Source organism: Petromyzon marinus, chromosome 48 (assembly GCF_048934315.1).
Source record: "Petromyzon marinus isolate PM22_M1 ecotype Great Lakes invasive population chromosome 48, UKy_Petmar_22M1.pri1.0, whole genome shotgun sequence".
NCBI lineage: Eukaryota > Metazoa > Chordata > Hyperoartia > Petromyzontiformes > Petromyzontidae > Petromyzon > Petromyzon marinus.
In genome coordinates this window covers 9,753,227-9,863,343 of record NC_133714.1, presented here as the reverse complement: position 1 = coordinate 9,863,343, position 110,117 = coordinate 9,753,227, and the positions used below count along the sequence as shown (strand labels likewise).

Here is a 110,117-nt window from a genome sequence, read left to right as displayed (position 1 = left end):
AAACAGTATACACGTGGTCACAACACTATACTATAGTAAACAGTATACACGTGGTCACAACACTATAGTACTGTAGAAAACAGTATACACGTGGTCACAACACTATAGTACTGTAGTAAACAGTACACACGTGGTCACAACACTATAGTACTGTAGTAAACAGTACACACGTGGTTACAACACTAGTACTGTAGTAAACAGTATACACGTGGTCACAACACTATACTGTAGTAAACAGTACACACGTGGTCACAACACTATAGTACTGTAGTAAACAGTATACACGTGGTCACAACACTATAGTACTGTAGTAAACAGTATACACGTGGTCACAACACTATAGTACTGTAGCAAACAGTACACACGTGGTCACAACACTATAGTACTGTAGTAAACAGTATACACGTGGTCACAACACTATAGTACTGCAGTAAACAGTACACGTGGTCACAACACTATAGTACTATAGTAAACAGTATACACGTGGTCACAACACTATAGTACTGCAGTAAACAGTATACACGTGGTCACAACACTATAGTACTGTAGTAAACAGTATACACGTGGTCACAACACTATAGTACTATAGTAAACAGTATACGCTCGCACGGATGTTGACTATACGAGTGAGGCACGCCGACTGAGACCGAGCATGGGAGATGATTACCCACAATCCCGCAGCGAGAGAGAGAAGAACCATTGGCTCAGTTGTGATCACGTGACGCTCGGCAGACAAAGCGATTACCCACAATCCCGCAGAGAGAGAGAAGAACCATTGGCCCAGTTGTGATCACGTGACGCTCGGCAGACAGCGTATACTGTACACGTACTACTCGTATTGCAAGACCCTCGCTCGTTTATCAAATTTATATTTATTTACAATGCATTCGGCCGAGTTGTGTGCATTGTCCATCGTGTTTAATTTGACATGGAGCAAAAGTAGGAATTGCAGTGAGAGACGGCGAGACGGTGCGTTTGTATTGGAGAACATACGCAGGTTAATGACGTCGTTTAAAAGGTGCAGAAAGGTTAAAGTGGGAGTGGGCAGGCCTCGTCACTAGAAGCGATGAAGGCCGCTGGTCTCAGGGTAAAGGAATGCACCCGAAAGGACGTGAGTCGAGGAGATAGGGGAAACGAAATCGGGGCAGACGCCAGGCGGATTCTTACATCGGAGCAACGTGAGATTTCAGTTTTCATTTATTAGCTATGGCCCTGTAGAGCCATTCGGTTCTTGAATCGGGTGCAACAGCAACAAACAAAAAAAACATGAGCAAGAAAACATCTTGAAGCGACTACGCGCAAACAGAAGAAACCCAGGGGGAAAAAAAAACAGCAAAGTCCTCCAGAAAAAGCACCGAATATCAATGCTGCGTGCAACAATCCCAGTGGGATTGCAAGTCAAACAATGTCGGTAACTTGGGGTGGGCCTCCGTGCAACACTCGTGATCACGCCGATGGCGAGAGAAAGTGGCTCTGCTTGCAGAGCACGCAGAGAGCTCCCTCCAGGATGGTGCGAGAATTTGTGGCTTCGACGAATCTGGCCTGACACGAGGCTCTGCTGGACGGAGAGAGCTTCAGGAGGATGCTTTCCGCTCCATGTGGTTGACTGTTTTAAAAAAAAAATGTTATATACAAAGACAGCGATCACCGCGGAGATGGAGCAATGAAATCTGTTTCACGCGCAGGAGGCAGGCGGTGGCAGCTCTGAACCACGGGGGATAGTGGCGGCTCGTGGGGGTGGGAGGTCTTTATCCAGCAGTGGAGAGAATGGCGGATGATGAATTACAAATGCATTACCAAAAATTGTGATATTTCAGCCATGTCGATATAATGTTCTTTTTGATGGGCAGTGTTTTGAATTGCTTGCTGGTGCACTGGGTCTCAGGCTGCAATTACAGGGATTTTCCCATCAACTGAAAGGGAATTGCGGGAATAGCTGGGCAGAGGCAATGGGGCTTCAAGTCATTTCTGGAATAAATGGTGCTTCAACGCAAATTCTGGAATTGCTTATCAATTGATGGCAAATTCCACAATGGCTTGCAAACTCAATGGGGCTTTGAGGTAATTGTGAAACGGCAACACCTAGATTAGTTCGGGATCAAGGTATCGCAAGTAGGCTGTGATGGATACGTTCAGTGCCGTGGGAGATGAAGGGTTATATTAAATCGTGCTCTGCGTGTATGTTATGTTCCAGTCGTGGTGCGGGTGGCTTTGTGTTGTTGTGTGTTGCGCCACCGAGCCGGCACTGTGCCGGGGTTGAGTCATCGATTTCGTCCGGGCTTTGTGGGAAGCAAAGAGCGGCGGTAATAATTGAGCCTCGCAGCAACAATCGCCTGGGTTTGATTCCCGACTTGGGCGCCTTGCCGAATTTAACATGTAGGCGTAGCGCTAGAATAAGCCAACTTACGTGGCAAACCAAATCTCATTGACGTTTTTTTTCTCCCTCCTCTGTGTGTATGTGTGGAGTAATTGGTGACTAAGCTGAGGCCATCATCAAACTCGCTGTACTTGAGAACCCAGTTGAATTACGGGTGATGAAAACCTGGGATTGAACTCGCGGGTCTCTGCACTGCTGGGCCTCATTGGTCTGGCCCGGCTGGAACAAATCATTCTCTCGGTTGGCCCAGAAGCCCTGTCGGGACTTGCGGTTTGAACTCGCTCGACAGCTAAATATGTTTTATTCATTTGACGATTGATTTTTGTTGTGATGCTGGTGCCGTGCGCGAGTCTGCTCGTGGCCCCATCAATAAAGTGAGGGGTAATTAAGGAAAGTCATTATAAAGCATAGGCCGAGGGATTTTAATTGGTTTCCGTAATTTTCTTAAGCGCCGGTCACGCATTGCACTGGGGTGCTTCTAATTGATGCGCGGCCACTTGTTTTCAATACAGATCTAATTTTGAGAAAGATTTATGGGTTCAAGTCACTAATCCCACGTCTGTGAACAGTTGATCTGTTTTGTGTGATCAGTCCGGTGATTGAGCCTCTTGGTCCGTTCAGTCATAACTGCAACACCCCCCCTCCATCCCCGTCTCACTATACTCATCCAAACGAAGTGAGACCGTTGCTGCTTCTGAGTATGTTTATACCGATATAAGATTATTATTCCATCAGCAGCATCGGGCGCCATCTCCAGCAGAAGAGAACAACGCATTCTGGCACAGAGACTGATGTATAAGCGTAATACGACTACGATTAAAAATGCAATTTACAACTTGCACAATAATTCACGAACATACATCACCGTAACTGAGGCGTGGAGCCAAGCTCGCTGCCACTCGAAATCCAGGCGAAAGAGGTGGGGGACATTAAATAAAGAGGTGCAACCTTTAAGAACCTCGTGGCGTATTTAAGTGAATGGTAACAGTCGGCGTTGATTGGAACGCTGCTGCGAATGTGCAGATAGGTGATGGCAGCGTTCCAGACGGAGGGGGCTGGTTCCTTGGTGGAGTCTAATCGCACTCGGTCATGGCAGGGTGGGATACTTCTAACAAGTAACCAGTCGATGATTACGTGGTGTTTTGCAATCCATATGAAATCCCCTATTTGATTCTCTCAAAGCAACGTAATCGCATCACCGTTACGGTTGATTCGGATTGTTACGCAGCAGCAGCAATAGTCCCGGTCAACATCGGCAACAGAAACAAAATACATACACAGGAGAAGTGGCCAACCATCCCGTGGCAGGACCCTCTTGCAAACGAGTCACGAGTTTCGGTGTCAGGCTTCGCCCCCCATACAGATTTGAAAACAAAAACCTCGTGGCGCTGTCCCTGGTGCTGAGTCTCCCGTCTCGTCATCGTCATCGACGCGGCCCGGTGACCATCTGAACAATCGCCGACGAGTTCGCCCATTCTCCACGTGCGATTATTCACGATGCATGGCGACGGCATTGCAGCTGACGGTTTAAATGCAGACCGCCTCGCCATCGCTCTCTCTTGCCACATCCCGCAGCCTCATCGCCACCACCACTACCATCCGGCTCTAGACCGTAGGTCCCCATTGCTCTCAAGCCTTTGGTTGCCACGCTAATGCCGAAACTCGGTTAACCTGTCCTCCCTCCTCCACCCTCCACACGTGTCACATCCATCACAACCTCCTGCCATGGAATTGTTCGCATCTTCCACATGCGGTTATCGTCAACAAGCCAGACGCTTCTGGTTGCTCTGTTCAAGCCGAGATCCCCCGAGGCGAACGGTGACACAGACGTTGCTCTACGTGGTTTACAACGGGTAATTCGTTACACGACCCAGTTCTATTTATACCACGGTGGTGCGGAGGTTTCATCTTTGTAAGTTGGCGAACAGTGACACAGAGGAATTGCAGATCGGCTGAACCGGGCCGATATAAAGAGGCATCGTAAATAGGGGAAGGTTTGCTCCTTTGAGAACGTGCAAACAGGAACAGACATAGTTTTTCCTACTCTTTGTTTTTTCGGTAAAGTCACGTAGGTAAAACAAAATTAAAATAAAATAAAACAACTAAATCAAATCACGACGTTTCGGAGACAACACAAGCTTCCGTCTTCAAGTGGAACAGTCACAGCAAGATAGCTGCATCAAGATGCATCACGATGCAGCTATCTTGCTGTGACTGTTCCACCTGAAGACGGAAGCTTGTGTTGTCTCCGAAACGTCGTTATTTGATTTAGTTGTTTATTTAAATTTGTTTTACCTACGTGACTTTATCGAAAAAACCAAACAGTATGAATCCTTGCAGTCACGAGTGCTTCAAATCTAAAATAGTTGTTCCTCTCGCTCGGAATGAAAGCAAGGTCAACGTTTCGGTGCCTTCGCCTGGCTCGTGCTTGTGGCTCGGGTGCTGTGTCAGCGAAATCGAAGCTGACGAGTGAAAGAAATAAGAGATGGATATTTGAATGACTATTGTCAATTATGAGCCAAAGTGGCTCCCCGTCACGCGAGTTTGTGTGGACTGATTTTAACGACCCCGGATGGATGCTGGGTTGAATAGATCGGGATTTCCGACTGCCCGATATTAATATGGATTGAGTGAACACCTGCACTGCTTGCGAATGTGTGATTGACAATCTGTGACATTAACATTTGCTCACAATCGTGTTTGATGCTAATGTGTGGACATTAGTGAAGATTAATGATGCGTGAGTGAGTCGTACAATGATTTGTGCAATTGAATGAGCGGCACTTTTATTAAAGCCGCCGGTCTTCGTCCAACGGATAGACTGGCCCATGGCATGGCAATGTAAAATTCCCACCAGTGTTTCATGGAGACCCTTTGAACATTGACTTCAATGCACGTATGTGAATGACAATTCTGAATGTTATTGCCACACTGAGTATTACACTTTTTTCATAGCCCCAGATACGCGGCCCCCACAAAGGCAAATATCCCCCGTGTAGCCTTAACAGACTGTCGGAGCAAGTGCTGTTTGCGAGCGCTATAACACACATGCATAGGGCGTTCAAATATACAAAGATCGCTCTCGCAGAGGGAGGACGACTCGGAGAGGCAGCAGCAACAGCAGCAGCCACGTGCTCAGTGGCGCCATCAACAAATTTCCGCGCTCTGCGGTCCTCTCATTGCAGCAGCACGCCACTGAAACGACCCCCAGGAGACAATCCGCAGCCTCGGCTCCACCACTACATTGAAATCACAACTCGACAACAACAACAACAACTCATCTCGTTGCACTTACAACAACTCACTCAAAGCCACCACTTGCTTTTATCTTCATATTTTAAACAATCCTACATAGTATGTGTATATATATATTTCTCTCACTCTCTTGCTGTATAGAATTGTCTATTTTGGGGATTGGCGCTGTGGGTGGCAGATTCGTGCCAGGAAATGCGCCACGTGTTGAAGCAAATATTACATCGACTGCACAGTAATGGAGCCATCGGCCAATTAATGAGCGTTGACGTGTGGGAGGACACCGGCGCATCCGAAGGCAGCCCACGCGTGCGAGGGGGAAACACTCTATCCCGTACAGACGGAGCGCGCGGAGTCCACGTGTCGGCCTCTCCCGGCGAGCCACGGAACGGGACCTGGACGCGCACGCTGAAGGGAGTTTCTCGGCATCCGCGTGTGACCCACGAACCCTCGCTGACGCTGCCTCCCTCCGCACGGTGAAGGATAGCAGGCAGCAGGGCTGGACGATTTGGGGGAAATACCTCATTGCGATTTTTCTGATAGATATTGCGATTACATTTTTTTTAAAGTCGAGCTTCAGTTCAATATTCACGGTGTAATAGATTTAAAACACGTGATGGAGCATTACCACGTGATGCCATCAAAATGTGAACTGCTCTATATGTTCTAATGCAAGGATGATAACTTAAAAGACGTGAATTGCTTCCAACATGTATTTATTAAAATGTTTGAATTGAAATAGAACAATGACACACTGGAACAATTGTTAAGTTAAATGCATAAAGTTCCAATCATAAAAACAATTCCAATAAGAAAGTAATAAAAAAATCGCAGCCTTTGCGATTCACCAATCGCATTGTTTCAAATTGCGATTAATCGATTTGAAATCGATTAAATATTTCAGCCCTTGGCCAGGCCAGCCGCGTGCAACAGCAGCGCGTGCCCGGCTCCAGAATGCCTCGGCACGATGTCGCTGTCCCAGTATCGCTGCTGCTGCTGCTGTCCGTCTCGCTCCTCCTGTGGCACGTGGAGCGATCCCCCGGCCGTCGCTCCGTCTCCGCGGTGGTGGTCATCACCTCGGACGCGTCCGCCCCCCAATTGGCTGGCGATCCGTCTGCACAATCGCCGCTCCCACAGCCCTGCCCGTGTCTCTCAGGGCGCGTCTCTGGGCCCTGTAAGTTGGCACGGTGGGTAGGGGAGCAACCCACGGCACCTGGCTCCGCCCCGTGACCTTCCTGCCAGCGGGTGTTCGACACTTCACGCGACCTTAAAGGTGCACTTAGCCTGGCACAAGCGCCGCGGCGACGTCACAGCCACCGAGTGGCCAATGGCGGTTGTTGTTGTTGTCTCCTGCTGCCCGTGTTCCACGTTCTGTCTCAGTTGGCGCTTCTCCAAGCTTCTCGGCGACCTTGTCAGATGCTGCTCCGCTGTCTTCTTTGTCAACTTCCCGTGTCGATGGTCCACGCGACAGCTGACCGTGTGGACTGATTGAAAAGTGTCACATGCAGCAGCGTGCTGTGTTCGTATACAAACCCACACAGATTTCACACTCAACTTACAATTTAGCAATCTTTGAAATAACGTAATCAACCTGACCTTGCGTTAATTGTGTTTTGACCGACCGTCTGTGTTGCGTTATATGGTTTCCAAATCTTGTTTGATCTAGTGTGCTCCCACGTTTCTCTCTCTCTGTATCCCTTGTTGTATCTGTTGTCTGTATATATATCTGCGGTTATGTGTCTCCTCTCTCTCTCGTAAATTTAGCTCTTCTGTACCCGATGATGATTGCTTGTGTTGCAATCGAAACGTCGTACACTATTATGTTATTTTATTATTTCTACGTGACTTTACCGAAAAAAAAACCAAGCATAATTCCTGCAGTCACGAAAGCTCCAAATTCAAGTTTCAAACCCAGAGCTGTCAACCCGTCACGGATTACAACGTATTTCATGTACAGGGAAATTGAGTTTTCAGGTCCGTTTCAATACGGGCACAAAAAAAATGTTTTTTCATCTCTCTATTTGCTTGTGTTTCTCCCTCGTGATGAGACTTTATCGGATGAACGTTGAGATTTATAAGGGCACGGGGTGACCAGGGCCGGATTAAGGCACGGGGGGCTCCGACAGCTGGAGGGCCTCCAGAGATGAAGTGAAAAGTTTTTTCATTTGTGAATGCTGAATTTTTTGTTGTTGTTAGCCTTGTAAAAATATTACTGGGGGCCCTCACAGTACCCTGTAACCCAGGGGTCTAAACAATCTTAATCCAGGCCTGGGGGGTGACCAATCAGGCCTGAATTGGTCTGTAATAAGTTAGGCACTGATAAGGGGTTGACAGGTTTGCAAACCCCACACACACACGAACACCCATACACACATTTACTCACATCTGCTCATCATATACGTACATACTGTACATAAATACAGTGATCCCAACATAGATTTTTCACACATTGTTGGGGCCAGGTACTGTTAGCGAGCACCTATTAAGGCCGGCACGGTACAAGCGCGGGCTGGCTGTTGCCAGCACCACGCCCGACCGCCTTTGTCTCCCCAGTGATTAATTTCTTTTGACACCGCACGGCCCGGGCATCGCTCGCCACTGATGTGCGCCGTGGCACTGCAACTCGAATCTGCGACGGGCATGTCGGAGCAGCCGCTAACCACTGCGACCACCGCTCGTACGCAGGCGGCGAGGGGGGACACGTGACGATGCTTTCGGCTTTTCCGTGGGAGCAATAATAAATAAAGAATCATTGCGACCACGGCGATGATTGCAGAGCCGTGGATGCGACGTCGAGGTGGCTGTCGTTAACGAGCGGCGCGTGAACTTATCCCGCTGCCATTGCCTGGTAAGCAAGGCCAGTCAGTGGGATGTGCTGATGCTGCAGATTATGCTGCTGCAGCAGCTGATGATGATGATGATCATCAGCATCGCAGCAGCAAGGACGGCAGCAGCACATCGCAGCGGCACACAGCCGCGAGCAGCGAGCAAGGGAGAGGTCTGAGAGCGAGGGGAGCTGAGAGAGGGGGGAGAGACAGCGGGAGCCGAGGTTGAGAGGAGGAGGAGGAGAGAGAGCGAGGCAGGGGGAGCGCGAACACTGTACAGGGAGAGCTGAGAGGGGGAGAGGAGCAGGCGAGAGGCGGAGAGAGGGAGAGCCGGGGAGAGAGCGGGCAGAGAGAGAGCGGGCAGCATGTCTGCGTCTGCAGGCGGAGATCTGTGCGCGCCCTCGTGGAAGAAGCAGACGGAGGACATCACGGCCACGTACGAGCTGCGCGAAGTGCTGGGCACGTGAGTACTCGCCTACACACTCACCTACCCACTCACATACCCACTCACCTACACACTCCATCACCCACTCACCTACCCACTCACCTACCCACTCCATCACCCACTCACCTACACACTCCTTCACCCACTCCATCACCCACTCACCTACACACTCCTTCACTCGCACACCTACCCACTCACCTACTCACTCACCTACCCACTCCATCACCCACTTCATCACCCACTCACCTACCCACTCACCTACCCACTCACCTACTCACTCACCTACCCACTCCATCACCCACTTCATCACCCACTCCATTACCCACTCCATCACACACTCCATCACACACTCCTTCACCCACTCCATCACCCACTCACCTACACACTCCTTCACCCGCACACCTACCCACTCCATCCCCCACACGCCTACCCATCCAACCAGTCACACATTCACCCATTCACTCACTCACCCATCACTCCCTAACCCCGCACTAGCATATACACTCATCCATTAATTTCATCACCCATTCACTCACTGACCTGCCCACACTCAGCTACTCGCCTATCCACTCTCCCACTCACCCAATAACATAGCCATCCACTCAAGCACCCATTACTTGAGTCATCCATTCACACCCCCATTCTCGCAGAGCCACTCATCCATTCACTCGCCCACTCCGTGTTTCTTTATAACCCACACACTCAGCCACCAACCACTCGCTCACATATTCACTACACACAACCATTCACCATTTAAACCGACCATCACATACCAATCCACCCAGTAATTAATTTATTCACTCACCCATTCACCCACCCAATCGCTCACGCATCCACCCATTCAATCACCCACTTGCTCACTCACTCACTCACCCATCCATTCAATCACCAAGTCACACTCATTTACTCACTAGCTCAATCACGTACACAATTACTCACCCGCTAATGATTTCATTCAACTAATGACTCACTCAGTGGTATAGCAATTGGTCTCTGTGTAATCACAATTACACGCAGACCTATTACCATTCACGATACGACTGCATCGCCAATAGATGTGTGCGATTAGTGTGTCGAGTGAATGCGAGTGGATCTGTGTGATTCTGTATGGTGAATGGTAAGTGTACTGTATGTGTGTAGGGGTATTGATGAGTGAGAGAACGTGCTGCTATTCTGTGGTGTGTGTCGTGTTGCATGCACAAGGCCTCGGTGTGTGTGTACTCTGCTGCTGTGATGCACGTGGTATAATGACATTGAGCAAGAGGTTATCAATTCACAATTGTGGCGATTTCATTGATAATTGTGGACAGCCAACAGCCAACACTTGATCACAAATAAACAACGCAGGCCGTTAGATCAGTACACATCACAGCATCGTGTGCGGGTGTGTATCTCGGTAAAGTGTATTTGGTGTAAAACACCTGGAGCACATTGCCCTTCCATTGTACGAGTTTGTAACAGGGGTTGCATGACACCCCCTGCCGAATGACTGCATCTGATAAGCTGAATTCTATAAAAAAAAATAGCGGGTCAAAGTTGACGCATCGTAAGCTGTGCATGAAATCTCATTGGACTTGGTGGAGCGGCTTGAGACGAGTTCTCCGGTTTTACAAACGAGATGTTAACTACCTCGCATGGTTTGCAGGAGGTCGTGGGTTCGTTCCCGACCATGACGCCTGCTGCTGCTGTATATTAGGAGTTTGCGATGTCTCACCCCCCGTGGTCGCGTGGATTTTTTGTTTGATTAACCTCCTTCCGTTTGTCTCTCCACGTTGAGAAACGTGCGTTTAAGAGTATGTTGCTGCTATTAATTTCCACGTGATAAGCCACTTCGTTGAGCAATCATTTGTGGCGAGGTCGCTTCTAAAAAAAATAACTAGAAAGCTCAGTGGGCTGTACCTGGTAAAATGAAAATAGTAAAAATGATTGTTTATCTTCAGGTGAAACCGAAATCTTTGAAAATCAACGCCTGGGATACGACCAGTTGCTGACAAGAGTTCGCAGTTTTTGTTTCGGGTCGATCCGAAGAGCGGAAGCGACGTCACTAACAGCGGGGGGGGGGGGGGGGCCCAGGACACGTGGTGGGGGGCGGGGGAGTCCATGGGGGGGGCAGGACACGTGGTGGGGGGCGGGGGAGTCCATGGGGGCCCAGGACACGTGGTGGGGGGCGGGGGAGTCTATGGTGGCCCAGGACACGTGGTGGGGGGCGGGGGAGTCCATTGGGGGGCAGGACACGTGGTGGGGGCGGGGGAGTCCATGGGGGCCCAGGACACGTGGTGGGGGGCGGGGGAGTCCATGGGGGCCCAGGACACGTGGTGGGGGGAGGGGGGGAGTCCATGGGGGCCCAGGACACGTGGTGGGGGTCGGGGGAGTCCATGGGGGCCCAGGACACGTGGTGGGGGGCGGGGGAGTCCATGGGGGCCCAGGACACGTGGTGGGGGGCGGGGGAGTCCATGGGGGCCCAGGACACGTGGTGGGGGGCGGGGGAGTCCATGGGGGCCCAGGACACGTGGTGGGGGGCAGGGGAGTCCATGGGGGCCCAGGACACGTGGTGGGGGGCGGGGGAGTCCATGGGGGCCCAGGACACGTGGTGGGGGGCAGGGGAGTCCATGGAGGCCCAGGACACGTGGTGGGGGGCGGGGGAGTCCATGGGGGCCCAGGACACGTGGTGGGGGGCGGGGGAGTCCATGGGGGCCCAGGACACGTGGTGGGGGGCGGGGGAGTCCATGGGGGCCCAGGACACGTGGTGGGGGGCGGGGGAGTTCATGGGGGCCCAGGACACGTGGTGGGGGGCGAGGGAGTCCATGGGGGCCCAGGACACGTGGTGGGGGGCAGGGAAGTCAATGGGGGCCCAGGGCGCTCGGCCGTGGCCCCGCCAGGTGGACGATGACGCCACCTGTTGAACGGTGGAAGTGGAGAGCGCTTTAACAAAAACAATCTATATATATACAAAGCTATGCAAAACAGACGTTTCAGAAGAAGAAGAAAACAAAAATAGAGTCAAAATGAGTCCGTAAACGTGAAGTGCGATGACACAACACTCGCTCTCCACTTGCGTCGGATTTCTATAGCGGCGGAGCGAGGAACACGTGCTTCGTGCTGACATGGATTTAGTTTTGACAAATACACGGAAATAACGCGACTTATATAACAAAACCCATAACATAGGGTTCACTTCCCACATGAGTATTGCTTGAAAACATCAATGTGGGTAACGATAACGCCACACAAACGCCGCATTGGCAGCTCATGTCCGACATCTCGAAGCAATCTGAAACGACCGCTGAGCGGGGCCGCTCCTCGGAACGCGGGCTCCTGCGACGGGTCACTCTGTGATAGGTCACTCTGTGACTGTGATAGGTCACTCTGTGACTGTGACAGGTCACTCTGTGACTGTGACAGGTCACTCTGTGATAGGTCACTCTGTGACTGTGATAGGTCACTCTGTGACTGTGACAGGTCACTCTGTGATAGGTCACTCTGTGACTGTGACAGGTCACTCTGTGACTGTGACAGGTCACTCTGACTGTGACAGGTCACTCTGTGACAGGTCACTCTGTGACTGTGACAGGTCACTCTGTGACTGTGACAGGTCACTCTGTGATAGGTCACTCTGTGACTGTGACAGGTCACTCTGTGACTGTGACAGGTCACTTTGTGATAGGTCACTCTGTGACTGTGACAGGTCACTTTGTGACAGGTCACTCTGTGACTGTGACAGGTCACTCTGTGACTGTGACAGTTCACTCTGTGATAGGTCACTCTGTGACAGGTCACTCTGTGACTGTGACAGGTCACTCTGTGATAGGTCACTCTGTGATAGGTCACTCTGTGACTGTGACAGGTCACTCTGTGATAGGTCACTCTGTGATAGGTCACTCTGTGACTGTGATAGGTCACTCTGTGATAGGTCACTCTGTGACTGTGATAGGTCACTCTGTGATAGGTTACTCTGTGATAGGTCACTCTGTGACTGTGACAGGTCACTCTGTGATAGGCCACTCTGTGACTGTGACAGGTCACTCTGTGATAGGTCACTCTGTGACTGTGACAGGTCTCTCTGTGACAGGTCACTCTGTGACTGTGACAGGTCACTCTGTGACTGTGACAGGTCACTCTGTGATAGGTCACTCTGTGACTGTGACAGGTCACTCTGTGACTGTGACAGGTCACTTTGTGATAGGTCACTCTGTGACTGTGACAGGTCACTCTGTGACAGGTCACTCTGTGACAGGTCACTCTGTGATAGGTCACTCTGTGACAGGTCACTCTGTGACCGTGATAGGTCACTCTGTGATAGGTCACTCTGTGACTGTGACAGGTCACTCTGTGATAGGTCACTCTGTGATAGGTCACTCTGTGACTGTGATAGGTCACTCTGTGATAGGTCACTCTGTGACTGTGATAGGTCACTCTGTGATAGGTTACTCTGTGATAGGTCACTCTGTGACTGTGACAGGTCACTCTGTGATAGGCCACTCTGTGACTGTGACAGGTCACTCTGTGATAGGTCACTCTGTGACTGTGACAGGTCTCTCTGTGACAGGTCACTCTGTGACTGTGATAGGTCACTCTGTGATAGGTCACTCTGTGACTGTGATAGGTCACTCTGTGATAGGTCACTCTGTGACTGTGATAGGTCACTCTGTGATAGGTCACTCTGTGACTGTGACAGGTCTCTCTGTGACAGGTCACTCTGTGACTGTGATAGGTCACTCTGTGATAGGTCACTCTGTGACTGTGATAGGTCACTCTGTGACTGTGACAGGTCACTCTGTGACAGGTCACTCTGTGACTGTGACAGGTCACTCTGTGACAGGTCACTCTGTGACTGTGACAGGTCACTCTGTGACAGGTCACTCTGTGACTGTGACAGGTCACTCTGTGATAGGTCACTCTGTGACAGGTCACTCTGTGATAGGTCACTCTGTGACAGGTCACTCTGTGACTGTGATAGGTCACTCTGTGATAGGTCACTCTGTGACAGGTCACTCTGTGACTGTGATAGGTCACTCTGTGTACAGGTCATTCTGTGACAGGTCACTCTGTGACAGGTCACTCTGTGACCGTGACAGGTCACTCTGTGATAGGTCACTCTGTGACAGGTCACTCTGTGACAGGTCACTCTGTGACAGGTCACTCTGTGACTGTGACAGGTCACTCTGTGACTGTGATAGGTCACTCTGTGACAGGTCACTCTGTGACTGTGATAGGTCACTCTGTGACAGGTCACTCTGTGACCGTGACAGGTCACTCTGTGACAGGTCACTCTGTGACTGTGACAGGTCACTCTGTGACTGTGACAGGTCACTCTGTGACTCTGACAGGTCACTCTGTGACAGGTCACTCTGTGACTGTAACAGGTCACTCTGTGACTGTGATAGGTCACTCTGTGACAGGTCACTCTGTGACTGTGACAGGTCACTCTGTGACAGGTCACTCTGTGACTGTGACAGGTCACTCTGTGACTGTGATAGGTCACTCTGTGACAGGTCACTCTGTGACTGTGATAGGTCACTCTGTGACAGGTCACTCTGTGACCGTGACAGGTCACCTGTGACTGTGACAGGTCACTCTGTGACAGGTCACTCTGTGACCGTGACAGGTCACTCTGTGACAGGTCACTCTGTGACCGTGACAGGTCACTCTGGGCCTGTGACAGGTCACTGTGTGACTGTGACAGGTCACTCTGTAACCGTGACAGGTCACTCTGTGACAGGTCACTCTGTGACAGGTCACTCTGTGACTGTGACAGTTCACTCTGTGACAGGTCACTTTGTGACAGGTCACTCTGTGACTGTGACAGGTCACTCTGTGATAGGTCACTCTGTGACTGTGACAGGTCACTCTGTGACTGTGACAGGTCACTCTGTGATAGGTCACTCTGTGACTGTGACAGGTCACTCTGTGACTGTGACAGGTCACTTTGTGATAGGTCACTCTGTGACTGTGACAGGTCACTCTGTGACAGGTCACTCTGTGACTGTGACAGGTCACTCTGTGACAGGTCACTCTGTGATAGGTCACTCTGTGATAGGTCACTCTGTGACAGGTCACTCTGTGACCGTGATAGGTCACTCTGTGATAGGTCACTCTGTGACTGTGACAGGTCACTCTGTGATAGGTCACTCTGTGATAGGTCACTCTGTGACTGTGATAGGTCACTCTGTGATAGGTCACTCTGTGACTGTGATAGGTCACTCTGTGATAGGTTACTCTGTGATAGGTCACTCTGTGACTGTGACAGGTCACTCTGTGATAGGCCACTCTGTGACTGTGACAGGTCACTCTGTGATAGGTCACTCTGTGACTGTGACAGGTCTCTCTGTGACAGGTCACTCTGTGACTGTGATAGGTCACTCTGTGATAGGTCACTCTGTGACTGTGATAGGTCACTCTGTGATAGGTCACTCTGTGACTGTGATAGGTCACTCTGTGATAGGTCACTCTGTGACTGTGACAGGTCTCTCTGTGACAGGTCACTCTGTGACTGTGATAGGTCACTCTGTGATAGGTCACTCTGTGACTGTGATAGGTCACTCTGTGACTGTGACAGGTCACTCTGTGACAGGTCACTCTGTGACTGTGACAGGTCACTCTGTGACAGGTCACTCTGTGACTGTGACAGGTCACTCTGTGACAGGTCACTCTGTGACTGTGACAGGTCACTCTGTGATAGGTCACTCTGTGACAGGTCACTCTGTGATAGGTCACTCTGTGACAGGTCACTCTGTGACTGTGATAGGTCACTCTGTGATAGGTCACTCTGTGACAGGTCACTCTGTGACTGTGATAGGTCACTCTGTGTACAGGTCATTCTGTGACAGGTCACTCTGTGACAGGTCACTCTGTGACCGTGACAGGTCACTCTGTGATAGGTCACTCTGTGACAGGTCACTCTGTGACAGGTCACTCTGTGACTGTGACAGGTCACTCTGTGACTGTGATAGGTCACTCTGTGACAGGTCACTCTGTGACTGTGATAGGTCACTCTGTGACAGGTCACTCTGTGACCGTGACAGGTCACTCTGTGACAGGTCACTCTGTGACTGTGACAGGTCACTCTGTGACTGTGACAGGTCACTCTGTGACTGTGACAGGTCACTCTGTGACAGGTCACTCTGTGACTCTGACAGGTCACTCTGTGACAGGTCACTCTGTGACTGTAACAGGTCACTCTGTGACTGTGATAGGTCACTCTGTGACAGGTCACTCTGTGACTGTGACAGGTCACTCTGTGACAGGTCACTCTGTGACTGTGACAGGTCACTCTGTGACTGTGATAGGTCACTCTGTGACAGGTCACTCTGTGACTGTGATAGGTCACTCTGTGACAGGTCACTCTGTGACCGTGACAGGTCACTCTGTGACTGTGACAGGTCACTCTGTGACAGGTCACTCTGTGACCGTGACAGGTCACTCTGTGACAGGTCACTCTGTGACCGTGACAGGTCACTCTGGGCCTGTGACAGGTCACTGTGTGACTGTGACAGGTCACTCTGTAACCGTGACAGGTCACTCTGTGACAGGTCACTCTGTGACAGGTCACTCTGTGACTGTGACAGTTCACTCTGTGACAGGTCACTTTGTGACAGGTCACTCTGTGACTGTGACAGGTCACTCTGTGATAGGTCACTCTGTAATAGGTCACTTTGTGACGGTGACAGGTCACTCTGGGCAGGTCATTCAATATAAACGCGCTCTGGAGCATGCTGCACATTGATCTCGTACCACGTGACCTCACGATTGTTAGCACAAAGGCAATTCACATTGGTGCTGTAGGTATGTAAATGATCCAAAACAAGGTTTGAAATTAAATTTTGATTTAAAGCTTTCATGACTGCAGGGATTCATATTCTTGGTTCTTTCGGTAAAGTCACGTAGAAGGGAAATAAAAAAAATAATTACAAAATTAAACACGACGTTTCGATTGCAACACAAGCAATCATCATCAGGTGTGAAAACCACAGCAAGAACATTTTCTTGCTGTGGTTTTTTCTTGCTGTGGTTATTTCTTGCCGCGGTTTTCACCCCTGATGATGATTGCTTGTGTTGCAATCGAAACGTCGTGAGAATTTGATTGTTTTATTTGTATTATTTTATTATTTCCTTTCTACGTGACTTTACTGAAAGAACCAAGAATAAGGTTTGAAATTATCCATTTATAATCCACAATTCTAGATTTGAAAATCTAAAATGTGTACGATTTGCCACCGGCGATGTGCCGGATCGTCGTGATGCGTAGCCCCGATTCGTTTTAAGAAACGTTGATTAGCGTTTAGTCGTCACGTGATTATTTTGTACTGTTTTTGGGTGTTTATGTCCTAGTATGGTCTTGTTTACTCCATTAGCCACTTCCGGTTTTTGGCTCAAATCCAAAATGAAAAAAAAAGTATTTGACATAGATTATTCTGAAAACAGCCTCGGGATCCATCGACTGTGGTCCTGAGAACTCCCCTCCGAGGTCGCTCCACCGATTTGGAGTTCATTTTAAAGCTCACGACCATTCCGTTTGTGCACAGGAAGTCGACGTTGCTCAGTTGAAACTGTTGTCCATCATTTTCTACGATGACGATGATGCCAACGGCAATATTGTGATGACGATGATGGTGGTCGTCATCTGAATGCGGTTGTCGCTGCATTAATAATCCTGAAATGTCTTGTTTTCACAGGAAACCTTGAATGAGACTCCAGTTTCTCCTTCAGGAGATTCCTGCATTGGGCTATATAGCCGACATTAATAATCCTGTAATGTCTTGTTTACCCAGGAAACCTTGAATGAGACTCCAGTTTCTCCTTCAGGAGATTCCTGCAATGGGCTATATAGCCGACATCATGAGTCTTTGCCAACTTCGATTTCTTCCGTATGGCTGCTGATGTAGATGGAGAGCAACAACTTGAATTTCACCTTTCAGGTGGTCGAGCTAGATGACCGTGTCGCAGAAACGATCAAGGATTAACAATATTAACGTGTTTAGGCAAACAGATAGTTCACCGCCGGACTATCTAACTCATTTGAAGGCCAATATAGACAAATTATTATCGAAGCTTAACCCCCCCCCCCCCCCTCACCGTTTCCTATGCATACATTGTCAGTAGACTCCCCATACGCAAGTGAACGCATTTGCGTTAACCCCCCCTCCCCCCTCCATGCGTACGTACTGAATGGATGGCCCGTAACCCGCTTATGAGGTCGTGGCACTCATTACGCACAAAGTGCTGTCACACAAATGAACCACAACACCTCGCTGATCTCATCAAGGAACATCAACCACCATCACGGGAACTCCGCTGGTCATCCTCACAGCGGCTTTTGGTTAGCCGTCGAACAAACACGGTCACTGCATCGCGCGCTTTCGGATGCGCTCCTGCGGCCGTCTGGAACGCTCTTCCTTCCGATATTGGTAAGCCACTGGAGCTATGCACTTTAAATAATCTAGATTGAGAGCAGGTCTAGATTGAGAGCAGGTCTAAAGATTTTGCGAAGCGTTTCTTGAGATCTTGGGGAAAGGGGGAGAGCCCCTCAACACCAAATACGTGGGGCCAGGAGGTGGGGTGCTGACCCAGCAACAACCACGGTGCCTCGAGGTTTGATGGAAGTAGCTTCCCTGTGTGAGAGTTATCAACAAACGAAACATTGACATGCCACTGGTGAAGCTTTTCCGTTCGCTCCAGACACAACGTTCCTTTCATCCCTTTATGTTCTCCTGTGCACCACCATTATCATCGAAACCTGGATGCTCATGCAGCGTTAGAAACTGGCGACAATCACTGCCTGCCAGGTCTGGTGAAACGGCAGGGCACGGAAGCTCCCCTGAGTGGCAGCCCTTGGCGGCCTCCGAATGGGCGACTCCTGCGGCGTGCGCTTGGTCCACTGTCACGCAGAGGCAAGGGGGAGAGCTCTCATCTTCCCACAGCAACGTTCCCTTTGAACTCCGAAGGCAGCAGGCAGAGCCGAGTCTGCACGGGTGTTGTTGACCTGTGGTCCGTCTCCTCGCGAGGCACGAGGTCTACACGCGCGCCGTACCCCCGGGATCACCCCCGAACGGCGGTGCCACGCACGCGGCCTTTGCATGCCGAGCGCTGTGACGCGGGCGCTTGGGGACGTTGCGCGCGAACCACCGCGCCGCGGCGCTCCGCGCGGGCCTCGTCGCGGTCGTGTCCGCTGCGGGCCCGGGCCGGCCTAACCCCCCCCCTCCGCACGGGCGGCTCGCCACGGCGGTAGGAATCCCGCGCCGTCCCCACGCTCGCCACGTGGCGCCGTCGTGGACCGCCTTCGTGTCGTCGCTGTTCAGCGTCGCAATTTCCGCGACGGCGCGACGCTTGAATTTCGGCGCGGTGGGGGCCCTGCGCGCGCGGCCCATAGTTCTGCACCGTGGAAGCGGCGATGGTCGGTGGATCGCACAGATGTCGCGAAACTCGCCAGGAGGAGGCGGTACAGCAGGGTGTGGAATAATGTCATCTGTCCCTTCTGTACGGGATAGAGCGTTGCGCCCTTGCACGTGAGTTTTCTCCGGGTGCTCCGGTTTCCTCCCACATGTATAAATTATGCAACGGTTGGCCGAAGCATCTTAATATATTAGAGCAATGTGGAGCTTGGGCAATTGTCAGTGGCGGGCCCTCCTTCTGCCCGAGTTTGATTTTGTGTGAACGACACGAGATGAAACAAAAATATTTATACGTTGTTATTATAAATCAGGAACACAGGAAGAATATTGTGTCCTGCCTGAGTATACTTGTCAAGGGCTATAATTAAATGCAAGGTCAATGGCATCTCGTATTTTCTGTTATATTCAGCTCAGAACTCGTTGTACCATGCTCATGTCGTCTGTGGCGGAGGAGTGAAGAGCGATCCAGAGCCTGAGACCGGATAAAGCGCTGGGCCGGGATCTCTCAAGCAAATAGCGGTCCAAATGGATCTGCGTGCGTACGTAGTTTTGTGAGAGTATGTGAGAGTATATGCACGTGTGGGGAGCGGTGACGCAGTAGTTAGCGCACTGCACGATGAACCCGGCGACCCGAGTTCGATTTTTCCGCCCACGTCCAACATCGGTGACGATTATCTGAACCAGTCCTGGGACTCGCCTAGGTCGACTCAGCCTTACATGAGAACCTGGTGGGTTGTGTAAACATCGCTACTGGGAAGACAGAGGTGACCCAACGTGGTTTTGGCCACCCATCCCCTCGTGTGTCGTGCCGGCCTTCATAGGTACTCGCTGACAGCACTTGCTCCAACAGTCTGTTCAGCCTATTTGGGGGATCTTTGCCTTTATGTCTTTGGATATGTGAATTGGAACAGTAGGGAGCACAGGCGGTTCAATTGACAGTCATCTCGGTCAATGCACAGCACCTGGGTCTCTTCAATGACCTCCTGCCAGCAAGAATAAAATGCTTCCCATGGCCTCCTGCCAGCAGAAATCCTTCCACGTTTCACGTGCCGGCGTCGAGGTGCACCTAGCCTGACACAAGCGCCGTGGTGACATCATCATCGTCATGAACATTTAATGGCTCATGGCTGTATGTGTCGGTTATCGGTGCTCGCTGACAGCACTTGCCCCGATGGTCAGTTAAAGGCTACGTGGGGGATCTCTGTCCGACGCTCGCTTCCCTCGTCCGCCCAGCACGGCGCACTCCACACCCGTTCGCGACTCCTCGCGCCGCGGAATTCCCACCGACGTTCACGGCGGCCGAGCGAAAGAGATCGCCGGGAGAAACCTCGCGTCAGTCCGCGCAGCTCCGGCGCTTTGCACGGTACCGGTGTCTCCCTCGTCATCGGCATGGCTCGAGATTTCAATGATTGGACGGAGAGTTTCATGATTGCGTCGCTTCGCCGTTGCAGCATCGCGGATTAGACAGTTGCTGTTGCCGCTTGCTTCGGCCGTCCCAGATTCGTTACGTAACTTGGTGCCTGCATTGCCGCTGTCGAAATCAGTGTTTTGCCCTGCGTGCAGATTACTGCCCCGTGATCCTGCGCATGAACACACGTGCACAGAACACACAACAACAACGGCCATTCGCCACTAAGTGGCGGTGACGTCACCACGACGCTTGTGCCAGGCTGTGTGCACCTTGAGACCACGTGAAGTGTCGAATGCCCGCTGGCAGGAGGTCACGGGACAGAGCCAGCAGGTGCCACGGGTCGACTGACTGAGACGACTGGCTGATGCACCACCTGTGCCCCATACTGTGCCAACCTTCTGTGATTTAGCCACCCGGCGCTCCGCTCGTTGTTGTGAGCATCGCTCCTCTGCCCTCTGTTGTTGTTGGAGGACGACTGCCTCCAACTGTCCTGCAGCATTCTCCACGAGCCTCATCCACAGAGGCCGATCTTGACACCGCTGGTACCAGTCATCGGCAAGTCCACTCAGCTCCACGTCCTCCTGTACCACATCACTCCATCTCTTCTCTAGCCCATGCCGCGTCCGTTTAGCCCCCTTGATCTGGCCGAACAAAAGCTGTTTAGGCATGCGGTGACTTTGCATGTGGGCTACATGGCCCAGCCAACGCAGCCTTGCCTGCCGGAGGAGCTCACCGATGGGACTTTGTCCAGATCTTTCAAGGATTTTTGAGCTCCTCACACAATCCAGCCTGGTTAAACCCAGGATGGATCTTAGGCAGGCCAGCCTACATGTGTCTAACCGGCGAAGATGTTCCATTAGTGGGATCTACGTTTCGCAAGCGTAGAGAAGGGAGGGAATGACTGTGGCCGAGAAGACCCGAAGCTTCGTGCGGAGCGACAGACCAGGTAGCTTCCACACAGCGTTACGCAACCGATGAAAAGATAATGCCACTCGACTGATTCGGAGGGAGACCTCTGCTGTTAAACCGGAGCCGGTCATAAGCACACTGCCCAGATATGGGAAACTGTCCACTATCTCCACAACTGCCCCATCACCAATTGGGAGTTGTGGGGGTGGCATGTCCGATGGTACAAAATACCCTGGCAGGTGCTTAGTTTTGGTGGGGCTGATGGTAAGGTCCTACCTCTTAGTGGCAAGCTCCAGGTTTAGTAGCAGCGCCTCCAACTCTTCTCTGAGTGAGCAGCGATTACCAGATCATTGGCATACATAACATGGTTGAGCAATAGGGAACCATCCCCTGACAGCACCCGTGCATTGATCAGCCTCCCATATATCTGTAACAGGTGGAAATTCCTCCGGTACAGCTATTGAAGGCCTCACGAACTACGTGGTCAAACTAGATGTTAAATGATGTGTGGAGCCAGAGGACATCCCTGTCGCACCCCAAGGTGTACAGCGAATGGCTCTGACTCCCGGCCGCGTAGTTTTACCCAGGCCCGCTCACCATCATGAAGGTCCTTAATGATCGTGAGCAGAGGGTCAGGGACTCCGAAAGCACGAACAACAACCCAGAGCCCAGGCCTACTGATGGTATCATAGGCCTTGACCAGGTCAATAAAGCAGAGATGTAGGTCTTTTTGGAATTTCCTACACCTCTGCTGTAGCAGACGGACAGAAAATATGGCATCCATGCAGGACCGCCCTTTTCTGAAACCACATTGAGGCTCTGCAAGCCTCTCCTCAGTGTGCCTAGCAAGGCGATGTTGAATAATTCTTGCCAGGACCTTTCCCGGCACATTGAGGAGTGAGATGCCCCTGTAGTTGTTGCAGTCTTTGCGGTCCCCCTTCTTAAAAAAGGGGGACCACCAGGGCATCCTTCCAGTCCTGCGGAACCCGTCCAGTGGTCCAAACTGTTGTTATGATGTCATATAGGGCAGTCTGTGCACAAATGCCACCCTCCCTCAGCATTTAGCTTGGGAGATCATCTCTGCCCGGTGCCTGTCCTGGTCTTAGACTCTGGATCGCCTTTAGTACTTACTCAACAGATGGCACCTGAGGGTCATTCCCACTTTGTCATATGATGTTTCCCATGTCGATGGATTTCCCCTCCCCCAGGACTTAATAGAAATGCTCAGCAAATCTGCAAACCTGTTTCTGGGGGTCGGAGATTGGATCACCGTTTTTCCCCTAATGATGGTAATAGGTGTGGTGCTGCAGGTTACTTTTTTGATGGAGTTAAATAGAGATTTGTGATCACGGGCCACTGAGGCAGACTCCATCTCCTCAGCAACCCGCGACCACCACCCATCCTTTCAGCGCCTCACGGCTCTCCGAACCTCCGAGCGAAGGCTGCGGTAAGCCTCCTCATTCTCTGACGTGGAATTCTGTAGCCGATGACAGTGGGCCTGTCGCTTTTTCTCAACCATCCTGAACACCTCCTCTGTCAGTCAGGGTCTCTGGGGAGGTCTGCACCACGTACCCAAAGCAGCCATTGCAGCTGCATGAGTCACAGTCCTAAATCTCGCCCATTTACCCTTGACATCAGGAGGAGTCGGGGACGATGCCAATCCCAGCCGCAAGCGATGATGAAATTCTCGCTTGCAACTTTCATCAGATAACTGAGACCAGGCCACTTTAGGTTGGAATGGGGTCCTGGGTGTACACCCACCATCGGAGTGGAAGAATGGCAGGTGCATCTTACAGATGACTAATCGATGGTCAGAGGGCAGATCAGCTCCACGGTAGGTCCTGGTGTCAAGGACATGGGCTCGCATCCGCTGGTCCGTCACTATGTAGTCCAGCAGATGTTCTTGCTTGGACCCGGCATGCATCCATGATGTTGTGTGGATGCGCCGATGCCGGAACAGCGTGTTGGTAAGCCCATGGGCTGCACAAAAATCTAGCAGCCTCCTACCACACACCAACACACACACATTCCCCACACACCAACACACACACACGCTCCCCACACACCAACACACACACACGCTCCCCACACACCAACACACACACACTCCCCACACACCAACACACACACACGCTCCCCACACACCAACACACACACACTCCCCACACACCAACACACACACACGCCTCCACACACCAACACACACACACACGCTCCCCACACACCAACACACACACACACTCCCCACACACCAACACACACACACTCCCCACACACCAACACACACACACACACACACGCTCCCCACACACCAACACACACGCACACACGCTCCCCACACACCAACACACACACACACACGCTCCCCACACACCAACACACACACACAAGCTCCCCACACACCAACACACACACACACACACCCCACACACCAACACACACACGCTCCCCACACACCAACACACACTCCCCACACACCAACACATACACACTCCCCACACACCAACACACACACACACGCGTGCAGAGAGAACCCCCGCGAATCCTCAGAGACTCTGGGGCAGCACTGTCTGCGTGCCTCTGACCAAGACTGCCATGGCACGGTTGGGCGTGGGTTGTGGTGTCATCTGCGTCACACCAACTTTGCCTTTGTCTCTATGGTGGTGCTGCCGTTGATGCTGTACCTAGCCGGGGAGTGCCACTCTTGTCTTTGGCTTGAGTGTCACCAGAGACGCGGTGAGTCACAACCCCTCCCCACCCCCCCATCAGGGTCTTGACGAATCCTCTCGATTGAGGGTTACAATTCGCCCCGGCAATCGATTCTTCTTGTCTGGCGTTCTCACCGTCTCGTTTGTCTTTTGACGTTCTGTGCAATTTGCCGCTTCCATTTTCCTATTTCCCGCACGCATTGGAGCAGTCCGCAACTCTCCGTCGGTGCCACGTGCGTCGGGATCGTTTTTTTTTAAACCGATGGCTCGGTGGCTCCGGTGCTCGTCCGGCGAGCCGGGCTTGAACAACGCAGCGAAGTGGAGGATATTCTCTGGCCTTTGAATCGCTGTGAGTGCATGCGCAGACAGGATGCCGGGACTGCCATGGCAGGAGAGAGAGAGAGAGAGATTAAGCCAATCGGGAGCTCGGAAAGGAGGGCGGCAGGAGCACGCGGCAGATGCAAGCGGCAATCGGCGCGATGGGCGTCCGGGGACGAGAGCGCAGGGTGGCGGCGGAGGGCAGATCGCCGAGACGCCGTCGGAGGGGCTCCCGGGGGAGAACGTGAAGCCAGCGTGGCGACGAGGAGGCGACGATGCGGTGTCGCAGCGTCGTCTGGCAGTGGATAGAGGATGGTCCGCGGCCGTAAGATTCTAACCCGAATGGGAAATTGCCTTGCTGTTAATCAACAATGATTATGAGACATGCGAAGGGCGCGCTTCACGTTTCGAAACCATCCCTCTCGCGATCCGCAGCAGCAGCAGCGGAGGAGGAGGAGTGAGTGTTTAGGTCAGTTTTGAATCTTGAGAGAGGCGGCGGACGTCTTTATCCCTGGGCGGCTTCGACCGTCTGGACCCGAGCACGTGACTCGAGCACGTGACCCGAGCACATGACCCGAGCACGTGTCCCACACGTGACCTGTACGCTTCCCCGTACGCGTGGCCTGTACACGTGGCCCGCACGCGTGGCCCACACTCGGCCCCTACGCGTCGTTTGTCGTGGGTGGCGCGACAAGGCCCCCGTGCCAAGCAGCCCGGATGTGTGGCCGGAGTGTCGGAGACGGTGTGGGATGTGCAGCTCTGCTCCCTGATTTACCCGCCAGAGGATCGGATTACTGGGGCAGCGCTAGTTGCCGATCGATCTTTACCCTGATCATTTCCCAAAGCGGCAGGCGGCTGCCTTCGCGCTCATAAATCAATCGTTTTATTCATGCGTCGTCAGTTAATTCCCAAATGTTGTTCGAGCGCACACGCGACAGAATGGGGATTTAATTTTCTTTAATCTCTCCGAAATGTCTGCTTTCGTGTCGTTGATGTTGAACGCACCGCTTGTTGCCATTGTTGTTCTTGTTCGTCCGTGTGTCTGCTGGATGTGTGCAGTGTCGTGAGTCGCTGTTGTGTTTGTGCGACCGTGACAGGCCGTTGCGGTGTCCTCCGCGCCGTGCAGCCGCCTCGCCTGAGTGGCTCGCCTCGTGTCGAGGCCGTGCCCCCGGGCTGTCCGATACAAGTTCCGTTTGTCAGTGGGAACTGCTTTAAAGTCGCTTTCACTCGCACGGCCAGGGCTGCCGGGAGTGGGGGAGAAAGGGAGAGTCTGCAAGAGTCCTCGCACAAAAGAGCACCCCCCCCACCGGAGCCCCGTGTTGTTGTCGCCTCGTCAAGAAGTAGGCCCCGCGTGACATCGGGGCCCAACGCCTCCAGGTACCTCCGCCTGGCCCCGAGCGCCATCATTGGGCTCTCGAGAGGCATTCAGGAAATTCTAAACGAGGGCCACGCGTTTCGTCTCTGTGACCTCCACTTGCACACTGTCAATGTGGAGGGACCCTACGCAGGGCTCCGGGGTTCATCTTCACGGCGGTGACTGAGGCTGCCATCGAGTCCAGCCAGCTGGATCCCTCGCGGCCACAGAAGCGCCGTGACCTCTCGCCCCCCCCCCCCCCGTGCCTTGCGCCGAGACTTGCCAGCAGATTCGGGGAGAACGTTCTTTCATCGTTACCTGGACGTCGCTTCTACGCCGAACATCGGCTCCACACCCCCCCCACCCCCCCCCCCCTCAATCGCTCCTCTCGGAGGCACTGAAGTCACCGTTTGCCCAGTGAGCGCAAGACGAGCGATGGCGGCGTCCGGGGCGGTGAGGTGGGGTGAGGTGGGGTGAGTTGGGGGTCACAGATGAATGGGCAGGGTCGCGCTTTACAGTTGCCGCTCTAAACGCTGCGTTGCTGCCATGGGTCAGCGGCGGGGCCACTCTGCTGCGGAGGTTTCAAACGGCACGGTTCGCATTCTCGGCACCCTCCCGCGTGAGCCGGCGTCATAAATTAAATGAGCCGCTCCCTCTCAGTGTGGCGCTCATCGATGAGGAATTAAGCATTCTGTCACCCGCCTCGCAGTAATGATCTGCAAATCCGCGTGAACGGCCCGTCGGCGGTGTCTGGATGAAGGCCGTTCGCCGCGTTCGGCATGCAACGTGGCCTCGGAGGTTCTGACTCGGTCAAACGAGAGCGTAGTTTCTGTCCCACCCATCGCCATTGGTGGCTTGCAGCCAGTGGACGGTGTTCCACATTCTTACGCCAAACAGAAGTAAGAAGAAAAACGTTTTGAGTGTCCGTAGTCTGCCGATGCGAGCGAGCGTCGCGACGCTGGCGTGGGAACGTGTCACGTGGGGTGAGCCTCCCCGCCCGCCCACCGGTTCCGTCACTGGAGTCCTTGACCGATTCCGCTTACTGATTGGGCATCCGCTGACTGATTGGGTGTCGGTTGTTATAGAGAAAAAAATATTTATCGATATTCGGCCGTGGTGCTGGCTACTCGTGTGCAATTCTGGCCTTCATAAGTGCTCGCTGACGGCACCTGCCCCAACAGCCTGTGAAGGCTACACCAGAGAACATCACCCCCATGTCCACGGTTTACCCAGGAAAGCCCCTCGAGTCTAAGACTCCATTTCAGGAGTGTCCTGCTTGGGGCTGTTTGGCCAATGCCACGAATGAGTGGGGCGCATGGATGGGGGTACGGCACAACTCAGAGTAAACCCTCCACGCATACGAAGGAGTTGCCGCTTGAAACTCCACACAGATGGATGTAAGTCCCATCTCCTAGGCACCCAGTTGAGTTTTGGAGTTTAGCAAGTCCCGACACGCTCCACCAACCCTCGCGTCTAGAGTGACGGAGCATGGGGGCCCGGCGCTGCTGGCCAAGCGAGCGGCGGGCGCGGTGGGGTCGTCACGAGCTTGCCGGCACGGACTCCGGAACGTCGCGGCGGAGATCTCCCCGTGCCGGCCATGCCCGCGATCGCCTCGCCGCGTCGGGAGCGAGGGGAGCGGCGCCGCCCGCTCGCGCTCGGTGACCCGAGGGGTCGGTCCCTCGCCACGGCTCGCATCGGCGGGGAGCGTCGTCGGGACGGGTCCTCGGTCGAATTGGCGTTGCACGAGCGCCGTACCCGGCGCGTCGCGTAGCCATCAGAACCAGGAAGACGAAGGCGCTCGTGCACCGTGTGAGACCTGATAGGCGCTCGCTAACAGTCTCGTGAAGCCTCCACAGGGGCACCGTGCTCTTTGTGTTCGTGGTGTCAGCGATTCACGCGTTGCCCTCCCGATTCCAGGGCAGATTGCACAACCCACAATCGTGTTGCGCTGCCAATGGTATCTGAACGTGCGTTGGGGCCTCCCCTAAGTCAACTCGCCATGAATGAGCACCCGGCGCAGTGCGTGAATTCTCAAAACAGGGGGGGGGAGGTACCTCGCTCCCACCCCGTGCAGGCCGTGGGTGGAAGCGTTTAATGGGAATCGAGTCGCCGTGCTCGGCCGTGCTAGAGAGCTGGGTCCGTAGCCGTGCGGGGCCCGGGCAGCTCAGTCGATAACCAATTAAGGCCCCTTCAAAGCGAGGCAGGTTATTTATTTATCTCCGCTGCCGTGAAACCCAAAGGACGTTCACCGCACTCCTCCGAATCTCGCGCCTCCGCACGCGTCCCTCATCGATCGGCCTTTGCGCTGACCGTAGTTACCGGCGGCGACCCGGTAAGCGGACAGACGTTCTGCCCCGAGCACGCTGCTGGCGGCGGCGGCGGCGGCGGCGCAATTATGGAGTTAACGAGAGCGATTGCCCCGACGCCGGCTCGTGAAGAGGGAAGCCCCCGGTAGCGGCCACGGCCGTGCCGGCAGCGGCTCGCGTGGCCGTCCGCTCGTTAGTGCCGCGTCACGGCGGTGGAGGCCGCGTGCGCCGTCCCCTGGGGTGACGTCCAAACACCTCGAGCCCGGCGGCGCCGGGGTACGGCAATTATCTGGGAGGACCCCAACCCTCGCCATAGGGGTGTGGAATGTCGCCTGGCTGGGGATCAATGCCGTCCCGATGCCCCGGTGCGCAGGGAGTCTCGCCGGCTGTGTTCGCCGTCGCCTCCGGTTATTCCCGTCTCCTTCGCATGTTGGAGTTTACTTCTCTTCGGTTTCCAGGGATAAAAATTACGTAATTTTTGTTAAAATCGGTTTTGTTCTGTCGGATGAATGAGCAGATAGGAGCGTGCTGGGAGAGATCCCAGTGGCGGGACTAAAGCAGGGAACTGCTGCAGTGGTCAGATGTGTACGTCAGACGGGCAATTCGGAAGAGCTGGGAATTGGTGGAGAGTTGTGCAATGATTGTGCAGGCTTCACGAATCTGTTGGGAGGGAAGAGACGTTGGGAGCTTCTCGGTTGTTAGGTACGGAAGCTAGAGACGGCGTAGCATTGACCTGGTCCACTGTGACTCCACTGTGCCGCCGTGACCCCACTGTACCGCCGTGACCCCACTGTGCCGCCGTGACCCCACTGCGCCAAAGTGACCCTTACCCCACTTTGCCGCCGTGACCCCACTGTGCCGCCGTGACCCCACTGCGCCGCCGTGACCCCACTGCGCCGCCGTGACCCCGCCGTGTCGTTGGCAGGGGCGCGTTCTCGGAGGTGGTGCTGGCGCAGGAGAAGGCGTCGGGCCGTCTCTTCGCCGTCAAGTGCATCACGAAGCAGGCACTGCGCGGCAAGGAGAGCAGCATCGAGAACGAGATCGCCGTGCTGCACAAGTGAGAGGCGTGTGCGTGCTGGCGAGACGACGCGGCTCCGCTTCGCGTTGAACCGACGCTGCTGAAATTTCGCGCTCCCAGAAGGCCGTGTGGCCGACGGGATGCGTGTACAAATAAGTAAACGCTTGTATATATTTTTTTACGTGGAGGGGGCGGATACGTGGTGACGGAGGAGGTGTACTGTTTAGTTATCGATTAGTTCCCCCTGCTCTCCGCAACGACGTGGATGGTTACTTATCGAAGTGGCCTTAAGAGCGAGAACCTCGTGAGGTGCTGCTCGTGATGCCTCTCGTTGAGGTTCGCACGATCGTCACAGCGCCTCCCTCCCTCCCTGCGGTGTGAAGAGCTTAGCAAGGAACTTGTTACTACAGTGAGGGAAAAAAAGTATTTTGATCCCCTGCTGATTTTGTACGTTTGCCCACTGACAAAGAAATGATCAGTCTATAATTTTAATGGTAGGTTTATTTGAACAGTGAGAGACAGAATAACAACAAGAAAATCCAGAAAAACGCATGTCAAAAATGTTATACATTGATTTGCATTTTAATGAGGGAAATAAGTATTTGACCCCTCTGCAGAACATGACTTAGTACTTGGTGGCAAAACCCTTGTTGGCAATCACAGAGGTCAGACGTTTCTTGTAGTTGGCCACCAGGTTTGCACATATCTCAGGAGGGATTTTGACCCACTCATCTTTACAGATCTTCTCCAAGTCATTAAGGTTTCGAGGCTGACGTTTGGCAACTCGAACCTTCAGCTCCCTCCACAGATTTTCTATGGGATTAAGGTCTGGAGAATGGCTAGGCCACTCCAGGACCTTAATGTGCTTCTTCTTGAGCCATTCCTTTGTTGGCTTGGCCGTGTGTTTTGGGTCATTGTCATGCTGGAATACCCATCCACGACCCATTTTCAATGCCCTGGCTGAGGGAAGGAGGTTCTCACCCAAGATTTGACGGTACATGGCCCTGTCCATCGTCCCTTTGATGCGGTGAAGTTGTCCTGTCCCCTTAGCAGAAAAACACCCCCAAAGCATAATGTTTCCACCTCCATATTTGACGGTGGGGATGGTGTTCTTGGGGTCATAGGCAGCATTCCTCCTCCTCCAAACACGGCGAGTTGAGTTGATGCCAAAGAGCTCCATTTTGGTCTCATCTGACCACAACACTTTCACCCAGTTGTCCTCTGAATCATTCAGATGTTCATTGGCAAACTTCAGACGGGCATGTATATGTGCTTTCTTGAGCAGGGGGACCTTGCGGGCGCTGCAGGATTTCAGTCCTTCACGGCGTAGTGTGTTACAAATTGTTTTCTTGGTGACTATAGTCCCAGCTGTCTTGAGATCATTGACAAGATCCTCCCGAATAGTTCTGGGCTTATTCCTCACCGTTCTCATGATCATTGCAACTCCACGAGGTGAGATCTTGCACGGAGCCTCAGGCCGAGGGAGATTGACAGTTATTTTGTGTTTCTTCCATTTGCGAATAATCGCACCAACTGTTGTCACCTTCTCACCAAGCTGCTTGGCAATGGTCTTGTAGCCCATTCCAGCCTTGTGTAGGTCTACAATCTTGTTCCTGACATCCTTGGAGAGCTCTTTGGTCTTGGCCATGGTGGAGAGTTTGGAATCTGTTTGATTGATTGCTTCTGTGGACAGGTGCCTTTAATACAGGTAACAAGCTGAGATTAGGAGCACTCCCTTTAAGAGTGTGCTCCTAATCTCAGCTCGTTACCTGTATAAAAGACACCTGGGAGCCAGAAATCTTTCTGATTGAGAGGGGGTCAAATACTTATTTCCCTCATTAAAATGCACATCAATTTATAACATCTTTGACATGCGTTTTTCTTGATTTTTTTGTTGTTATTCTGTCTCTCACTGTTCAAATAAACCTAACATTAAAATTATAGACTGATAATTTCTTTGTCCGCGGGCAAACGTACAAAATCAGCAGGGGATCAAATACTTTGTTCCCTCACTGTACCTCCGCCGATTCACTTCACGTAAGTTTCGTGGGCAGGGATGATGCCGTTGTCACACTTACTTTTGGTTTGGGATTATGATTTAACCCCCCCCCCTACAAATCAATAAACGTCGCAGGTGGCGTCGTTATTTTGAGTGAATCTGTAAGCGGTTGTGGGTAACGCAATGGGAGGGCAGCCGCCCGCTCCTGCTGCGGTCTTCTCTTCCACCGCTGTTGGAATTCGCGTTGACGTTCCTTTGAGGTTTGGCGTTGGGCGCTGATTCCGGCTAGTCAATCGCGGCACTCGCAATGGGCCCATTGTGATCGCGAGGCTATACGATGTGTCTCCACCGACGCCCAGAGCCCGCAGGCGGAAATTCCACGTGCCCGTGACAGGTGCCGGTCTCTCTACATAACGGCTCTTTGGCTTGCCAAAGAGTGCGGAACGTCATTTTATCGACAACGCAGGGATGATAGGCGGATCCGATCCCCCAATCTGGATGTGAATGAAGGCGTTTTTAGAATCACAAATCGGACAAACACGCGCCAGCTGGTGATGATGGTGGTGGTGTTGGGTGGTGTCGGTGGTGGTGGTGGTGGCGATGCTGCTGCTGCATCTCAACGGCATCTAGAAACCCATGACCGTGGTGGGTGGTGCAGGGAACACATTGTGTGTCCTGCACACAGCTGACGTTGTAAACATTCAAATTGCCGCTCATAAACATGCAGTTGTTAACGTGGGCATCGGGGTGATCGTGGTGTCGGCGCCAGCGCGTGCCGCTCGTTGTCCGTTATCTGATGAATGCCGATCGGCTAACGGACGTTTGGCCATGCGCACATTTAACATTTGTCGATTTCTTATCAGGATTGTTCGGTATCATCATCGGAGCCGGGGGGCGGCTTTTAGGCGACGATCCACGCATCGAGGTCACCCGTGTGGACGTGGTGCGAAGTCAAACGGTGGCTGCTCAAATCGGTCAGAAGCAGGCAGGCAGCCAGACCCGATGTTGGGATGCTTGACCACCCCCGTTCGTGAGCGTGGGATTCGTGTCATCCTCACAGCGCAAGGCTATCACAAAGGTGCTGCGGTGTTTCACAGATAGCTATAATCTGCTAGTAGTTGGTGATGTCCCTCTCTGTGGTTTCGCCCAATGAAGAAATCCGAGTAAACATTCAAAATTTGACAAATATAGCCCGGGGACCCCGGCGCACGCGGCCTCCCTCCCATGTCTCTCTCGCCATGTCGCGGCGTCTATGGCGTCCACCGTGGCGTCCACCGTGGCGTCCACCGTGGCGTCCACCGTAACGTCCACCGTAATGTCCACCGTGGCGTCCACCACGGAGTGGACGCCGGGTTCGCAGCGCCGATCTCCACAGCGAGCGGCAGGCGCTGCCGCTCGGCCTCGTCGCATGATCCACCAACCCCTCCTGCACGCTCCAGATTAGAACTGCGCCTGTGATGCCAGGGGGGGCTGGGGGGTTGGGGGGGTATGGGGGGGTGTGGGGGGGAGGGTGTGAAGGATTGCCGAGCGGAGGTGCTGTGCGTGCTCTACGGGGGGAGAGCGATTGAATTGGCTCCGTGGAAGACGGACTGTGCCACTGCCGCTGAATGGAGCAATTCCAGTTGCTGATTATTCCATCTCCAGCCCTGAATATATATTAAATATATAAGATATATTATTAAATAGGAGCCCCTCCGCGGACAATGCCCAACGGAACGAACGCTGCTGTGCGAACCCGGTAACCCGGGCCTGATCCCCGCCGTGCGCGCCTGCGAGCTGCTCGTTTATCAACAAAGCAAATCAGGAGCTTGATGCGCTCTCTCCGCTCGAGTGAAAAACGAGGCGGGCGATCATTTCGGTTTTGTTGGCATCAGGCCAGCGGCTGAGGTTCCGGCGATCCGCATTCCCCCCCCCCCCACCCCGGCAGCCTCTGCAAACGGCGAGGGGAAAAATTCCCGTGACAGCGGCGGCAGGGATGGCGTTGAGCAGGGCTCGGGAGCGGGTGGCCCCAACGGCACGCCAGCAGCAGCGTGGTGTTGCCGTGGTGTGTGCGTGACGATCTCGGCCTTGCCTAGACCCCCAGCTCGCCAGAACTGAACGCCGCGGCCCGCGTTAATTGCCGCTCGGGCCACCGGACTCAAAGAGAATTTGAAAAATGTGGCCGCCCCGGCAGGCGGCAGTGGCAGTGTGCACAGACGGGTTTCGTGCTCATTAGGACTCGTCGGTGCAGCGCACGTGACGTGCGTGCCCTCCTGCCGTTTGCGAGCGGTGCCGCCTCCTCTGTCAGGCGAGCGGTAACGTTAGCGTCCCACGGAGCGGTCCGCATTTCGTCAATCCCCGTCCGGGATTAGAGTCCACGACTTCCCCTGAGGTCGGTGTCTCTGTGTACGGAGCTATATATATTTAGTTTACAAATGCAGAGCCAAGGGCTTCCGATTGCGAAGCTGGAATGCGATGGTCCTGGTCACTCTGTACCTTGCTTGAATAAATATTATGAAAATGTGTCCCTTAAGCATCGCGTAATTCCCGCGAGTCACGCAATTTGAATGTTCCGTCTATGAGAAGGAGGGGGTGGCTGGGTGGTAGGTTGGGGGGTGGCTGGGTGTGGGGTGACTGGGTGGTTGGGTGGCTGGGTAGTTGGGTGGCTGGGTGGTTGGGTGGTAGGTTGGGGGGTGGCTGGGTGTGGGGTGACTGGGTGGCTGGGTGGCTGGGTGTTTGGGTGGCTGGGTGTTTGGGTGGTTGGGTGGCTGGGTGGATGGGTAGTTGGGTGGTTGGGTGGTTGGGTGGCTGGGTGGATGGGTGGTTGGGTGGCTGGGTGACTGGGTGGCTGGGTAGTTGGGTGGCTGGGTGGTTGGGTGGCTGGGTGGTTGGGTGGTTGGGTGGCTGGGTAGTTGGGTGTGGGGTGGCTGGGTAGTTGGGTGGTTGGGTGGCTGGGTGTAGGGTAGCTGGGTGGCTGGGTGGTTGGGTGGCTGGGCGGTTGGGTGGCTGGGTGTAGGGTAGCTGGGTGGCTGGGTGGTTGGGTGGCTGGGTGGTTGGGTGGCTGGGTGGTTGGGTGTAGGGTAGCTGGGTGTGGGGTGGCTGCGTGATTCGATACCACTGAGAATTGAATTCATACCGGAGTTTCAGCCGTCCGTGATTAAACTGGCTTCTCAAATACAGTGATGGTGTCAGCCCGGTCACTAGGTGATGAGCAATTCCCTCTTCCACCCTGACGATCAGATGAATTGTCACGACTCAGGGCTGTGGGTCAATTCAAGGGTGCATTACATTGTCTTGTTTTTGCCACCTCATCTCTATTGTATGACATTTGGACAATTTTGTTCGCTCAGTTGCCCACTACTGCAGGGTATTATTTGCATTTTACCATCTTCGGCCATGGTAATGCGCTGCTCGTTGAAGGCCTCCCCGATCCGCCACCTCCGGTCTCCATCCCTCTCTGTGACCGCTCGGCCGACTGTGATGTCCGCACGTACCACTGCCGAGTGGACGTTGGGAAGCAGCTTGCCCTTTGGGTCACGTGCCCGCGATCGAACAGGCCGCGGCTGGACTCCGAGGCCTGTGTGCTGACCGGTACCACCGGGACTGGGAAGTGAGAGGAGTTGTCATTGGTAATGGGAGAGAATCTTCTTGGGGAACTCCAGCAGCAGGAGTTGTGCTGTGAATGGACCGTCCATCACCGGGGCAGATGGGTCGTGAGCACGTGATATTTCAGGGGGGGGGGGCTGTTAGTTATTGCGTGCCCCCCCGCTACACCCGCCCAGCCCACACGGGAAGCGCTGTGAGTTCAGAGTTCAAACCCCGGTGAGGGGGGGGGGGGGAGTCACTCTACCCCTCGTCCATCCATGAGCCACCACGCGTTGGGCAGTGCGTGCGGATAAACTGGCTCCTTCCATGGGAATGTGGAAATTCCACCAGACCCACCACGAGAGATGAGTGCTGTCCAGTGCTCATTGCCTCTGTTGTCGCTGTGTACGTGCGTGTTAGCGTGCTGCTCACGAACCCGGCGACCCGAGTTCGATTCCCGCTCACGGCCCAACACCGGTGACGATAAGCTGAAATCGGTCCTGGGCCTCCACTAGGTCGACTGAGCCTCAAATGAGTACCTGGTGCGATGTGTAAATGTCGCAACTGTGTGCCGGGTCGGCCTTCATAGGTGCCCGCTAACAGCACTTGCCCCAACTGTGTGTCAAGGCTATACGGGGGATCTTTGGCTTTGTTTTGTTGGGAACGGTGGCGCAGTGCCTAGCGCATGGCACTACACGCAACACCAACGTGCGTTCGATTCCCGGCCACAGCTGGCATCGGCGGTGATATCTGGACCTCCCCCAGCTTAACTGAGCATGAACTTGAGTGGCTGGCGCAGTGTGGCAGCATCAGCACCTGGGCAGGCAAAGATGGCCAGGGCGCGTGATGCTGGGGTACCTTTGTCTTGTGTGTGTGTGCGTGTGACGCGTGCGTTCGCATACCGCGAAGCAGATTGCCTTTATTTTATCAGCACGCTCACGGCAGCACGCAACCGCATGCCGTTTAGCGCGGAGAGCATCCACGCCCCACGGCCATCTCTCTTTTCCACTGAAATCCCCAGCGTGTCGCAGGGGGGATATTTTAGGATGGGGCCCAGGGGCAACCACGGGGAAGAGTTACCGCTGTCAGGAGCCACGACGCTGGGGGGGAGGGGGGCGGAGAGAGTGCGGGCACCATCATCCCCACCGCTCGGCGAGCCCAGCAACGCGGCGCTCGAGAGAGGGGGAGAGAGGAGACGTTGAGACCCTCGCTCCCTCCCAGGCGCTGCGTTCCCCCATTAGCGAGCAGCCCCAGATTCGCCCCCTCTGGGTTCGCACAAAGATAACGAAGGTGGGAAGTGACCTCCTGGCCTGGCGGGACGAGCACGTGGCCGAGCGTTCAATCTGGACTGCACCTTGCCGAGAAGCCTCGGTTCGAATCCGGGTCGCCGTCCGCCGTTGATCGAACGGAGTTCTTCGAGCGCGGCGGGTTTGGTGGTCTCAACCGGGGGGTAAAGGGGCGCAGTCGATCCGCACGCTCACGCCGCACGCGGCCCATCCAAGGGGATGTATTTCGGTTGATGAAAAAAATAAACAATGTTTTAGCCGTTGTCAATCCGCTGCCGGCTGATGCCTCCCCCACGCCGTGTCGGTCACGAGCGTCGCTCGACCATACCTCACCACGCTGGCCAAGGTAGGTCGGTGAGGAGGGTGGCCCCCAGACCAGTTTACAAATCCTTCGCCACAGATGCCAGCTATGGCCGGAAACCAAATTCAAGTTGCAGGGTTCAGAGGTCAGCAGTGTGCTATCGACTGCGCCACCACTCCCATTGTTCAGAGTTTACACAATAGTCTCGAGCCCTCCCATAGAAGCTGCCCTAACGACCATGTACAGTGAGGGAAACAAGTATTTGATCCCCTGCTGATTTTGTACGTTTGCCCACTGGCAAAGAAATGATCAGTCTATAATTTTAATGGTAGGTTTATTTGAACAGTGAGAGACAGAATAACAACAAAAACATCCAGAAAAACGCATGTCAAAAATGTTATAAATTGATTTGCATTTTAATGAGGGAAATAAGTATTTGACCCCTCTGCAAAACGTGACTTAGTACTTGGTGGTAAAACCCTTGTTGGCAATCACAGAGGTCAGACGTTTCTTGTAGTTGGCCACCAGGTTTGCACACATCTCAGGAGGGATTTTGTCCCACTCATTTTTACAGATCTTCTCCAAGTCATTAAGGTTTCGAGGCTGACGTTTCGCAACTCGAACCTTCAGCTCCCTCCACAGATTTTCTATGGGATTAAGGTCTGGAGACTGGCTAGGGCACTCCAGGACCTTAACGTGCTTCTTCTTGAGCCACTCCTTTGTTGGCTTGGCCGTGTGTTTTGGGTCATTGTCATGCTGGAATACCCATGCACGACCCATTTTCAATGCCCTGGCTGAGGGAAGGAGGTTCTCACCCTAGATTTGAAGGTACATGGCCCCGTCCATCGTCCCTTTGATGCGGTGATGTTGTCCTGTCCCCTTAGCAGAAAAACTCCCCCAAAGCATAATGTTTCCACCTCCATGTTTGACGGTGGGGATGGTGTTCTTGGGGTCATAGGCAGCATTCCTCCTCCTCCAAACACGGCGAGTTGAGTTGATGCCAAAGAGCTCCATTTTGGTCTCATCTGACCACAACACTTTCACCCAGTTGTCCTCTGAATCATTCAGATGTTCATTGGCAAACTTCAGACGGGCATGTACAGTGAGGGAAAAAAGTATTTGATCCCCTGCTGATTTTGTACGTTTGCCCACTGACAAAGAAACGATCAGTCTATAATTTTAATAGTAGGTTTATTTGAACAGTGAGAGACAGAATAACAACAAAAACATCCAGAAAAACGCATGTCAAAAATGTTATAAATTGATTTGCATTTTAATGAGGGAAATAAGTATTTGACGCCTCAGCAAAACGTGACTTAGTACTTGGTGACAAAACCCTTGTTGGCAATCACAGAGGTCAGACGTTTCTTGTAGTTGGCCACCAGTTTTGCACACATCTCAGGAGGGATTTTGTCCCACTCATCTTTACAGATCTTCTCCAAGTCATTAAGGTTTCGAGGCTGACGTTTTGCAACTCGAACCTTCAGCTCCCTCCACAGATTTTCTATGGGATTAAGGTCTGGAGGCTGGCTAGGCCACTCCAGGACCTTAATGTGCTTCTTGTTGAGCCACTCCTTTGTTGCCTTGGCCGTGTGTTTTGGGTCATTGTCATGCTGGAATACCCATCCACGACCCATTTTCAATGCCCTGGCTGAGGGAAGGAGGTTCTCACCCTAGATTTGACGGTACATGGCCCCGTCCATCGTCCCTTTGATGCGGTGATGTTGTCCTGCCCCCTTAGCAGAAAAACTCCCCCAAAGCATAATGTTTCCACCTCCATGTTTGACGGTGGGGATGGTGTTCTTGGGGTCATAGGCAGCATTCCTCCTCCTCCAAACACGGCGAGTTGAGTTGATGCCAAAGAGCTCCATTTTGGTCTCATCTGACCACAACACTTTCACCCAGTTGTCCTCTGAATCATTCAGATGTTCATTGGCAAACTTCAGACGGGCAGGTACAGTGAGGGAAAAAAGCATTTGATCCCCTGCTGATTTTGTACGTTTGCCCACTGACAAAGAAATTTCGCACTCCCAGAAGGCCGTGTGGCGGACGGGATGCGTGTACAAATAAGTAAACGCTTGTATATATTTTTTTACGTGGAGGGGGCGGATACGTGGTGACGGAGGAGGTGTACTGTTTAGTTATCGATTAGTTCCCCCTGCTCTCCGCAACGACGTGGATGGTTACTTATCGAAGTGGCCTTAAGAGCGAGAACCTCGTGAGGTGCTGCTCGTGATGCCTCTCGTTGAGGTTCGCACGATCGTCACAGCGCCTCCCTCCCTCCCTGCGGTGTGAAGAGCTTAGCAAGGAACTCGTTACTACAGTGAGGGAAAAAAAGTATTTCATCCCCTGATGATTTTGTACGTTTGCCCACTGACAAAGAAATTATCAGTTTTTAATTTTAATGGTAGGTTTATTTGAACAGTGAGAGACAGAACAACAACAAAAAAATCCAGAAAAACGCATGTCAAAAATTTTATAAATTGATTTGCATTTTAATGAGGGAAATAAGTATTTGACCCCCTCTTAATCAGAAAGATTTCTGGCTCCAAGGTGTATTTTATACAGGTAACAAGCTGAGATTAGGAGCACACTCTTAAAGGGAGTGCTCCTAATCTCAGCTTGTTACCTGTATAAAAGACAACTGTCCACAGGAGCAATCATCAATCAGATTTCCAAGGATGTCAGGGACAAGATTGTAGACCTACACAAGGCTGGAATGGGCTACAAGACCATTGCCAAGCAGCTTGGTGAGAAGGTGACAACAGTTGGTGCGATTATTCGCAAATGGAAGAAACATAAAAGAACTGTCAATCTCCCTCGGCCTGGGGCTCCATGCAAGATCTCACCTCGTGGAGTTGCAATGATCATGAGAACGTTGAGGAATCAGCCCAGAACTACACGGGAGGATCTTGTCAATGATCTCAAGGCAGCTGGGACCATAGACACCAAGAAAACAATTGGTAACACACTACGCCGTGAAGGACTGAAATCCTGCAGCGCCCGCAAGGTCCCCCTGCTCAAGAAAGCACATATACGACGTTTCGCTGGTAATTACATCCAGCCTCGTACTCAGATTGTAAATGTTGTGGATTCACTCTTCAACACACCGGTGGGCTGAAGTAGTGAACTATTTGGCGTTTTGCTTACGTGACAAATCCCTTGCCGATTGGCCGTGTCGGATGGTAGAGGGTTTTGACACATTTATAAAAAAACGCGATCTAACCCAAAAACCTTTATTATGAGTATCACTTGATAATCTTTATTGAAATTCAGTTTTTCATCGTTGCCAAAAATAATATGCTTAAAGATTTAAGTTCATACACAATTCGCATTTGTTTACTAAAATGTTATTCGCGTATAACATTGAGTTGCAAGTTCAAAGATTTAACTCAACGATGAAACCAGCACAATCATTATGTAATGTAAACGATCAGAAAATAAACAAATCATAAACAAATTAATCTGAAATTGTCCTTAACACGCGAAAACAAATCAGCTTTCATGAAATGTTTCATGCGGAGTTCATGCCTGGGATGCACCCAGCGGCAGGGACTGTACGCCGTGTGTGCACCCACAGTGCGCTCATCATCGTCATCATGTTCTTCTTCCCTGCTCGCACAGGCCTGCGTTTATTTCAATTGGTGCTCCCGAGTCGGTGTGGGGAGAATTCCACGTTCTTGTGGCGGCGGCCGGTCTCTCAACAGGACGATCGCCACCGTAACCGGCACTCGCTTTGCTTAGCAAAGAGCGGTGAAGGATTGCTGGGATTTGAAGTCGCGCGCTTGCGACAGCGAGTCGCGGCCGCTCGCCCTGCCGGCTGGCAGCGCTGTGGGGACGCTCGTTCCTCACGGCAAGAAGGGCCTGGGTTTGATTACCGGCTCGGGCGCCTTTCTGTGTGGAGTGCAGTTTGTCCCTTCTCTCTCCCTCTGTTCTGCATGGGTTTCTTTCGGGGTTCTTTGGTTTCCTTACATCACGATGGGTAACTGGTGATGGCCAAACCACATCCCACCGCTGAAAGTTCCCTGCAAAATTCGCAGCAGCCAGGACCCTTCTGAAAAGGAGTTCTGAGACTCAGTGAGGCGTTAAGGCCGTAAACTACGAACGTAACGATCTGGATTCCATGTACCATGGTCGACGCTCCCGGAAGTCCACCATGGTACACCTCCAGGGTGGCCGTCTCACACCAGGGCAATTGTTTACCACTCGTCTCTCACCAGGACAATTGCTTACCACTCGTCTCATGCCAGGACAATTGTGGTGCCACTTGTTTCACAACAGGACAAATGTTTGCCACTTGTCTCACACCAGGACAATTGTTTACCACTCGTCTCTCACCAGGACAATTGTGGTGCCACTTGTTTCACACCAGGACAATTGTGGTGCCACTTGTTTCACACCAGGACAATTGCTTGCCACTCGTCTCACGCCGGCGGGGCGGAATCCATGGCAACATCGCGGCTCGCGTGCCGTGCCACTTTGTTTTTTTTCCCCCCATGACTCGAGCGTTCCCTCTCTTTCCTGTGTTACATAATGCTGCCTTGTGGGCACGTCTGGTTATGTAATTAATCGGGCGCGCGTGCTTGTGGATTGTGCCAGTGTAGCTGCCGGGGCTGATGTCATGCCGGAGAGCCTGGGTTTGAATGCAAGGTTCAGCCGCCCGTGATTTAACCGACTTTCTCGAGTGTAATCACATCGGTAAAGGGCAAGGAAACCTTTCGTAACATAATCACAATGCGGGCTGGGAAACCGTATTCCCGTGCATCGTTTGCAATTTCACACGTGTAGCGAATTGATGGCCTCGGCTCGCGAGGGGAGAGAGCACAGGAGCGCACCAGTGTTTTAAATGCCATGGCGGGAGAGATGGAATCAAACTGACGACCTCTGGATTTCAAGAAGTCCATTTCCCTGCTAACCATTATACCACGGCAGCAGCTTCATTTTAGCACGAACAACATACTCTCGTAATTACAACAGCGAAATAAACAATGGGCTGAGGGGCACTAGCCAGATAGCCGAGAAAGACAGAGAGCGGGCGGGGGGGAGGGAAGATCGACTTTATATTTGGAAATTGCACTTCACGCCGTGGGGCCCTGGATAAATGTGCCACGGCTTCGTAGAGAAACGGCACGTGGTCAGAGTTGCTTGGACCGAGCGAGGCTGCGGAGAACACGAGGAGCGACGTGGCGAGTAGGCGGACGAGACGCCTCCTTCCCACACCTGTCCCTCCATTTGAAGCCTTCTGGGAATGCGTAACTTCAGCAACGTTGGTTCGACACTACCAAACTGATGGGATGTGTAAAATTAAAAAAAAGAAAATTTGTGGATGAAACGCGGTGGCTCCAGTGAGGGATTGTGAGATCATTAAACGTGGCCCTCACTGGTGCCCGTCTGGCTCTTAGCGCCGGCACCGCGGGGAGCCACGGTCCGAGCGAGCGTCGTGGCGAGCGAAGCGGCTTTGACAGCTGCTGTCACCGTGCGCGGAGCGGGCAAGCGAGCGAGCGAGCGGGAACAACGCTCGATGTCCAATTATGCAACTCTCCCCGTCACCTGCTGCGCGTCGCTTCAAGTGCTATCTGGGAATTACCGCTTTAGAGTGGGCGGTAATTTTTTATTCATATATATGGAGGAAGGGGCGGGGGGAGGGGGTTGGTGGGATTTTACAACCAATTATTTCCACTTCAGCTCCCGGCATGTCTCTTAATCAAGAGCGTGGCGCGCCGCTGGGTCGGAGGGGCGGCCACGAGAGATGACAAGAGCCACATGAGGATGCCCACAGAGGGCCGATTGTTGTACAGGAGGCATCCCTCCTGCATCAGGTGCCCAGCTTTGCTGGGCCAGTGGGGGGGGGGGGGGGGAAAAACCAGTCAAATCCGCGTTGTCACGTTTTTTTTTAATCTTGGTGCTCTCATTGGCCATGGGGACATGGGCTGATTGGACCCATGTGTGCGCGTGCCGCCTGCGTCGATTGTGCAGGCGGCTGCTGGCTGCTGCCTGGATACCAACCCAGCTTCCCCGCGGTGCCAGTTAGGGGTGTGAGCTCATCGTCGCCGTTCTTCATCGCCAACATTGTCACACGCCGCTCGTGACGTGTACAGAAAGCGTGCGTGCACAATGGGAAGGACTTTCGATCCGTGTTACTTCAGAGTGCCCCCCGGTCAACCCAATTCACGTTACGGCTGCGGAGCTTTGTTTGCGGTTGTGTTGCGGTTTGTGCCGCGAGCCCGGCGCTTATTCGCCCGAAGCAGCTCCCGGCTTGTGGGGTGAAACGTCGGACATCGTGCCGAACAAACACGCGGTACAATCCGACATTTTCCGGATGGCGCACTGCCGAGTGTCTTCGACAATAACCAGCCGATCTCATGAGGAAATGATGTCTGATGGGGTTTTTTTTTCTCTAATAAGAGGCAGCAACGAGGTTGATGGAGGTGGTGAGCTTGGCTTGTGCTTGAGCCTCTGCCAACACACTGGGATGCACATTTGTTCCCAACGGAAACCCTGGGTGAACGGAATAAAGTAAAGCGGAAAATGATAAAAAAAAAATTAACAAAACAAAATACCATAAACCCCCCCCCCCGCCCCCCCCAAACTCGGAGACATTTGGACTCCAAGCGATTGTGCCGTTATTCCGGTACGTCGCATCACGGGCAGAAGTCCCCCTCCGGATGTCTCGCAGCGAGCCGTGGGACCTCCCCACGTGTCGGAGAGCGGCCCCCGGGAGATGAGAAATGTGATCCGAGAAATCCAACCGATCTCTCTCCCCTTTTGAAATCCTCATCGCTGGAATGTGGGCGAGACTCTTAATTGTGAGTGTGATGTTCGCTTTTGTGTGTGTGTGTGCGCGGCCTTCGATGGAGGGGCTGACGCCATTGGCCCGGAGCGCTCGTGAACCCAATTAGATCGCGGGCGGCCGAAGCCTCGAGCCAAGCCACGATTCTGACCCTGAGCCAAGGCCCCAGACAGCCACTGGGGGCCACGATTCTGACCCTGAGCCAAGGCCCCAGACAACCACTGGGGGCCACGATTCTGACCCTGAGCCAAGGCCCCAGACAGCCACTGGGGGCCACGATTCTGACCCTGAGCCAAGGCCCCAGACAACCACTGGGGGCCACGATTCTGACCCTGAGCCAAGGCCCCAGACAACCACTGGGGGCCACGATTCTGACCCTGAGCCAAGGCCCCAGACAACCACTGGGGGCCACGATTCTGACCCTGAGCCAAGGCCCCAGACAACCACTGGGGGCCACGATTCTGACCCTGAGCCAAGGCCCCAGACAGCCACTGGGGGCTGCTCCTTGGCCGGAGCCCCCCGGGCCGGTCGCCCTCCACCGAGATGTGTCGCGTTCGCGTTGATTTGGCCGTCGCTCGGCTCTCCGCTCCGCTCCCAGCCGCCCAAACCACCGCTCGTCACGTCAATTATCGTCAGTGGCGGGAGGGCACGCCTGCCGATCGGTGACGCAGTCCGGGGAAGCGAAGCGGAAGAGCTGACCGCCGCCGGTGGAACGGGTAGCGTCGGCCCCGGGGCGAGTGGCTTTCGCCTGGCGGGCTCCTCCTCCGCCAGCCGGCGGCTTGGCAACGTGGACGTGGACTCGCTCGGTGGGCCTCCACGGGAGTGACGGCGCTCATCTGCACCCCCGTGGGAACGCTCCCCGCCGCGTGAAGGGAAGCCGGCGGGAACGCCTTGCGTTGGATCGTGGATTGGACCGGGCCTTGCCATAGGAATGTGGAATTTACACATCGCGCGCTTACGGACCCTCTGTTGGGTGTGAAGTACCACGCGGCTAAGCGCAGCGGCGCCGCGGAGGCACCTCGATTCGTGTTACGGTCAAAATTCCACAGGTTCCTGCGCGAAGACGCATTGGGGAGGGCGATGGCGCTTGCCAACTTGAGCCAGTGCGCCAATTCCACATTCCCACGGTCAAAGGCGGTCTTTCAAGTCCGCTGCCGCGGAGCGGGGGTACGTATTTTATCAACGCCGAAGAGATGGGGTGGATGGCCGAGCCATCCCGCGAGCTCTTGGCTGCGGTGAGCGGATTGCGTAACGCCGTCACGTGTCGTTGAATTGAGCGACTCGTATGTGCGTGCGAGCGCGCGCGCGTCTGTAAATATACACCCGGTTAATTTTCCCGGGGATTCTCATTAGCGCTTGTTTGTGTCGAGGCTCAGGGGTATGACGGCTGCAGTCTAACGATGATTAATTCTGTAAGCGGTGAAAGCTGCGTTTGCCTTTCAGCCGATGAGAAAATCATCCATCAGCCAGCTCCGTTCCTCTGCACCAAGGTTTGGCTTTTTAATTACGCTGTTGGCCTGCGCCCGCATCGGCGGCACTGAAGCTATCCCTTAGCTGCCTGTCGCACATTTAAATCTCCTCTGCGTTTGTTGCCTTCAATAGACGTGGAAGTTCGTCCTCTCTGGGGCCCACCTGCTCACTCTTTCAGCTCCGCGCCTTTCCTTTTTATGCCCCGCCCATTCTTCTTGCGGCCCCGCCCCTTCCACCCGGGACACGCTGGGGGAGGAGGGGGGGGGAGTTGGGCTGCTTGGGGTAGTGGTGGGGGTTTGTAGAAGGGTGGGGGGGGGTGTGCGGCAGTGGTTGTGATGGGCGGGGTCTGTTGGGGGGTAGGGGGCGGGGTCTGTTGGGGGTAGGGGGCGGGGTCTGTTGGGGGGTAGGGGCGGGGTCTGTTGGGGGTAGGGGGCGGGGTCTGTTGGGGGTAGGGGGCGGGGTCTGTTGGGGGTAGGGGGCGGGGTCTGTTGGGGGGTAGGGGGCGGGGTCTGTTGGGGGTAGGGGGCGGGGTCTGTTGGGGGGTAGGGGGCGGGGTCTGTTGGGGGGTAGGGGGCGGGGTCTGTTGGGGGGTAGGGGGCGGGCTCTGTTGGGGGTAGGGGGCGGGGTCTGTTGGGGTAGGGGGCGGGGTCTGTTGGGGGGTAGGGGGCGGGGTCTGTTGGGGGGTAGGGGGCGGGCTCTGTTGGGGGTAGGGGGCGGGGTCTGTTGGGGGTAGGGGGCGGGGTCTGTTGGGGGTAGGGGGCGGGGTCTGTTGGGGGGTAGGGGGCGGGGTCTGTTGGGGGGTAGGGGGCGGGGTCTGTTGGGGGGTAGGGGGCGAGGCGATTTCACGATGTGCACCAATATCCCTCTTGGTGCACCAAGGCAATGGCAGATTGCTCGTTCATCACGTGCCTCTCTCTCTCTGACGTACTCGTGGCGTCACAGTCCTGGGTTTGTGACCTCATCTCCGTCGACTGGGGCGGCGGCGGCGGCGCAGCGTCGCAGTCACGGGGACCACGTGGGTTCGATTGTCGGCTCGGGCACGCTTCTGTGACCCACCGCCGCAGGGATTGTTTTGGCGTGAGGGGCCGTCCATAAATGACGTCACGCGATTTTTGACCCCGTAGAACGTGCTGTCTGTATTTATTTAAAGTTGCGCATTTTTACGTGACGTCACATTTCTCAACACCCCCCCCCCCTCCCCCTCCCCCCCCCTAGGTGCGTTACGTCATTTATGGACGGCCCCTAACGATGTCGGCGGACATCGATCCCGAACGCTCGCGATGCGTGCGCTAGGATCGGTGCCTTACCTTCGCGTGCGCACCGTCCCGCGTCTATTCTCCCCGTGTTTTATTCTGCCTGTGCCAAATTCCCCGTGGGTCTTCTACGGTGGAGACGGACCTCCGGTGGGGTGGGTGGGGGGGGTTGGATCACACGTGACGGTTGCACGGTGGGGCAGAGCCTGGATCCGAACCCACGACTCGGAAGGGGCCGGCTCTGAGCTCTGCTGGCGTCACCCGCCACCTGCAGTGGGGATTGAATCGTGGTGTCTGGCGGTAACGCAGTGTGTGTGCACGTGTGTGCGCACGTGTGTGTGTGCGTGTGTGCGCGCGTGTGTCTGTGTGTGTCTTTATCTTTGTCTGTGTGTGTCTGTGTATGTCTGTGTGTGTCTGTGTGTGTCTGTGTGTGTCTGTGTATGTCTGTGTGTGTCTGTGTGTGTCTGTGTGTGTCTGTGTGTGTCTGTGTGTGTCTGTGTATGTCTGTGTGTGTACGCTCAGGCTCAAGCATGAGAACATCGTTTCCCTGGAGGACATTTACGAGAGCAAGACGCATCTCTACCTCGTCATGCAGCTGTGAGGACGCTCACACTCACCACCACACTCACCAAAACACTCACCACCACACTCACCACCACACTCACCACCACACTCACCAACACACTCGCACTCACCACCACACTCACCACCACACTCACCACCACAATCACCACCACACTCACCACCACACTCACACTCACCATCACACTCACTACCACACTCACCACCACACTCACCACCACACTCACCAAAACACTCACCACCACACTCACCACCACACTCACACTCACCACCACACTCACCACCACACTCACCACCACACTCACCACCACACTCACCACCACACTCACACTCACCACCACAATCACCACCACACTCACCACCACACTCACACTCACCACCACACTCACCACCACACTCACCACCACACTCACCACCACACTCACCAAAACACTCACCACCACACTCACCACCACACTCACACTCACCACCACACTCACCACCACACTCACCACCACACTCACACTCACCACCACACTCACCAACACACTCACACTCACCGCCACACTCACCACCACACTCACCACCACACTCACACTCACCACCACACTCACCACCACACTCACACTCACCACCACACTCACACTCACCACCACACTCACCAACACACTCACCACCACACTCACCACCACACTCACCAAAACACTCACCACCACACTCACCACCACACTCACCACCACACTCACACTCACCACCACACTCACCACCACACTCACCACCACACTCACACTCACCACCACACTCACCAACACACTCACACTCACCGCCACACTCACCACCACACTCACCACCACACTCACACTCACCACCACACTCACCACCACACTCACACTCACCACCACACTCACACTCACCACCACACTCACCAACACACTCACCAACACACTCACCACCACACTCACCAACACACTCACCACCACACTCACCACCACACTCACCAACACACTCACCAACACACTCACCACCACACTCACACTCACCACCACACTCACACTCACCACCACACTCACCAACACACTCACCACCACACTCACCAACACACTCACACTCACCACCACACTCACCACCACACTCACCAACACACTCACCACCACACTCACACTCACCACCACACTCACGATCACACTCACCACAACACTCACCAACACACTCACACTCACCACCACACTCACGACCACACTCACCACCACACTCACCAACACACTCACACTCACCACCACACTCACCACCACACTCACCACCACACTCACACTCACCACCACACTCACCAACACACTCACCACCACACTCACCACCACACTCACCACCACACTCACACTCACCACCACACTCACCACGATACTCACTCACCAACACACTCACACTCACCACCACACTCACCACCACACTCACCAACACACTCACACTCACCACCACACTCACCACCACACTCACCACCACACTCACCACTACACTCACCAACACACTCACACTCACCAACACACTCACCACCACACTCACCACCACACTCACACTCACCAACACACTCACCACCACACTCACACTCACCACCTCACTCACCACCACACTCACCACCACACTCACACTCACCACCACACTCACCACCACACTCACACTCACCACCACACTCACCAAAACACTCACCAACACACTCACCACCACACTCACCACCACACTCATACTCACCACCACACTCACCACCACACTCACCACCACACTCACCAACACACTCACATTCACCACCACACTCACCACCACACTCACCAACACACTCACCAACACACTCACCAACACACTCACCGCCACACTCACCACCACACTCACACTCACCGCCACACTCACCACCACACTCACACTCACCACCACACTCACCACCACACTCACCAACACACTCACCAACACACTCACACTCACCACCACACTCACCAACACACTCACCACCACACTCACCACTACACTCACCACTACACTCACCAACACACTCACACTCACCACCACACTCACCAACATACTCACACTCACCACCGCACTCACCACCACACTCACCAACACACTCACCAACACACTCACAACCACACTCACCAACACACTCACCAACACACTCACACTCACGGCCACACTCACTACCACACTCACACTCACCACCACACTCACCACCACACTCACACTCGCCACCACACTCACCACCACACTCACACAAGCGAAACACTCACCACCACACTCACCACCACACCACTCACACTACCTAAGCACTCACCACCACACTCACACTATATAAACACTCACCACCACACTCACACTCACCACCACACTCACACTCACCACCACACTCACACTACCTAAACACTCACTACTACACTCACACTCACCACCACACTCACCACCACACTCACCACCACACTCACCAACACACTCACCACCACACTCACCACCACACTCACACTCACCACCACACTCACCACCACACTCACCACCACACTCACCACCACACTCACCAACACACTCACCAACACACGCACCGCCACACTCACCACCACACTCACCACCACACTCACCAACACACTCACCAACACACTCACCACCACACTCACCAACACACTCACCACCACACTCACCAACACACTCACCACCACACTCACCACCACACTCACACTCACCACCACACTCACCACCACACTCACCAACACTCTTATACTCACCACAACACTCACCAACACACACTCACCACCACACTCACCAACACACTCACACTCACCACCACACTCACCAACACACTCACACTCACCACCGCACTCACCACCACACTCACCAACGCACTCACCACCACACTCACCAACACACTCACCAACACACTCACAACCACACTCACCAACACACTCACCAACACACTCACGGCCACACTCACTACCACACTCACCACCACACTCACCACCACACTCACACTCGCCACCACACTCACCACCACACTCACACAAGCGAAACACTCACCACCACACTCACACTCACCACCACCCCACTCACACTACCTAAGCACTCACCACCACACTCACACTCACCACCACACTCACACTCACCACCACACTCACACTATATAAACACTCACCACCACACTCACACTCACCACCACACTCACACTACCTAAACACTCACTACTACACTCACCACCACACTCACCACCACACTCACCACCACACTCACCACCACACTCACCAACACACTCACCAACACACCACCACACTCACCACCACACTCACCACCACACTCACACTCACCACCACACTCACCACCACACTCACCACCACACTCACCAACACACTCACCAACACACGCACCGCCACACTCACCACCACACTCACCACCACACTCACCAACACACTCACCAACACACTCACCACCACACTCACCAACACACTCACCACCACACTCACCACCACACTCACACTCACCACCACACTCACCACCACACTCACCAACACTCTCATACTCACCACAACACTCACCAACACACACTCACCACCACACTCACCAACACACTCACACTCACCACCACACTCACCACCACACTCACCAACACACTCACACTCACCACCGCACTCACCACCACACTCACCAACGCACTCACCAACACACTCACCACCACACTCACCATCACACTCACCACCACACTCACCACCACACTCACCAACACACTCACCAACACACTCACACTCACTACCACACTCACTACCACACTCACACTCACCACCACACTCACCACCACACTCACACTCGCCACCACACTCACCACCACACTCACACAAGCGAAACACTCACCACCATACTCGCCACCACAATAACACTCCCGAAACACTCACCACCACACTCACACTCGCCACCACACTCACACTCACCACCACACTCACACTCACCACCACACTCACACTCACCACCACACTCACACTCACCACCACACTCACCACCACACTCACCAACACACTCACACTCACCACCGCACTCACCACCACACTCACCAACGCACTCACCAACACACTCACCACCACACTCACCATCACACTCACCACCACACTCACCACCACACTCACCAACACACTCACCAACACACTCACTACCACGCTCACTACCACACTCACACTCACCACCACACTCACCACCACACTCGCCACCACACTCACCACCACACTCACACAAGCGAAACACTCACCACCATACTCACCACCACAATAACACTCCCGAAACACTCACCACCACACTCACACTCGCCACCACACTCACACTCACCACCACACTCACACTCACCACCACACTCACACTCACCACCACACTCACACTCACCACCACACTCACACTCACCACCACACTCGCCACCACACTCACACTCGCCACCACACTCACACTCACCACCACACTCACACTCACCACACTCACACTCACCACCACACTCACACTCGCCACCACACTCACACTCACCACCACACTCACACTACCTAAACACTCACCACCACACTCACACTCACCACCACACTCACCACCACACTCACCACCACACCACTCACACTACCTAAACACTCACCACACCACTCACACTACCTAAACACTCACCACTACACTCACCACTACGCTCACCACCACGCTCACCACCACACTCGCTCCTGCCCTCACACTGTATTTCGACCAGGAATCATCTTCTTGAGGCAACATCTGCATAATTAGCAGATAATCTGTACCCGTGTGTTTGTGTTACTGCGTGTATGGGTTTTTTTTACGCCATCGCTCAGGGAGCAGTGGTGCAGCGGTTAGCACACTGCGCCACGAACCCGTCGGCCCGAGTTCCATTTCTTTCTCACGGCCAACACCGGTGACGGATATCTGAACCGGTCCTGGGGCTCCTCCCCTAGGTCGACTCAGCCTCAAATGAGTACCTGGTGCGGCGTGTAAACATCGCCACTGGGGAGACAAAGGCGGTCGGGCGTGGTGGCTGGCCACCCACCCCCTCGTGCGCTGTGCCGGTAGCCTTCATAGGTGCTCGCTAACAGCACTTGCCCCTACAGTCTGTTACAGGCTATACAAAGGATCTTTGTCTTTGTGTAACTGTGTGTATGTGTGTATACGTTCGCCTGGTATTGTATGTGCGTGCGTGGTTGCGAGTGTGTGTGTGTGTGTATGTCATCTCTAGAGAATCAGACTCTGTACTGCGTTCCCAGCCTCATGAAAACAAACAGAATCCTCTAATACACATTCTGTGGGACATCAAATACCACACGCACACACACACACACAAAGATCCCCCATATAGCCTTTCACAGACTGTTGAGACAAGTGCTGTAAGTGAGCCCCTTTGAAGGCCGGCACTGCAGATGAGGTTGTGAATGGCCAGCACCACGCCCGGCCGCCTTTGTCTCCCCAATGCTGATGGATGCACACTGCGCTGGACGCCATTTAAGGCTGAGTCGATCTCGGGGAGGCTCAGCATCAGTTTGGATAATCGCCACTGATTTTGGTCGTGGGCGAGCATCAAACTCGGGTCGCCGGGTTCTGAGCGTGATGCGCTAACCACGGAGCCACCGCTCCCCACACCAGCACACAAGCGCACACGCAAACACCCAAATACACAAACACCCAGATACACAAACACCCAGATACACAAACACCCAGATACACAAACACCCAAACACACAGTACACTACGTACGCACAACCCTCTGCAAGTCCACTGCTGTATGAAGGCCTCTTGTCTTGACCATACTTCACCACACTGGTTAGATCAATGCAGGTTGGTGGAGGTGGGGCGGTGGGTGGACCAGTTCGGATCGTCGCCACTGATGTGAGCTGTGGCTGTGAAATCCACCCTCGGGTCGCCCGCGTTCACCGCGCGTGACACGCGCGTATGCACGGACGCGTCGCCTGGCGCCAGCGGTGAGCCAGTGGTGTGCCAGTGGTGAGCCAGTGGTGAGCCAGTGGCCAGCCAGTGGTGAGCCAGTGGTGTGCCAGTGGTGAGCCAGTGGCCAGCCAGTGGTGAGCCAGTGGTGAGCCAGTGGCCAGCCAGTGGTGAGCCAGTGGTGTGCCAGTGGTGTGCCAGTGGTGTGCCAGTGGTGAGCCAGTGGCCAGCCAGTGGTGAGCCAGTGGTGAGCCAGTGGCCAGCCAGTGGTGAGCCAGTGGCCAGCCAGTGGTGAGCCAGTGGTGAGCCAGTGGCCAGCCAGTGGTGAGCCAGTGGCCAGCCAGTGGTGAGCCAGTGGCCAGCCAGTGGTGTGCCAGTGGCCAGCCAGTGGTGAGCCAGCGGCCAGCCAGTGGTGAGCCAGTGGTGAGCCAGTGGCCAGCCAGTGGCCAGCCAGTGGTGAGCCAGTGGTGAGCCAGTGGCCAACCAGTGGTGAGTCAGCGGTGAGCCAGTGGCCAGCCAGTGGTGAGCCAGTGGCCGGCACCAGCGGCCCCGTGTTCTGCAAGGGACGGATAGCTCAAGTTCGGCACAAATAGAATCGGGTCGATGCTTTTAGTAGAAAATTGTACAACCTTACTCTTTTTGTAGGCCCTACTACCGCCACAACCTGGGGTCGAGGTGGCTACTACACACGGCTTGTGTTGGGTCGCCGGCCTCCAACGGTTTGCGCCCCGGGTGGTTTGAAAGACGCTCAGTGCCAATTCCGTTCTTGATTAAAATATGTGACCCGACTTTTCAGGATGTTTGGTGCCAACACGCTTGTTACAATCCTGGGCGCCGCGCAAGAGCTGGCTCTCCGTGCGTGTTTCACGATGCCGAGTTGAATCTTGACATCGAATTATATTGAGCTTTAATTTTTTTTTGGGGGGGGGGGTAATTTCTGGAACCAGATCTCAACGCTCCATCTCCGCAGCGATTGCGCTCCGAGTGACCTCCTGTCGGCTCACCACCGTGGGCCCTGGTGGCTCCTCCCCGCCGTGCCGTGCCCTGGCACCGACATTCGCCAAAGGCGTCCAGGATTTGCACGCCCTGCGCGAGCCTCCTCTCGGTCTCCTCGGTGCAATGCCCCGAGCACGCGACTCTTTCCCTCCGCACGCCCCGTTGCGTACTCTTCGGCGTTCGTTACAATTTCTCGGCGCCGCCCGGCTCTGCAGAGACGTCTCTGATGGAGGTTCCCAGGGGCGGAGCCAGGGGTGACAGGGAGGGTGACATTCCCCGTGTAAGTGTACGACACTCGGTCTGGCGGACTCCGTGCAACTGCATTGTCAGAGCGTGTGCCCGCCAACCGATGGCGTCTAGTTCAACAGCCTGACTCTCTCTAAATCATTCTTGAGATTAACATTTGTTGAATGTCACCCCTGGCTGAAAATCCTGGCTCCGCGCCTGGACGTTCCCGTCGTGAACTGCGGCCTCAGTAACCCTGGGGCGGGCACGGGGCGGGGGGGGGGGCCCGGGGTCTCAACTGGGGGGCGGGGGGGGGGGGTCGCCCATACCACAAGTGTTGGGAGTCTCTCTGTGTAAGGTTCATCAGACCCAGGGCAGCGTGCCAAGAGGCCAGGGACGGTCGAAAGCGGTTACACGATGATAAAGTAAACGGTGCTCATCCTATGGACAGATTGGCTCCAGTCATGGGAAAGTGGAATTGCCACGCTGGCGAAGGTGAAGAGCACTTGCCCCAATGCTTGGCCCGTTTTGGGCAGGGGTTTGTCCGAGTTGCCTGCGATCCTCCCCTTGTCCACCGGGTGTCGCTGCTCACTCCACCTCCCTCTGGCCTCGCCACGAGCGACACCTCGAGCCGCAGGCAGCTCAGATCGTCCCAGGCTGCGGCATGGAGACCGTGCAGGAACAATGCTGAATGTGTACGTGGCAATGTTCAGCGCAGCGTGGCAGCAACACAACACGGAGCGTGCCGTGCCAACACAACGCCCTGCACACCGATACACAACACGGAGCGTGCCGTGCCAACACAACGCCCTGCACACCGATACACAACACGGACCGTGCCATCTAACACAGCACGCAGCATGGAGCCTTCCTAGCAGCGCATTGACGCGACGTCTTGGACCTCTCTGTGTTTTGTAGTCAGATGACTCAAGAAAGCTGCCACCAGTAACCCCCACGCCATTACTCCGATGTGAATGCCCGCTGAGATGATCGTGACATTTGAATAGTGTTTCACAATGAACACGTGACAGTGATGCCCACATCAATCAAACTTTCGCGACGATGAAATCGGCAGCTTGGGTTAGTGTGAGGACAGCAACCCACACACACACACGCGCGCGCGCGCAAAGACAAAGACCCCCCGTGTAGCCTTCACAGACTATTGCGGCAAGTGCTGTTAGCGAGCACCTATGAAGGAGGCCGGCATGGCGCACGAGGGAGTTGTGTAGTCAGAACAACTCCCGCGCTGCCTCTCTCCCCAGTCACGATGTTTAATACACACCGCTCCGGGTACCCGTGTAGGGCTGAGTCGACCTAGGGGAGGCACGGGACAGGTTTCAGATCGCCGTCTGTTGGCCGCGAACGGGGACTGGAACTCGGGTGGCCCGATTCGCAGCACAATGCGCTAACCACCGCACTGCCGCTCCCCACACAGTCACGCGCACGCTGGCACGTGGCACACACTGCCACGTGTGCGCTCACACTGGCACGTGCGCTGGCACACTGGCACGTGGCATACTGCCACGTGTGCGCTCACACTAACACGTGTCACACTGGCACGTGGCACACTGGCACGTGCGCGCACACTGGCACGTGTCACACTGGCACGTGCGCGCTCGCACACTGGCACGTGTGCGTGCGCACACTGGCACGTGGCACACTGGCACGTGGCACACTGGCACGTGGCACACTGGCACGTGGCACACTGGCACGTGCGCGCTCGCACATCGGCACGTGTGCGTGCGCACACCGGCACGTGTGCACACACAAAACACCCACAGTCAGACCCCTGTCTCTGTCTCTCCCATTTCAGGCGAATCGCCGAGTAGCCGTCGAGAGTGGCGAGACAGCGCACGCTGGCAACGGGTCTTGGGACTGACCCAGATGTGTATAGACAAAGACAAAGCTCCCCTGTGTAGCCTACAGCCATCGTTGGGTGGGGGGGGAAGCGCTTCCAGTGAGAACTTAGTAGGGCCCCGCACGGCATGAGAGAAGGTAGCGGGGCCTTCGGAGTGTGGCGTTCGTGAGCCACCGTAGCAGGCACAGCAAATGGACACGGTCACTCAGTGTCTCTCCTCGCAGCCCTCTCGCCATGGTCGGCAGCAGCAGCAGCAGTATTAAACCGCGACATTGGCATTGAGCCCTTGAACACATTGCTGCCCTCATAGGCAAGAACCAGGCTACAGTCTACATTAGAGACTGCCAGTACACTCACCCAGCTTAATAACCATTGCTACAGTCTACATTACAGACTGCCAGTACACTCAGGTTAATAACCAGGCTACAGTCTACATTACAGACTGCCAGTACACTCACTCCGATTAGGCACCAGGCTACAGTCTACATTATAGACTGCCAGTACACTCACTTATTTTTGTATCTACGTGACTTTACCGAAAGAGCCAAAGAATAGAACAGTCTCTCTCTCTCTGTGTGTGTGCGCGTGTGTGCAGTGTAGTCACCCACGCCGGCGGTGTGGGCGGTCCTCCTGCCCCCTGTTTGCTTAGTAAGTTTAAACAGATGTGTGGGTGCGGTGGGTGGTGGCGAGGTAGTGGTGGATGGGGTTGGTGAGGTAGTGGTGGATGGGGTTGGTGAGGTGGGCGCGGTGGCTTGGCAGGGCCCGCACCTCGCTCCCTCTCTCGCCTGGCCCCCGTCTCTCCCTGCTGCGGCGTTGACCACCTTTCCCGCAGTTGAACAAACCCCGCGCACACTTCCCAGCCAACGCGAGGTCTACTACTATCCGAACTGTGCAGATGACTGTGATGACGTTCAGCACAGCAACACCGGCACCAGGTCTCTGTGCAAGTCGCATTCCTGCTGCCACCCTAAAACAAAACGCCCAAAGGCCCGGACTGTGATGGGGTGGGCTGAGCGCGGCCAGGTGGATGTCTCTGCAGCTCGGCGGACTCCACGGAAGCATCCCCGGTCGTGGTTCCCGTGTCGTGCACTTGCCACGAAGGTTCCCGCCTCCGATTAGCACGGCTGGTGACGTACGGTGCGGCGGAAGTGCGACACAGATGCATGCAAGATTCACACCCCGCCTTACGGGATGGGATGCCCTCTAGTGCAGTGCGGAGCCGGCCGGGTCGCGGGTTGACGTCGAAGGCCCTCTCGTGAGGGCTGCAATTGCCCAGTAATCCCAGAATGTGGGCGTCCAAAGTGGCCGTCACATCGAGAGGCTTGCTCCTGCCGTGACAATGTGGAATTTCCACCGCTTGCTTCAGGCTGCCCGAGGAAAATATGAGCGATTCCCGGCGCTCGTTTCGAGCAGGGAGACTTGTGGAGCTCCGGTTGATCTTATCCTTGCTTCGTGAACGGCGTCTCTCCATTGCGAGTGCTTGCCTCGTGCGTTTATTGACTTATTTGCGTGTATTTGTTTCTCTAAGCCACTCGTGTTTGTTTGCGTTGCGTTAGAATGCTCTGTGCCCACATGCGATGGGATCGCGGCCGCGCGTGTGGTCCGGACGTAGCGTAGACGCCGCGTCCCCTCGCAGCCGCGGTGACCAACGTGGTTCACGGAGAAGGCGACGCAGCGCCGTGTCCGTGATCGTGACCCAGGGCGGTGTCCGTGACCTTGACCCAGGGCGGTGTCTGTGACCGTGACCCAGCGCGGTGTCCGTGATCATGACCCAGGGCGGTGTCCGTGACTGTGACCCAGGGCGGTGTCCGTGACCTTGACCCAGCACGGTGTCTGTGACCGTGACCCAGCACGGTGTCTGTGACCGTGACCCAGTGCGGTGTCCGTGACCTTGACCAATGGCGGTGTCCGTGACTGTGACCCAGTGCCGTGTCCGTGATCGCCAGCGGTCGTGGTTATCGACGGTAGCGTCTGGTGGAGCGGTGCTCTCGCTGGCTATCGTGTTCAACTTTGTTTGGAAGGTCACAGGTTCACGCAGCTCATCCGTCCCTCAGCGTTAGACAACATCGATTACACCTTTGAGTGAAATCAAAGTTGTGCTTTGACCACCAGTCTCTGTCGTAACAATGTGTAAGTTAACCACCGGCTGGTGGGCTGGCTGCTAGCAGATATCAGTGCACCCGCATTACGCAGGGAGGCACCGTGGTGGTGTTACCGATGATGATGTTGACTGGCTACACTGGCACTGCTGGTGACCAGTGCAACCTGGGTAGGGTCTGAACCTATCTCTAAGTAACTTGGAGTCATTCTGTGCCATACACTGAGCTACACTGAGCTACACAGAGCTACACTGAGCTACACGCCGTGCGTGTTCTAGGGGGCAGGGTGGCTCACGTGGCTCACGTGGCTCGGGTGGCTCACGTGGCTCACGTGGCTCAGGCGGTTCACGTGGCTCACGTGGCTCAGGCGGCTCACGTGGCTCGGGTGGCTCACGTGGCTCGGGTGGCTCAGGCGGCTCAGGTGGCTCACGTGGCTCAGGCGGCTCAGGTGGCTCATCATGGCCGTGTCCCAGAGCCAACACTGTGGCGTTCCTGGGTTCAAATCCCGGAAGCCGACCCTGGTGAGGCTGGGATGAGGCTGGGATGAGGCTGGGATGGGACTGGGGGAGTGTGGTGACTCATGGCCTTGGGCTACTCACCGCTGGTTACTAAATCAGATCCAAATTCCAGCTCTGAGGAGTAAAAAAAACCAACCAGTTTGTCGGGCTTGTAAACAAAACATCGGTCAGCGCCAGGTGCGCGTGAGAGGCTGCTGAAAGGGTCTTTTTGGAAGCAGCGCGGAGTTGCTGCTGCTGTTGTTGTTGTTGTTAAGTCATGAGTGGGACCCGCTCTGTGAACCTGCCCAGCGGGAGCCTCCGAGCGGATGACCTCTCCCTTCCCGCGTCACGCGGCGGCGTCCCAGACATGCCACGGTGGCGACAAAGACACAGAGACGCGCACCAGAGCGTTCGCTGTATTCCTGGTTCTTTCGGTAAAGTCACGTAGAAGGGGAATAATAAAATAAACGGTATAAAACAATTAAATTATCACGACGTTTTGATTGCAACACAAGCAATCATCATCAGGTGTGAAAACCACGGCAAGAAAATTTGAAAAAAATTGGCGGGTTTTTTCCCCCCCTAACTTTTCTTGCTGTGGTTTCCACACCTGATGATGATGATGTTTGCTTGTGTTGCAGTCGAAACGTCGTGAGAATTTTATTGATTGATTTGCATTATTTTATTGTTTCCCTTCTAACGTGACTTTACCGAAAGAACCAAGAATATGAATCCCTGCAGTCACGAAAAGCTTTAAATCGAAAAGAGTATTCGCTGTCAAATAACGAATTAGTCGCAGTGGGACGAGTCTGTTATTGGGAGTCAGATGCGGCGAGCGATGCCCGGAGAGACGGCAGCCGTTGCCTCCGAGCGCTTTGCTTGGGACCCCAGCAGCACTGCCTGGCCTCTGCAAGGTTTCCTGCCCCCGGCTTCAGAGGGAAATGTGATGGGGGTTGTTTCGGGAGAGAAATAAACAAGCAGTGGGTGATGGTTGGATGCAGTGCCGGATTAAGCTAGTGCGGGGCCTGTAGCGTTATGTTGTCACAGAGCGGCCCCTAAAATAAACCCGAAAATATTAAAAACGTAAAAAAAAAATATTGCATGGTAAAGTAATCGCATTTGTACATTTTCTATACAGCCGGACAATACGACAAATCGCTAACCTTAAACACTCAGTCGTTCGTAAAAGTTGAAGGTGGTATAGTACTATAGTAAATAGAGCAAGTGCAAAATCACTGAACTGCAATTGATAGTCTTTCTGGGTTCTTTCGGTAAAGTCACGTAGAATGGGAATAAAATAATAAAAATAATAACAATAAAATTCTCACGACGTTTCGGCCACAACACAAGTAGCCTTCCTCAGGTGAAGAAACAGGACTGTCCGGAAGACAGCGCTTGAGTGAACACTGCCAAGCATGGACAGCGTCTTTTAAATCGAAATGGAATTGATAGCTTGAGAGCATTTAGCGCGGGGCCCTTGAAAGTGCGGGGCCCGTAGCGTTTGCTACTTTCGCTACTCGGAAAATCCGGCACTGAATGTATGCTGGGAGTGAAAAATGCATTGGATGAGTTGACTGGCGAGGGGTTACCTCGACGGGTGATTCAGTATTACGAGGCCGCTCGCTCAGTCGAGACTTGACGCTAGGCCTTGAATCTGGAAGGACACTCGCAAGACAAGCTGCTGCAGATTATTCATTCGTCGTTCATCAGCGGGGAGACGGGACTCCGCACGCGACCAGGCGGAAGCTCATCCCCGGGATCGTCTTTCAAACCGACGCCATGGGCGTGGGGCTTAGCGGTTCCGCTCCGGCAGGCCGCCCTGGATATTGCTGAACCCCTGCTGTCTATTGGGAAAGGCGTCGGCCCAGTGCCGGATTATCGTAGTAGCAAAAGTGGCTGCACATGCAGTGGCTGCTCATGTAGTAGCTACACATGGAGTAGCCACACATGTAGTAGCTACACATGTAGTAGCTACAACATGTAGTAGCTACCACATGTAGTAGCTACAACATGTAGTAGCTACACGTGCAGTGGCTACACGTGCAGTGGCTACACGTGCAGTGGCTACACGTGCAGTGGCTACACAAGTAGTGGCTACACAAGCAGTGGCTACACGTGCAGTGGCTACACGTGCAGTAGCTACACGTGCAGTAGCTACTACACGTGTAGTAGCTATTGCACGTGTAGTAGCTACATGTGTAGTAGCTACGGGCCCCGCACTTTCAAGGGCCCCACGCTAAATGCTTTCAAGATATCAATTCCGATTCAGCGATTCTGCACTTGCTCTATTACTATAGTACTATACCGCCTTCAACTTTTATGAACGACTAGGGTGTTTAAGGCTAGCGATTTGCCGTATTACCTGGCCGCATAGCGAATGAAAAAATACAATTACTTTACTATGCAAGTTAAAAATGTGTGTTTAAAAATGTGCGTGTTTTTTTTTTAAATAACATATGCTACAGGCGCCCACTAGCTTAATCCGGCACTGCTTAGGCCACTGGGTGCCGAAGCCACGCGGTGCAATTCGCCTCATTTGTAAGAGCAGCAAACAAATAACCCCGCAGTTTACTTTACTTGAAATCACACGCAGCAGCAGCAACATCGCCCGCTGCTGTGAAACGACTGCAGGCTGCATCGGCGGAACACAGCGGCTCGCTTCGCGATAACCTTGCGCCATGAGAACGATGCGCGCACAGCAGCTGTGCTACATTGTTTCCGATTGCTCTTGAGCCACCCCTCCCTTGAGCTCTGTGCCGGGCCTCAAGAGTGGCACTTGTTCCTGCAGCCTCCGCGATGCTGGATTGGAGAGACCCTTGTGTGTGTGTGTGTCTGTGTGCGAGCGTTCGCCTGTCCGGTTCAATACAATGCAGAGGTTAAAGGTGAAGGCCACTCGGAGCAGCTGGCAACCCACGGCTCCTGCTATGAGTTCGGTTTTGGCGCAGGGAGAAGCAACAGCACGCGCACACGCACACGCAGCCTGTTGGGGCAAGTGTTGTTAGCCAGTAGCACCTATTAAGGCCAGAGTGGCACACGAGAAGGTGGGTGGCGAATACCACGCCCGGCCGCCTTGGTCTCCCTGGTAGCGATGTTGAAACATCGCACTAGGTAATTAATTGATGATGAGCATGGCCCAGTGCTCGCTGGAGCAGGGAGGCACCATGACTCTCGACTTTTGTAAACTCAAGGTTTAGGTTATTTGAGTCGGTAATTTGTTACTCGCAATAATATTTGTTTTTAATAAGGGGCAAGCCGGCGTTCTAATTTCACGGGAGGCGCGGGGCACTGGGGCTCCGCTGTTCATGGCTGCGTCAGCCCTCTCCATCAAACGCCACCTCCATCAAACGGCGGCGCGTCTCTTCAAACGGCGCGGAGCGCGGGACACGGCAAAAGGCCGGGACCCGCGCGGCCGGTCAAGCGCCGCGCCGTGAGCGGCGCGACCGACCGGGGAAGCCTTTTGTCACTCTGTGGCCGGGAGAAACCGCGATGGGGCTTGGGATCGCTTCGCACTGCAGATGCTGTGGCCTTAATCTCAGAGATCTGAGCAGCAGTGACATGGCCATCGCTTGGCCCTGGGCGCTCTTGCATCCTACTGCGAGCACGAGGAGCCCTCTTGGCCTCCTGCTGCATTACCGGTCCCGGGCACGGTTGGCCGTACCGCCCACGATGCCAGACCTCCTGAGACTGATTTGGCGGTGCCTCCTCAGCTGTGGCCGCGATTCTCCTGAGCGATATTTCGAATTCCCCCCCCCACCACCCCCCCCCCCCCCCCCCCCCCCGTTTGTCTCCGTCGTGTTTTTGTATTGTTTGTTGCTTGTCACTTTTTTGACCTGCCCCGTACTGGACATCTGTGAGAAAGAGCTTTATAGCTCGTCGGATTTATCCACGATGAATATTGATTCTGATTCTGTAAAACGTCGCGCACTCAATAATGAATCGTCCAAGCCTCCTGCGAGGGCGTCCGGGGTAAATGCAGCAGGGAAACGTGCTATTTTTATCACCTGATCTTTTCCTTTATGTATGGAGTTATTTAGTTTGAACACAAGACTTGTGTGTATTTGCGTCAGCATATATGTATATACATGCGGTGATGTGTTAATTAACCAGAATCAGAATATTCTTTTATACTGCAGGAGGAATCGGATGAGCTATAAAGCTCTTTACACAGATATCCAGTCAGGGGCACGGGGTCAAAACAACAAGCAAAACAAAAACACGTGTGTGTCTGTATGTATGTGTGAGTACGTGTGTGTGTCTGTACGTGTGAGTACGTGTGTGTGTCTGTATGTGTGAGTACGTGTGTGTGTCTGTATGTGTGAGTACGTGTGTGTGTCTGTATGTGTGAGTACGTGTGTGTGTCTGTATGTGTGAGTACGTGTGTGTGTCTGTATGTGTGAGTACGTGTGTGTGTCTGTATGTGTGAGTACGTGTGTGTGTGTGTGTATGTGTGAGTACGTGTGTGTGTGTGTGTGGGGAGCGCTGCAAACTCGGCGACCCCAGTTCGCTCCCCGTTCACGGCAAACACGAGTGACGATTATTTGAGCAAATCCTGGGCCTCCCCTAAGTCGACTAGACCTCAATGTGTGAGCATCGCCACTGGGGAGACGATAGCGGCCGGGCGTGGTGCTGGCCACCCACCCCCTCGTGTGCCGTGCCGGCCTTCGTAGGTGCTGCTGCTCGCTAAGAGCACTTGCCCCAACAGTCTGCTAAGGCTACTAAACGGGGGGGGGTCTTTGTGCGTGGGGATCAGGGTCTCCGGAGGGGAGCTGTTTGACCGCATCGTGGAGAAGGGCTTCTACACGGAGAAGGACGCCAGCGCCTTGATCCGGCAAGTCCTGGACGCCGTGCGCTACCTGCACCAGATGGACGTTGTCCACCGTGACCTCAAGGTACCCCCCCCCACCCAGCCCCGCTCCCCTCCCCCTGCCCCCAGCCCAACCCTGAGCCGTTGGTGCTGTTTCCACGTTCCCGTGGCTGAAAGCCATTCCCGCGTAAGACGACCGCTGTTGACCTCCCGCAAAGCGGTACCGATTTAACCGGCCCCCGAAGGGATGATGGGCTGAGTCGACCACCGGCCAGGGTTCACGCCCGCAAGCTTCCGACGACGGAGATGCGGGCGCTGCGCCGCGGCGCCTGACGCGACCCTAGCTGGAGTCCTCTCCCGGATTGGGGCAATCGTTGACTTTTCATCCAGGGAAACAAAAGCCACCTTTAAAAGCTACAGGTGCCCGCCGAAGTCTTTCCACCGAGCTGCAGTCACGCGTTTGGCAACGTGACGTACGTCATCCCGCTCGTGAATATTGATGACGAAGGGGGAGAGAGCTTCTGCGTCGCGACGCACGCGGAGTTGAACGCGACGCTGTTTCGGGAGCCCTGCCGCTTCCTGCATTTCGTTACGTCGACGTTTCGCGTGGAGTTTTGACGTGCCAGCGCTGCACCGTGCCACGAGGCGTACACCGGTAAGTGTCACCGGGGCTGGGGCCTGCTCGCGCCCACCCCTGGTCCGGCTACGTAGGCTTGATGGACGTGAAGCGACCGAAGCATTTAAATGTTTGCAACGTTTCATAGCGGTAGATTGATGTGGTCTTGCCAGGTGTTTTAAATTATCCCTGTTGTGCTTTAACTTGAATGTTGGGAGAAAGAAACCTGAGGAATGCAGGGAAATCTTGAGATATTCCACGCTCATCGGACGCAGCTCCCGGTCGCTTTCACGCACCTCCAGAGCGAGAGGGTCGAGCGATTTGTCTCGTGGCGATGAAGCAACGGAGCTGTGAGCCCTGAGTGGGGTGAGGAGCGAGACAAAAGGGAGTTCTTGGGTGGAGATTACATCCTTGGGATGGTGACGTTGATGGTGACCACGATGGTGACAGTGATGACGATCATGATGATGATGATGGTGACGATGATGGCGACGATCATGATTGTGAGGATGACGATAGTAACGATGATGACGATGATGGACTGAGTGCAGTGAACTTTGAGGGGACCATGTAGAGTCACAACCCAGCTTCATCAAGGCCTCTCACTCTGACTCTTCTATATCAGGACACGGACTCTTTCCGTCAGCCCTCATAATTGTGAGCTGGAATTATGTGGCCTGCTACCAAAACAAATGAGGTCATTACCGTGCGTGTGCACGCGTGTGCACATATGGCTTGTATAACCAAGTGCTGATCAGTGCTATTAAGCTGTGGTGAAACATGACAAAAAAAACACCGTATATGGTATTGCCCACGGTACATTGTGTTCCTCTAATGAGCTCGCTTAGCGTGCGCACCGCTCCAGCGCTGTAATTTAAATGTTACATGCATCCCCACGAACGTGCAGAGGCATACACACGCACACAAAGACAAAGATCCCCCGTGTAGCCCTCAGCAGACTGCCGGGGCAAGGTGCTGCTAGCGCGTAGCAGCACCTATGGAGGCCAGCACGGTGCACGAGGCGGTGGGTGGCCAGCACCACACCCTGGCCGCCTTTGTCTCCCTAGTGGCGATGTTTATACACCGCACTGGGTACTCATTTGAGGTTGAGTCGACCTAGGGGAGGCCCAGGACCGATTCAGAAATTTGGCCATGAGCGGGAATCGAACTTGTGTCGCCGGGGCTGTAAGCGCAAGCGCGCTAACTGCCACACTACCGCTCCCCACACACACATATACTGTTGCAACCGCAGAGGCAACTCGTCCACAATCCTGAGACAGAGATCCCCTCGCATAGCGTCAATGGGTGGAGCCAAGTGCTGCTGCGAGGAGCACCTATCAAGGCCGGCGTAGTGCTCGAGGCATTGGAGAGGCAAACACGTGACCCAGCCGGAGATGGCCCAGTAGCCCCTGTATCGGAGCACGGCTCCGCCGAGCGCCCGGGTTTGAGCCTGGGCTCAGTCGCCCGTGATTAAACCGGCCGCTCAAGTGCAGTGAGTTGGAGATGCAGTAAAAAAAACTTTCCCAAATTCATCACACAGTTTCAGTTTTTTGATTTTCAGTTTGATTTATTTTGGTATAGCCCTGTGAGCCATTCGGCTCTTGAATCGGGTGCAACCACAACAAACAAAAACACAAAAACACAAAAACACGAACAAGAAAAACATCTTAAAGTGACTATGTGACTGTCCAAACAGAACTGTTATGGCACACAATGAGAGGGCAAATGTCATAAATATGCCTGGAAGCCCTCGTATCTTCAAAATTAATGTTGCGATCGAAACGTTGCGGCTTTTTTGCTTCGTTATTTTTTTTTATTATCTGTTATTTTTATTTTACTTTCTATCTACGTGACTTTACCGACAGAACCAAGAATATGAATTCCTGCAGTCACGAAAGTTTTAAGTCAAAACATTCACACACGTTGACAAAGCTCAGTTGATGCTCCCAGGCCTCGTCACGAGTGACTGCATCTTGTCAGAATTTGTCCTTGCCACTTGCTCACGGCTCTGAGTCCCAAAACTTTGGATTGGTCGCTGCACGCGCACAATCTTGGCATGGCACCATCAAGGCCTCATTTGCATTCATCGGAAGCTTAAACGCGGTGGCATAACCACAAAGTGCCGTGCAAAAAAAAAAAGCACAAAAGCGGGAGAAAACACAAAACATCAAGAAGGCGGGACGAGAGGGAGGGGGAAACGGACTTGAAAGGCATCAGAGGGTAGGGGTGAGGGACATCAGAGACGCAAGGGGAAGCGACGACCTGGCACCTCCACCAGGGACCAGTGGAGAGGAGCGCCAGGGCCGGCGACACAACGGAGCGGCAACTTGCAGGGCCCCGACCGTGGGCTCTCACGGGTCCATTGTGAAATGCCCTCAGAAATAGTTCCGTGGCATCACCTGCATCGGCCCTTCTCCGGCGCGGGGTCACGGGCGCTGCTCGCTGCGGAGTTTCCCCGCGGAAGGTTCTTCGTTCCCCGACCGATGGCGCCCGTAGCACAACCGGAGAATCATAATTTTGGGACGACATCAACATGTACATTTTAATATATACATAAATATATACTTGAACACGACATACTTAAGTTGCTGTATAAAGTAATCAAAGTAACTGTAGTCTGTTTACACGCCGTGAGTGCCTCGCAATCCCAAGGTTCGTGTCCCGGTTGGGGATTTGAACCACTTCACGGGGGAGTCAACGGTGGTTGCGTTACTACGTATAGACTCAGCCCCACCATAGGAATGTGGAATTTCCGCCACTGTCTCTCTGCAGGGTTGTACACGGGGAGATGAGCACGGCCGAATATATTTTCGAAAAAAAACCACGCGGACACGTGGCTTCTCAGCCGTGAAATAATTTGTCGAATCGTGAAGGCAATCTTTGTCCCGGACGGGCGCGGTGCGTCGTTCCGCTAACGGGCGGCACCCGGCTCGAACGCGTCACCGCTTCTCAAATTTGTCCGGGTCGGCGCTAGCGGGGACGCTGGGCTGGGCCCCGCACCACCAAACCTTCCCTATGACCCCCCCCTCCCACCCACGCTCCGCTTGGTGGAGAAGCGCGGTCGCGGTGGCCCCCAAGCAGCTTTACCGGCGCACCGATCCGAGAGAGCCGGCCCCGGCGTAACGTGAACTGCGCTCGCGGTAGTTGCGAGTCCTCGCGGTCGCGACCGTCGCCGGGTGCGAGGGCCTCCCAATGCGCGCGCGCCTTTTGCCGTCCGCAGCCGGAGAACCTGCTGTACGACAGCCCTGATCCCGACTCCAAGATCATGATCAGCGACTTCGGCCTCTCCAAGATCCAGATCGGCGGCGACGTCATGTCCACCGCGTGCGGCACGCCGGGATACGTGGGTAAGCGAGACGCCTCACGTCGCGAAATCCGCTCGCGCGTCGCCGTGGCCACGGCGTCCACTAGCCCGCAACGCGGAAGCTTGGGGGTTGGAGTCCCGCTCGGGGAAACTCGGCTCTGCCTGGCGAGGTCGTGACGGTTTGTGGCCAGCCAGGCCTCGGCGCTTTCGTTTGCGCCTCTGTCTGAACCTAAACCCTGCGCCGCTGAAAGTAACACGAGTTGCGGAGAAGGTTAAACGAGAGGTGATTTATGCCACTGAGCACGCGCCCAGAGTCTCAGCATAGTCCAGACCGAGAACTCATCACTCAGCCGAGTGGTTGGAGATGTAGAGGTTGCGAGTTCAAATGCCGAACGGAGATCGACTCCGACCATCAACCTTCTGGTGTTGATAAAATAATCACCCCTCTGCGGTACGTTGACAATGCTCGCTTTTTGTGGATGAAACCATCCCCGGTCATGGGAATGTGGAACTTCCACTCTTGGCTCAGGGCCTGCAAAAGAGATGTGCGCTGTCCCCGCGCCTGCTTGACTCGGCTACGTTGTTGTTGTTGTTGTGTCTGGGACTGGGATGTGCACGCGGCGATATTCACGACGGGTCTCCGGCGCTGACGCTGGGACCACTCGGGGCTGTGGGAATCTCCGGCTTTGTGTGGTCGAGGACCCCGGCTCGTTGTGAGCGGCGAAGCAAGCGTCGGGGGGGGGGGGGGGGTGGGAGTTCAATAAATGCAAGTTGGCGATGCGCCAGAGTCATTAATCTCCCCACGGTCGGCGGTGTTTTGTGTCGCTAAATTCAAAGCAAGGCCGCCCCTTAAATTTCATCGCGTTTTTGGCAGGCTCGGTCGGGGTGGCCGCAAAGGTCGGCTACCAAATGTTGAATGCGTTGAAGGACGCAGTCTCGGTTATTCTGAGCTCTTGCGCTATTTGAGTGGAGTACATTTAAGGTCGATGTAGTTTCTGAAATGCAGTCGCGATCTATTGCCTCAGTCCAGCTAATGATGATTGCAACAATAACAAAATCCTTCACGTGAAACGAGCGTCGTGTTGCGTGCGGACACGCGCCGCCCTCGACGTTAAACAGAGATGCAGGCGTTGGAGGAGCGGTCGCTGTGGCGACGACCCGCCCTGTACTGAGCGGGATGGAGCGCCCCCTAATGGGGGGCGAGGGAGGCCATCGCAGAGCCTCGAGGAGCCTCTTTCCGGCGTCGTCTTGCGGGGGGCTCTGCTTACCGGGGGCTCCCCCCCAGGAGGTCGCTCCTGAGCTCGTGACTCGAACCAAGCGCTCACACAGCTGGGATATAACAAGCGGTCAAAAGCAAACGTTGTTCAGCTTTTCGTCTGGATTGACCAGGAGCTGAACCATCAAGCGCATCGGATCGTCACCATCAGGCCGATGTGTACATTCCCTGGGAATGGCCCAGGTCCTGGCTCAGAGAGAGAAGTGGGGTCCAAATCGCCACGGTCATGAATGGGAAATTAAAGACGCAGGCCGCGGTCGTGCGATTGTGGCCATCCGACCCAAGTTGTGGATCATATAGTAAACCCATAGACACACGTAGAGACTAATAGAGATATAGAGAATCATAGAAATCGATTGAGACTCACAGATATAGAATAAACACAGGCCACAGCAGTGCGATTGTGGCCATGCATCCCAAACTATGGGACGCGTAATAAACCACTGGTCTGCGCTCCTTCATCAGAGGAGCAGGAACAGCAAAACGACACGAACTCTCTCTTTCTCTTGAAGCCCTCTCGTCGTGGTCAGCAGCAGACCTCGACATTGGCATCGACCTCCTGGACACGTTGTTGCTGCTGCCATCGTGCGCAAGGCTAGCAGAGGAGGAGCTGAACCTGTCCCCTCGGGGCTGCAGGGCCAGCGTGCGAGCCGGTCCACCGCCCTCCCCCCCCCCGCCAGCCCCCCACGCTGCGAAACACGCAGACTGGCGGCGATGTCTCGAACGCACGGCTCGGCTGGGAGAACCCGCGCCATTAGGAATCGTGAGTTGACATTCAGGGCTTTAATGAACGCAAATCAAATCCCCAGGAATAATTAAATTAAACGCGTGTGCTCATGCCGTGCGCGCGTGAGAAAAAAAAAATAGGCCAACACCACGTGTGGTCACGGCTATGCCGCGTGCCTCCTTCGTGAATCGGAGGAGAAGGAGGAAGAGGTGGCCTCGTCTGTTGTGTATAGGGCCAGGGTGAAGGTATTAGCAGCGTCTCTCAACGGCTGTACGCTCGCGCCAAGGCTGTTGCCTCACTAGCAAGTAGGGTCTGGGTTTGATTTCTGACTCGGGCACCTTTCTGCGCGGAGTTTGCATGCTCTCGTCTCCTGTTCCACATCGGTTTCCTCCGTGTACTCCGGTTTCCTCCCGTAGCTAAACGCACACACGCAATGTAACTGGTATTGGTCAGTCGCACCCAATTTTACATGCAAATTACTTATTTGTGATTACACAGCAACAGCAACTTCGTTGCCTACTGCGAAACCTTGGCAGGACCCTCCTGGGAGCAGGATTGAGACTCGGCGAGGCTGTCGTGGGTAAACGAGCGCAACGTTGACAATCATTGTGCGCAGGTAACGTGACCGGCTGCACTCTGACTTAACGTGCAAATGGTTGGAGTGTGAACAGGTGAGCTTTGCGCTGAGACCTGTAGTTTGTGCAGCTGTGACAATTCCACTCCCCGCAGGTGACTCTGAGATTCATGTCCGAGATTGGATTCTACGTGGTCTCGGTCGTAACGTCTCCCCCGTCGCGATTGCGCAGCCTCCTTTGTTGCGTTATCCCAATGTGATGCGTGTGACGACGTGTGACACGTGTGACGACGCGTGTGACGACGCGTGTGACGCGTGTGACACGTGTGACGACGCGTGTGACACGTGTGACACGTGTGACGATGCGTGTGACACGTGTGACGACGCGTGTGACGCGTGTGACACGTGTGACGCGTGTGACATGTGTGACGACGCGTGTGACACGTGTGACACGTCTGACGCGTGTGACACGTGTGACGCGTGTGACGACGCGTGTGACGCGTGTGACACGTGTGACACGTGTGACGACGCGTGTGACACGTGTGACGACGCGTGTGACGCGTGTGACGCGTGTGACGCGTGTGACGATGCGTGTGACGCGTGTGACGACGCGTGTGACGCGTGTGACGATGCGTGTGACGCGTGTGACGACGCGTGTGACACGTGTGACACGTCTGACGCGTGTGACACGTGTGACGCGTGTGACGACGCGTGTGACGCGTGTGACGACGCGTGTGACACGTGTGACGACGCGTGTGACGCGTGTGACACGTCTGACGCGTGTGACACGTGTGACGCGTGTGACGACGCGTGTGACGCGTGTGACGACGCGTGTGACGCGTGTGACGACGCGTGTGACGCGTGTGACGACGCGTGTGACGCGTGTGACGACGCGTGTGACGCGTGTGACACGTGTGACGACGCGTGTGACACGTGTGACGCGTGTGACGACGCGTGTGACGCGTGTGACGACGCGTGTGACGCGTGTGACGACGCGTGTGACACGTGTGACGCGTCGGGATAACCTGCACGACTCCTGTGGCGTGAGTCGTGCATGCGCGACGCGAGGTCTAACAGATTTGGGGTGAACGGACACCGCCGTGAGTGGTGCGACGCCGCACGCCGCCGCTGTGAGCGGTGCGATGCGTGTGTGTGTCTGTGTGTCTGTGTGTGTCTGTGTGTGTGTGTGTGTCTGTGGACGGGTGCGAGGGGCTGGTAACCCCTCCACCTTCAATTAATTACCACGAAACTACGAATTAAACTGAAATATGTAACAACTAAGCTTGTGCCGGAGGCCCCGGGGGGCCAGGCGTCTATGACGTCTCCTGGCCAAACCCCAATTGGCGGAGCCAGGAGATTGAATACCTACCCTCGGGGCTACTCCAGAAACAACGAAAAGCCACTACGGTTGGCCACGTGGAATGTTCGAACGCTCACTGCAGAGGAGAGGCTGCCACTCCTCTGTCGGGAGCTGGACCGGTACCGCCTGGATCTATGCGGCATTCAGGAGGTCCGGTGGACCGGCTCTGGCTCCTGCCACCATGAGGGGTGGACAGTCCTCTACTCGGGGCAGCAGACTGCCAAACAACAGGGTGTGGGTCTTCTTTTGAACAAAAGAATGAAGGGGGCGTGGGAACGTGGCGGTGAGGTGTGGGAAGCTGTAAGCCCCAGGCTACTTTGGGCTCGCCTTCCCATCAACCGGAGGCGAGGAATGGTGGTCGTGGTTACTTATGCCCCCACCGAAGATGAACATCCGTGGAGGGATGCAGGCAAAGCCGATGAGTCAGATGCCTTCTATGACCTCCTGTCACAGGTGCTGGCTAAAGTGGCCCCTCGGGATAGAGTCATCATGTTGGGTGACTTCAATGCCCGAGTTGGTCATGATACTGGCACCTGGTCTGGAGTGATTGGAGGGCATGGGCCAGATCAGCTCAATAACAACGGTAGGAGGCTGCTAGATTTTTGTGCAGCCCATGGGCTTGTAATTACCAACACGCTGTTCCGGCATCGGCGCATCCACACAACATCATGGATGCATGCTGGGTCCAAGCAAGAACATCTGCTGGACTACATAGTGACGGACCAGCGAATGCGAGCCCATGTCTTTGACACCAGGACCTACCGTGGAGCTGATCTGCCCTCTGACCATCGACTAGTCATCTGTAAGATGCGCCTGCCATTCTTCCACTCCGGTGGTGGGTGTACACCCAGGACCCCATTCCAACCTAAAGTGGCCTGGTCTCAGTTATCTGATGAAAGTTGCAAGCGAGAATTTCATCATCGCTTGCGGCTGGGATTGGCATCGTCCCCGACTCCTCCTGATGTCGAGGGTAAATGGGCGAGGTTTAGGACTATGACTCATGCAGCTGCAATGGCTGCTTTGGGTACGCGGTCCAGACCTCCCCAGACACCCTGGATGACAGAGGAGTTGTTCAGGATGGTTGAGAAAAAGCGACAGGCCCACTGTCATCGGCTACAGAATCCCACGTCAGAGAATGAGGAGGCTTACCGCAGCCTTCGCTCGGAGGTTCGGAGAGCCGTGAGGCGCTGCAAGGATGGGTGGTGGTCGCGGGTTGCTGAGGAGATGGAGTCTGCCTCAGTGGCCCGTGATCACAAATCTCTATTTAACTCCATCAAAAAAGTAACCTGCAGCGCCACACCTATTACCATCATTAGGGGAAAAAACGGTGATCCAATTTCCGACCCCCAGGAACAGGTTCGCAGATTTGCTGAGCATTTCTGTGAGGTCCTGGGGGAGGGAAAATCCCGCAGCCAGGAAAACATCGTGGCACAAAGTGAGGATGACCCTGCTGAGGCTGCGGTGCCTCAAATATTTGGATGAAGTCACCCCCTGTGAGTGGCTGGCTGAGGTGCCAGCTGCTGATGAAGTATTGAAGGCGATCCGGAGTCTGAGACCAGGAAAGGCAGCGGGCAGAGATGATCTCCCAAGCGAAATGCTGAGGGAGGGTGGCGTTTGTGCACAGACTGCCCTATATGACATCATAACAACAGTCTGGACCACTGGACGGGTTCCGCAGGATTGGAAGGATGCCCTGGTGGTCCCCCTTTTTAAGAAGGGGGACCGCACAGACTGTAACAACTACAGGGGCATCTCACTCCTCAGTGTGCCGGGAAAGGTCCTGGCAAGGATTATTCAGCATCGCCTTGCCAGGCACGCTGAGGAGAGGCTTGTGGAGCCCCAATGCGGTTTCAGGAAAGGGCGGTCCTGCACAGATGCCATATTTTCTGTCCGTCTGCTACAGCAGAGGTGTAGGGAATTCCAACAAGACCTACATCTCTGCTTTATTGACCTGGTCAAGGCCTATGATACCATCAGTAGGCCTGGGCTCTGGGTCGTTCTTCGTGCTTTTGGAGTACCTGACCCTCTGCTCACGATCATTAAGGACCTTCATGATGGTGAGCGGGCCCGGGTAAAACTACGTGGCCGGGAGTCAGAGCCATTCCCTGTACACCTTGGGGTGCGACAGGGATGTCCTCTGGCTCCCACATTATTTAACATCTATTTTGACCACGTAGTTCGTGAAGCCTTCAATAGCTGTACCGGGGGAATCTCCATATGGTACAGATATAATGGGAGGCTAATCGACGCCCGGGTGCGGTCAAGGGATGGCTCCCTATTGCTCAACCACGTTATGTATGCTGATGACTTGGTAATAGCTGCTCAGTCAGAGGAGGAGTTGGAGACGCTGCTGCTGAGACTGGAGCGTGCCACTAAGAGGTGGGGCCTTACCATCAGCCCCACCAAAACTAAGCACCTGCCTGGGTATTTTGTACCATCGGACACTCCACCCCCACAACTCCCAATCGGTGATGGGGCAGTTGTGGAGAGAGTGGAGAGTTTCCCATACCTGGGCAGTGTGCTTATGACTGGCTCCAGTTTAACAGCAGAGGTCTCACTCCGAATCAGTCGAGCGGCAATATCTTTTCATCGGTTGCGTAACGCTGTGTGGAAGCTACCTGGTCTGTCGCTCCGCACTAAGCTTCAGGTCTTCTCGGCCACGGTCATTCCCTCCCTTCTCTACGCTTGCGAAACGTGGACCCCCCTAATGGAACATCTTCGCCGGTTAGAAACATTTAGGCTGGCCTGCCTACGATCCATCCTGGGTTTAACCAGACTGGATTGTGTGAGGAGCTCACAAATCCTTGAAAGATCTGGGCAGGGTCCCATCGGTGAGCTCCTCCGGCAGGCAAGGCTGCGATGGCTGGGTCATGTAGCCCGCATGCCCAGCCACCGCATGCCGAAACAGCTTTTGTTTGGCCGGATTGAGGGGGCTAAGCGGGCGCGGCACGGGCTAGAGAGGAGATGGAGTGATGTGGTACAGGAGGACGTGGAGCTGAGTGGACTTGCCGATGACTGGTACCAGCGGTGTCAAGATCGGCCTCTGTGGAGGAGGCTCGTGAAGGATGCTACTGGGCAGTTGGAGGCAGTCGCCCTCCAACAACAACGGAGGGCGGAGGAGCGACGCTCACAACAGCGAGCGGAGCGCCGGGTGGCTAAAGCACAGCAGGTTGGCACAGTAGGGGGCACAGGTGGTGCATCAGCCAGTCACCTCAGTCAGTCGACCAGTGGCACCTGGGTCTGCCCCGTGACCTCCTGCCAGCGGGCGTTCGACACTTCACGTGGCCTCAGGGTGCACATAGCCTGGCACAAGCGTCGTGGTGACGTCACCGCCACTTAGTGGCGAATGGCGGTTGTTGTTGTTGTTGTGTGTGTGTGTGTGTCTGTGTGTGTGTGTGGGGAGCGGTAGTGTAGCGGTTAGCACTACGCTGCGCTATGAACCCGACGACACGTGTTCGATTCCCGCTCACGGCCAACACCAGTGACGATTATCTGAACCGGTCCCGGGCCTCCCCTAGGTCGACTCAGCCTCAAATGAGTACCTGGTGCGGTGTGTAAACATCGCCACTAGGGAGACAAAGGCGGTCGGGCGTGGTGCTGGCCACCCACCCCCTCGTGTACCGTTCCGGCCTTCATAGGTGCTCGCTAACAGCACTTGCCCCTACAGTCTGTTAAGGCTATATGGAGGATCTTTTTTTTGTAAACCCCGCCACTTTGTGCCAAGTGGGGATGACCCTGCTGAGGCTGCGGTGCTTCAAATATTGGAAGAAGTCACCCCCTGTGAATGGCTGGCTGAGGTGCCATCTGTTGAGAAGGTACTGAAGGTGATCCGGAGTCTGAGACCAGGAAAGGCACCGGGCAGAGACGATCTCCCCAGCGAAATGCTGAGGGAGGGTGGCGTTTGTGCACAGACTGCCCTATATGACATCATAACAACAGTCTGGACCAGTGGACGGGTTCCGCAGGATTGGAAGGATGCCCTGGTGGTCCCCCTCTTTAAGAAGGGGGTCCGCACAGACTGTAACAACTACAGGGGCATCTCACTCCTCATTGTGCCGGGAAAGGTCCTGGCAAGGATTATTCAACATCGCCTTGCCAGGCACGCTGAGAAGAGGCTTGCGGAGCCCCAATGCGGTTTCAGGAAAGGGCGGTCCTGCACGAATGCCATATTTTCTGTCCGTCTGCTACAGCAGAGGTGTAGGGAATTCCAACAAGACCTACATCTCTGCTTTATTGACCTGGTCAAGGCCTATGATACCATCAGTAGGCCTGGGCTCTGGGTTGTTCTTCATGCTTTTGGAGTCCCTGACCCCCTGCTCACGATCATTAAGGACCTTCATGATGGTGAGTGGGCCCGGGTAAAACTACATGGCTGGAAGTCAGAGCCATTCCCTGTACACCTTGGGGGGCGACAGGGATATCCTCTGGCTCCCACCTTATTTAACATCTATTTTGACCACGTAGTTCGTGAAGCCTTCAATAGCTGTACCGGGGGAATCTCCATTTGGTACAGATATAATGGGAGGCTGATCGATGCCTGGGTGCGGTCAAGGGATGGCTCCCTATTGCTCAACCACGTTATGTTTGCCGATGATTTGGTAATAGCTGCTCATTCAGAGGAGAAGTTGGAGACGCTGCTGTTGAGACTGGAGCGTGCCACTAAGAGATGGGGCCTTACCATCAGCCCCACCAAAACTAAGCACCTACCTGGGTATTTTGTACCATCGGACACTCCACCCCCACAACTCCCAATCGGTGATGGGGCAGTTGTGGAGAGAGTGGAGAGTTTCCCATACCTGGGAAGTGTGCTTATGACCGGCTCTAGTTTAACAGCAGAGGTCTCACTCCGAATCAGTCGAGCGGCAATATCTTTTCATCAGTTGCGTAACGTTGTGTGGAAGCTACCTGGTCTGTCGCTCCGCACTAAGCTTCAGGTCTTCTCGGCCACGGTCATTCCCTCCCTTCTCTATGCTTGCGAAACGTGGACCCCCTTAATGGAGCATCTTCGCCGGTTAGAAACATTTAGGCTGGCCTGCCTACGATCCATCCTGGGTTTAACCAGGCTGGATTGTGTGAGGAGCTCACAAATCCTTGAAAGATCTGGGCACGGTCCCATCGGTGAGCTCCTCCGACAGGCAAGGCTGCGTGGGCTGGGTCATGTAGCCCGCATGCCCAGCCACCGCATGCCGAAACAGCTTTTGTTCAGCTGGATCGAGGGGGCTAAACGGGCGCGGCACGGGTTAGAGAAGAGATGGAGTGATGTGGTACAGGAGGACGTGGAGCTGAGTGGACTTGCCGATGACCGGTACCAGCGGTGTCAAGATCGGCCTCTGTGGAGGAGGCTCGTGAAGGACGCTACTGGGCAGTTGGAGGCAGTCTCCATCCAACAACAACGGAGGGCAGGGGAGCGACGCTCACAACAACGAGCGGAGCGCCGGGTGGCTAAAGCACAGCAGGCTGGCACAGTAGGGGGCACAGGTGGTGCATCAGCCAGTCGTCTCAGTCAGTCGATCCGTGGCACCTGAGTCTGCCCCGTGACCTCCTGCCAGTGGGCGTTCAACACTTCACGTGGCCTCAAGGTGCACATGGCCTGGCACAAGCGTCGTGGTGACGTCACCGCCACTTAGTGGCGAATGGCGGTTGTTGTTGTTGTTGTTGTAAACCCCGGCTCTGGGAGCCGCCGTACCGACCGTGGCCGTGGATTCCATCGGGGCCGTGGCCCTCATCGTCAATGCCTCGGCAAATTTGCGCGGTCTCTACCGCAGATGCTCAGCGCCGCGCTTGAGACTTCTATTCTAGCGTTGTTCTTGGCGTAGTTCTGGCACGTGGCGACCATCTGAGAATGAGGAACAGGTTTACGAAAAATAAATAACAAAAAAGCGGCCCAGTAAAAATATTTTTACGGCACGGAGAAAGGAAAGGAAAAGCTCCGGATCTCGGACTAGGGCAGTTACTTTTGCAGAGGGGATGGAGGTGACCACGGGAGGTGGTTTTTACGGCCGCCTCGCATTGCGGAGGATGGGAAGGGCTGGGTGCACGCTGTTGACGCGGTATCTCATTGTTAGAAGAGGCTGCTGGGTAGGTGGGTGGGTGCCGTCGGTGTGGGTGATGTCAGCCTCGTTGGAGCGCTGTGATTCTGCAGAATCGGTGCATTTCCGAAGGTGCCCGTGAGTTTGACGATCGGCTCGTGAAGCATCGCTCTCGTGTCACTTCCATTACTGCTGCTGACCAAGGGGTCCCCCCAGGAGATTGCTCCTTGGGCTCGTGACTCGACCCTAGCGGTCACACAGCTGGGATGTAATGAGCGGTCAAAACCAAACGGTGTTCAGCCTTTCGTCTGGATTTGCTGACTAGGAGCTGTGCCATAAACCGCAGCGGATCATCACCACCAGGCCGATGCGCACATCTCCTGGGAATGGCCCAGGTCCGGGCCTCGAGCCCAAATCTCCCTCTCTGCGGTCCAGCAGGCCCCCCACGCGCTGCACCCCCCTCCTGGTCCACCCCAGCTTCCCCAGGCAAACGTAAAAAAGAATGTAGGTTATTTTAAACAATGTTGAACGCAGCCAATGGCCTATTTTTGTTATTTTTTTACACCGCGTGTTTTTAACACAAACACGGCCGGCAAGCTGAGCTCGGCGAGTGATGTCTTGCTTCTGTCCTGACCCCGTGACCTTGCAACGCGTTCTGGGGTCATCCCAGCTCTTGACCCCCTGCAGTATGGGTCAAGAATTGACCCGTGGGACCGGTTTGGCCTGGCACGGCCATCGTGGGCTCCTGGGTACGTGGGCCTAGCCCCGTACCAGCCCCGGGCTGGGCTGGGTCCCATCGGCCATGCAAATCGAGCTACATGCTGTTTTTAGAGATTAAGAAAAAAAAAATCGATTTAAAGCTTTCGTGACTGCAGGGATTCATATTCTTGGTTCTTTCGGTAAAGTCACACCTGATGATGATTGCTTGTGTTGCAATCGAAACGTCGTGAGAATTGTATTGTTTTATTTGTATTATTTTACTATTTGCCTTCTACGTGACTTTACCGAAAGAACCAGAGAATATGGATTAAGAATCGTTTTAGCACAAGATGCATTTGATAAGCGAATGTTAAGTTGTGACTGGTGGCAACAGGGTGCCTGAGTGGTACAAGGGAGGAAAATCAAGTTATACACTGGACGAGCAAGTCCACTGGATAACCAGCAGTTGACTTCCCTAAAAGTACTACTCTGTTTGGTGACCCCGGAAAAGGATGATAGGCAGAGTCGACTCCCGACTCGGAATTGAACTTGGCTCCTCGTGGTTGTGATTGTGAGCTGCATACTCTGTGTGTATGTGCCATTGTCATCACAGTCACATCTGTTGTACGAGTAAAGTAACGTCACGTCACATGTCCACCGGTGTCAGACCGCATCTGTGCCTCATTTATCAAATTCACAATCGCGAACGGAGTTGATTTTTCAATTTGAATCGCCGATTTGTGCACACACGTGCAACTGTTTTGGTAAATGAACCTCGGGAAACCACAGCATTGTTTCTCCCGCTCTCCCTCTTGATGTACACATATTGACCGATCACATGCCTTTGCTTGTGCGTTTGTGCGACTTAAAATTGATCGACGATTTGAACGACGCCCTCCTGTCGAGGCCAAGCGGAGCGGTGTTCGTGCCACGGTGTTGCATGAAGCGCTGTTGCTGGTGTCAGCCGTCTCCTGTTTAACGTTGGCTGCAACAGCGGGGAGATAAAGTTGCCCTGCAACTCGGCACAACTTCGTTGAAACCCGGCCTGACGAGCGGTCTCGGGCTGCGTGGGGGTCCCGCAGTCGTCACGGCAACGGGTAAATCAACACGGCCGATTTTGTTATGCCTATGATAGCATGGATTTGTTTCACAAGACAATTGTACTAATCTGTATTTATGAAGGAAATCGACTCGCCCACGTTAATTTTCCCATTTATTTTTCAACGTGAACCCGAATGACTTCTAAACTGCGTGGTTGTTTTTATTCACAAGCTCGCCGGGCCAGGCTGCCCAGGCGAGAGTGGAGGCTGTGCCTACCTAGACGATGTTTAGAGGCATTTCATTTGTCCCATTAATTGCAGTTGACATAGTCTGTCACTTCTCTCCAAGAGCTGTGGTAGCAACTGAACCTTGCTCCATCGCTGTTAGATCATTGTTATTTTGTTTAACATATTTTGGCCTCCATTTTTATTCCTACTTATATATATTTTAAACAGGAGCAGTGAAACGCGTCGTGGCAAAAAAAAAAAATTGCACGTCAAATTTAATGTACATTTCCTGGACCAGAGTTTTCCAGCAGTATTTCCTTGAAGCAGACAGCCCTGGGTCTTGAGGTTTCTGTGGTTGGGTACGGAACCGTCCCCACGGTGTTCGTACCGCTGCTCTCACGTACCACCCCGGGCAACCCAACAGCGGCATGCTGCCGATGAGACCCAGACAAGTCGGAAGCATTCAAGGATTTTCTGCTCGAACCAAAAGCTGTCGCTGTTTTTTTTTTTTGCCAGGCGGCTCCGAGGCTGTGTACCGAAATGTTTGCATTTCATTGTTTGTGGTGAAAAACACTCTTGCTGTGTGTGTTTTTTTAAAATAAATTTCCGGTAGTAAAAAAATGCAATGATAAATGAGAAAATTAAATGTGCTGTGCACGCCGAAGCAACCTCCGTGGAGTAAGCGTTGAACATGCACCAGGTGATCGCCACATGGCAAAAACAGAATGTACAAAGGCAGAAAAAGCGCCCCATCGCTGGGGCGCTATCGGGCCGGGGGGCCGTTCGCCGACTCTGTGCGAGGCCCTGGCGGGCCGGCGGGATGGGCGGGGGGGTTGCGTAAAAGTGTCCACCGCAGCTCGCGACTCGACTTCGGTGGCACGGTCGGTGATGACCTCCCGACGGGGAAACGTCCCGCATATCATTTATTACTTGCAAGATATATTACTTCTCGGAAGATTTCCACGTGGCCAGATATACGTGTGCGCGTGTGCGTGTGCGTGTTCCTCGCAAGGGAAAATGGGCCCACACATGGCCTTTACGAGCACGGGGAGCCACGTAGTCGTAGCCACAAGCCGCGAGTGTTCCAAAAAAGCACTCCGGGCGTGGATACATAATGGCTTGCGCTGCACCGTCACTAATGCGCTTGACAGCACAGTCGGAGCGTTCTCTCCACGTGCCTGTGTGGATTTTTGCTGCGAAGTGGAAACATATGGGGGCCTCGGTTTTTTTTTCCCTCCCATCCTGGCACAGCATCCCCAGGTTGTCTCCCGTCTACGCAAGATGACGCCACGTGCGCCGTCTCCAAGGGCCCCCCCCCCCCCCCTTGCCTCCCACAGTGACTTTGGGGCTCCTTGGAGTTGACCTCCGGCTTGCCGCCGTCCACTAGGAGAAAAGCCAGCGTGGATTTTGTTTCTTTTCTGGGGGAGAGAGAGTTCACGGTTAAAGCCGCGGTTTAGCCGCTGTCAATTTTTTGTTGTTGAAAGGTTTCGGCACAGGAATGTTTTTTCGGCATTAAGCCCAGCATTTTCCAAGGGTCAAGCTCTGATTTATAAAACACATTAAATTATATTATCGTGTTCAGCTCAGGACGTTTTTCTAAGTTGACTTTGGCCTAACTTGTGTGAATAATACCGAAGACTCAGTCGCAGTGCTTGTCCCTGTTGAACGATTCTCTCCAGTGGGCAGTGAAATGCCAGCGCTGGTAATTCCACATTAATATGGCGGGTACCGGCCTCTATACATTTCTTTTCCCCACTTAATTCAGATAATTCCAGCTGTGAGGTATTAAATGTTAAGAGTTGGTTTGCCATACTATGAAGTGGTACCTGCCACCTATTGCCGTTATAATTCCAATTGTTTCACCCGGGGAAAACCTCGCAAGCGTCCACTTCAGGTGCGTCCTGTGCCGGGAAGTTTGGCCGACTTCCATGATTGAGGGAGGGTTCGTCGTGTGGCAGGAAACCGGAGCGTGCGCGAGTGCGACGCTCATCACCCCCACACTGCCACCTCCTCGCCGTCTCGCAGCCCCATGCCGGCAACACGTGGCGAGCCCTGGTGGTCACCCGTTCAACCAGGCTCCAAGCCAAGTTGAGCCTCTATAGAGCCGATGAGATGGGATGCATTGAGGATGTCTTTGTTAAAGTTGTACCAGCAATCGCATGAGCTGCAGTCGTTGGCTGTTCGGAACAGGTCCTCTGAGCCAAGTGAGCAAATCGAGCCTAAGCCTCAAGTTTTTAACCTTGGCTATTGAACGGACACTATTAAATTCATGGCACATGGGAAGCTATTTAACCTCTCGCGAGTGATCGGGCGCTTGAACCTTAGCCCGCAAAATTGCCGGCTCAGCAGCCTTGACACGGAGACAGTCCCCTGCCTCTGAGACTCACGGCCACCTTTGCAAATCCGCGTTGGGTAATCATTTCCGTTCGGTGTCGTATTCCGTTCTGCTTTTCGAATAACGGCGGCGTTGTGACGAACCTTCCGCTCCTTTCCCAGCCGCGGCAGCTGCGCGCTCGCTTATCTCCCTCCCGTGGGAACTTGCCGCACGCGAGGGAGGGCCGTGAGGTTCGCGAGACTCTCCGCCGGGGACGCGCCAGTCCCGAACGGCACGGGACCTCGGTTAGACTCCCCCCATCCACGCCGCGGGTGTTGCACTCGCCGCCTGCGAACGCAGGCGGCAGGATCGGCAGAGACCGTGGCCTGGCACTGAGTGGAGCTATGGCGCGGCGTAGATGTTTTTGTTTTATTTCATGTTGTTGTAGGTGTTACCACGCTTCCTAGCTATGCTTTGGCACTAAAGTTTGTATAGGTGTCTCAAATCGCCTCGTTGGGAAGGCTACGAGTTGAAATCCTGGCAAAGCGTCATCTCAGTGAAGGATCGTAATCTGTGGTTGTCAATCATTCTTCACGGAGCGAGAAGGGGCGTCCTCTAGCGTCGGGTGAGAGGGGCTGTCGAAGCAACTCTGGCAGTAGTTCTGCAGTGTCTTCTTCATGGGCCGTGACCCGGCATTCAGCTCTGCCGCTCACAGCGTTATTGTTAAGGGCTCCTCCTCACCATCTTCCTCGCCGTCATCCCATGCCGTGACACTGATATCACAACTGGGGACCACATTTAGGGCTAAAATATTTTTTTCTGAACAAACTATAGACGTCCATGTAGCCAGTAGCCTGGACCCAAACATTCACACTTGCTACGCGGCCTCGATCGGCCATGCGCAGGAAGGAAGGAGACGAAATTCGGGTACTTGCGAGTCCTCCCGATCTGGGCCACACCGCTACGAGCACACCACGTAACTTAGTTTTCAAGTTTGGCGATTATGTAGTGGTGCTGGTGGGGATGCTGCTAGAGGTTGGTGGTGCTGGTCGGGGTGATGGTAGAGGGGTGCTGGTGCTGGGTGTGGGTGGTTTCTGATGATGGCCAAATTGGGGTGGATTGAGTCGTTAGCATTTGACGAATTGTTTTTAATGCACAATAGGAATTGGTATGCAGATTGTCTCAGTGAAGAGAATTGCGTTTTCGCAATGCGTGAAAACCCCATTCAGGGGGCCTAACACTCAGCCCAATGTGATTGATTAAACCTGTTGTAAAGAATAATACCCCGCGAATGTGAATAAGGCTTTTGAAACACGGAAGCCTCGCATGGGTAATTGTTTCCTGAAATTCCTACATGTGTGAATGGGGCAGTGTGGAATGCTAATCACTGTTTTTAACATTTTTGTGATGCCACATGTTCAGAGACACGCGTGAGTCATCAAACCACAACCACTCGGCGTTTGCCACACGCCTCACGCATGAGATGCACGTGCCCAGACCAGGAATTCACTCTCCATCTGCATGCGTTTGTCTGTAAATTCATCAACTTCACTCTACTGAGTCCCCCATCCATGCTGAGGACTCTGTCTAACGGAAACTTGACTGTTTCATCTCAATCACCCCCACTGCACAATACAAAAATACCCTCTCACTCACCCACTCAACCACGCATGCACTCACTCGCCCACCCACTCACCCATGCATGCACTCACCCACTCGCCCACGCATGCACTCGCTCACCTACTCACCCATGCATGCACTTACTCACCCACTCGCCCACGCATGCACTCACTCACCCACCCACTCACCCATGCATGCACTCACCCACTCGCTCACGCATGCACTCGCTCACCCACTTGCCCATGGATGCACTTACCCACCCACTCACCCATGCATGCACTCACTCACCCACCCACCCACTCACCCATGCATGCACTCACTCACCTACCCACTCACCCATGCATGCACTCACTCACTCACCCACCCACTCACCCATGCATGCACTCATCCAGCGTCCTTCACGAGCCTTCACCGTATAACCACACACAAAGACAAAGATCCCCCGTGTAGCCTTAACAGACTGTAGGGGCAAGTGCTGTTAGCGAGCACCTATGAAGGCCGGCACGGCACACGAGGGGGGTAGGTGGCCAACACCACGCCCGGCCGCCTTTGTCTCCCCAGTGGCGATGTTTACACACCGCACCAGGTACTCATTTGAAGCTGAGTCGACCTACGGGAGGCCCAGGACCGGTTCAGACAATCGTCACCGGTGTTGGCCGTGAGCGTGAATCGAACCTGGGTCGCCAGGTTCGTAGCGCTAACCGCTACACCACCGCTCCCCCACACATAACCACACACGTACACTCGCGCAAAAAAACGCACGCACATAAACCCGTGTACGGGTTTTTTTGCCGACGGGAAAGCCGACGTGGGATTCGGGGCATGATCGTCAGGGACGGATCCAGCCACCGCTGCCGGCGAGATGAAACAAGAGGAGGGGGGGGGGGGCATTCGTTGCCAGGCAGGCAGCGCTAGCGGGCTGGCAGGAAACGGGCACACGAGGAACGAGACGAAGAGACGGGTGCTGGGCCGTGGCCACCGTCACGGCGCTGCCAGGGCCCCGTCGTTTCGCTGGCGAGCCGCGCGACATCGTGCCTGCTGTGTCTTCCATACTCTTGGGTCTTTCATGCTTGAGGGCCGTCGTGTAAAGTAAAAAAAAACCTTTGTGTGTGTGTGTGTGCGTATTCAGATAAAGAGTAGTAACAATATCAACAACGTCGTGAAGCTCTTTAGCAATTCACGATTGGATGAAGGGCCCCTCCCATGCCACGTTGGTCGTAGGGCTGTTTGACCATACTTCACCAGGCTGGTCACCGCGGGTTGGTGACGAGGGCACCCAGGACCGGTTCGGGTATCGCTCGCCGCTGATGCTAGCCGTACAATGCGCTAACCGCTGTGCCACCGCTCCCCACCGATAATAATATCGATATGAAATCGGCCGAATGGACGGAGGTGAGAACCGCGTGTCGCTGGGCAGCGTGAGAGATTCAATTCAAACCTCGCGTTGGCCGAGCACAGTTGGCTCAAAATGCCAATCGGCCAGCAGCAAAAGCAGCACGATTAACGTTGTAGTAGAAAAGGGCTTCACGTGTTTTTTTACTTGAACGAGGTTGTTGTTGTTGTGACTGCGAGAGCTGGGAAAAGAGACGAGGGAGGGAAGGGGGATTCTCAAGTGTAGTGGTGCGAGGGAGCATGCAGAGAGAGAGAGAGGGTCTCTCCGAGTCTCTGTGAGTGCACGATTCTTTATGTTAATCTATAGATCGCTGTCTGAGCCTAAAGGTCTATGCGAGTCGATGGGCCTCGGTATGAATCTTAAGGGTCAAGTCATCGTACGGCTGATGTCGATGAAGAGCAACAACTGTAATTTGACTTGGAGGTTGTGAATGAGGCAGGCAGATCATCGCGTCTAGGAGTAGCGGAGTGGTGCATCGCTGTGACGATGCCTCCCCCTTCGTGTCTGTGAGTCGTTGCGTGTTTCCCTTCCGCGCAGTGACCGCAGTTGCACACTGAACGGAAAGTTTTAGTTTTTTTAATTTTCCGCGTGCGCGTCATCGTCAGGTTAGCAGTATCGGCTGCCACGGTTTGTGCCGTCGCTGCGGTTCAGGTTCGTGGCCGTAAGCCCCGCGGAAGATCAAGGCCAGAGATCTTCTTCGCAAGGTGTCTGTGTCTTTGCAAGCACCATCAGGGTTTGGCGAAGTGCTGTGACCTGCAGTGCGGCGGTTGACTTCTGTGTGGGTGAGGTGGGCAATTGGGAGAGCAGCCGGGGGGAAGGGCATAGGGACTAAAGCCTACCTGAGGCCCGTGTCAGCCTTTGTCTCGCCTCTGTGGTCTCACTAAGCCCTCGGAGTCGTTTCACGGTTCGGTGCCTAGAGCGCTGTGTTTGAGTTTTACCACATTGCGGAAATAAAATTAACAGAAGTATTCTTACCTCGGGGACAAGGAGTCTACGCGTGTTACTACTCAAAATCACCCCTAGAGCCAATAGTGGCAATTCTACATTCCCATGGCAGGAAAAAAAATATCTCCAAAGGGTGACTGCTGTTGGCGTCCCCCAAAGGAAGCAGGGAACTGAACCCAGGCCCCGCTTGCTGTGAGCCGCAAGTGTTACCATTGTACCACGCTGCTGCCCCAGTTGCTCGCTATAGTCGGTGCTGCAGCTGGTGTGGTTGTCAGTTGCTGCTGTTGTTGTGGTAGTTGTTGGAGGCGTGGCTCTGCTGGTGCTATTGAATTCTGCTGCTGCTGGTGCTGCTGGTGCGCCTGTCCCTGCAGCCCCGGAGATCCTGGCACAGAAGCCGTACGGGAAGGAGGTGGACTGCTGGTCTATCGGGGTCATCTCCTACATACTGTGAGCAGCACGGCTACGCACCACACACACACAATGGCAAAGATCCTCCGTATAGCCTTCGCAGACGTTTTGAGGCAAGTGCAATTGGCGAGCAACGCACCTATGAAGGCCGGCATGGCACGCGGGGGGGGTGGGGGGTGGCAAGCACCACGCCCGCCCGCCTTTATCTCCCTAGTGTCGATGTTTAGACATCGTACCAGGTACTCATTTCAGGCTGAGGCAACGTAGGAGAGCCCCAGGAACAGGTTCAGGAAATCGTCACTCGTATTGGTCGCGAGCGGGAATCGAACTTGGGTTGCCGGGTTCGTAGTGCGGCTGACCAACAGCTGCGCTACGGCTCCCCGCGGATACACACTCACACGCGCAGACGCGCACAGACGCCACAGATATGCGTGCGCAGACAAAGACACACAGACAGACGCCCACAGAGAGGTTCCGTGGTGGTAATGCAACTTAATGTAGCTGCCCCAAAGTGTTTGCAACCACCTGTTATGGTTCCTTGGCATCTCCACTCAGCCATCTCTCGCTCTCTCTCTCCTCATTTAAACCGACTCTCTTAAAATCACTGAGGTTTAAGCGTGAATGAAATCTCACGACATTGTTGCTGTTGCCAAAGAAGATGCTTTTGTTCATGTGTAATTTGGGAATGCTTTGATGCTGCCCGCCGGCAGAGCCGCTCTTGGCAAAGAGCTTCTGAGCTCGGTGGGCTTCACCGGGAAACTCACTCCTGGTTCCGATCGTTCAGAATGGGCGCCACGGTAGCTAGGAGATGTTAACTACCTCGCCTGATATACAGGAGGTTGTGGGTTCGATCCCGACCCTGACACCTGTATATTTGGAGTTTGCGTGTTTCTCTCCGGGGTCCTCCGGTTTTCCCCTCCACATTGAGAACCACAACGCGCTTAGAGTATTTTGGCTGCTCAATGCATTTCCACGTGGTAAGCCGCTTCGTTGAGCTATCATTTGTGATAGCCAGGTCGCTTTCTGAAAAAACGCTACATAGCTCAGTGGGGCCCTACCCTGGTAAAATAAAAAAATATTTGTTACAGTTGAATAGTTCGTAACGCCGCGTCGCTCGTAACGCCGCGTTGTTGTTGTTGTTGCCGCCGTTGCCGTCCGCGCTGGTGTGGAAACAGCCTGTGCGGGTACCCGCCCTTCTACGATGAAAACGACGCGACGCTGTTCGAGCAGATCCTGAAGGCCGAGTATGAGTTCGACTCCCCGTACTGGGACGACATCTCCGACTCAGGTGCCGTGACGCTGCGCTCGGTTCTAGTTGACAGACGCGGGGGCGGCAAGTCGCCCCCCCCCCCACCGATCCCCCCGCGGGCACCGCGACGGGGAGGAGGCTGCGACGGTGGCGGAACGGTCGGCGGCGTGGAAGATGAAGCGGCTGGGGGGCGAGTTTCCGCAAGGCCCTCGCGTCGCCTCTGTCCGCCCACCCAGCAAGCGCGGATGGGTTCGCGGAGCGGTGGGGTAAAGCGTGTGCACTCTCACCTCTTCCGAGACATCCAACCCGCGTGGAGGAGTAGGCCAAGTAGCGCTCGAGAACGCCCGCTAGTGGAGTTCCAGTCTTGCCCCTCGGGTCGCGGTGCAGCGGCGGTTTGTGAATCGGTGACGTTCAGCGCTCGAGGGCACCGTCGCTGTTGTTGTGTTTTCAGCCAAAGACTTCATTCAGCACTTGATGGAGAAGGAGCCGGCCAAGAGGTACACCTGCAGCCAGGCCCTCGAACACCCGTGGTGAGTCCGGCGCTCGCCGCGGTCTCGCGCTCTGCCGTGCCGCTCGGGCGAACGCCCGTACGGTGCTTGGCCTCGCCGGTCGGCGCGGCTCGGTGAAGGTCCGCCTCCGATGCCGCCCGCCGCCGATGGCTTCCCGTGGCCGGGAGTCGGACGTGGGTCGCCTGGTTCGTACGGCAGCTCGTTAACCGCCGTACCGCCGCTCCACCCCTCTTGGTTTCATTCACGTTACGTTTCATATTCTTGGGAAGCTGGCCCATGCCACTGCGTGTATTTTCTGCTGTATGCTTAAGCTGGGGTTGTCCGCTACGGACCAAAAGGGCAGATAGATATATTTCTCAGTTAGTCAGCACTCGGTATATGATCACGGCTGTGCGGTTTACTGGAGTGAAGTTCAGCACGGAAAGATCTCAGTACAAACCGATTCCTGCCACCCGACACAAATTCCCAGACACGGGCCGGGGTCGCCACCTGGCCAGGTAGCGACCCCGGCTGGGGCGGCGTCCGCTGGCGCGCGGGTGGAGCCGCGTGCTCGTTGGCACGGGGAGACGCCGACCGTGTGGCTCTTGCCTTGTGGTTGGCGCAGGATCGCGGGCGACACGGCCCTGGACAGGAACATTCACGAGTCCGTGAGCGAGCAGATCAAGAAGAACTTCGCCAAGAGCAAATGGAAGGTGGGAAAACGCGCAACATTCGCGCGCTCAACCCGGCCGGAATCTCCTGTATTTCCCTGCCCCGACCCCCCCTCCCCCACCGCTCCCGGCCACCCCTCCTTACCCCGCGTGGATCTCCACCCTTGGGGAAGCCGTCTGCGGGATGCGCTCGATGCCGCATCGGCTGATCTTTTTTGCCGTGTAGCCCACTCGCCTCCGTCTTGTCTCTCTCCACCCCCGCATGGTAGCACACGGCGGGATGATTCTTCCACGCGCGTTTGGGCTCTCGCGCTCCGTGTTCTCCGCCGGCGTTCGCGTTCCCCACGCTTTGCCGTCGCAAGCAGCAGCGGGCTGTGCGCGGCGTCCCCCGTAGGCCCCGTTGTTGCTTTTCGGTATGAAATTGAACTTTCTACAAGCGCCCTCCGGCCCCGCTGTCGGTCACCTCTTGGCATTTCAGCCTGACGGCTGAAGTCACGAACCACCTCGTTCCGAGCAGGACCCTCCTAACAAGGCCTCTTGAGACTCGGCGACGATTTTGTATTGATGGCGGCGGTGATGTCAGTGGTAAAGAATGCCACAGGTGAAAAGGATTTTGAAAGTTAAAGTGATTTCCTGCTCCAATGAGCATTGGGACGGTGCCTCTCTCCCATTTACAACCGTGAGACAGTGGGTTGAAATTCCACATTCCCATGACAGGGGCGAGTCTATCCATAGGACAGCCTCTGTTGACTTTCCCACAGCAGTGGCACTCGTGTTCATCGACCCTGGAGGAACGATGGGCTCAGTCCAACCCCACGACCCGGAGTTGAACTCGGGGCCTTTCCAATTGTGAGCCACTCGCTTTTCCACAAATCTACCAAGCCGGATAATCAAAACGAGAATCAGAATATGTATTTCTACTGGAGGAATCCGATGAGCTATAAAGCTCTTTTTCACAGACGTCCAGTCGGGGCGGGTAAGAACGTTACAACAAACAATACAAAAACACCACGGGAGTGCACAGTGCAAGAGAGGTAAACAAATCGCCCAAAGAACGCCGATGATGAAAGAGATGATACAAAAAATGATGAGCGTGCTCATTATGATGATGATGATGAAGGTGACAATGCTGCTGTTTATGATATGATGCTGATGATAATACTGCTACTGCTGCTGATGATGACGATGATGCTACTGCTGCTGCCGATGATGCTGATAATGATGTTGCTGCTGCTGATGATGATGATAATGCTACTGCTGCTGATGATGCTGATGATGATGATGTTGCTGCTGATGATGCTACTGCTGCTGCTGCTGCCGATGACGCTGATGATGTTGCTGCCGCTGCTGCTGCTGCTGCTGACGCTGCTGTCGCCGACGACTCTGCCTGCCGCTGACGCCTGAATCGTGTCGGCGCAGCAAGCCTTCAACGCCACGGCGGTGGTGCGGCACATGCGGAAGCTGCAACTGGGCTGCAGCCAGGATGGGCCAGTCCAGGCGGTGCTCCCTGCGGCGCCCTACAACGATAGCGCGCTGCACCCCGCCTGCTCCAGCAAAGGCAGTAGGTGGTGCTGTCTGCACTGAGCGTCCTTCCCCTCGGCGCGTTCCGCCCGCCCGCTCGCTCGCTCCCTTCGGTCGATCGGGGCGAGAGCCCCGGGGAGGATGCGGAGTGCCCGGGGTGGGACGCAAGAGAGACGGGAGGGAGGGGGAAATCGCGCCGCGGTTCAAGGGTCGCCCGCGAACTTGGCGTCGATGCAAAACCCGCAATGAGATTGTGAGCAAATCACAGAAACGTATCCTTTGGCGCGAGTGGAAGAGTAACACGGAGCGAAAGGCAGCGTACTGACGGACCGAGGTTGAGCGGCGGTCGACGCTTGCGGGCAGCCCGGCAGCCAGGCGGCAACACCGTGGCAAAGGGCGAGGAATCGTTCCGAGAAGAGCCGGTGCGCCGTGTTGGCGCGAACCACCGAGCAGAAAGACGCCACATCGTTCCAGGTTCTAGAAGCGCCAGGATGCAGGAGCGGTTCTCGCTGAACCTGCCGTCGTTTCTCGGCAGAAGGCGCGGGAACTTGCTTGCGCGTCTCGGGTTGCGAGGGTGTCAATCCGGCGGAAGCACAGATTTACGCACGGAGGGACAGGAGGAGAAACGTCGTGGACTAGAGCACGTACTCTGCTGAGAGACATCGTGGGGGTGACTCCCCTGTGGTCGAGGCTAATGAGATGGTGGCGGCCGAGCGAGGGAATCCGACAGAGAGGACGTCCCCCACGGAGATGGAGTGGGGAACTCGGCTCATGCGCTGGGTGGATTGTTGCATTGTGGGACCGGGAGGGATGGTGACTGCTTGGTGAGGGAGGGGGGGGGAGGCCTTCATTTAGCAGTAGATCGCCATGGCTGATGATAAGCTAAGTAGTTACACTAAACGGTTATCGCCACCTTCAGCAGCATCATAAACAGTAGCAGCGCGCGTTATATTCCTCATGGCGGTTGTGTTAATGTCATCGACATCATCAATGTATTGTATCTTTCATTCACAATCCGCACACTGTATTCCTCGTCACTGTCATCGCCGTCTGTACAGTTTGCGAGCGTGAGGTTCACGGCCACCGCGGGCTTTTTCCCACGATGCCGTGCACCAGGAAGAGCGGTCACTCACGCCGACCTCTCTTCCTCACACCGCAAGCCGTGCTGAGCACTGAGCGCTTCAAAAATGTGGCGGCCGCATTTAAAAGGACGGAACCCACTCTTTTTTTTACTGGCATTCCAGAGCCGTGCCGGCGTGGGGGGCAGTCACGGGGCCGGTGGTTTCCCACCGGCTACTTGCCGAGCCGAGCCAGAACCAAGCCACGATCCTCTGGTTTGATCTGTGAATCCGGCTCAGAGTCAAGCACGGCCAGCGGTGGGGCTGACGACGGTGGCGGCTTCGGGCACCTTTTGCCAATGAGACTCTTCGTGGTCTCTCTCGAGCTATCTCTCGCGTACTCTTTGGTTCTATTCGGTAAAGTCACGTAAAAGTATAAAACAATAAAACAACAACAGCGCTGTCCTCGAGACAGCCTGGTCCCTTCAACTGACGAAGGCCACTTGTGTTGTGGCCGAAACGTCGTGATTTTATTTATTTATTTTATTTTTATTTTTTGTTGTTTTATACTTTTACGCGACTTTTACCGAATAGAACCAAAGAGTATGGATCCTTGCAGTCACGAAAGCTTCAAATCTATCTCTCGCGGTTGAACAAAATAACCTTGAGACCGGAAGCGGGTCCGGGCCACACCGCGGGGGAGTGGCGTCTACGCGCGCCTCGTGTCGTTCGCCACTCGCGACGTTAAGCGGCGCGGCTCGGCCTCCGCGGTGGAAAAACAACCGGGCCCCTCCCGAGCCGTGCCGGAGCGGCACGGCGCCAGCACGGCTCGCTTGTGCAGTGGAAAAAAGAGTTAAAAGCGTCTCTCCATTCAGACGGGTGGAACACATCTCCAACTGACGCCAAGGCTTGCGGTGGAAATTACACGTTCGCACGGTAGGGACAAGTCGGCCCTTAATAATGATTTCTTACACAGTGGAACTTATTTTATGGACCACTGCGTGTAGGTGAGCCGTGGAGTGCTCCGACCACAGCCCCACCCAGTCGGATTGCACAACAAAGAAATAATAAATCCGTGTGTGCGCCCTCGAGGTTCATATCGCGTCGCTTCTGTGTTTTTTTTAATTCCTGAATTTTTTTTTCCTGCCTGGCATCCATTCCACTGTTATCACGACACGGGGGGGGGGGGAGTTGATTATGGTCAAACACTTCCCAACATCGACATGGTGTGGAGAGAGTGCCAGCGTCCAGGGAGAGTGTTCGTGGAACGGTGTAAACGCTGTGTTAGTGGCATGGTGTGAACGCTCTGTGTGTGTCAGTGGAACGGTGTAAACGCTGTGTTAGTGGCATGGTGTGAACGCTCTGTGTGTGTCAGTGGAACGGTGTAAACGCTGTGTTAGTGGCATGGTGTGAACGCTCTGTGTGTGTCAGTGGAACGGTGTAAACGCTGTGTTAGTGGCATGGTGTGAACGCTCTGTGTGTGTCAGTGGAACGGTGTAAACGCTGTGTTAGTGGCATGGTGTGAACGCTCTGTGTGTGTCAGTGGAACGGTGTAAACGCTGTGTTAGTGGCATGGTGTAAACGCTCTGTGTGTGTGTCAGTGGAACGGTGTAAACGCTGTGTTAGTGGCATGGTGTACACGCTCTGTGTGTGTCAGTGGAACGGTGTAAACGCTGTGTTAGTGGCATGGTGTGAACGCTCTGTGTGTGTGTCAGTGGAACGGTGTAAACGCTGTGTTAGTGGCATGGTGTAAACGCTCTGTGTGTGTGTTAGTGGAACGGTGTAAACGCTGTGTTAGTGGCATGGTGTAAACGCTGTGTGTGTGTCAGTGGAACGGTGTAAACGCTGTGTTAGTGGCATGGTGTAAACGCTCTGTGTGTGTCAGTGGAACGGTGTAAACGCTGTGTTAGTGGCATGGTGTGAACGCTCTGTGTGTGTGTTAGTGGAACGGTGTAAACGCTGTGTTAGTGGCATGGTGTAAACGCTCTGTGTGTGTCAGTGGAACGGTGTAAACGCTGTGTTAGTGGAACGGTGTAAACGCTGTGTTAGTGGCATGGTGTGAACGCTCTGTGTGTGTGTCAGTGGAACGGTGTAAACACTGTGTTAGTGGCATGGTGTGAACGCTCTGTGTGTGTGTCAGTGGAACGGTGTAAACGTTGTCACCCTTGTCCACCGGGTAATTGCAGGAAGCGTTTTGCCGGGGCAGATGTAACCTGAGCCTCCACGCTCCGTCTTAATCACAGCCGATGGGGCCGATCCAGGGTCTCGCTTGATGGACGTGAAGTGGAGGAGCCACAGGGGCCTGTCCTGAGACTCCGCGTCAGATGGAGTGTGCCGGAGTGAGCGAGAAGCGACGCCGATAGCCAATTCGCTTATTCTCACTCCGGGGTCGTGGTTTCGAAAGTACAGAAAGTAGAAATGACGGGACTGATGGGAGAGTCTGCATCCTGACCGGTTGCCGTGGTTCGTGCGGCAGAGGCCAGGAGCGAAACGGGGCCTCCTGACCGGCCCTCGTCCCACGCCTTTTCCCCCCTTCGTAGCCCCCAGCGCCCTGGGCCACTGTGGACTCTGTGATTGTCTTGGGGATAAACTGGTTCCTGCCGTAGGAATGTGGAATTTACACCATTGGCCCTCGTTAGAGCAAAGAGAGATGCTTCGACCTGACTTGGGAACCATGAAAGTAATCACATTTTTAGCTTCCGCCAAATTTGAAAGTACGGAATCACGGAAGAGATTATGTTTATTTACTTTTAAATTAAAATAAATAAAAGCCCCCTCCAGTCGTCGATCGTCCGAGAGTGACTCCGAAGTCGCCCTTCCAGCGCCGCCGCTGTCGAGCCACGCACAGACAAAGGTCCTCAGAGCGCCGCTACGAGCGTCGCCCCGCTCGCTCCGAGGAGCCATCGCTGCCTGCGGTGTCACCGTCTCAGCGCCCGCGCTAGTCCACGTTCAGATCCCCCCTCGTGCCCCTCCCCTCGTGCCCCCCCTCGTGACCCCCCCTCGTGCCCCCCCTCGTGCCTCCCCTCGTGACCCCCCACTCGTGCCCCCCTCTCGTGCCCCCCCTCATGACCCCCCTCGTGCCCCCCCTCGTGCCCCCCCTCGTGACCCCCCCTCGTGCCCCCCCTCGTGCCCCCATCGTGCCCCCATCGTGCCCCCCCTCGTGCACCCCACACACAGGGAGGGGGGGGGCAGGCCCTGTGCTTCGGGGGGAGATCACAGGACCCCAAGGCCACAGGACCCCAAGGCCACTTGCAAATAAAATAAATAAATAACCCCCAGTAACATTTTTGCTTTGAAAGCCACGGCAAAGCTATTAGGGCAATTTCCCAAAACACGATATATACACACACACACTTTTGTTTGAGCGAAGGTTATGATTATCTCGTGAAACCTTGAAAGAGAAACAGGGCCCGGGTAAGTGCCGTGAACGGGGCCTCTGCTCACGTCGCTAAATTAAACCTCGTGCCGTGGCCGAGATGCCGATGGCGGCAGAAGCCGTTTAAAACAGTTTGCTTTGTAGTCGGTGGCTTTGCCACCCTGGACAGAATAACAAACTCGGGCCCGCAGACTGATTGGTGAAGCTTCAAGGCGTAGGATTTTTTGCCGGCCGCTTGGCAAATCAATCGCGCGGCGTAATAATCCGCGTCGACCACGGAGAATATAAGTAGCAAAATAGATAAGTGGACTAGACGCCTCCTTTCACACGTCTGCTACAAACGCGGCTCTCTGGGAGTGTGTAACCTCGGCAGCATTGATTCAGCACTGGCAAACTCTTGACCCGTTTTGGCATGCAGCGTCTCATCAGCAATGCTGGTGAGCTGCCCGATGTTTATGGGAATGGATCCTCTCTGTTAGATTTGGGTCATAATTCGACTCGATTATATTTGCGATGTTTATTTTTAAGAGAGATTTTGCAGCCTTGAGCCTGGACAGCGGTAGGGAGTCAACAGCACGGATCCCTCGGGTAAGAGGGCTCCAGACTGTGGGGGCAGCAGAGGAGAATGAGCGACCTCCCACTGAGCAAAGGTTTGACTGCCTTGATTGGAAAGCCTTATTTTCTGGAGCGAAGAGTGTGTGCAGGGGAGCGGGTGGAGAGTGCGTCGAGAGGGGGGGGGGATGAAAGTGAGATTAGAGTGAGAGGGTGGAACAGGAAGCTTGCACAAAGCCGTGGCGTAAAACACAATCCGCAACACAATCCACTCCTCGTGTCTCCTGCGCGCACACACACGGAGCAGTTCACGTCACCAGCTGATTGGCCCCGAGGCACTGGTGGACATTCCCCATTCCTATGACAAGGGCCAGCCTCCTCGAAGGACGACCACACGGTTATCTCACAAAGCGGACCTCGTCATATCGACGCCGATTGGACGATGCGCTGGCCGCCCTCTCTGAGCGGGATTTGAACTCGAGCGCCTCCCACCGTGAGAGCGAAGCGCTCCGTCCGCTACGCCACCGGACGGTCGGGGGCGCTCCATCGGTGGCTTGAGCGACGCGCCCCCCCCCCCCCCCCCCCGGGCCGCCCCGCGGCGCCTGCGAGCTGTGAGGAGGAGGCCCCTTGACGAAAAGTAAATAGGCGGGCCCGGCGGCGGGGTCAAGGGGGCAATCGGCTTGGGGCGAACCGAGCGGCCTGCGAAGAGGGCCCCGCGGGCCGCGTGAGTGGCGGCCAACGCCAACGGCGCTCGCCGCTGGCCGCGTCCGACGCTCTCGGTGTGCTTAAGCTGGCTGATGCGTGGAACAAAGTGGCCACGCAAGGCTTGTAGTTGTGTAATTGGGCCGCGCCTCCCTGCCCGCTTGTCTAGGCGCTTCGGCTCAGGCATGTGCGCAAGGGGGGCATGGGGGAATCGATACTCTTTGGTTTCTTCTTTCGGTAAAGTCGCGTAGGTACAAATATTGGGGAATCTACTCTGCTGCCCGCACGCGCGTGGTCGAGTGCGTGCGCGTGCGTGCGCAGACATGCGGAGCGGGAGTGCGATAGTTAGCGCACCGCCCTGTGAACCCTGTGACCAGAGTTCAATTGCCGCGCCAGACCAATAACAGCGGTGAATATTTGAATGGAGCTTGGCCCTCCCCCTAGGTCGACTCGGCCTCCATTGAGTATCTGGTGCGGTGTGTCAACATAATCGCAGGGGATACAAAGGTGCCTGGGTATGGTGGAATCGCAAAACTACACGATCTCTCTCTCTCTCCTGAGGCCATCTCATCGTCGCCAGCGGTTTCCAATATTTGGCGTTTAGCTCCTAAACACATTGCTGCCATCGCGCGCACAAATGCATATTCTGGTCTGCAAAAACGACGTGACCAAAAAAACACGTTTTTAAACATCGTTCTCGAACATTTAATCCTCCTCAAAGCCCTTTTGCGGGCTAAAGGGGCTTGCGGACCGTGACGAGCCCACAGAAACGCACTTCGATCATTGGCGTTCTCCTGCTCCGTTGGACCAGCCGTGGGGCCAGTCTGTCCGCAACACAACGGAAGTTTGTGATGATGATGATGATGATGGTCTGAGTTGATCCGAGAATGGGATGTGATCCCAAAAGCATGCGAGGCTCTTGGGCGCAGTTGCCGCTGTCATTGTGGGCTGCATTCTCCCCCCACCCCCCACCACCACCCCCTAATGTTTGCAATCTGACCAAAAAAAATATTTCATAACCACTTGAAGTGGCCGCCCTACTTACGAACATACTTGTGCTAATTGTGACAAAGTGCGCTATCTCCCGTGTCGTGGCGTCATCGCCCGCGTGCCAGCGGACCCCGTCACGCCTCACCGAGCGCGGTCCCGTCCGCGTAATCCGAGGGCGTTTAGGGATAAACCGCAGCGAGCTGGAAGAATTGCACATTCCTTGATTAATAACGCTCGCTAATGTTGCTATGACGCTGAGCGCGCTGTACCGAGGGTTTGCAATAAACACAGCGCCAGCCGAGGAAGCAACGGGAGTAGGACGCGCAACAACGATGGTAGTTGCGGCGGCGGCGGCGGCGTTGGCGGCGGCGTTTCCTTCCGCAGCGAAGCCGCGCGATCCCTATGACCCAGCCCGCACCATCACCGGACCTTGGAAACTCCGCGGTGGTCGAGGCCTGGTTCGTGCTCGGTTGGGCGACGGCCATAGCCTGTGGGCGGTTGTCGGCTCGGGGGGGGGGGGGGGCTGTGGGGCGGCCAGGAGGGGGCAGCGTCAGGAGAGGGCAGCGCTGTCCCTTCTCCCTGCCCTGGTGCACGCGTGTGTGTGGGGGGGGGGGGTTTCTCCGGTTTCCTCCGTCGTTGAGCCAAACGAACATCCCATCGCGGGACCCTGATAGTCTTGAGGCTTGGTGAGGCTTTCCCCGTGCAATCGATGGATATTACGGCGTGCACTTATAAGTACACACACACATGCAGCCCACCACAACAACGACGGCCGCGATTCGCGTCGACGTTACCACGGCGCTTGTGCCAGGCTAGGTGCGCTTCGACGCCACTTGAAGTGCTGAAGGCTGTCCCGCAGGAGATTACGGAACAGACGCAGGTACCATGTACATACGGACAGACAAGCAACGCACGCACGTCGTAGCTAGCGCCACGCACGCCAACGCGCCGTTGAAGGCCGAGCCGACCAAGGGGAGGCTCGGGATGAGTTGAGATGCCGCTCGCCGCCGACGCTGTCCGTGGCCAGAAATTGAGCGCAGGTCGCTGGGCTCGGAACACGTTGACTTACTCCACTGCACCACCACTCCCTCCCCACCACACGCGCCGTGCGTGCTTATGGCGCCAGGCCACGCTGGTGGCGGGCTGGGACCGCCGGCTCGCCGCACCTGAGAACCTCGGAAGCCGTGGTCTCGACGGCGCCGGCCCGGTGCTCTGACCACCGAGCCGGCCGGTGGCCGCCCCGCAGTGGGAAACGCCCGAGTTCATACCGCGGCTGGGGTCAGTGGAGTCGGCAGCGGCTCTCCCGCAAGAGCGCGGCGGCACCTCGGCCCCGCCGCGAGAAGGTGGAGTTTTCAAGAGTCGCCAGCGACGAGCGCCGGCGCCCCGCGTTTGCGCGTTTCGACAAGAGGGATGCTCGTTTGACTTTTTTTTTGTTCGCCAACGCGCGCGTTGGCATCGTAAGCATGGGCCCCCGGTGCGAGCCCACAGGACAGCGTGAAAATACTGCGGCAAAAAAAAAATCCGGCGTCATCACTCGCCGAGGGGCCAACCGTTTGTGGCGTGCACTGACGTTGACCCTGTCCGCCAGCGGGTACACGCGCTCGGCCGATGCTAAGGAGGCTATTTAAAGGAAATTGCCATTGTGGGTAAATTGGAAGCACGTGTGGTCCCGTGGCGAGTGCGATGGTCACCTTTGTGAAAATAAGCACGGCGTTCCCATGGTGCCATTTCATAACAATGGGGGAGTTTTTGCAGCCCCATGCCGGTCCGCTCATGGATGAATGCCTTCTCAAGGTGTGTCGGTCGTGTGGGTGTATTTGTCCATACTTCACCAATGTTTTAAGTTTCATAATATATTTTTTCCGCATTCATTTTTTTTTGTTAGCTGCATCTCGCTTGCAAGAGCCCTTGAGGCGGAATGACTCGCCTGCAAGGGTGTTAAAATTATCGCGGCGTTGCTGCTGCTCTGCGTGCTGCCCCGTGCTGATCACCGTCATGGCCGCCCGCCCCCCTCTCCCCAGGCTCCAGCTCGGCGTCTCTGTCCACGTCCGAGGACACCATGTCAAGCTCCCCCACGCCGTCGCCCACCTTCACGGGGCCTTCCCTCAAGCCGCCGCCCGGCGCGCGCCCCACGGCCGTGCAGGAATGAGGGGCCTTCTCGTGCCCCCCCCCCCCCCCCCCCCCCCTCGCGCGAGGGCCTGTCGCTTGCGGGGCCTCACGTTGCATGCTGCTGCTGCTGTTTTTTGTGTGTGGGGGGCCTTCACGCGGGACCTCGCTTTGGGCCTTCGCGCCATATCTTGACGGTGTCAACGTTAATGTGGGCCTTCCTCACGGCCCCGGTGCGGTGTTTTCCCCCTCCGGCTGATGCCGGCGGTCTCGTGGTCTGGGCCTTCACGTGATGTCTTTTCCTGGAGCTTCATAGGGAGCTTTCCCGCAGGACCTTCCTCTAGAACTAACCGTGTGTAAACCTTCATGCAGGGCCCTCGTCATCGGGGATCTTCACGGGGACCTGCGCCGTGAGCGATCGTAGTGGGCACGCCTTTGACCTCGCGGGGAGGCCCGGGTGGCACAGGCAGCCAGTGGAGGCATCGGGGAGGTCCTGGGCCCCAGACTCCCACAGCGAGATTCGCTTCAGGATCTCCGGTGCAGCCGGCATGAAGGGCCCGGCACGGTCACCGATGAAGGCACTTAAAAAAAGACAAAGCCATTGTGCGGTTCTGGGTTCGCGCTTGAGTTTGGCCCGGCTGATATCCGGGGGATAATTTGTAAATATGGGACGTGACGATAATAGGCGCAGGGCAAACCACAAAGTGAGTCGCCACAGCTGGCAGATGGGCGAGGTAGACTCTCCGGGGGATGACGGGCAGATTATTGTGATATCTCTCAAGAGTTTCAATACAAAATTAAACCACTCTCACCCTTAACCCCGTTTTCCACTGGCACTTTGGGAGCCGTGCCAAGCACAGGGAGGGTCCTCGCGGTACGATCGGTTGTGCACTGGGGCTATTGCCGAGCTGAGCCGGAGCCAAACCCTGAAACTCTGACCTCGCAAGACATCCGAATCGGCTCGGAGCCAAGCAGGGCCAGGTTTGGGGTCAATCACTTCCATCGCGCGTCGTTCTCGGCGCACCGGCTAGCGGTGGCGCGCGTTCCCCGGCAGCCCCGGGGTGGGGGACTCGGCTTGTGCCGCCACCCTTCACGACAGCGCGGCACCGCTGGGAATGCCGGTGGCCAAGTCGAGAGCCAATTTTATATTTTTCAAACCTCCCCCCCCCTTACCCACCCTCCCGCCAAAAACTTAGACTACAACACTTCATCGTGCGCCAGTAATCGAGAGCCTGAGAGAGAACGTGATGTGGTCAGCAGCGGATGGATGTCCGATGGAGAGACTGCCCCCCCCCTCCGCCACGGGAATGTGGAGTTTCCACCATCGGCTCAGGGTGGAGATTAGCGTCACCGCGGTGCTCGCTTGACTGTGACATCATCGCGTTGCGGACCGTGTGTGTGTGCGTGTGTGTGCGTGTGTGTGCGTGTGTGTGTGTGCATGTGTGTGTGCGTGCGTGTGTGTGTGGATGCGTGTGTGTGCGTGTGTGTGTGTGCATGTGTGTATGCGTGTGTGCGTTTGTGCGTGTGTGTGTGCGTGTGTGGATGTGTGTGTGTGCATGCATGTGTGTGCGTGTGTGTGCATGTGTGTGTGTGCGTGTGTGCATGTGTGCGTGTGTGTGCGCGTGCGTGCGCGTGTGTGTGCGTGTGTGGATGTGTGTGTGTGTGCGTGTGTGTGCGTGTGTGTGCATGTGTGCGCGTGCGTGTGTGTGCGTGTGTGCACGTGTGTGTGCATGTGTGCGTGTGTGTGCATGTGTGCGCGTGTGCATGCGTGTGCGTGTGTGCACGTGTGTGTGCACGTGTGTGTGCATGTGTGTGCGTGTGTGTGCATGTGTGCGTGCGCGTGTGTGCGTGTGTGCGCGCGTGTTCGTGCGTGCGTGTCTGAGGCTGTCTCGTGGATGTGCGCACGGATTGGGGCTGTCCCCGGCTGCAAGCGGCCGCTTGGCCCTCGCCTCCTTGAGACGCCTCCTCACCGCGTCGGTGAGACGGCGCCGATTGGTCGGGATTACCGAGAAGCGTGTGAACATCGCGCCGAGGTTCCCGTGATCCGAGCAAAATGTTCCTTCGCGGATTGATCTGGAAATCTCGTCTCCGCAAAGGGAAGCGATGGAAATTTCCGGTCGCGTCGCTTGTTTTACCCCCCCACCCCACCCCCCCCCCCCGCCAAAAGTGCCGTCGCATAACGAAACCTTTGGATGGTGCGTGACGTTACTTGATGTAACATTGAAGTATAATAATGTCGACGTTAACAGTTGTACGTTTTACCGATGGAACTGCATGTAAAGAAAATTGTACGGATATTTTAAATGGTTGAAACGATTACGCGGTTGGTGTGTACGCAATGAAAAGTCACTCACGTAGTATTACATTTACACCTGAAAATATTTAATAAAATTAAAAAAAAAATTGGCCGTAAACATTACAACGACAACAACAACAACAACAAATCTGACGCCCTGAAATGTGTGATCTGCCGCTGGGACGGAGCCTTCGTTTGTTCGGGACATTGCCGCGATGTCATTCAAATCCCCATGGGAACCTCTCGTCACACTGAACTGGGGCGGCGGCGCGGCTCGAACCCAGCAGCTGCCCCGGTGAACCCTGTCGTCAACGCAATCAAGAATATTGTCAGAGCGCCTGGCGAGCTTACAAGTCGGAAAGCTGTGGGTCAGGTGTCAACTCGGCCCATCGTCACGTTTGAAGGGTCAAATAAATGAAGCACCACTTTGTGGATGAGCAGAGATTAGGGGCCGTCCATAAATGACGTCACGCACCTTGGGGGCGGTCAGACATTTGTGACGATGTGTGACGAGTGGGGGGGGGGTTGAGAAATGTGACGTCACATCAAAATGCGCAACTTTAAATAAATATAGACAACACGTTCTACTTCATTAAAGATACTTTTTTTAAAATAAATGTTTTCTCCTACAACATCAGAGTGCAGCGCCACATTAAACACGCACTACAATGACAATAGTTTAAAGCGATTTGAAGCATGCTTTATTTTCAAAATAGAAATATGGTTTTCGGGGTGTGGGGGGGGCAGAGCTTTGTGACGTCATATTTGAGGAGAGGGGGGGGGTCTGACTTTTTTGTGACGTCGTGTGACGAAGGGGTGGGGTCAAACATCGTCCAAAATCGCGTGAAGTCACTTATGGGACGGCCCCTTAGAGGGGCAACGGGTCGAGAGAGGGGGCAGTGGGAGGCCGGGGTATCTCCTCTCGGCCATCTCGCCATCCGCATTTCGCAACGGCGCTCCGAGCGAGTACCGCTGCCGCGTTGGTACGCTGCGAGTTCAACTCCCGGCGGGGAAATGGACCGGGCTCGTGGTCTGCCCGAAGTGGCGACATCGATTGCCAGCTTGGACGAGGTCGACGCGGGTGGCTGTCACTTCGACTTTGACGGGGGGAGCGGTGGCCCGGCGGTTAGCGCGAGCTTCGCTGTGAACCCGTTGGGCAGAGTTCGATAACCCGCTCACGGATGGCATCAATGGTGGTTGATGGCAGATCAGGTCCATAACCAACCCTCCAGCGTGGTGAAGTATGGACCGACAACCCCGTGACTCACGAGGCATAGGGGAGGCCTTCATTGGCAAAGGGTGTCGACGTTCATTAAACTTCAGTTTCATTTCAGTTTCATGCATTAGGTATAACCCTGTGAGCCATGCGGCTCTCGACTCGGGTGCAACCGCAACAAGACAAAAACACGAACAAGAAACATCTCAAAGTGACTACACGCAACAAAAAAATCCAGGAAAAAACAGCAAAGTCTTCTGGAAAAAAAAACACCGTATTTCAACGCTGTGTGCAAAAATCCCAGTGGGATGCAAGTCAAACAATAACAACCATAATACAATGCAGATTAAAGTGATCAGGCTAACTCTGTACTACAACAAACAAACATGTCTAAACCAAAACTTAATGTGTGTACGTTGAACTTCTTTCACACCGTGCGTAGCCAACTGTTCTAATCGGAGGTGCGGGGGAAGGACATCAAACTAAAGACGAAAATCGTTTTTTGCCAGAGAGCCATGGGAATATGGAATTTCCACGTGCGCTATGCGAACACTTGCGCAGGGGTAGCGTGTGACTGAGTGAAGCAGTTGCTTTGTTTCTGAACTCGCCATTTACTGAGAGATTGAAAGTCTGATGTGCATACAGAGACAAAGGTCCCCCGTTTAGCCTGAACAGACTGCAGGGGCAAGTGCTGTTAGCGAGCACCTATGAAGGCCGGAACGGTACACGAGGGGGTGGGTTGCCAACACCACGCCCGGCCGCCTTTGTCTCCCCAGTGGCGATGTTTACACACCCGCACCAGGTACTCACTTGAGGCTGAGTCGACCTAGGCGTGGCCCGGGACCGGTTCAGATAATCATCACCGGTGTTGGCCGTGAGTGGGAATCGAACTCGGGTCGCCGGGTTCGTAGCGCTAACCGTGACATCAGCACACACATACCTTTTAAACAAAGGGCCACAAGTTAAAATATTGTATTATTTGTCTCATTTACTGTAATTTAATAATCAACCTACATACCACCCATGAAACAATAACGGTTTGTTTACTATTTATATATTTATATACGTGTGTGTGTGTACTGGCTGTAGCCCAATGAGCAGAGATATTGCGATTCTTCGTGATTAATTAACATTGCAGATAGTTTCGTGCCGGTAAAAGCACGAAGATGGAATGAGAGACGCTGAGATGGAACGATAGAAACGTGGCCAGCTAGCTCAAGGGGGGCTCGCAATGCCCTCATCAGAGAGAACCAACAGTGCTGAGAGACGAGGTTCAATTCCAGGTTCCAGCCGCCCAATTACTTAACCGAGATGCCCAAGTGTGGGGGTCTCGTGTTCTAGGCCTGGCTGTTCAGAAACTAATTTTGCTTCTGGCTACCCTAGTTCTGGGGGGGGGCAATAAAAAGGGGGAATAGGTAGAGATTGTGAAGTCTTGACACGTGGCCAACCACTCGCAGTGGGCGAAAACAATTATCACTTACCTGGGAAGGAAATGCGGACTGAGTTTGAAGGCTTTTTGCGGGAGGGTTCCTGCATCGGAATGTTGGGCCGGCACCGATGGCATCGCTCGCGTCGAGCAGTGCGCGGACACCAGCGAAGCCGGAGGAATCCCGCGCAGGACAAAGAGGGAGAGAGAGAGAGAGATTACACAACGCCGCACGCAAAAAAGTGCTCGGGTTGAGGCATGGTACCAGGGGGTGCTCCTCGCTGTGAGGCCCGAGTTGCGGCCGTGAGCGAGCAGCGTCTGTGAGTGGTCCGAGTGAGCGTGGGCCAACGCGGTCATCTCCGGCCGCTCATCTGGCGGGATTTATTTTTTTCCTATTATTCTCCACACTCATGCCTGTCCCAGCAAACGCAGGACGTGCAGCGTGCTCTCAAACGCCTGGGCACTGGCACAAAGAAAAGAGCGTTGCCTGCAGCAGTTATCGATCGGCCACTTTAGTGCCAGTAAAAATACTGTACTATCCTGGAACGGTGACGGCGCGCAATGGAAACGGAATTTGCAGCCTTGGGATTTTTTTTTAAGTTCTCAACGTTTTCAGTTTCAGTTGATTTATTTTGGTATAGCCCTGTGAGCCATTCGGCTCTTGAATCGGGTGCAACCACAACAAACAAAAAAAGCAAAAACACGAACAAGAAAACATCTTAAAGTGACTACGTGACTGTGCAAACAAAATCCATTAAAAAAACAGCAAAATATTCCTGAAAAAAGCACCGTACACCAACGCTGTGTGCAAAAAATCCCAGTGGGATGCAAGTCAAACAACAACAACCACAAGACAACTTAGATTAAGGCCGTCAGTCTAACTCCGTACTACAACAAAACAAACATGTCCAAACCAAAAAACGTCTTCGAAATCACCAAAAAATAAAGCCATAATTGCAACGTAACAGTGATCATAGGGACTTTGACCGAAATTTTACAATAAACTACATAAATAACATGTAACACCAAATCCTAGAGCCACAACAGGAGCATTAGTCGGAGTATCAAATTTTCAATGCACCTTTAAGATCAGCAGGCTAAATCAAAATACAGATAATACTTTGCAGCGTCATCCGGAGCGAAAAAATATATTTTATTTTACTCCAATGAATGGCAGTGGCAGCTAGGGGTGTACAACTCCTCTAGAGCAGTTTTGAGAGAAGATCACATTGGTAGCGATTCAAGTTGCAGTTTATTGGCAATATCATTCCAGACCCTGGGGGCATCAATAGCAAAGGCCCTTCAGTTTTTGTACGGCAATAGGGAATGTGAAGGTAAATGAGCGAAGACCTGAGGTCAAATTTGTTCTTTGAAACAGAGACAAATCGATGGCGGTTGCGCTTTTGTTCAAATTGGACGTTGCTGATGGAAGCGATACCCGTAGCGGTGGATGCTTCGTCGCCAGCCACGCACGCGTCGAAGTGGTGACTGGCAGTGTGGACTTAAAAGGCTGTAAAGTTGTAATCAAGGGTGGAGGAGCGCAGATGGTGGGTAATGAGTTCCAGAGTTCAGTAGCAAGAGCGCCACGTGTGGCGGTGAGGCAACCGGCCCGGTCCCAGTTCTCCCGGCGGCACGAGAGAGAAATGGGGTTGGGGTTTGTTGGGGTTCGTTGACGGGATGAGACAAATAACGGGAGGAGACTTTTTCGGAGCACGGGGGGGACACCATCGTCCCAGCGGCGGAGGCAGAAGGGGGGGGGGGGCGTCAGAGTCGTGGTCTCCTGTACCACTGTAGACCAAAACCCCCGACACATTTCTCAGCCAGCGCAGGCGTACAACAACAACAACAAAAAGCCGGGCCGTTAACTGGGATGAAGTTCAGCACGGCAAACACCGGTACCAGATCTCTGCCCCGAAGCAATTCCTGCCGCCCGAGCAGCGATGCCATATCCCGGCCAAACCCGGCCGCCAGGTGAGAACACTCTGGTGGGAACGCCACCGTGAGCCGCATTGAGTGCAGCCAAGAAGCGGCTGGGCTGCAAGGGGAGAGCGGAACCCCCCCTGTTAGCGCTCGGCCACGGCGGAGGCTGCGGTGGAACTCCCAGGCGTGTGGCCAGCAGTTGTCCAAATAAGGAACAAAAGAGCGAGGATGGGGGGGGGGGGAAAGACCGTCATATTCTTGGTTCTTTCGGTGAAGTCACGTAGATAGAAAAAAATAAAATTTAGAAATAAATTGAAAATAAAAGCAAAACAAAAAAATCCACGACGTTTCGATCGCAACACAAGCGGGTCTTCATCAGGCGCTTGTATTACGATCGAAGCTCGATTTATTTATTTATTTACTTTCATTTTCTATCTACGTGACTTTACCGAATGAACCAAAAATATGAATTCCTGCAGTCACGACAGTTTAAAGTCAAAAATTAAAAACAACGTCACTTTCTGTTGCCACTGGAACCCCCCTCCCCCCTCCCCCTCCCCCCTCCCCACCGTAGTCATTCTCAGTCTGGGGTTGTTGCAAGGTTGGCCTTGCGCTGTTTATAAACGCAGTCGCCTTCGTGGCGATAGATTTGTTGAGTTATGTGCACGCGTATAGTGTATGTGTGTGTATAATAGTGTGTGTATAATAGTGTGTGTGTGTATGATAGTGTGTGTGTGTATATAATAGTGTGTGTGTGTGTATAATAGTGTGTGTGTATAATAGTGTGTGTGTGTATAACAACAGCGAGCGGAGCGCCGGGTGGCTAAAGCACAGCAGGTTGGCACAGTAGGGGGCACAGGTGGTGCATCAGCCAGTCATCTCAGTCAGTCGACCCGTGGCACCTGGGTCTGCCCCGTGACCTCCTGCCAGCGGGCGTTCGACACTTCACGTGGCCTCAGGGTGCACATAGCCTGGCACAAGCGTCGTGGTGACGTCACCGCCACTTAGTGGCGAATGGCGGTTGTTGTTGTTGTTGTGTATATAATAGTGTGTGTATAATAGTGTGTGTGTATAATAGTGTGTGCATAATAGTGTGTGTGTATAATAGTGTGTGTATAATAGTGTATGTGTGTATAATAGTGTGTGTGTGTATAATAGTGTGTGTATAATAGTGTATGTGTGTATAATAGTGTGTGTGTGTATAATAGTGTGTGTATAATAGTGTATGTGTGTATAATAGTGTGTGTGTGTATAATAGTGTGTGTATAATAGTGTGTGTGTATAATAGTGTGTGTGTATAATAGTGTTTGTGTATAATTGTGTGTGTAATAGTGTGTGTGTGTAATAGTGTGTGTATAATAGTGTGTTTAATAGTGTTTAACAGTGTGTGTGTAATAGTGTGTTTAATAGTGTTTAATAGTGTGTGTGTGTAATAGTGTGTGTGGGGAGCGGTAGTGTAGCGGTTAGCGCTACGCTGCGCTATGAACCTGGCGACCCGGGTTCGATTCCCGCTCACGGCCAACACCAGTGACGATTATCTGAACCGGTCCCGGGCCTCCCCTAGGTCGACTCAGCCTCAAATGAGTACCTGGTGCGGTGTGTAAACATTGCCACTGGGGAGACAAAGGCTGGCCACCCACCCCCTCGTTTACCGTTCTTGCCCCAACAGTCTGTTAAAGCTATATGGGGGATCTTTGTTTGTGGTCTGTCGCTCCGCACTAAGCTTCAGGTCTTCTCGGCCACGGTCGCTTGCGAAACGTGGACCCCCTTAATGGAGCATCTTCGCCGGTTGGAAACATTTAGGCTGGCCTGCTTACGATCCATCCTGGGTTTGTGTGAGGAGCTCACAAATCCTTGAAAGATCTGGGCAAGGTCCCATCGGTGAGCTCCTCCGGGAGGCAAGGTTGCGTTGGCTGGGTCATGTAGCCCGCATGCCGAAACAGCTTTTGTTCGGCCGGATCGAGGGGGCTAGAGAAGAGATGGAGTGATGTGGTACAGGAGGACGTGGAGCTGAGTGGACTTGCCGATGACTGGTACTAGCGGTGTCGAGATCGGCCTCTGTGGAGGAGGCTCGTGAAGGACGCTATTGGGCAGTTGGAGGCAGCCGCCCTCCAACAACAACGGAGGGCGGAGGAGCGACGCTCACAACGAGCGGAGCGCCGGGTGGCTAAAGTACAGCAGGTTGGCACAGTAGGGGGCACAGTAGGGGGCACAGGTGGTGCACCAGCCAGTCATCTCAGTCGACCCGTGGCACCTGGGTCTGCCCCGTGACCTTCCAGCGATAGTGTAGCGGTTAACGCGCTGCGCTATGAACCTGGCGACCCGGGTTCGATTCCCGCTCACGGTCAACACTAGTGACGATTATCTGAACTGGTCCCGGGCCTCCCCTAGGTCGACTCAGCCTCAAATGATTACCTGGTGCGGTGTGTAAACATTGCCACTAAGGCGGTCGGGCGTGGTGCTGGCCACCCACCCCCTCGTGTACCGTTCCGGCCTTCATAGGTGCTCGCTAACAGCACTTGCCCCTACAGTCTGTTAAGGTTATATGGGGGATCTTTGTGTGTGTATAATAGTGCGTGTGTATAATAGTGTGTGTATAACAACGGTAGGAGGCTGCTAGATTTTTGTGCAGCCCATGGGCTTGTAATTACCAACACGCTGTTCCGGTATCGGCGCATCCACACAACATCATGGATGCATGCCGGGTCCAAGCAAAACAACGTGACGGACCAGTGGATGCGAGCCCATGTCCTTGACACCAGGACCTACCGTGGAGCTGATCTGCCCTTTGATCATCGACTAGTCATCTGTAAGATGCGTCTGCCATTCTTACACTCTGGTGGTGGGTGTACACCCAGGACCCCATTCCAACCTAAAGTGGCCTGGTCTCAGTAATCTGATGAAAGTTGCAAGCGAGAATTTCATCATCGCTTGCGGCTGGGGTTGGCATCGTCACCCACTCCTCCTGATGTCGAGGGTAAATGGGCGAGGTTTAGGACTGTGACTCATGCAGCTGCAATGGCTGCTTTGGGAATGCGATCCAGACCTCCCCAGAGACTCTGACTGACAGAGGAGGTGTTCAGGATGGTTGAGAAAAAGCGACAGGCCCACTGTCATCGGCTACAGAATTCTACGTCAGAGAATGAGGAGGCTTACCGCAGCCTTCGCTCGGAGGTTCGGAGAACCGTGAGGCGCTGCAAGGATGGGTGGTGGTCGCGGGTTGCTGAGGAGATGGAGTCTGCCTCAGTGACCCGTGAAAACACATCTCTATTTCACTCCATCAAAAAAGCAACCTGCAGCACCACACCTATTACCATCATTAGGGGAAAACGGTGATCCAATCTCCGACCCCCAGGAACAGGTTTGCAGATTTGCTGAGCATTTGTGAGGTCCTGGGGGAGGGGAAATCCCTCAGCCAGAAAACATCGTGGCACAAAGTGGGGATGACCCTGCTGAGGCTGCAGTGCCTCAAATATTGGAAGAAGTCACCCCCTCTGAGTGGCTGGCTGAGGTGCCATCTGTTGAGGAAGTACTGAAGGTGATCCGGAGTCTAAGACCAGGAAAGGCACCGGGTAGAGATGATCTCTCAAGCGAAATGCTGAGGGAGGGTGGCGTTTGTGCACAGACTGCCCTATATGACATCATAACAACAGTCTGGACCACTGGACGGGTTCTGCAGGAATGGAAGGATGCCCTGGTGGTCCCCCTCTTTAAGAAGGGGGACTGCACAGACTGTAACAACTACAGGGGCATCTCACTCCTCAGTGTGCAGGGAAATGTCCTGGCAAGGATTATTCAACATCGCCTTACCAGGCACGCTGAGGAAAGGCTTACAGAGCCCCAATACGGTTTCAGGAAAGGGCGGTCCTGCACAGATGCCATATTTTCTGTCCGTCTGCTACAGCAGAGGTGTAGGGAATTCCATCAAGTGAGCGGGCCAGGGTAAAACTACGTGGCCGGGATTCAGAGCCATTCCCTGTACACCTTGGGGTGCGACAGGGATGTCCTCTGGCTCCCACATTGTTTAGCATCTATTTTGACCACGTAGTTCGTGAAACCTTCAATAGCTGTACCGGGGGAATCTCCATTTGGTACAGATATAATGGGAGGCTGATCGATGCCCGGGTGCGGTCAAGGGATGCCTCCATATTGCTCAACCACGTTATGTATGCCGATGATTTGGTAATAGCTGCTCATTCAGAGGAGGAGTTGGAGATGTTGCTGCTGAGACTGGAGCATGCCACTAAGAGATGGGGCCTTACCATCAGCCCCACCAAAACTAAGCACCTGCCTGGGTATTTTGTACCATCGGACACTCCACCCCCACAACTCCCAATCGGTGATGGGGCAGTTGTGGAGAGAGTGGGGAGTTTCCCATACCTGGGCAGTGTGCTTATGACCGGCTCCAGTTTAACAGCAGTGGTCTCACTCCCAATCAGTCGAGCGGCAATATCTTTTCATCGGTTGCGTAACGCTGTGTGGAAGCTACCTGGTCTTTTGCTCCGCACTAAGCTTAAGGTCTTCTCGGCCACGGTCATTCCCTCCCTCCTCTACGCTTGCGAAACGTGGACCCCCCTAATGGAACATCTTCGCCAGTTAGAAACATTTAGGCTAGCCTGCCTACGATCCATCCTGGGTTTAACCAGGCTGGATTGTGTGAGGAGCTCACAAATCCTTGAAAGATCTGGGCAAGGTCCCATCGGTGAGCTCCTCCGGGAGGCAAGGCTGCGTTGGCTGGGTCATGTAGCCCGCATGCCCAGCCACCGCATGCCGAAACAGCTTTTGTTCGGCCGGATCGAGGGGGCTAAACGGGCGTGGCACGGGCTAGAGAAGAGATGGAGTGATGTGGTACAGGAGGACGTGGAGCTGAGTGGACTTGCCGATGACTGGTACCAGCGGTGGCAAGATCGGCCTCTGTGGAGGAGGCTCGTGAAGGACGCTACTGGGCAGTTGGAGGTAGTCGTCCTCCAACAACAACGGAGGGCGGAGGAGCGACGCTCACAACAACGAGCGGAGCGCCGGGTGGCTAAAGCACAGCAGGTTGGCACAGTAGGGGGCACAGGTG

The 110,117-nt window shown here is 54.5% G+C and overlaps 1 protein-coding gene across 1 annotated transcript; it reads left to right on the top strand.

Moving 5' to 3' along the window:
* Nucleotides 1-8,353: 8,353 nt before the first annotated feature.
* Nucleotides 8,354-100,638, top strand: LOC116952811 (calcium/calmodulin-dependent protein kinase type 1D-like). Its single transcript, XM_032972480.2, has 11 exons — nucleotides 8,354-8,917; nucleotides 29,219-29,350; nucleotides 46,497-46,571; nucleotides 62,895-63,033; nucleotides 66,785-66,911; nucleotides 85,445-85,520; nucleotides 86,657-86,769; nucleotides 87,182-87,260; nucleotides 87,844-87,931; nucleotides 89,309-89,450; nucleotides 98,110-100,638. The coding sequence occupies exons 1-11, from the start codon at nucleotides 8,820-8,822 to the stop codon at nucleotides 98,235-98,237; spliced, it is 1,197 nt and encodes a 398-aa protein (XP_032828371.1). The 5' UTR covers nucleotides 8,354-8,819; the 3' UTR covers nucleotides 98,238-100,638.
* The last annotated feature ends 9,479 nt before the right edge of the window (nucleotides 100,639-110,117 follow it).

What these genes read in the sequence shown, in the direction of transcription:
- LOC116952811 (XM_032972480.2), top strand. Translation starts at nt 8,820, where the DNA reads ATGTCTGCGTCTGCAGGCGGAGATCTGTGCGCGCCCTCGTGGAAGAAG. An exon ending in CTGCGCGAAGTGCTGGGCAC is followed by an intron (nt 8,918 to 29,218) that starts GTGAGTACTCGC and finishes TGTCGTTGGCAG; the next exon opens with GGGCGCGTTCTCGGAGGTGG. An exon ending in TCGCCAAGAGCAAATGGAAG is followed by an intron (nt 87,932 to 89,308) that starts GTGGGAAAACGC and finishes GTGTCGGCGCAG; the next exon opens with CAAGCCTTCAACGCCACGGC.